The sequence below is a fragment of the Rhododendron vialii genome, chromosome 10a (assembly GCF_030253575.1).
Source record: "Rhododendron vialii isolate Sample 1 chromosome 10a, ASM3025357v1".
Taxonomy (NCBI): Eukaryota; Viridiplantae; Streptophyta; class Magnoliopsida; order Ericales; family Ericaceae; genus Rhododendron; species Rhododendron vialii.
Window position 1 is genome coordinate 1,370,454 of NC_080566.1, and position 110,763 is coordinate 1,481,216.

Genomic DNA, 110,763 nt, shown 5'->3' on the forward strand with positions numbered 1-110,763 from the left:
AAGTTCGTTGGCTCCTAAGCGAAGGTCTACTGCACCTGTTTTTGAGTAAATCAGACACGAAGGACTGGAATCTCTTGAAAGACGACGACACTCTTTAGTCGCATTTCGCATAGCATGACTATGTATATATCTAGAATATTTTTAATATATACTGTATTAAGTTTGCTTGATGATAGTGGAAGATGTATATGGATTGAAAAACTTATGGGCATCCTAATTTAATTGAATTACCTAAACATCTTTGTTGAAAATGGGGTGGGGGGAACTGTTGATTAATGTACAAAATTCTTGCGGTGTTTAGAAAAATTGCAAAAAATTATGAACATGCATTATTATCGATGAAATTTATATCAAATATTTAACTTTTTGACATCACGGGCAAATTAATGATGCGCCTTTATTATCACAAAAAGAGCACGTTACTATCGTTCGATATTGTGTGAACATAAGCCGACAAGCCGTTCGATAAATGTGAACCCCACTCCGACCCACACGCATTTGACAGCTGTGAACTCTAGTACTACTATATCTGTCATGAAAACGTTTTTCAAGCCGAAGTAGCTGGACGGCTACAATCACGGTATTTATTATAGGTGGCCACTGGCCTGCCTCAGGGCCAGGCTAAAATTACTACCAGAGAGAGAGAGAGAGAGAGAAGGCGTTCATAACATAGAAATAGATCACCAGATTCAAAGATGACTCACTTTGGTTCCCACGAAGAAACGTGTCTGTTTTCTCCTCCCCAGTCAACCTCCGCCTTCCACCACCACCTCTCTCTCTCTCTCTCTCTCTCTCTCTCTCTCTCTCTCTCTCTCTCTCTCTCTCTCTCTCTCTCTCTCTCTCTCTCTCCTATGGCTCCATCGGCGGAAACTGAATACGGCGACAATGTGGAGGTGCCCGACAACAAATCTAGAGTCACGGTTGTTGGTAGTGGAAATTGGGGGAGCGTGGCTGCAAAACTCCTAGCTTCCAACACCCTCAAACTGTCCTCCTTTCACGGTAATTAATTCTTATCTCATTTCTTGTTATACGCAAGCATTTTTACAAAAACACATTCAAGACGTGTTTTTAAGCCGGTGTCCGGCTCAGCTTACGCGCTCGTTCACGTTGTGTTGTTGTGCATGGTTTTGTCTATTTGTTTCTAATTGGTGTGCCAAAAGGACCCAATTTTGAATCGAAAAGTTACACAGTATGAAACTCGATTTTGAAATTGGATTATATTTCAGGCATTTGTAAACGGATATTCACGTCATAGGGCGCATGGTTTTGTCTATTTGTGTCCAATTGGCATGCGAAAAGGACCCAAGATGGTCTTTTTTAACGAAAGAAAAGGACCCATGAGAATCAATGTTCTTAGTTTGGATTTTCATGTGTTCGAAACATTACCCAACTTTCAAATTGGACGGGATTTTGATTAAGTGGGGCTGAAAGTACCTGACCCTCATCTCGTTCTTACGCAGGCATTTCTACAAACACATTCCCGTCATGGATGTGTAATTGCTTTCGCTTATTTACAACAAACTGGCGAAAAGAAATGGCCCAATTAGAAACAAGTGCTCAGTTTGCATCTTCATATGCTCGAAAATATTAGAGTGAAACCCAATTCTGAATTTGGACGAAACCCAAGTTTGTATATCGTTCTCATCTCATTCTTGTACACAGGAATATCTTCAAACACGTTCATGTCATGTGTAACTGCTTTTGTTTTGTCTAATTGGGATGCGAAAAGGACCCATGAGTGTCAAAGTTGTTAATTTGTGTCTTTCTAGGTTCGACTTGGTGAAACACAGGATTATAGTGGAACCCAATTTTGAAAATGGACGAAATTCCGATGAAGTGTTGCATAAGAGCCTGATTCTCATAACACTTATACGTATGAATTTCTAAGAACGTGTTAACGTAATACGTAAAAATTCTTTTGTTTTCATGTATATATATGGCATGTAAAAGGTAAGATGTGAAGTAGTTGGAGACATCCGTTAAAATACTAAGAATACTCAATAATCAGCAGACTGTTAAAAAGAATTCTGGAAAGATTAATAGTTCATCCTATATAAATTGTAGAGTAAGAAGAAAATATGCTGGAAACATGAAAGATTTCGAAGCCTGGGGTCCATTCCGTGTGAATTATAAGCATACTGAAAAATATATGAATTTCGATAAATCTTGGTAGCTTCGTCTTTACCCAGAATAATCAATGTTCTTGTTTTGTATTTTCATATGTTCATATTGGCAGATCACATGGTTATATCGAAATCCAAATCTGAAATCTGAATCTGTGATGAAATTTATAGATGAAGTGCTGATGTGGGTGTTCGAAGAGGTATTGCCTAGTGGAGAGAAACTCTCAGAGGTCATCAATCAAACCAATGTAATACACATTTCACACTTCTTTGCCTATTTTGCATCAACGAATATTTGTGATGACTATTCTAAGTTAAACATATATCCTCTCTCTTTTGACAGGAGAATGTTAAGTACCTTCCTGGTATAAAACTTGGCAGAAATGTTGTTGCAGTTCCAGACCTTGAACATGCAGGTAATGAGTTCTTAATTGAATAATAGTTTTTGGCGTCTGCTTTCGCACTAGAAAAATTAAGCAATTAATAGAGCATAGAATGTGATGGTTGGGTCATTTTCAGGGTGGGTCCCATCCCCTTTTTCCGCTGCACAATGTGGCAAATTCCCATCTCACGATCTTTCTCTAACTACTTTTAGTTGGGAAATATGCAGTTAGGGATGCAAACATGTTAGTTTTTGTCACCCCACATCAATTCATGGAGGGTATATGTAGCAGACTAGTTGGAAAGATAAGGGAAGATGCAGAAGCAATTTCCCTCATCAAAGGAATGGAGGTCAAGATGGAAGGTCCATGCATGATCTCTACCCTAATAACAGAACAGCTTGGAATTAATTGTTGTGTTCTAATGGGGGCAAATATTGCTAATGAGGTATTTGAACCCCAATTACTGTTTGATCTTGCATTGTTCTTGCACAGGCTATTTGGACCATCAGTCACTAATGATTAGATACACTGCAAATGCAGATTGCAGTGGAGAAGTTCAGTGAAGCGACAGTGGGATACAGGGAGAACAAAGAGATAGCAGAGAAATGGGTTCGGCTATTCAGTACTCCTTATTTCATGGTCTCAGCTGTGAGTGCAAACTGTTTATGTTATTTATTTGGTAGGCATCTAATTTGTATAGAGACCACAATCATACAATGAAGCTAACATGAAATTATTGTGTACAATTACTTTGATGAATTAATCGCCTGGTTTTTTCATGGGGAAAATGCTTGGACAAAAATAATAGTGTCAAGACGTGGAGGGAGTTGAACTATGCGGGACCCTGAAAAATGTGGTGGCAATAGCAGCAGGTATTGGTTACCTTTTTCTTTCAAGTTCCTTTAGTATATTCACTAGTGAGTGAAACTTTTTAATTTCCACTGGAACAGGTTTTGTTGATGGTTTGGAAATGGGAAATAACACAAAGGCAAGGCAGTTGTTCTTAGACACAACCATGTTATCTACCTTTAACTTTTGTCTTGCATTTGACTGTTTATTTGATGTTTTAGGCTGCGATAATGAGAATGGGTTTAAGAGAAATGAAGGCCTTTTCCAAGCTCCTTTTTTCATCGGTTAAGGATAGCACCTTTTTTGAAAGCTGTGGTGTAGCTGACCTTATAACAACTTGCTGTAAGGGAGCAGACTTATTTACTTTCCCATCTACAATAAAATCTCCTTGAAAACATTGATTGCACATAATAATAACATGCAGCAAAATTATATGGTTTTGATTTAATTTGGCAGTAGGTGGAAGAAACAGGAAATGTGCAGATGCTTTTGCTCGGAATGGCGGAAAAAGGTCTTTCGATGAGCTTGAAGCTGAGATGCTGCAGGGCCAGAAATTACAGGTACATACTCAAAGAAACAGTTAAGAAATATAGCTGCAATTCTGTTTATTAATGTTCTCAGCAGGGCCAGAAATTACAGATAGATACTCAAAGAAACAGTTAAGAAATATAGCCACAATTCTGTTTATTAATTGTTTTAAGCTTGATTACTTGCCAAATAAATGTGTGCAAGGAGCTCAAATGAGATGATCGAATTACTTCTATCTGAAAATTGATAACATTTCAAAATTCAAGCCCATTGAAAATCTGTTGTTGAAAACAAGATTTTGGGGGCCAGTGTCTCAAGATTTTCTAAAAATGTGGAGAGTTCTCATCTTCTAAGAACATCTTTGATTTCCACATCCATTTACGAAGGAATAGGATACGGAAGAAAACATGGAATAATTTTCGTTGACTATCAATCACTGATAAGTCACACCATAAACAAGTTATTTGAACATATCAGGGATTACTATCTATTAGCAAGTAATTTAACTTGGTGTGGTGTCCTAGTATATCTGATGTTTCTTTGTTCTTTCTTGAAGGGTGTCTCGACAGCAAAGGAAGTTTACGAGGTGTTAAGACATCGCGGATGGTTAGAGTTGTTCCCACTCTTCACGACAGTGCATGAGATCTGCATCGGTCGTCTTCCACCAACAGCCATAGTTGAATACAGCCAAAGTTGAAAACACCGATCGCAGCCCAAATTCTGACGGTTTTGCTTGCTATACTAATTCTCATATGTAGCACAGTGCAATCTAAATGTTGCTCTAGTTTCTTCACCAGTGCAACAATGTATAAGACCAGATGGAACCTTGTCTTATCCATTCGTATAATACCATTTGGTGATTATGTCGCAGTTTAGTAACTTTCAAGGTTTCTGTACCAATCTATACAAGTTGCCTTCATTTTTTGTTATCTGTTCTTTTCATGTCATCTATTAGCCCGTACAATTGGCAAACTTTGAGAACCTATCATGTGCAAGTGCTGATCCATACATGGTGTACTCTCTCTCTCTCTCTCTCTCTCTCTCTGAATGAAAACATTTCTCCTCCATCTCCTATGTATATTCTGGATGTTACAAGAAGGGGATAACTGATAACTGACAGCCGAACTCCCACGAGTAAGCCCCTTCGGAACCGAAAGGGAAATATCACATAACACCACCACACCACTTTTAATTTTATGCTGTAGCTATTATAGAGCTTCCACAAGCTGAATACAGCCCTGGACGACCGTAATCAAGCCTATATAAATAAAAAGACAACTTTTTCCCTCAAACCAAACCAATGCGTGACTTCTAAAATTGCTGTACGAAAATTACCCAGTTCTTAGTCTATCCAACCGATTAACACTCTTACGACTTACCCGCTCTTTTACTTGGTGTTCGACTCTCTTCCAGGACTTCTCAATGCAATCTACACTTCTCCGGGACCTTTCCATTAGGTCAAGTAAGATTTTTTGTTAATCTAGCTTGTCTGCATTGTGGGACTGATTTTTCAATTTCTCGGTCCTGTCCACGCTCTGCCTTGGTTTCTCTCTCTGATCAATGCTCTTCCTTGAAGCCTCAAAAACATCTGTACTCCTCCTAGGTTGCTCAAACTGGTCTGTGCTCCTCAAGAGTGTCTCTGAGAAGGTGGTTTCTCCACAAAGGATATGAACTTCTTGCCTATCAAAAAATATATATATATACGAACTTCTTCAGATGCTTGATATACTCTGGATATAGCTCTAAATTGCAGTGGTTTCCCTCCTTTAAGCCAAAGTGGCTCATATTTCTCCCTACATAGTTCCCAGAGTTGCTTACCATGAGAGCAATCAACAACCGCATCTGCAGTTCCCTACAGAATGGTTAAACACCAAAGCAAAGTAAGAACAAAAACATGGTGAAATGAAAACTGACCATAGAATACAAACTAATGTTCAAGAAGTGTATCCATATCCACGCCCAACTTTTGAACACATATATAGGAAAAACCTAAGATTTAGGTTTACCAGAGTGTGATAGGATACACACCCGATACACAGACCCGAGTCAATGCAACATAGTTACTGAGCACTCTAAATTGAAGCAGGTGCCAAGGAAAATATGTTTCGTCTCAAGAAAGTTAGGTTGATATATGAAAATGTCTTGAGCTTATAAAACAGACAGGCTTCAGGAAAAGACATTTGTAGTTAGGTTGTGATTACTTCTAAACATAAGTACACCAGCATTAAAGAACCTAAAGAAATTTTATTGGCGATAGCATGTTTGAAATTTCCAACAGCATGAATACTCTCATTTGTCGAAAAAAAAAGTCCTCAATGCAATGGTTATTTTTAATGCCCTCTCATATGATGTAAGCCCAATGTATGCGTAGGTCTCATACAATATGAGAAGAGCGTTTACAACTGTTGCATTGAAAATTTTCTCCTGATTTTCAAGTATGCCAATCAGCTCAAACTAGGAATGGCAACGGGGCAGGTTTTGCCTCACCCCGACCCGAAAATTTAACCACGCCCCCACCCCCGAACCCGGACCAAGTAATTTATGGGTACCCCCGCCCCGCCCCCGCGCAATTTTTTTTTTCATTGAGAAAATATATTCTAGATTTTAAAATAAGTGAGCACAAACAATAAAAGTTTATGAAATAACTATTATAATTTAAACAAAATCTGTTATCTAAAAGCAAAATGGAAGAAATAGTTAATATTTTATGTGGTATTTTAGTTGTAAGAGTAAAAATATAAGAATAAAAATAGTTTTTTATGCATAAAATAATTTCGGGGCGGGGCGGGTACCCGAACGAGATAACGCTAATCCAAATCCGATCAGGGTTCACCAATTCTCCCCGACCCGACCCCCGAAAAATACAACGAAAACTCTCCCTGATCGGGGCGGGGTGGGATGAATCGCCATCCCTAGCTAAAACCCAAACCCTATAAAGCCACAAAAGGTAGCTGTCTATAACCTAAGAATTAGATATAAGAAAATAAACCGGCTACTATTTCCATACATTTGGAAAGTGAGAAAAAACTAGCATCATAAAGTGCAATGGTGTTTTTATAAATTCACCCTAATACAAACAAAAAGGGAAATGACATTAATAAATAGGAAATAGCAAAATCAGTTAACTTTTTAAACCACAATAAAATACTCAATCCGTTCTAATTTAAATGTCTTGTTCTATTCTAACTGGCTTAAAAACTTATTAAAATTCGTAATGAATTTAATATCGAATATGAATCTTATTTGATAGATCTTGATTAGTTTTTTAAAACAGTATTAGAGAAATCACATAAACATTATAAATTATAAAATATAATTAATTTAAAAATAATTTAAATTTTAAAAAATGACCATCTAATTGGGACAGAGGGTGTACGGGAACCAATGCAGACATTAGCAGCGTTGATTAGCAAGTGACAGTGACAAAGATACTTTTCAATTGGTTCCAACGAAGAAACGCGTCTGTTTATACTCCTCCCCAGTCAACCTCCACCACCGGACTGAGATCTCTCCTCTCTCTCCTCTCCCATTTCCTCTCTCTCATCATCACCACTACCACCACCACCTCTCTCTCTCTCTCTCATGTCTCCATCGGCGGAAACTGCATCAGGTGACGATGTAGAGGTGCCCAACAACAAATCTAGAGTCACGGTGGTTGGTAGTGGAAATTGGGGAAGCGTGGCTGCAAAACTCATTGCTTCTAACACCCTCAAGCTGTCCTCCTTTCACGGTAATTAATTCTCATCTCCCTTTGGTATACACAGGCGTTTGTTTCTAAATTGCATGCGGAAAGGACCCAATTTTGAGTCGAAATTTATATGAAACCCAAATTCGAAATTGGATGATATTTCAGGCATTTATAAAAGCACATTCACGTCATATTGGGCATGATAAAAGGACCCAAGATTGTCTTTTTTAACCAAAGAAAAGGATCCATGAGAATCAATGTTCTTAGTTTGGATTTTCATGTGTTCGAAACATTACCCAATTTTGAAATTGAACGGGATTTTGATTAATAAGTGGGGTTGAAAGTACTGATCCTCATCTCGTTCTTAAGCAGGCATTTCTACAGACACTTTCACGCCATGTGTAATTGCTTTTGCTTATTTACATCACACTAGCGAAAGGTTCTGTGCTCGTTGCTCTTTGTATTGCTCATTGAGCCAATTATAAATCTATCTCGAGTAGCTTGAATTTCTTAAACATCATAACTGAATAAGCCGAATTTACTTGTTTAAGTTTGATTTAAAATTTTACCGAGTTCTTAAAAAAAATCAAGTTTGATTCAATAAGCCAATCTCAAACAAAAGCCAATCTCAAACAAACTTTTGACAAGGCGAACAAGATTAGCTTGATTCATTCATCTATATTATAAAACATTGTGGTTTTTATCTACACATATTGTACCTAGCGTCCTCTACAACCGTCAGATCGCCTTTACATGTTGATCCTAGCCGTTCGACCAATAAATGTTTCCTTATAGGAGTATACACTTTCCTTTTCAATTGATTACCTTTTGGTGTAGTTTTTTCCCCTTTTAAGTTGATTTCATTCATTTAAAGAGGGTTGATAAGAACAAAAAATTATCAAATTAAATTTGAGAGCTCATCTTAAAGAAAATTATAGTAAAACAAAGCGGTTTTTGTCTACACATACAAACCCAGCATCCTCTGTAACCGTCAGATCGCCTTTACATGTTGATCCTAGCCGTTCGATCAATAAATATTTCCTTATATAGAAACCTACTTAGGGAGACGTTTTCTAATCTTTTTAGTATGACCTTTTGTAGGGTAATATATACACTTTCATTTTCAATTGATTACCTTTTACTCCCTTTGTTGATTTCATTCATTTAAAGAGGGTGGATGAGAACAGAAAATCATCAAATTAAATATGAGAGCTCATCTTAAAGAAAATGTGTTATTTTTAAACATTCTTTGATGTTGCATTGAATTGATATGTGTCATTATTATTTTATGTAGCTGATTAGATGAACTCTCTTTAAGCATATTTGAAAACACAATACTTGGTTGGCAGTGCCGCCAACAATGGAGAATGAGAATTCATTTAAACTGTGTTTAGGCACGGGCAATCACTAGTATATTACTATTACAGAATATAAGATATATATAACCATTCAAACATGTTTTCTCACACATATCTCATTTTGGTGAAGTCCTTATACTTCGCCTCCTCATCTGAAACCCATACTCTCACCAGTGTAATGCAAGATTTTCGGATGATTCTGATACTAATTACTCTCTCTCTCTCTCTCTCTCTCTCTCTCTCTCTCTCTCTCTCTCTCTCTCTCTCTCTCTCTCTCCGAAGAGAAGGGAAGTTCGGATAATTTTGATTCTATTCTGATTCTGATATGATTTTGATTCTAATTCCTCTTGTGGGGTGGTGTTCTCTCCGAAGAGAAGGGACGTTTGTATATCATTCCCATTTCATTCTTGTACACAGGAATTTCTTCAAACACGCTCATGTCGTGTAAATGCTTTTGTTTTGTCTATTTGTGTCTAATTGGGATGCAAAAAGGACCCATGAGTGTCAAAGTTGGTAATTTTCATCTTTGTAGGTTTGCTTGGTGAAACACAGGATTATAGTGGAACCCAATTTTGAAAATGGATGAAATTTCGATGAAGTGAGGCTTAAGGGCCTGATTCTCATACCATTCTTATATATGTAAGAATTCCTACGAATGTGTTAACATCATAAGTAAAAGTGCTTTTGTTTTCATGTACCGATATGGCACGTAACGTAAGAGGTAAGATGTGAAGTAGTTGGAGCCATCCTTTAACATACTGAGAATATTCAAGAATTATAAGAACATATACTGGAAACATGAAAGTTTTCGAAACCTAGGGGCCATTCTTTATTTTTTATAAACATACTGAAAAATATGTAGGGCTATTATATGAACTTCGATAAATCTTGGTAGCTTCATCTTTACCCAGAAGAATCAATGTTCTTGTTTTGTATTTTCATATGTTCGTATTGGCGGATCACACGGTTTTATCGAATCCCAAATCTGAATATCTGAATATCTGCTGAAATTTAGACGAAGTGCGGATGTGGGTGTTCGAAGAGGTATTGCCAAGTGGAGAGAAACTCTCAGACGTCATCAATCAAACCAATGTAATACCCATTTCACACTTCTTTGCCCATTTTGCATCAAGGTATTTGTGATCACAATTCTAAGTTGACATATATCCTCTCTCTTTTAACAGGAGAATGTTAAGTACCTTCCTGGTATAAAACTTGGAAGAAATGTTGTTGCAGTTCCAGACCTTGAACATGCAGGTAATGAGTTTTTAGTATGATAATAATTTTTGTCTCTGATTTCACGCTGGAAAAATTAAGCAATTAATAGATCATAAAATGTGTTGGGTGGGTCGATCCCTGTCCAGTTCCCTTTCTCCGCTACATGATGTGGCAAATTCCCATCTCGTGATCTTTATCTGACTACTATTAGTCGGGAATTATGCAGTTAGGGATGCAAACATGCTAGTTTTTGTCACCCCACATCAATTAATGGAGGGCTTATGTAGAAGACTAGTCGGAAAGATAAGGGCAGATGCAGAAGCAATTTCCCTCATCAAAGGAATGGAGGTCAAGATGGAAGGTCCATGCATGATCTCTACCCTAATAACAGAACAACTTGGAATTAATTGTTGTGTTCTAATGGGGGCAAACATTGCTAATGAGGTATTTGAACCCCAATTACTGTTTGATTTTGCATTGTTCTTGCACAGGCTATTATCAGTCACTAATGATTAGATACTGCAAATGCAGATTGCAGTGGAGAAGTTCAGTGAAGCGACAGTGGGATACAGGGAGAACAAAGAGATAGCAGAGAAATGGGTTCGGCTATTCAGTACTCCTTATTTCATGGTCTCAGCTGTGAGTGCAAACTGTGTGTTATTTAATTGGTAGGCATCTAATTTGTACAGAGAACACAATAATACAATGCCAGATAACATGAAGTTTCTGTGTACAACTACTTTGATGAATTAATCGCCTGGGTTTTCGATGGGGAAAATGCTCGGACAAATATAACAGTGTCAAGACGTGGAGGGAGTTGAACTATGCGGGACCCTGAAAAATGTGGTGGCAATAGCAGCAGGTATTGGTTACCTTTTTTTTTCAAGTTCCTGTAGTATATTCACAAGTGAGTGAAACTAGTTAATTTCCACTGGAACAGGTTTTGTTGATGGTTTGGAAATGGGAAATAACACAAAGGCAAGGCAGTCTGTTCTTAGACACAACCATTGTTATCTACCTTTAACTTTTGTCTTGCATTTGACTGTTTATATGATGTTTAGGCTGCGATAATGAGAATGGGTTTAAGAGAAATGAAGGCCTTTTCCCAGCTCCTGTTTTCATCAGTTAAGGATAGCACCTTTTTTGAAAGCTGTGGCGTAGCTGACCTTATAACAACTTGCAGTAAGGAGGCAGATTTCTTTGCTTTCCCATCTCTGATAAAATTTCCTTTGGAACATTGATTGCATATAATAATAACATGCAGCAAAATTATATGGTTTGGATTTGATTTGGCAGTAGGGGGAAGAAACAGGAAATGTGCAGATGCTTTTGCTCGGAATGGTGGGAAAAGGTCTTTCGATGAGCTTGAAGCTGAGATACTGCAGGGCCAGAAATTACAGGTAGATACCCAAAGAAACAGTTCCGAAATATAGCTGCATTTCTGTTTATTACTTTCAAGCATGGTTTCTTGCCAAATAAATGTGTGCAAGGAGCTTAAATGAGATGATTGAATTACTTCTATCTGAAAATTGATAACATGTCAAAAATCAAGCCCATTGAGAATCTGTTGTTGAAAACAAGATTTTCAGGGCCAGTGTCTGGGGATTTTCTTAAAATGTAGAGAGTTCTTATCTTCTTAGAACTCCACATGCATCTACGAAGTCATAGGATAGGTAAGAAAGCATGGTATATTTTTTGTTGATTAGCGATTACTGAATAAGTCATACCATTAACAAGTTTTGAACAAACCTGGGATTACTTGTTTTTTTAAGCAAGTAATTTTACTTGGTGCGGTGTCCCAATTTATCTGATATTTCTTTGTTCTTTCTTGAAGGGTGTCTTGACAGCAAAAGAAGTTTACGAGGTGTTAAGACATCGCGGATGGTTAGAGTTGTTCCCACTCTTCACGACAGTGCATGAGATCTGCATCGGTCATCTTCCGCCAACAGCCATAGTTGAATACAGTGCATGAGATCTGCATCGGTCGTCTTCCGCCAACAACTATAGTTGAATACAGCCATAGTCGATCGCAGCCCAAATTATGACGGGTTTGCTTATACTAATTCTCATATATAGCACACTGCAATCTAAATGTTGCTCTAGTTTCTTCACCAGTGCAACAATGTATAAGACCATAAGGAACCTTGTCTTATCAATTCATATAATACCATTTGGTGATTACGCCGCAGTTTAGTTTCGTAACTTACAAGGTTTCTGTTTCTGCTCAATGCAAACAATCCCAATCTATTCAAGTTCCCTTCATCGTTTCTTATCTGTTCTTTTCATGTCATCTATTAGCGCATACAATAGGCAAACTTTGAGAACCTGTCGGGCAAGTGCTGACACATAGATCTCTCTCTCTCTCTCTCTCTCTCTCTCTCTCTCTCTCTCTCTCTCTCTCTCTCTCTCTCTCATATTTTTTCTCCTCCATCTCCTATGTAAATTCTACATTATGCGCAAAGCCAGATGTCAGAAAAGGGGATAACTGATAACTGAACGGGAAGATCTAAAGCGTATAGCAGAAATACAGCAGAACTCCCACGAGTAAGCTTCATCGGAAACCGAAAAGGAAATGTATCACATAACACCACCACACCACTTTTCATTTTATGCTGTAGCTATTATAGAGCTTCCACAAGCTGAATACAGCCCTGGAGGACCATAAATCAAGCCGATATTAAAAAAAAGAAAGAAAGAAAGAAAGACAACTTTTTCCCTCACACCAAACCAATGCGTGACTTCTAAAATTGCTGTACGAAAATTACCCAGTTCTTAGTCTATCCAACCGATCAACACTCTTACGCCCTCTTTCTACTTGGTGGTCGACGCTCTTCCGGGACTTCTCAATGCAATCTACACTTCTCCGGGACCTTTCCATTTGGTCAAATGGGTTTTTTAGTTTTTCTAGCTTGTCAACGTTGTGGGACTGATTTTTCAATTTCTCAGACCTGTCGATGCTCTGCCTTGGTTTCTCTCTCCTATCAGTGCTCTTCCTTGAAGCCTCAAAAACATCTGTACTCCTCCTAGGTTGCTCAAACTGATCTGTGCTCCTCCTTGAAGAGTGTCTCTGAGAAGGTGGTTTCTCCACAAAAGATACAAACTTCTTCAGATGCCTGATATACTCTGGATATAGCTCTAAATCGCAGTGGTTCCCTCCTTTTAGCCAAAGTGGCTCATATTTCTCTCTACATAGTTCCCAGAGTTGCTTACCATGAGAGCAATCAACAACCTCATCTGCAGTTCCCTACAGAATGGTTAAACACCAAAACAAAGTAAGAACAAAAACATGTTGAAATGAAAACTGACCATAGAATACAAATTAATGTTCAAGAAGTGTGTCCATATCCATGCCCAACTTTTGGACACATATAGGAAAACCCTAAGATGTAGCTTTACGAAAGTGTGATAGGATACACACCCGATACACATACCCAAGTCAATATAACATGGTTACTGAGCATTCTAAATTGAAGCAGGTACCGAGGAAAATATGTTTCGTCTCAAAAAAGTTAGGTTGATATGAAAATGTCTTGAACTTATAAAACAGATAGGCTTCAGGAAAAGACATTTGTAGTTGGGTTGTGATTACTTCTAAACATAAATACATCAGCATAAAAGAACCTAAAGAAATTTTATTGGTGATAGCATGTTCGAAATTTCCAACAGCATCAATTCCCTCATTTCAAGGATGGCAATCAGCTAAAACCCAAACCCTATAAAGCCACAAAAGGTAGCTGTCTATAACCTAAGAATTAGATAAGAAAATAAACCACAAATACAAGAACGAACCAATGCAGAAATTAGCAGCAAGTGACAGTGACAATTGTGTTGCACAGCAATAAAAAGTTCTATCTAGAAGAGAAGAATAACAATATACCACTTTTTCCTGGGAATCTTCATGGTACCAAAGTTCCCCGGCCAACCTTATTTTTCTGACTAGTAAGGCAGTTATACCATTGCTAACACATCTAAAAGCTATTAAAATTTTAAAATGGACTCTACAATCACCATATGCAATTTTGATATTTCAAAATGTCGAAATTGCTACTTACATGAATGATCAGCACAGGACAAGCAACCAATGGGATTTTGTCAATGTTCTGCACGCAATCAACACAAAAAATGTTTAATGAGATGAAAACCTGAGTTTTCAGTTAAACATAATGCTAAAGATAGATGATCGGAAGAAGACCAACAATACCTTATAGATGTCAAACCAGTAAGTACGCTTCACAGGATACATAACTCTTAAGCCTGAAAGTATAGGACTATGCAGAACGACAGCTCTTAACTTGGACAGACGAGCTGCAAGTTCCAAAGTGGGGCCACTGCCAACAGATTGACCATAAAGGATGACATCCTCCTGCTTCGCACCATAGCTCTCCTCAAGACATTTATATACAGCTTCAATATCCGCGTACGTATTCTGCTCGCTTGGCTGCAACAGTGGAAAGATATGAGTTGTACATGAGACTTTGAGCCACTAAATTCACACTATATTACTCACTCAACTAAAATTTTTGCAATTAAGAAAATACAATCGCTACTCACCTTCCCGGAAGACTGTCCATACCCGGAATAGTCATACCTGCACAAAGTTGAAATGCATGAGGAAACGTCCATTATATAGCTTAACTTGTAAGTTGTAAGAACAATATACTGGTGTGTTAACTGATGAATCCTGTGTTTCCTCTTTCCCTTATCTTGAATGTTAACTGATGAATCCAAAACAAATTTGTCCTAGAAAATTGAGACATGAGACTATGAGAAGGTGAACTAGAGTAGGAAAATCCATAGCCGTCATATGACGGCAAACATGTATAGAAAATAACAGATATTGAGTCGCTTTGTGTTATTCCAACAAAGAAGAGCTACGGAATGGAAATGAGAACAGGAAAGAGAAGGGGGGAAATGGATAAGGGTGGAAAGCAGCGCACAATTTACAAATGTGCCCCCATAATCTGCTTAGCACTTTGGGGTATTCTGTAAAATGACATTCCAACTGTTAGTGTTGTAGGTAATTTCCGGATACCGACAAACCACTAGAGTCTCTATTTCTTTTAGTTTTTGTCAAGAGACCTCAGACTCAAGCTATATTCCCACAACTTAAGAAACTTAAATACCTCTTGGGTGCGGGAAAACACTCCGCTTTGAGAACTCCTGATTCTAGAATGAGAGAAGAAAAGTTTGCATCACTGACGTTGGGCGGTCAAGTGGCACGTCATCAACGATATCCAACTCCAGTGGAAGGTCATGCACATAAGGACACCCACGAACTAAAATGCAAAAACAAAATCAACCTTTGCTATAAACTATGACCCCTAAGGCCCTAACAAGATTAATGGCGCCAAAATGTGAAGACACCAACCAGTTTGGAGTTTAGATGCCAGAAATGATGGATCAATTTGGCTGAACATGGAATCTAGTCTTGTTTTTTATATAATGAAATGTTCTTAAATATTGTTGCCAATACCCTACCAGAAGCAAAACCTTCCGAGAAACTACAATCTATTGCAATAAAACCCTAGTCCAAGAGGGTTCAAATCAAATCGCTACATAAATTATAAATTACCCATTTTCATTTAACTTCCACCATTCCCATCACACACAAAAAATCCCCATTGCTTGTACACTAAAAACCATATAAACACCAAAATCACCAAAACCGCACGATATGAGCAGAAATAAGCACGTCTCCCTCCCTCCCTCAAGCTTCCTAGACCAATCCGGCAATCTCTCAAATCATCACTCTGATGCCAAAACTAACGAATTTTAAGTACAGTGAAAATCTTCAAACCTAACAATTCCCAGATGAGAGAGAGAGAGAGAGAGAGAGAGAGAGAGTATAGAAGATTAGAAGTAGAAGAGAGTACGCCATGAGGTTAACTTTCAATCACTCGAATCATCAATCTGAAGCCAAAACTAACGAATTTTTTCTAGAAGTACAGCTGGAGCCTTAAAAATTAACAATACCCACATGCCAAAACAAACGAATTTCCGAAAAAACAGCTGGAACAAAAAGAATTACCAATACCCAGATCGACAAGTAATAGCAACATAGAGAGAAAGCTCCAAACTTACAAACTTAACGATACCCACATGCCAAAACATAGGAATTTCCGAAAAAACAGCTGAAACAAAAAAAAAAAATTTACCAATACCCAGATGCCACAAGTAACAATTGACTAGCAAAATAGAGATAAAGCTCCAAACTTTATTCAAACTCAAACATATATTGAGAGAGAGAGAGAGAGAGTAGTACCCCATGAGGTTAACTTTCAAGTGGATGCTCAACTCAATGAAGAGCTCATACATCTGACCCAGATCGGCTGCGTTACCGTGAGAGTAAAGCAGAGTGGAGGTGGCCATGGGGTGTCTTATGTAAACTGCCACCACCTCAGTCCCCTTTCTAGTTGGCAATTTCAACACCTCAACGTTTTCCCTGTGCGGAAATGGACTGAGGAGCAACAGACCGGTGAGGCCGTCGGTTACCACCGTGTACGACGGCGGGCTCGGCGGAAAGAAGGCGAATTTGGCCGCCATCGATGACGTCACCCCACCCATCTCTCAACCCCTTTCTCTCTCTCTCTCTCTCTCTCTCTCTCTCTCTCTCTTTACAAAGTCTCAATCTTTCTTTGGTTATGGGTACTGGGTGTGCTTCACTTTCGCTTTTCACTTTGGAGTTTTGAATCGAAGTGGTGTGAGTTTCTTTCTTGCTTTTACAGACTGAGGGAAATGAAAATCGGATCGACGATTCCTTCTTTTGTTTGTAATTTTCCGGAAGGTTGAATTGAACTCTTTTCTGGAGAGAGAGAGAGAGAGAGAGAGAGAGAGAGAGAGAGAGAGAGAGAGAATTGTCGCTTTTTTTCCAGTGGGAGTGTCTTCTTTACTCATTTTACGCATGGAGCTTTTACATTATTGTCACGTGAAATAGAAGAAAGGGAACATTTAGAACAATTTCTTTTTCCCGAAGAATTTATTGATTATTCTTTGATCATGGAGCGAGAATAATTTGATTCTTCTTTTTCGGCAAATAGTCGAGCTGAATTCTGGACCATTAATTGTCAAACGGATGGCTCGAATCGTGCGCTTAATTATAATCGGAACTAAGAACCATTGCTCCTCTCCTTACCTTTATCATTCATACTCTATCAAGAAAACATTTAGAACAATTTCTTTTTTCCGGAGAAATTATTGATTATTCTTTGATCATGGAGCGAGAACAATCTGATTCTTCTCTTTCGACAAATAGTCGAGCTGAATTCTGGACCATTAATTATCAAACGGATGGCTCGAATTGTTCACTTGATTATAATCGGAACTAGGAACCATTGCTCCTCTCCTTACCTTTATCATTCATACTCGATTAGGAAACATTTAGAACAATTTCTTTTTCCCGGAGAAATTATTGATTTTTCTTTGATCATGGAGCGGGACACAATCTGATTCTTCTCTTTCGGCAAATAGTCGAGCTGAATTCTGGACCATTAATTGTCAAACGGATGGCTCGAATCGTGCACTTGATTATAATCGAAACTAAGAACCATTGCTCCTCTCCTTACCTTTATCATTCATACTCCATCAAGGAAACATTTAGAACAATTTCTTTTTCCCGGAGATATTATTGATTTTTCTTTGATTATGGAGCGGGAACAATCTGATTCTTCTCTTTCAGCAAATAGTCGAGCTGAATTCTGGACCATTAATTGTCAAACGAATGGCTCGAATCGTGCACTTGATTATAATCGAAACTAAGAACCATTGCTCCTCTCCTTACCTTTATCATTCATACTCCATCAAGGAAACAATTAGAACAATTTCTTTTTCCCGGAGAAATTATTGATTATTCTTTGATTATGAAGCGAGAACAATCTGATTCTTCTCTTTCGGCAAATAGTCGAGCTGAATTCTGGACCATTAATTGTCAAACGGATGGCTCGAATCGTGCACTTGATTATAATCGGAACTAAGAACCATTGCTCCTCGCCTTACCTTTATCATTCATATTCCATCAAAATCTGTTGTTCTGTGCAACCCTCAATCCACAGTGATAATTCACATTATTGATCTCATAAATCTTGTATATGAGTATTTATTAAAAAGAATTAGTTTGATTGATTTTTAATAGTTGTATAAACAAGAATATTAAAATGAAGAAGACTGATACGGTACATTAATATACTTTCTATAAAAAGCAAATGGATGGTTCATTGTGAATTTGAACCGTCCATTTGCTTTTCATGGAAAATATTCATATATTGTACTGTAACATTTTCCTAAATTGAATGGATTAAGTATGTTTATTAGTTATTTCTATTAAAAAAAGGAAATTGATTTTGTCACTTTCCTTTTTGTTAATGTCACTCCCTTTCTCTCACAAAATAAGTCATCTAATAAAAACACAAATGAGAGTGATATTAACAAAAAAAAGAATGACAAAATCACTAAAAAAAATATGGTTAATTCTTTATAGCTAGGATATATCTAACCACGATGATTGCTGTACCTTTGTTTATTGATTTCGAGACTTGTAGAATGAACGGCCGGATTTCCATTGTGGGTCCATGATGGGGTAAAAAATGATGAGGTATGGAGGATGGGACTCATATTATCTCCAGAGTAAGCTTTCCTCCAGTCTCCTCCAGTCTCCTCCAGTTTTTATTTTTTGTGGGTTTCTTTCGGGTCCACAACAATAATCAAAATCATTCACTTTTTAGATCTCGTTGTTTACAATGACCATGTCAAGTATCACATTGATCGGATATCATTTGATAAATTTTTTTAATGCATAAAATTTTGGAGAAAATGTGTTGAAGGGTTGCAACCCTATGTTGTACACATTTTTCTATGCATCATTAATGCATTTTGAAATGATATCAAACGAAATCCAATCAACGTGATTTTTAAAATGACCGATGTTCTCAACTATCTCTAAAAAGTGAATAATTCCGATCATTTCAAGGCCCACGAAGGGCCGAAACTAAACAGGACTGGAGGAGGTGGTGTGGAAGGGGACTTATTAATCCCCACGCCTACTGTCGATGATTTAAAATTTAAAATCCATAATAAAATAGTATAGTAATAAAAGACTATACATAAGTCTAGATTAGATACTACGTACGGATTTAGAATTCAAGTATTCTTCATGAACTTTTAATAAATCTTATTGAAATCGACGAATGTGCCTTAATTGTTAGTAGTATTTTTCTATTTGAAGTGGCAAAATTGTCCTTTTCCTTATATTGGCTTATTTAAGAGGATAATGATCTAATTAGTAGAGAGATTACCCTTAATCCAACACCCCAATGGTGTTGATTCCACTCCAAAAATGGACGTAAGGCTGTGAGTTGGGACTTGGGGCTAAATAGTGAAAAATGTTTTTGCTAAGCAAAGCTAAATAATTTTAAAAAACAGTTTTTAAAAGATACAGGGTTTTTTTTTTTTAAAGAATAGACGGCAAAGAGGTGGGTTTTTGCATATGAAAAGTACGAGAGATATTGGTTGATGTACACAGTCTAATCAATGTAAGCCAGCTTTTTCGTATATAGTCATCTCGTCTGACCCAATGTATAGATTACCAAATAACTACCGCGTCGAGAACCTAATAATAACTTCAACAAAAATGCTAGAAGACCACAAGGAATTCATAAGCATAATTTGCATGCGAGACTAATGAACCATGACTTTCTAAGTTTTTTTTTTTTTTGAATATCATGACTTTCTAAGTTGAGTAAGACTTTTTTAGTTCAACAGTCAAGGGTATTCGGGCCCAGTTTATGCGCACCTCGACTAATCTCCTCTTCGGTCTAGTCAAAGACAGGTCATCCACACAGAAATAAAAAAATTCACAATAAATTACTTTCTTACGGCCTGACCCCAAGAATCAAATCTTAGTAATGAAAACAAATCCATGAACCAACTAGACTAAACCCTAGGGCTAAAGCTGTTACCTCTGCTAGATGGGTTTGACTTTGAAAGAACCAAATCATTCAATTTAGCACCGTCATTTTAATGTACACCGCTCAAAAGATGAAATTAACCAACAAGAAGGAAGCCGAGAAAAAAAAAAAACCAACAAGAAGGAAATTAAAGGGAAAAAATTTTGACACTCCATTTTTCGACTATGACACTCTATTTTTCTTTTTTAGTAAAAGACAAAAAAAGAGTACCTCATTAAAAAAATGGAGTATGAAAATTATTTTCTGAATTAAATTTTATTTTATTAATCGGGTTTTAACTTTTCGAGGGAATGATCATTTAGATGTGTTGACAATGTGAAAAAGTAACATCCTGAAAGGCATCCAGCTATTGAAATTGGATTCCCTTCAAGCAAACTGGCCATTCATGATTTCTCGCACAATTTGTCGGAGTTTTGGGATTTTCTTGTCTAACATTGTCAACAAAAATGAACCAGTGATACTGATGTTACGAGAGCGAGGGCTATCTGGCGCGGATATCGACGGACATCGACTAATTCTGAGACTTTAAAGTTGACGACCGGACAAATTCTCCGACGGCCATAAGGTTTGGAACATATGGGCTCTGTGAAATTTGAACATGCGATCTCACGGAGGACGAGTACTTATATATCGCGTTCTCGCACTCATTTCACTTAACCCCTTTTTCATTTCAACAGCCGTTCCCTTTAATGTCTTTTTTCACTTGTCCAAACCAAAAGGCAAAGGCCAAGTAATCATTGGCGGGCGTCAGAAAATGTGAATAATAAAACTTGTGTCCCTCTTGAAAGTAACTCAAGTGAAGATTTCGAAATAGTAGTATTGGTCCAAAAACCACAAATTACATTGAGATATCCCTCTATCCAAACAAGCCTTTATTAGATGTTAGTATTTCATTCATAGATCCAGAAGATTGGGAAAGTACTATGCAAGCTCTGGTTGAGTTCCTTTTTCACAAGGAGCTTTTAGCTTTTACAGCAAGTTTATCAGCAGAGCCAAACAACAAAACAATCCCGTTCGGTTAAATAAGTCAACTGGCTTATTTTTTTGTCCTTATTCAATTTTTTTTTGTATTTGTTAGTTTTTCGTCAATTTTTTTTTGGGATTATTGCATCGTCATGACGAAAGGAATCTAAAAAGTAAAAAATTATGATCGAAATCCAATTTTTTTTAATAAAGACGAAAAAATTGGCTTATTGGCTTTTTTTTTACTTTATTCAAAAAAATTAGGTTTTGATCGTAATTTTTTACTTTTTAGATTCATCTTGTCATGACGACGCAATAATCTCCAAAAAATTAACGAAAAACTAACAAATACGAAAAAAAATTGAATAAGGACAAAAAAATAAACCAGTTGGCTTATTTAGCCAAACGAGGTACGTTCTTTACCTATGGAAAGAGACAAAACCAGCTTGCAGCAGATGAGGTAAAGGGAGATGTAAAATACATCCGTGAACAGTGCATAGTCATCTTTACCGATCCATTGTTCACTCGGTAACCATTTTTTTATTCTTTTTCCTCCCTCTCTCCATCAATATATAGTCATACATCCATGAACAGTACATAGCCATCCATTAACAGTAATAATATTTCATTAGAAAATAGATTAAATAAATAGTATTGGTGTAGTATTAAAAGAAAAATGGATAGGTAAAATGAAAAATGTTTGCTGTTTGCTAGTTTTTTTACCTAATAACTGGTGTACTTAGCTCTTACAATGGTGATATCAATTGATTTGGAACTACCCAGCTAGTTTTCCTTGTTTTTGCCAAAAACACAATAAACAAAGACGAAAGCGAGACGAAACTGCCCTTAAATTTGCCATCTTTTCTTTGCCTAAACGATGGTATTTCCAACACCGATTCAGACACAGATGTGTCCGAAACTATCCAATGCACATATGAGTTTCCAGAGTATATTGTTGGCACCCGCGTGTATCATATGGCTCCGGACCTGTGTTTGGAAAACGACTTATTGAATAATTGTTGGATAACAAACACGCATTAAGCCTCTGAAAGCATAAAACTACAAATGCTACTGTCTTAATGACGTGGTAGATGAGGAGGATAAGAGAAGTGTGGAGGACCTCATTTCAGCTCATCATATCACTTCGTTATTGTGATAGGAATAGGATGGCATGGGATGATTGGATGTGAGTGACTAGGGCGGTAAACGAGCCGAGCCAAGTTTTCTCGAGCTTGAGCTCGGCTCGTTTACTAAACGAGCCAAAAACTTGAGCTCGAGCCTTAACGAGTCCAGATTAGTCATTTGCTAAACGAACCTCTTTAATCGAGCCGAGCCGAGCTTTACTAAACGAGCCGAAAACTTGAACTCGAGCTCGACTCGTTTACTAAATAAGCCGAGCCAAGCTCGCGAACTGCTCGATTCGTTTACGGTTCTAGATGTGACTGCCACAAGACTATAGACGGGTTGAAGTTAATGTGATAATAGGTGATGAGATCACATGGTTGATTTCATCCAACGTTATCCGTTCGGACAAATAAGCCACAGTGGCTTATTTTTTGTCCTTATTCAAATTTTTTTCGTATCACTTGGCTTATTGTCATTTTTTTGGGGATTATTGCATCCTCACGACAAAAAGAATCTAAAAAGTAAAATTTTTTGACCGAAATCCAATTTTTTTTGAATAAAGACGAAAAAATTGGCTTATTGGTTTTTTTTTCCGTCTTTATTCAAAAAAAATTGAATTTCGGTCAAAATTTTTTACTTTTTAGATTCCTCTTGACGTGAAGATGCAATAATCTCAAAAAAAATGACAATAAACCAAGTGATATGAAAAAAATTTGAATAAGGACAAAAATAAGCCAAAGTGGCTTATTTGTCCGAACACTAAGGCCCCGTTCGGACAAATAAGCCACAGTGGCTTATTTTTTGTCCTTATTCAAATTTTTTCCGTATCACTTGGCTTATTATCAATTTTTTGGGATTATTGCATCCTCACGACAAGAGGAATCTAAAAAGTAAAAAAATTTGACCGAAATCCAATTTTTTTTGAATATAAAGACGAAAAAATTGGCTTATTGATTTACTTTCGTCTTTATTCAAAAAAAATTGGATTTCGGTCAAAATTTTTTACTTATTACATTTCTCTTGTCGTGAGGATGCAATAATCCCCGAAAAAATGATAATAAGCCAAGTGATACGAAAAAAATTTGAATAAGGACAAAAAATAAGCCAAAATGGCTTATTTGTTCAAACACCCCCTAAGAATTATTGCGTACCGTGATCTTCAACTATAAGAGACCGTTCAAAAGTATCAAATTTCCAACACTTCGGTATCTAGCGGTCCTCGTCGTTCGATTGAGTTGTTATGAACTTATGAGAGGTAACGTTCGATCAAGATCACGGGGTTGATATATCATCGGCGATCGGCATCGAAAAACCGGGACCACGTTTGTTTAACCTTGAAATAAGAGGCGGTTCAAAACAAAAGTCTGATCAGATTTTCAACAAATATAGCCGCCGGCATCGGGCGGTCCTTGTCGTTCTATCGAGTTAATATCATAGGTGATAGAGATCACTAGGTCGATCCCCTCTGCAACTAGCATTAGTAGTTTTTAGTACATGAGGATCACATACGGTAATCTTAAAATGCGATAGTTCGGAAGTATCAATTTTAAAATGGCAACTCCACTGCACCTAAACTGACTCGAACACTCTGACCGTCAAACCAAAAGGAAAAAAGAAAAAGCCAACCCGGCCCACTTAATTGTTTAGGGCAACAATGGGTATTCAGGTGTTGGTCAAAACTAATAGAGTAGCGTTTAAGTTAACTGGTTAAAGAGAGGTTGTCCCCTGCACCAAGGAGGATTGTCCCTCTAGGCTCTAACCAGAGCTTAAAAAACAAATTCTTGTGCATGAAATAAGGGTGATGCTGAATGATACCACAGGATTCTCAGCCAAATCCATCCTTATCGCGCGATCAGAGTCGGAGAGATTGATCGTGCGATAGAGAGGGTATTCGGGACGATTGGACTGGAAATCCTCGCGTATGAATGATAAATTCTATGCAGAAGCTTGAAAACATGATCAACATGGCCGGCCGGAAACCATGGAAACACCAAAATTGTTGCAGAAAGTGGTAAACCAATGATCAATTCTATGCAGGAAATCAGGTAACCTTGGAAGAGTGATGTTTCGGTAGCTGGTGCACTTAAGAGTCCACTAGCAAGCTTCTAATAAGACATTAATTTGATCTAAAACAAATGAATGAATCAATAGCACATACGGTAAATAAACGCTTCATTTAATCTTCGACCATCATCAACCATCTAACGAGACAGAAACTTTAGTTAATAGAACTAACTGAAATCTATCAAATAATGAGTGCATATAAAAGTGTGATAGAATTAAAAGATAAAGTGTATAAACAATATTCTGTTCGGTTAGGATAAAACGAGGACAAACAAATGGGTACAGAGGGAGTAATCATTTGGCCGGCTATTAAAGAGCTCTCGATTAACCGAAGAAGTTAAACATTACATGTGTGTTCTTCCGGGTTATGATAAAACAAGGACAAACAAATGGATACACAGGGAGTAATCATTTGGCCAGCTATTAAAGAGCTCCCGGTTAACTGAAGAAGTTAAACATTACATGTGTGTTCTTCCAACTTTGTGTCTACCATATGCGTTTTTTTTTAAGATGGTGAATAAATCAGGTGTGCCATTGTTCAAGTTCAGTTCCTAGTTACCACCTGGTAGAGGCACCTAATTCAACAATATTTAATTTTGCTCCATAGCTTTGGACTATTTTCACTTCTCACCCCCCCATTTCCCTTCTTAAGGGTTCTGGTCCGTAATAGCGATAAATAAAAAAAACGGTACCATATATCTCACTGGTATCGGTGGTAATTAAGTACAGTACTAGCAATAAAACAAATACCATAACCGGTATTTATTCAGAGCCTTCCTTGCATCTAACCCCTATACATAGCAGCAAAAGAGAGTTCTTTTGTCAGAAGTACTAGAAAAGGATTTGGTTGGTTAGACAAAGTTGTATGATGAATTTTGGTCATTTAACTTCTAAGTTTTTATTCGATATTAAAAAATTTAATTAATAGAATTGATTAAAGTCTATAAAACTATATCCATACTACTTATTCAAAGTATTATTAATGAAAATGAATAATTAATATCCTATCCGGTTAGAAAATGACGAGGGACAAATTAATTGGACAAAGGCATATTCCACGTGCTAACCAAGTAATCACTATGCCTATTAGTGTCCATATTGTCCCAAGACGATTCTACATTTTGAGTTCATTCGTTGCTAAGGATTCATTGATTTTTTAGCTCAGTGTCTCCTAACAACTTTGTGAGGAAAACTTCTCAAGACAAGAAAAGAGTGGGAGTAAAAGGTTGGGAAAAATATTTTCCAATTAATAACCAAGAAGCTAGAGTGATTGTTTGATAAAGGCTTTGAGTGAATTTTTTGGAAAAATTACGATGAGATACAGGCTAAAGGGTTAACGGGCTAAAGAGATTTATTGCTCTTTGTATTTTGTGAAGTCCTATAGCCCGTTTAGTCCGTAAACTTTGAAAACAAAATCAACCCTAATTAGGGAAACTTTTTCAGTGCCGGGTGGATATCACGTGGTGTCTGCTCAGCGCATCCGAGCTGTCTATTGCGTTTTTTGGACGGTTCAAATTTAAAGAGAGCAAAATGAGAGAGAAAATGTTGAGGTAAAAGGCGAATACCACGTGGAATATACCCGCCCGACACCGAAAAATTTCTCGTTAGCTAGAGAGATGGATATAGAACAAGGGAAATTACGAGGGGGGAGACGTGAAACAAAAAGTCTACACACACATACAATTTGTGCACAGATTTCATTGTGGGATTTACCACGGGTTCCACACAAATCATTCGAGCCGTTCATTAAATATAAAATATTTTTTCAAGGGTCCCTATAAAAAATAATCTTAATCCGATACCTATAGGTGCTTGATCCAATCATATAACTTTTCATCATCCGAAAATCTGAATGAAAAGTTAGATAATTGGATGAAGTACCTATAGGCATTGGATTGAGCTTATTTTTTACGGAGACCCTTGAAAAAATGTTTTACATTTAATGAACAGCTCGGATAATTTATGTGAGATCCATGGTGGACCTCACAATAAAATCCGTGGACAATCTGTGCACAGATTGCTGTGTGTAGCAGAACTGTGAAAGGACATGAAATTTATTGAAACCGTGCCGTGACAAATTTGAAATTTTTCGTCATCACATCCGTAGTACCTTTTTTTCAATTGGAGAGAGAGAGAGAGAGAGAGAGAGAGAGTTACCAGACCAGAAGAGAAATTATTAGAACCGCTTGCAAAAATCAGAGCTTCAGCTCTCACCCCGACATTCTTGATCAAAAAAGAAACAAAAACCACCGACAGCGGGAGAGAATAACCGAGTCGAAGAAACCCTAAAAGACGAACATTGAGTTGGGTTAGTTCTTCTTCTTCTTCTTCATTGTGGGTTTTCGAATGTTTTCTTGAATTTCTTGATTGTAAGCGTACGGTGTATTCAATCTTGTGTACCGTAACGGTTTCTAGTGTTAATTGTGGATTACCAATGAGGGGTTGGTTCAGCAGTGGAAACTCGGTATTGGTTAGATAAAGTCCAGGTTCGACTCCCGTAGCCCCTTATTGGGGATTAAACATATTCTTATAGTGATGTGGTATGACAGGGCAATACTCTCGCTGGAGGTGATGGGTACTGTACCTGCACCTCCATTTTATGTACCACGGAAAGCAGTTGAATTGTGGATTTATGGCTCACAGTGGGTATATCTGATTGTAGTTTAGTACATGTTTCATGCCTATTGGGTGCTCAGATGGCGTAGGGATAAAATGGGCCAACTGGTGGTTGTCAGGTACTTGAAAATGGGGGGTGGATCGGGGTTTATGTAACGTAAGGGCGGTCTAGATTAGAAATGGGATTGGAGTAAGTAACCTATTAGTTGTGGTATACTTCTAAGTTTCATAATAGTATGATTGCAGTGAGAGTGTTGGTGGTATTGGACTAAATTTGTGAGACAGAGATGTATTGTTTTTTACATGCATATTCGAGTCACTTTTGACTCAACGGTTGTGCAAGTGCATTTAGTGCAATGAGATCAGCGGTTCAATTCTTATGGAGAGGAAGTTGAAGCCCTTGTTTATTGATTGGGTAGGGAATGATTCTAACATATTTAAAAAAAGCTTTCTTGTTCTATTCATCAGAATTCATATTAGATCAAAAGTTGCCTTGCCTGATGTGATGTTTTCATTAACGTTTTCTTCTTTTGAAAGTAGTGGTTCTAGTGTTAACCATTTGCTTTCGGAAAGAAATAGCAAAAGCTTGCAAATTGCAACTAGCCTTCTTTGGGCTCTCTGTCACTGTCTCTTGTTGGGTAAGAAAGCATGTTATACCATGAAAGAAATAGTTACAACGTAGATGTAGAACTCATGTATCCGCATAGGCAGCCTAAGAGGGCATGACCACAATGAGACAAAACAAGACCCCACTGTTGGCTCTCTACAATATCTACCGGATGCTCTTGTATTGTTGTTGTGTTGATAGAATGAATTTTCATGTGCAGCCCTGGTGATCCTTCTATGTTATGTCAGAAGCCCGAAGGGATATGGGTGCTTCAGCCGAACTCGACCTAGTAGGACCTGATTACTTTTCTTTCTATACACAAGAAGTAGCAGAGCTGTTGTCGCATGATGAGGATTTTCTGCCTCTCCCTTCAGAAACTGCTGAATTTGGTGAAAGAACGAGTGATATGGTTGGAGACAAGGCTATAGTTTTGGGTTCACTATTTTCTAGTCCTATTAGTGCCAGGCTTTCAGAGTATAAGAAAGAAAGATTGAAGGCATTGCTTAGGCAGAGTGCAGTTACTCTTTCACAGGAAGTTGATGAGGTTTGATCTCTCTCTCTCTCTCTCTCTATATATATATATATATATATATATATATACACACACACACACACACACACACACACACACAAGCTCATGGCAAACAGACGTAACACAATCGTAGTTTGACGTATTAAATCAAGTTCGGCTTTGCAGATTTTGCAGATGAATTCATTTCAGTAAAGCTTAAAAGTACCTAATAAATCCAAGAATCCTTCGATGAAAACTGATGAATGTATGATGACTAATGTCTTTGACGCTGTCTAAGATATATGTCTGATTCTGTGAATGATTTAGCAAAAGCACTTGTTAGTATGTTACTGTGTCCTTGAGAGCACTCAGTGCATTGTGGTCAAGAGTTATTTGAATACTTTGATTTTTGAGTGTTTCTTTTATATTTTTACCCAGCTGTACTTAGTTCTTGGTCAGGCCAAGCTTTAAGGTTTCACTGACACATGGTTTTTGTTTTTGTTTTTGAGATGTTGATACTTCATGCACATTGTCTGTAATCCTTCACCCTAGTTGTATGTGTGAATGGTGCTATTTTTTAGTTTTCATTTTTGTGTATCAGGGTGCCATCTATTTACTATACCAGGGTGCCACTCTATGGTTGCATATGGTGGGCGTTGATAACTCATTGATGCTATGTGACATTTTGAATGCAGATGCTAGATCCTGTATTTGCTATTTGCCGGTTACAATCACAACTGCGATACGCAAAATGCTTGCCGAATTGTTCAGGTCCAGCATCTGGGGATGATGCAAAACAGCATCCTCACAAGAAGATTAAGCTGTCCTCTTCGACCAGCTTCGCTTCAAATGGTAGTCCCGTCAGTGCAGAGGTTTGTTATCTTATCCCTTCTTTTTTCTTAAAATGAGGCTTCTGTTTTTCTGGTAATACCTGGTTGTCAATTTCGCTTGCCCTTCCTAATTGTTGGTGGTTTGAGACGAGGTGACAGGATGCTGTAGGTGTTCATTGGAAATTTATACTGCAAAGTGGATGTCAGGATATAGAGGACAATTATGGTTTAAGATAAGGGGGTTGTCAAGTATGCAAAACAAGTTGATAAACTATGTGGAGTACTGGAGTCCTCTCTACCAACTTGTGGCTTTTACAGATTAGATCTGTGAAGTCCAAAAAAGCTCGGGCAGTGAATTTTATGTGGATGATTCTAACATCCATGGGTGTTGTACATGTATACCAGATTTACACGCCCCTGTGTATTACAAGCATAGGTAGCGCTGTATGTGGCTGTAATGGTGGTCATCTCAGAAAAGGATAGAGTGTCCTCTTGCCATCTTAGTTTCATGGTGGCGTGTTCTACTGTGACATAGGTGTTCTGACTCACCAGCTTCAATTGGTGTGGCCATGCACATGTCAAAGGTAGCAAATACGGTGGAAAGTTCCATCCAAAAATGAACATCAAAGCAGTGAATTGCTCTTCATCTTTGGTTAAGTGTTTGATCCCTAGGATAGGCAAGCTAATACTGAGCTTGGAAAACTCGGCTCTCATCTTGTAATACATAATGCCATTGTACAGGTCTTTTTGTCTTTATGAAAAGCATGCACAGTCACGAACTATGTGCTAATGAGGTTGGGTATCTCCTTTCAAAAAAAATTCCAGGTTAATGAGGATTTGCAGTTCCTCTTGGAGAATTCCGCAAAGGTTGATGAGTCTATGAAAAAACATTCTGATGAACTATCGGAAACGGTGATCTTCCAAAAAATCTTTCTTTGTTGAGCTTCAAATTTTCTTAACACTCTGAATGTTTGTTTATGGCTAACTTGAGATCAAAATTCCCTTCTTAAGCTTGGGCACATGGAGCGGCAGCTTGAGGAAATTCTTGATAGAATACTGTCCACTTGCAGGTAACTGTCTTTCCTTTCATAAGTCAGTTCAGGAAAAAAAAAAAAAAAACATTAGTTTGTCCTCACATTCTTGGTTTAATATATGAATACGAGTAAGATGCATACCCATACCAATTGCGTCGTTCACAATTCTTTTCCCCTGTTGTGCTGCCAATGGACCAACGATGCAATGGTGGCCAACTAGCTGTTTTTGACTTCGATGATTTCTCTCGTTTTTTTATTTTTGATAACTCAAGGGTCTAATAGTTGCGCAAACTCCAAAGTGTTACCTGATGCCTAATCCATGAGGATATTCAAGTGCGCCATATATATTCTACTAGGGCTGCAGTTCTTAACTACCAACAAGGTCAGAGAGCGAAGACTAAAGAGTTTCATTGGAGAGAGTCTTGAATCGCATGATGTCTCTGTTTTGTTGGCTCTATTAGGGCTTCTCAATAAAATTAGTCGTCAAGTATAGGGTTCGCCAGCTAGGGTTGATGACAACCCATGGTTCTTTAAAATTGTCATGCATAGTGTAAATCATAAATGTCGTATATGTGATCCAGTATGTATTGTATGAATATTTCTATATTCCCTTTGGTTTGTCTACCTCTGCAAGAAATTTCAGTAATACACTTTGTTGGATTGTGTATTCCCTTTGTGTCCCACATCGCCTGGACAAGCTCCTCTATGTTGGTTATAAGGCCCTAGCTTCCCTCTCCTTAATACTTGGGTTTTAAGGAGACTTTGTTGGCTGAGCTTTTCTAACATGGTATTAGAGCTTTGGTTGGGCCTTTTCCATGGTGGACCGTTGCCTGGTTGCCATGCTTTGTGGACCCGGAGGGTGTGTTGGATTGTGTCCCACATCGCTTGGACAGGCCCCCTCTATGTTGGTTATAAGGCCCTAGCTTCCCTCTCCTTAATACCTGCGTTTTAAGGAGACTTTGTGGGTTGAGCTTTTCTAACACACTTCAAATTGCGTCAAAGTAATATCTGTGCAAAATATGACCCAGAAAAGTAGGGTTACGATAGTGCACAATTTGGATCCCGATTTAACATCTAAGTATGTCGTTTCTAAAAGAGTGACTATCGCCCCTCATAGAAACTGGTGACCGAGTTACATAATTAAATCTCATGCACAATCGAAGTGGATGCAAGACACACATGACAGAATAGGCACTTGCGCAATGAACGAGATTGTCCGTATCTTATCTCAAGTAGGACTGGCCACTGTTAATTGATTGGGATGACTAAATGCGCCTGAGGGTATTATATTGTTCATTCTGATGCATTCAACCATATCTTCCTTTGAAACTGTGATACTTAAGATCTTACTTTGCTTCTACAGGTTGATGACTCTTTCAGAGAAGCAACAGCTTCAGAAACTTATTCAGAAGCTGCCACCAAGAAATCTTGACCGTGTCGTGGAAATCATTCAACGTAATAAGCCATCGGGAAAATATTCTTCTGGCACGATTCATGTTGATTTGGAAAAAGAGGCAAGTAGAAAAAGTGCTCTCTTTGTACTTTTGAGTGAGTCAACTATCTTCAACTAACTAATCTTCTTGATTTCTAATTGAACTGTTGTAGGATAATCTAACACTCTGGCGACTGTATTGCTGTGTTGAAGCCGTTGAAAACGCTAGAAAGCTTCCACGGTAGCCGAATCAAAGCAAATACTATCGGCCATTTATGGTCCCAGAACCAAACATTACGTGGGCTGATTCACTCCAGTCAGGGTTTACTTGATTCATTTGTAGGGTGGTAATGCCTTCTTCATTTTGGAATCTTATTTGATACACAAATTTTCCTCAGATCAGGCCTGTAAATTTAGTGTTCTAGCATCAAGGCAGAAAGAGCATGATTGTGAAGTACTTCACAAGCCCTCGAAGGTGAATTATGACCCAGTTTCCTTTTGCACAATCAAGGCGTCTTCTTAGGTTTTTTCCTTGAGCTATGTAATGCTGCCTTGCCAAATTTGGTTTGTTTTTCTTGAATTTCTTCTGTATGTCATCCCATAGATAGATGTTCCGACAGTGTGAAATGGCATACAAGTTTATGATTGTTAGTGCAAGGGATCATTTACTGTACACTGTTGACCTGAAGTTTGTTTTTCTTGAGCTCTTATTCCTTGAATCCTTCTGTAAGCTGCTGCCGATGTGAATGCCTGAAGTGTTTTTTTATCTGGTTCCGTATTTACCCAAACTGTTTCTGATTTGGTTGTGTATTTGCCCAAACTTTTTCTGTGTTTGGGGCAAAAAATCACTTATTGAGTCGTGAACTGCTATTTTAAAGCAAAATTTAACATACAAAGAGAAGGTACTGAACTATTTTGTTTAGTGCAAGTGACCGACGGAGAGAAGGGTCGATGTAAGTTGTTAACCGTTTTGCCACAAGAAGGATCGTCGCTTGTACGCCATATTGGCTTTCATAGTTTGATACTATAAAACACAGTAAAATGGACCTCGGGTCAAATATTTTGAACTTTAGTGCATTCCAAATAGGTTTTGTGTCCCAACCAGTTGAGGTCAGCTCCATGAATCTTACTAAAACCGTGCTTGGCGAGGACTAATGGTTGCATTGCACCAAGTAAATGTGTGCAAAAATGATATCATCATCAAGTCACCAATAAGCCACAGGAATTCTCAGCTTCTTGAGAAATTATAAACTTCTTGAGAAACTCTCAGCTACTTATAACAGAGTGCCAATTTTCTTGCCCAAACAATCAAGATGTCACCATTAGAGAAAAAAGCTACATAAGGAAAACAGAGAGAGAGAGAGAGAGAGAGAGAGAGAGAGAGAGAGAGAGCATAAGTAAAAGGACAAGAGATAAGAACAGCAGCAAAGTTTCTCTGCGGTACTGATTATACTAGACTTGAAAGCACATGTTCACCATCTCAAATCGAAAACGAACGCCTACGGCGATCCTCAGCAAGATTTACCCTAATCGACCTCCCGTCCAAACTCTGCAAAGCCAAGCATACTTAAATCAGGAATCAATAAAAGAGATGCGCACAGGAAGTTAAGATTGTGCCCAAGAAGAGATGATAGCAAACCTATCGATCAAAAGATTTACAAAATTCAGCATTCCAAGGCAGAAATCAACAGTTCGCTATATCATCCAGATCGACAGAGTTCCCTAGCGTTCGCTTAATAAGATTTTAACTTCCTATAATACTTTCGATAAGCATAACTAGCTTTTGAAGTTGCCTCTGCCTTTGTTATATGAACTTTGGCACGGGCATGTGTATTTGATTCATCTAATTTCCAAGTCAAGGACAGGGAACAGGCAAAGATATTCATACGTGCTAGTGCATTTCTTTTTACTTTCTTTGTGTAGATGGTGTTTACAAGGTGCCACATATCACACACAACATAGCAGCCCTATGCGTTGTTCATGGTACATTAAAAAATTCTGTAGGTTTGCTAGGAGAATGTACAGCAAAACTTAGGCCACGTCTGGAGTCTGGACATAGTCCTTTTCGTATATATGAGCTCATTTACAAGGACAAATAGGAATTTCACGAATATATATGAAAGGGGGAGCATGTATTAAACCTGTCCATCAAGAGCCGCAATCGCATCATTCACCTCTATCTCACTGGACATGGTTACAAAGCCAAATCCGCGCGAACGTCCTGTTTCCCGGTCAGAAACTACCCTGGCATCGACCACCTTACCATGTTCGCTGAAGACCTGCTCCAGGCGAGAACCATCCACTTGCCATGGGAGGTTACCAACGTAAATTCTGAAAACGGGTTCAGACGATCTAGGAAGTCTTTCTGGACGTGACCCTCTTGGAGCAGCCTTGTTTACAGTCAAAGTCCTTCCGTTTAGTTCCTGTTAAGAACATTTTCAAATCTTAATCACCTATCACTTGGGAAGAATGAATTCATGAGGTAGATGCAAAACCATTTACATCAATGAGACACCCAAGGAACTCAGATGTGGTAAAAGTACGACAGTGAGTTTCCTTACAACTCTACATACCAATCCTACTATCATCCTCCTATCATTGATGTCAGTCAGATATTCAGGATACCCATTTTTATGAGGTCTACAATGGTTCCCTTCAAGGAACAAGGGGTCTTGAACAATGGTTCCCTCAATAATCAGCTTGTGTATCAAGGGGTTTTGATACTCAAGCTGATTCCCACAAGACTGAAAGATCTGTTGCATACTCACAGCAACTCTGTTGCATTCCCTGCAATACTTGTGTCCGACAGATGCGATACGGCTGTTCGAATCATACATAAATTTAGACGCTTATAAGTCTTATCCTCTAGCGGTGGTGATGATTGGAAAAACAAAGAGCTCACATTAGCTAGTAAATCAACTTTTCTGTTCATTCACAAGGATTGCACATAGCATTCCATAGTTGGTTGCCTTCATCCCATATTCCCATGTCATTTTAAGTATATTGTCTGCACCAAAGTTGCAGGTTGCAAGGGTCACATGGTTATTGAGGGTTACTGAATGACACCCATAAACTGTACGCCTGATCCATACCCGAATGCTTAATTAACATGACCAACACTGGGAAACAGGCTCTCATACACAACTCCGACAATCACTGAGTCAACTACATTTTACAATTCAACTTGACATATGTGAAGCTGGTCTCTCTTCTCTCTATCCTGTACTTAACAGTGGAACAGAAGATGCATATACATAAGAACCAATGACTATTATTCTGCAAAAGTTAGGACTCAAATAATGTCGCCACCTTGCAATAAACGGTATTTTTCATCTATCTTGTATCACATTAGGTTCTCCTTTATAGCATGAGCCAAAAAAGAAGAGGTTGATGTAGTTAAAATTTCCATCCTTTAAAGAAGAGGTTGATGTAGTTAAAATTTCCATCCTTTAACTGACCAAATACCATAGAAGGATTTGAAAACGTAAGAGATTCAGTTCTTGGTGATTTTTGGAGAACAATGTTAACTACAATCGCAGGAGAAAACAAAATGTGATGTCTATAATCCACTCTGATGTTCGAAGAAATGCAGCATTTCAATTGAGATAGGTAGATCCCTAGCATATAACTATCCTCCACAACACACACATGATGAAACAAAAATTCCATACGTAGAATTTTTCCACTTGAAGTGCCACACTCCGAAAAAAAAAAAAAAAAGAATCACGAAAATGGAAAGGGAATACTCACATATTGGTTGAACATCTCAACAGCCTTCTCAGCTTCTTCAACAGTACTCATTGTCACGAAACCAAAACCCCGACTCATATCCGTTTCCCTATTGTAAATCACCTACAATCAAACCAACCCAATCAACATAACACATGCCTCACAATTTTCAGTTCCCCAATCACATAGTACAGAAATTAAAAGGTCATGTCATAGTTCTTAAGATGCAAATAATGCCCAAAAAACTAGAACTTCAATGCACTTATTACCTTTACATATTCCCATCTCACATTCCAACACTATTTTTTCGCCTTAACCACTGCAGTATGAGTTCACCGGCTACGGCTATCTAACATTTCAAGTATCGTTGATACAGTTGAGGCGTCGTTAGCATAGTCTAAGGATAAATTGGAGAAGGAAAAGAGAAATTATACCTCCGCAATCTCAACAACGCCAGCCTGGTCAAAAAGCTGAGCCAACTTCTCACTGTCAATCTCAAAGGGTAAGCCACCAACAAAAACCTTAGCTTCTTCAGGTGGCTCAGAGTAAGACTCTTCACTCTCCTCCACACCTCCACTTCCCTCTCCACTCTCCTCTTCACCTCCCCACTTAAACCCCTCAACTGGGTTCTCTTCTTTTTCTTCTTTCTCCTCTTCCTGGGCCCAATCGGAGGTCTGTGCAACGAGCGAAACGCCGCCGGATGACGGTGAAATCTTGTTTTTGAGGGATACCCATGAAGGGAATGGACCAGAAAGAGATGCGAACTTGGTAGGCTTTGAGAGGAATGGGTGTGAAGGTTTGGTGGCGAAGAGTGTTGGTACAGCAGTGATGGAGCACTTGGGGATGAACAGGGACTTGATGAGAGGTCCGGTTGCAGAAGTCATCTTGAAGAGAGAGAGAGAGAGAGAGAGAGAGAGAGAGGATAAGGGGGTGAAGGCTAAACAAGGGAGGAGAGTTTTTTGGGTTCAAGCTGGTCAGGGTTTGGGTCGCTTCTTCAACTCCAGAGATTGGGTCATGGGTGGCTCAGATTTTTTTTACCTATTTACCTATGGAGATAGCCATAGGTGAAATAGGATGAAATTCACCGCAAATAGTTTTTGTTCTTTTTTAATAATTAGGCGTTTGTGTTAGCTTACACGCATCGGAATCGGTTGTAGTGAGTCATCTCATTAGTCAATAAGTGCTTTAAATTGTTCGAATTAAAGAAAATATTCTTTCCGCGAAGAATTCTTTTATAATCTTAACCGTTGATTGATGGAATGAGATGACTCCATACACCCTTGTAGTGACTTGCTCACTACAGGACCCTCGGATCCGCACACAACTCAACTACTTCTAGAGGACCATACATCCACCGTCCTTCAACAGGAACCGTAGCAAATAGTTTAACGGATAGGTATTTTGAGTTACTCGCTAAATGTTCATGTTTGAATTCAAGTTTTCATATCATACTCGTTACGATCAAAACCAAAAATTCCAGTAGTTGTCATTGGTGAGGTTAAAAATACATTTATTTGCCGTAACGTGTAGTGTGATTTTAGCTTCCAACATATGCATGGTGGCATTTTTACTGCAGAAGATTATATAGTGCTGAGAGCAATGCTTTCCGGTGGCGGGGAATATGTTGAGTTGTCCATCTGCATATCGAAATACGATGATGGATATTACATGTGGTTTTTTATGGTTAAATTTCATGGTAAAAACAGTTGAAACTTGGTTACTCGAATGAGTTTTGTGGGAGTTGAGTATATATATAGTAGTTCGATGTTTCTTTGAACCCTTTGTGCATCTTTTAAGATTGTGGAGTGAAATAATGTAGCATCATTCGGTTAGTAAGGAGAGTGAAAATGCAACGCCAAACGAAGGTCTCAAATAAAATGCAATACCTGAACGTATCGACCCTTTGGGACGATACATTTCCCCTCATCAAATTCAAGATATAACCGGAGAGATTTCTTGATCGAGCGACGATTCATCAACTCTTTCTAATCACATTCCTTTCTTTTTGAAAAAATCGCTTGCTTAATTCATCATTCAAACAGAGTCCCCAAGTATAAATTCAGGCATCATATATACTAACAGTGTTCCACATGCATCCATTGATTTTACGTACCAAATTCAGTAGAGGGTGGTTCAATCACATCTTTCTGGACATCTAGTATAGTAGCTATTAGACCGCTTTTCCACCATCTCTCCTAAAATCAATTGGTGTTAGGAAGGGTTTCAATTAAGTCTTTTATGACATTCGACATTGCACCTGCAAGTTTGTTTTTAGAGCAGTCACAGGGAGTGACATTGTGTAACCAAATCTACGAAGGCACTCCGGACCCAACAGTAGCAAAGTAAACAGAGAGAAAAAGCAGAGAAATTGAATGGCAATAATATGATCTCAGATACTGTATATAAAGAAGAACTAGGAATATTAGCACATAAAAATATGCACAAATTTGTGGCCTTCAAGAAATGGGATTCATTCGTAAACGGGTTTGAAGTTCTTGTAACCTATAACGGCATAGAAAGGGTCTGATCCGGACATCAATCCCAGCAACCTCACAATCCAACCTAAAGGCCCTCCCTCTTGTTTAGCTCCACCAGTCCCGGGTAACTTTCGTATGATTTCTGGCTGTGTGAATCCTTCAATGCATTGGAAGTACTGCATTACCAGTTGTACCCGACTGTAGCCGGTCCCCTCTCTCCATGCGGCAATGGCTTTCTCGTAGAACATTCTGCTGCTGAAACTTACTACGAACACACCTCCTGGCCTAAGCACACGAAATACCTCTGCAAATACCTGCAATCGATATATGTTACTTCTTGTTGTGACGTTTCTTGTATTTCTTCTTGTGAGGTATCTTGCATTTATCGGTGATCTCAAAGTTACGAAACAGCCATACAGGCATAATGCTTGCATTTTTGAACTGTTTCAACAGCGAATTTATGTTGGCAAAGGCTCAGCAAACTTCGAGTATAAAACAAACTAACGATGCCTCACAACAAGAACTTATGTACGCAATTTCTCGCGCCTACTGATATACGTGGTGCTCTCATTGCGAACTGAATACTCACCAGCAGACATCTTAATCTCCAACGGATCAACTAGTCCCTAGACAAGGTTATGGGTGGGTTATCTAACTTATTACTGGTAATGTTGTACAAATAACTACAGAGAAAAATGGTTTCAGAAATGATAAAAAAAATGATCACTCTAGGATAAAAAAGCCCATCAAGGTACATTGTAGCAAAGAAAATGCCATCTCTACATCTTTTAGGTCAAGTTCCACCAAGAAATTGTGAAATAATAGCATTCTTCATTAGTAATTCAAGTGGGTCATTTTCCATAGCACCTTTGGGTGTTGTCCATTACACGAGTGATTATTCAGTGTCACAGGGAACTGCCACATGATGCCCCAGGCTCTTTTTCTACCACACATTTAGCATAGAGCTTGCACATTCGTTTTGGCCAAACATCTGTGTGTGTGTGTGGTATAAAAGGAGTCTAGGACACCACGTGGCGGTGCTCCAAGAGCATTGTTTTCCAATTACACTTGCATCAAAGTTTACTTAATTACCTCATGTTACATATGCCTAGTTTTGTATTATGTTAACGGTATGAAAAATGGGAACTGAAACCTGGTACGTTGTATGCCTAATCTGTGGTACTCTTAGGAGCCGGCTCTTATTACTTACTCTTCCAAGCAATAAACATTTATGAAACTTGGGGAAACATTTCTAAGAGCATAACGACCAATAAAAGGAAATTGATTTTGGCACTCCAGTTTTAGCCACTGACATTTCACTTTGTGTCTTGATCATGTAAGATTGTAAAACAAAAAGTGGAGTGCCACTAGCTAAAAATAGAATGCCAAAATCACATCCCTATATAAAATTTCGGAGATCTCTTTAATTCAGTAAACTTAGCATTTTGGAATGCAAGTGTATCAAGTGTATCATGTTTCAAGATGACCGTGGCAAACATAATTCGCTTGGGTATTAGCGTTCTAGGAAACATATCTTTATACTAATCAATTTTGGTTATAAAATGACAAACAATAGACTTTCACTCTAACCTTTTCAGGCTGTTGAAGATACTGCACACTCACAGTACAAACCACAGCATCCAAACTGCAACTCTCCAACTCAAGTGTCTGATCTTGATTCAAATCCTTCACAAAGAAGTAATCAAGTCTAGGGTTCTTGGCCAGTTCTTGGGCATTAATCCCATGCCCCACCACTTTCTTGTACTCAACTTCTTTGGGTAGATGGCTAACCCACGAGCTCATGAGGTCAAGAACCTCCGAGCCAGGGCTCAACCTTTCTCTGTAGAGGTCAGTCAATGTGGAAATGAAATTGTTGTCCACATGGGTCACAAATCTGGGGAAAGCATAGAATTCTCTGTCTGATTTTGGGTTCAGTTTTGTTCTGCCTTCTGGGTTAAGGACTTGGCGTCTGATTTGGCCTGATTTTTGGGCTATTGGGTTGTTCTCAGAAAGGGTGTTGAGGATTGGGATTCTGAAATGGGGAGCCTTGGATTTGAGTGGGAGTGGTTTTGGTGGGTGCCATGGCTGCTTGAGGTTTGGATGGATGGTGAGCATTAGATTTTTGATTATTGAAGTTTGTTTTTTGTATTTATTTTTAAATGGAATGGAAGTGAGGAAGTCCAAGGGAAGTATATGGATTATGGAGTGAGAGATTAGTAGTGCACGAGAGGTTGGGGTGTATGACAGGTAGGGCTTTACACTATCAAGTTTGCAGGTTTGACTCTCGCGGTAGCCAAAGCAAAAAAAAAGTTGGAGACACTGAAAATTTGTTTGGCCTTTCACTTCAAGACCTTGGGATTAATCGAATTAGTAATCAAGATTAGTCGAGATGCAGAATTGGGCTCCCTGTAGCGCAGGAGTGTAGTGTACAATCCGAGTCGTCCATATCGACAATTATTGGTCTAAATTTTATCTTGACTCCTGCAGATTTTAGTCGTCCATTGCTGAAATGAAATCTAAACTATTGATAGTCAAGATAGACGGCTCGGATTGTGCACTACACCGCGAACTACAGGCACTCCGATTTCGTCAAGATGCGCATAAACTAGTTCATACCCAGAGAGAAAGAGAGAAAGAGAGAGACAGAGAGAGAGAGGTGTAACATGAAGATATCTATTTTTCTTGGTCAGAATTTGCAGGAGACAAACGTACCCTTAAGTAATGGGTTAAAAGCCCATTTCGAACTACGAAACTGGGCCTATTGTTTTGGCACACTTTGTTCACAGCGGATACATCTTTCAATTGGGCCAAAGTGATACATTCTTTAATTGGGCCAAGCAGGCTGGAGCCCGCCCGTTAGGCCTTATCTATTTGGAAGTCATGGGCTAAAAGTACACTTTACACCCTTGTGGTTTGCTCAATAAACACAAAAGCCCCTTATAGATGAAAAATGAAGAGATAACGTCCCTGGTTTGGATTGAGGTCTAGACAATGGAGGAATACCAACGTTTTAGTAGCAGTTGATATGACATAATGTATTCCTGCCAAATCTCACATGCAAATGAATTCGTTGCCCCATTTGACCAGTGTCCTTGGCGAGGTTTACGGGATTTTTTAGAGCGATGTAAAATGTGTATGAAAATATGTGAGATGTCCATTGAAAATCACTTTACTTTCAGTCCTATTCATCCCGCGTGGTTAGCATTACCCGTACGTAACACTACGTTAGGAATTAGGATCGCTTTAGGCTATGTATGGATCTAAGAATTGTTGAGAGAAAAAGAAAATAACTTTTGGATAACTTTGATATGCATACTGTGTTTCAACAACTAATCAATAATGCACCTTTCGACAACAAAATAATACTAATTTTCTTTCCCATTTCTGAATCCAGCCAAGGTAGAGTACGTAGCATTTCGTGCTTACTTTAGTTTCTATTCTTAGTCTTTTTCTTATTTTGTATTCCCTTGTCGTTCATAAAGTATTTTCAGTAACTCAAGATCTAAACACAACTACATATAAAAACTTCGTATACCCATCCTAGAGAGAGAGAGAGAGAGAGAGAGAGAGAGAGAGAGAGAGAGAGAGAGAGAGAGTTTATTCAGACACGACCTAGAGAGAGTAAACGACCAAGTTAATTTTTTTACTTGGAATGGGGCAACCACATCAAAAAGGTGAAGCCTTTTTGGACATACAATGCCCTTGATAATGTTTACCTAATTATCAACATAATGGCCAGTAACTTTTTTTTTTTTTGTCAAAGTTTAGAGATGCTTTTATTGATACGAAAATCATAAATCAAGAACGGGTAGCCACCCTCAAAGAGAGAGGAAAGCAATCACAAAGGAAATTTAAATTTACAAACGAACATTCAGGACCTCACACACACAAGTCTCGTCTCCGACCACAAAAATCCATCAAGACGACATAAAAAAACCCACCAGTAACTAGTTTAACGATATACCCTTTTGCAAAAGCGTTGTGATTGGTTTTCCATCCTATATAAGATACTAATACATGCAACTTGCATGATCAATTGGATGATGTTTTTGGCCGCAATTAGGGGCTTTTGCTTTTTTATTGAAAAAACCAAAAAAAAAAAAGAAGGGTTCCAGGTCTAACCAAACACTGTGTTGTAACTCAACCTACCCCCCAAAAGAACAAAGAGCTCCAGAAAGAAGAGGCATAGAAATGATGATTCTCTTCTGTGTGCCAAACGTGCAATATGGCTTTTTCTGGAAAGGAACAACCAATGGTTTTGAATCAAAAGAATGTCTCACATGATTGTGACCCCAGCCCTGCCCCCCCGGACACTTGGGACCTCCTTTATATAGGTTGCATGTGCATATACATGTAAATGCTCAGAGAGAAGACAAAAATGTCTTGGTCTTAAGCAAACATTCCTTCCCATTGTCCAATTAAAGTCTTTTCATAACTTGGGTGTCCGGACCAGCTTACACACATTTCAACTGATCTTTGGAGACTAATCTTATGAGGGAGCTAGCTAGAACAAAACTCTTTACGAACTTGCTCAGAAGGAGCTGATAGCATCTCAGATTAAGAGATTTCGAACATAAAATCTTATGAGGGAGCAAACCTGTAAGCGACTTAGGTCTCAGGCAACCTTGACCTCTAGGGGGTATCCCTTAGGTTACCATTGTCCAAAATTGCTGTTTCGTGGAACGTCAATCTGTTCTTTTTCTTTACTTTTTACGGGGCCCAGATGGCTGACAAGGAGGGGTCATGTTTGTCGTTTTTTTTTTTTTTGGGGTGGGCTTAATCATAGGAATTCTAGATTCCCGGTTGATTTTGGAAGGGATCAAACTTACGTAAGCTTCTACCGATCCACTCAAGCGTACGGAACACGAACTATTGGAGTAAATGAGTTCGACTTGAAACTGCATGAGAAGGGCATTGAAGTCAATTTGTTCATCACAACTCCAATCAAAACTCATGGTTTTTTTTTTCCCCTTGTTTTGTTCTCTTTGAATCAGCCACTTTATATAAAAAGTTCTAAACTTTAATTTTGAACCCTAAATTAATTCTTAGATGAAGCAAGGATTACCCTAAATCAAATCAACGTACTAATGTCGTAATCATTTTGTATGCGAAAAGTACTCTTTGATAAGTGATAATAAAATGGAATCTATCTCATTACCTCATTGGCATCCACAACCAATTCCTTTCCAAGCAAATTAGAATCAAGAAAGAGAGAGTAAGTTTGGAACAATCAAAGTCCATGCAATTGTGTTGACTTTTGCGGTTAATTCTCTTTTAAATGGAAGTGTAGGTGTGGTACCTTGCCACTTTCGTCAGTGACTATTGTTTATCAGACCACACCATTATTTGTAGAGGACTCCACACCGTTGAAACGACCCGAAGTTTAGGTGGGTGTTAAATATACCAAGTGAAGCTCTAACTCCCAACCAACGTGAGACTAAGCACTCACTCCCCCCAAACTTGGGGTACTACAACCGCACTTATGTCAGGACAAAAGCTAATTAAGATCCCATCACGTATGGGCTATGTTAGAAATATGTTCAGCCCCAATAAAGGGTTGTGGAGACTTGAATTTGGGCCTTGTCCCACCAAGTCTAAGTTTTCACCACTGAACCAAACCCTCATTCGTCTCAGACGTCGATATTGACAATTCAAAACAATAGAAATTTAATAATTTTTGGTGACCACATTTGAGTACCGCATGTCCGTATGTGTGGTACCATGTGAAGTGCCACTAATGCATTGATGGAATGTGCCTCATATATCCTGTTTGGAGCACATTTTACCGATGAATTGATGGTACACAGTATATAGTACCCAAAATGTGACGCTTAAATGTGGTCGGTATAGCCTTGCGCAAAATAAGTAGCATTTCTCTCCTTTCCATGCAGCATACATTCATCAAGGGAGTAATTTTTGGACTCTGGAGGGCATGCATGATTGCATTGTTGTGAATTGATATCCAGCTAGCTCGGTGGATGAGTGATGATTCTTCTAGATGCCAAACCTCCAAAATTGACTAGTTTTGGGTCCCACCTCCATTGCACGTGCACTACATCTATCCCTTTGCACGTGCACGATATTTTGGGCTGGCTCTCGTGCACCTCAAACTAATCTCTACACCCTCTTTAGTCCGCAGTCATTTCACATGTTTACGCGTGCGTTGAGCTAGCCCTAAGATGTTGGAAAGGAGAATCGAATCGAACTAGAGACCTTGAAAGAAAACAAACCCCTAAAGTTCCAGGTCAAGATCACCGAGGCAATCACCCATGCGGCTAACCCTAAAGTTAACCTTTTGAGAAAGACAGGGAACAACATGGCAAAAAATAAAATATTAGTGCACGAATTTATCCAGAACGATATCACACTAGCATTTTTAAAAGAAGGATTAAATCATTCGTGCAAAATTTGCGTACGCGATCAATGACGTTTTTATAAAATAAAAATAAAAACCAAGTTCATTTTCATGGTGTGTTTAATTTAAAGTGAAAAGCTAGCCAACATATTTATCTAAAATTATGTCTCAATGGCATTTACAAGAATAGATCGTCCGCTCCAATATTTCGTAATTCATACGAAAAATACCACCTCCAATTGGAGTCCGATCTCATCTGTCTCGAAAACCTCTATATTGAGGGATTTTTCGGCTGTCGGATTGTATAATTTTTTTTTTTTATGTTTTAAATTCAACGGACAAAAAAACCCTCGGTGCAGAGGCATAGGAATTTTCGGCATAAAAGATCCTGCCTCACTCCAACTACTTTTGAACAACCTAATTAATGTTGCATTCAGGCAGCCCCACAACCGAGAATGATTCATCTTTGAAATAGTTCATCATCCTTTTCGCACAGTTTTTAATCCCTTTTCAATTATCCAAACAAAGTACCTAAAAAGAATTTATATTTCTTTTCATTTTTCACCTTTTCTCACCATCGAAAGGGACTATTAGTAAAGTGGTGTATATCCTATAACGTGGTTAATATAGCGTTGCCCAATCTAATTGAATCAACCAAGGGCGGAGGTGTGTAGGGGTTCGGCTCCTCGAGCATATGGGTTTTAAATTTTCTATTTTATATATACTTGATATGAAATATTATTGATAATTATTCGTGTATAATTACTCATAATCTTAATAATTTTGCTTTGATTTGATAAAAAAAAAACTGGTTATTTTACATTCTCATTTCTCAATTTCTTTCATAACTAGTAAAAATAAGCACATGACAGTTGAAATAACCTAAAGAATCAATTCAATGTACAAATGTAATGAACTAAAAAACAAAAACTTTATGGTATAATAATTATACGTTTTGATAAAAAAATATATGTTTGTTAAGCCGGCCCCTCTGCTAACAAAATCCTGGCTTCGCCACTGGACTCAACCCAAAAATCCAAATAATTTGTGGTGATTCTCGGTGTATTTTTTTTTTTAAAGCATTCTCGGTGTATTATTTGAAGGTTACCTTCTTCTTTTTTTTGGAGCAACGATACCAATACAATTTTAAAACCCAACTACTTCTAGAGCCGTTCGAGAATGCGAATTCACATGCATTCAACAGTTTTGGACACAATTGTGTTCGGAAGACGTATATTCCTGGACTTCTCCTTTTTTCTTTTTGATCATCTAGTGATGGTAACTGTAATGGTCTGATTTTCATTGCAAACATCTACATCAAACCCACAAAAAAGCAATGAAAGGAGTATTAGAAAACTTATGCTCTGTGTTCTTTCTAAAGAATTAATAGAATTTTAACCTAGCATGTTCCCTTAGTGCTCGGCTTTAAGCAACCAATAATCACTTTTTAAAGCCACTTCAAAAGGCTTTTAAAAAATATACTGGAGTACTTGTTAAGCTTGTGTTTGTAATCTGAGAATTTATGCGAAAATTGACAGCGTACCTAAAATAATCTAGTAGTTTTATAGATTTTTTTTTTTTAAATTGCAAGTATTTCTAAGAAACCTTTTCGAGATCCTAAGAGATTAAATCGATTTTCTTTTTGGTGTCGGAGAGTGAGTATTTAAAGCAGTCAAAACAAGCATACAAAATATCGAGTACATGTGCGGAGCCAGTATATGTGGTTAGTGAGGTTGAAAGCTAGAGACATTCAGAGGCGGCTCTGCATAGTGACCAAGGTGGTCACTTGAACACCCAATTTATTTTATTTTTTTGTTAAGCATATATTTAATATTTTTACTTTATCCCTTTCTTGAACACCCAACCCAAAATTATTTGAACACCTAATCCAAAAATATTTGAACACCAAGCCCAAAAACCAGCCAACAAATCAATCAAATGCAGAAAACTACAATCGGCGCAATCGATGAGAGATCAGTGATGAATAATTGCTTGGTTACGTATATTGAGAGTTGTATTTGACCGCTGATAATGAGGGTATTATGCAACAGTTTCAAAATATGTAATCGCATCGAGAAAAATTGTGATATACTCCTTTGTCCCCAAAAGTTAATCCACTACATATGTGCAATTATTTGTGCAATATATGTGCAATTTTTTGGATAAAAACCAAGTACTTCCATGCATAATTTTTTAAATTTTTACGCACCGAAACGAATTTAATTTGGCACGAAAAATTTCAAAAACTTGTAAACGCAATTACTTTTATGTTTTGATCAATTGCATGTCTTTTCGTAATGGACTAACTTTTTGTAACAAAGAGAGTATACTTTCCTATTTTTGAGTGGCATTATAAATAAATTTTATTTTTATACAGTTGTGATTTTTAAAGGTAGCAAAGATTCTGAACACTCTTCTTAATTTTTCTGGAGCTACCACTGGAGGCATTCGTAGATTGTTTTTCTCTAGGCAATTTTGCCAATTTTGTGGGGTCAAATACGGGAAAAAAATAAATAAACCTACTCTAACATATCTTTCCAATTTTGTGGGATCGTTAATTAGACTCCGTTTTCTACTCTATCCTTTTGTCTGATCGAAAGTGTTCCGACAATCTAAGCCAAACTAGAAAAGAGATAGTGAATAAGTATATAAAACAATATTGTCAGCTGTTGTTTGCATTCCAATTATACCCTTCATGGTAAACAAAACTCGAAATTGTAAACTCTAAGGGTCTGTTTGTTTGGACGTAAAATGTTTTCCGATAAAATGTTTTACCTATTTTTCGGTATTTGATTGTGTAAAAAATGAGGAAAACATTTTACATGTAAAATATTTTTCATTAATTGGATGAAAATAACTTACTCTTAAATCTTTCGTAAGTTATTTTCTGAAATAAACCCGCTGCCTTCTATTATCGCTGCTCAGTTTGCTCGATTGTCTGTCCTGACCGATGTTCAACTCCAATATTCTCAAATCTCTCTACCATTTAAGGCCCCTCCCCTCTCTCTCTACACTATTTTGTTGATTTCTGAAAATATCTTTAAGTACCAACCAAATGTCAGAAAATAAAAGCTAGAAGTTTGTTTTCTGGAAAAAATATTTTACATGAAAAATATTTTACATTTTAAAACATTTTACATCGAAACAAATTAAGCCGTAAAACATTTTTCATTAATTGGATGAAAATGACATACCTTTAAATCTTCAGTAAATTATTTTCCGAAATAAATCCACTGTCTTCTACTGCAATTCTCATTGTTCAGCTTCCTCGATAGTTAGTCTTAACCTACGTTCAATTTCAATATTCTTAGAGCTCTCCACCGTTTAAGCCCCTTCCCTCTCTCTACACTATTTTGTTGATTTCTGAAATATTTTTCAAGTGCCAACTAAACACCGAAAAATAAAAATTTGAAGTTTGTTTTCTGAAAAAATATTTTACATCGAAACAAACAGAGTCTTAATTAGAATCTTTTTTCTCACCTAGTTTATTACAGAAGAGTTTTGCTTAACTTATTTATTTTTAGCTTATTTTTTTTCCGTTTGTGAACTTTTGCTTCAAACTTTTTCAAAATATTTATTCTTCTCAATGATAAGAATCATAATAATAATAATAATAATAATAATAATAATAAAAGGATGGATCAAACATGAAAAGGTACACAAAAGACAAAAAAAAAAAAATTCAAAACACTTTCTGTTTTAATTACTTTTGACTCTAGTGAACTTGTTAAGTTTTTGCTCATTGTCGTTACTTTCAATATTCTTCTCGTTTTTTGTTTTTATTTTTATTTTTATAAGCATCAATATTCTTCTCGTTAAGACAAATAAATAATTCAAAAATTGACGAAAACTAACAAAATTACAAATAAGTTAAAATAAATAACTTAGTGTACTTTGCCCTTGTCCTAAATTGAGCTCCCGCAACTAGTGGGTGGTGAAATTAGATCCTGATGATTAGTCGAGGTGCGCCTAAGTTGTCGCAAACACTAGAGTTATCAGAAAAGGAGATGGAGGATTTCCATTATAGCACCGAGGTGAAATGAACCACGTTATACCACCGAGGTGGTAGCCCAATTGGTGAGGCTCATTACCTCCCTTAACACAGGCGGGAGTTCGAGTCCCGACAAGTACTCGAACCTCGTTTGCGGACCAAAGGGGGTGAGTTTTCACCAGTTGTGCATTAAAGTGATGCCGTTGTGATGGCCTGTCCTTCTGGACAATAGCTATGACTCGAACCGGACATTTCATTGACGGGTAGGGAGCCCCTATGGTCACGCTCAAAGGAAGTTTGCTACGTTGATCACCCCTTCTCACCCTTGATTACCCAAAAAAAAAAGAAAAAAAGAATCACGTTATTTAGCTTTAAATTAGCAAGTTACTATCTCTTAGTCAAGGCATTATACATGTACCATCGGTCACTCCCATCAATAGTACCATCTCTACATGCTTAATCGTGACTGTTGGCTTAAAAAAAAGAAGATTATATGGTTCGAATACTTAAGAACATGATGTTATATTCAACCCTAACATGTTCCATACACAAGTAACACGGGATATTCCTTTCGTACCCAAGCAACTACTATCTTGGCATCACTTTCGGTGCAGAGGTCCGGCATTGATTTCATTGAGTCCTAATTAATTAACCTGTTCGATATATTTGCGTACTCGTAAATACTGGCTGCTTATTTACCTGAAATCATTGAGAAACGTGATGTCGAAATTATTTTAACACGTATTTTGAGATTTAAAATGGTAAGCGCGTAGGAAGGAAAAAAGAAGAAGGATTTTATTAAAAAGTTTTGTATCTAATGTAAAAAAAACATAGAACTACTTGAGAAATCCCTAAATTCTTAGCGGAACGGGGCCTTAAAAGTGAAGAAATCCCCAAATCCTAAGCTGTTCCATACATAGTGGGATACACATTAATGTCATAACCAAGCAATACTATCTGAACATGCATTGTAGAATATAAAGGGGTAAGTGAGAATAGAAAAACATTAATGAGTGAGATATGATGTTATCAAGAGATTTTTAATTCAAACCTTAAAAAAAAAAAAAAACTCAAGTCATTGGGTGGTCAAGTTAAACAATATACTAATAAATTTACCAAGATTTGGTGACAACTTTTTGGACATATAAATAGCACCTTAAGAGACAGAAACAATGCACAAAAGGTGGACACACTGCCATTGCCAACTGGGAACTGTGTCTCCATTTTTACATCTTTTAGGTTTTAAAGAAGCCCTCAGAGAAAGAAAAAGTGATCATGGTGGTGGGAATATCTCTTCTCCCAATAGCACTAGCCATCTTCATAGGACTAGCTCTGTCATTCCTCCTCCATTTTCTAAAGCTCTTCTCCTCCTTTGTTAAACAAGAAGGTCCATCAAACATACCCAGTGGAAGCATGGGGTGGCCCTTCATTGGAGAGACCCTTGGCTATCTCATCCCACACAAATCAAACTCCATGGGAAGCTATTTAGAAAGCCATTGCTCTAGGTAAGTAACTCATGAGTACAATTTTAAACAAATTCCTTTTTCTGTATACGGTTACTCTCTATTCTTCTAACAGGTCAGGAATCTTGTGTCCTTCAAAAACCTGTCGCGTGTCTCAATGCACTTTTAGTCAAAAGATGCAGCAAAGTTTTTTTTCTTTTCTTTTGGCCTACTCTTTGTTTCAAGTCTCTTCCTTGTTCCTAAAGTTTGGCTGCCTCGATATACCCTTTGTCGAGTATGAATAAAATTTGCCTCTTATCAAAAAAAAAATTGAAAAACACGTGAGATCGAGCCACACTTATGTATATAGTGAAAAAAAGAGAGTGCATTGAAAATGATGAGAATTTTGGTGATTGATACTACTTTGATTAACTTCTTAGTATAGAATCTTCAAACATAGTGGTGAGATTGTTTGTGGTGATCTTTTACTTTGATTTCTCAGGTATGGGAGGGTGTTCAAATCTCATCTATTTGGCCACCCAACAATAGTTTCTTGTGATCATGAGCTCAACCTATTCATTCTTCACAATGAAGGGAATCTATTCCAGAGCAGCTACCCAAAGCCAGTTCTTGACATACTCGGGAAGCTATCGATGATGCTCGTTCACGGAGACCTCCACAAGAAGCTGAGAAGTGTTGCTGTGGGCTTCATTGGTGAATCTAGATCCAGGCCTGACTTCCTTCTCTATGTGGAGAAGTTGTCAATCTCAGCCATGGAGTCATTGAGAGAACATAGACAAGTTGGATTCTACAAAGAAGCTAAAAAGGTAATCAACACTAATAATGGGTGAGCTACTAAAGTTACTGCCATAAAAACATTTTTTTTTTTGAAGGATTTCATGCCAATTAATTAGGTATCTGTACTGGGTGATTCTCGATCACCTGAATTTATTTCTTTTCTCGAATTGATTTTCGCTCCGTGCATAGATTCGTACACGCCCCTTTTACTTTTACTGCAGTATACAGACCCAGACCGTCAAGTATATGTGGGGTCCATTGTTGCGCATGTGGGAGTTGTGTCTGGGATATTGCACACATAATTACATATACGCTTGTTTCTCTTTTTTCGTGTGTGAGTTTTTTTTAATCACGTGCATGCATATCTTCTACCACAATAATGCAAATTTAATTACATTTTTGTGCTTGTAAAGGCATCTTGGTAGGTTCTTTGTATTCAATAGTTTTGCATGAACTATTTTGTGTAATGCTGTCTTTAGAATACTTCTACTATTGAATAAATTAAGTAACTGCATGATCGAAACTACCGTACACCTGCGACGAATTATAATTAATTCTGTCATTTCAAAATAAAAACTGCTCTTACTTCATAATTTCGAAAACGTCACTGCCGCGTCATGTTTATTCTAAATTCTTAGTACTAGTATAATTTTGGATATTTTCTTTGCATAACATTTTCCTCAAGTGTTAAGATATCTAATTACTAACCTTTTTTTTTTTTTTCTTTTTCATGATAAAATACAGTTTACAATGTATGTGATGTTGAAATATGTGTTGGATGTTGAGCCAGAGGACCCACTTGCTCCAAAAATATTACAAGACTTCCTTACTTTCATGAAAGGCTTTGTGTCCATCCCACTGTATGTCCCTGGCTCACCTTATGCTAAGGCTGTCAAGGTATATTCTTTCTCTTTTCTTTTCTTTTCTCCTGATCTCCTGCTGAGGCATGAGATCTCTCTTCTGAAATCGGTGCTACTTTATGATCTGCAAGTGGTGTCGAGTGGCCGATCTGGTTTTTCATCTCGGCAATCGATAGCTCGGATCTTAATCCTAGCGAATGACGGTTTATATTTTTATATGCTAGAATTAGATCCGAACCGTTCGTGCCGAGATGAACGGCCGTATCTGCCGCTTGGCACCGCTCTGCCAAGCACCCCGCTTGGCAGCATCTCCAATACAAGGAGATTTTTGTGCTATGACATCGTATGGTTGAAAATATATTGCTATTAGAAGCCAAATACTTTTTAGGACAGAGATCAAATTCCTCACCATAAGTTTATACAACTAATCCCAAGGTGTTGACCTGGTCGTTGTAGTCTAAGACTTAAGGATTTGCTCCCATCCAATGTCTCAAATTTGATTTTTTTGCCAATTCTTTGGGACACCTCACCCCCGCGTGTAAGTATATGAAAAGTGTGTGCATGAGAGGAGCTGTAAGGGATTAGTCCGAGCGAGGTGCACGCAAGCTGATCCGGGACACCCTGGCTGCATTACCAAAAAATCATACCGTAAATAAAAGTTTAAACTACTAGCTAGTACTTTACTTTGGTACGGACTATTTAATTGGCTAGTGTTTAACAGGCTAGAGCAAGGCTATCTTCCACTTTGGGGCAGATCATAAAAGAAAGGGAAAAGAAGGGCACAGTGGGGATCAAGAAAGGAGATTTCATAGATGAGATGTTGCAGAAAGGGAACTTAAATGATGAAGAGAAAGTGAGTGTTGCAATTGATATTCTGCTAGCAGGTTATGAAACAACCTCTGGACTTTTGGCCTTGGTTGTTTACTTCATTGCACAGTCACCATCTGTTCTCCATCAGTTGAAGGTAGTTTACTTTCTTTCCGTTTTCGGACGATAGGGTATTTTGTAGTATGTTAGTAGAGTAAGATTACTATGACAAGCCAAAGTCGTCCGGTCGATCGACTTGAACTTGAAACCTCTCTCACTGGTTAACTGGTTTTTCAGGAAGAACACCAAGCTCTGAGGAGAAGAAAAAAGGATGGAGAGCCCTTAAGTTTGGGAGATTACAAGCAAATGGAGTACACCTCCAATGTAATACTAAATTTCTTGCAGTGTTGCATTTTATTTTCCCTTTCTTATTTTGCTTCTTTTTGTACTAACAAAATTGCTTGTTACAGGTGATTTCTGAATCTCTTCGATGCGGGAATTTAGTTAAATTTTTGCACAGGAAAGCTCTTCAAGATGTCAAATTCAAAGGTTGTTAACTTTCACAATGGAATGTTAGACAGTTTTTTGACGCCTGATTTGAAAATAGTGAGATTTTAAAGAGGCTTCCAACCTAAAACCAAATGACAATAGATAGAGAAGCTAGTCTGTAGACTACGTTAACCAAACGTGAGTGCTTACATGAGCAATGTAGGACATTTCTAATACTCAACCTCACGTCCAGCCCAGTTGCATGCAGAAGTACGTATATGGAATGATGAGTTAAGGGATTGACTTGCGTGAAAACTTAGAAGACAGGAGACCACCAAATACCTGACTTAAGATTAATTGGCATAGACGGAACAACCTCTAAACTATATATTAGCTAAACTGGGATGGTTACGCGAGCGATGTAGGACAAGTCCAACCCGAATGAAAAGGAAAAATAGAAAAAACTTGTTAATATGCTCCAAATGGTATGTTTGACAACCTATTCTTACATGGAGCTGTTTATTTGCAGCAGAATACATTATTCCTCAAGGATGGCAGGTGCTTCCTATACTGACTGCAGCCCACCTTGACCAATCCCTTCATCAAAACCCCTCTGAATTTGATCCTTCCAGATGGGCTGTATGTAATTTCCATTCCTACCAAAGTCCAAATTTAAAAATTCAATATTTATGATTCTTGTCTCTCTCTTTCTTGCTATATGAATAGCATCAATTGTATCATTTTTTTTTCCCTCTCTTGGTAGGATCGAGCCATTAGCAAGAAAGTGTCCCCTTTTGGTGGTGGATTGCGGCTGTGTCCGGGGACTGATATTGCTAGACTGGAGACCTCAATTTTCCTTCACCATCTTGTCCTCAATTATAGGTGAATACCCTTTTTTCCCCTTTTGGGTGTCATAGGTAACGGTCATTTTCGGTCTTTTTTTCCGATTACCTACGGGACGTGAAAGCACGAGTAATTGAAGGCAAACGGCCGAGAAAATCTAGTTTTTGCTCGATAGAGTCGGTTCGTGTGTAAGTGAGTCATGTCTATTCTCTATAAAGGGTGTCAAAGCTGTTGCATGAACTCAAATCCATAACCTCTTAATAGCACATAAACTGGTGGTATAAGACCATTGGGCTTCGAGCATAAGTTTGTAGGCGAAAATTTGTTAGCCCAGATTCTCTCATGTTGTGATTCCTTATAGGACGTAAAATGAGACCCACACCTTGCGTTTGACAACCCGAATGTCAAGTTTACGAGTATAAAGGGTGTCAACGCTGTTGCATGAACTCAAACCCATAACCTCTTGGCACATAAACTGGTGGTGTTAAGACCATTGGGCTTCGAGCATATGTCTGTAGGTGAAAATTTTTGAGTCCAGATTCTCTCACGTCGTGATTCCTTATGGGATGTAAAGTAAGACCCACACATTCCATTTGACGATCCAAATGTCTAGTTTACATGTCTCGAAGGTGTTTATTGACCATGCCAAGAAAACGGGTTGATCAGACGTCGATAAATGCTTGGTAATCATATGTGTTTGAAGAGAAATGTATAGTCAATGTCCGGCTGTCCATTTCTCTTGTGACAAATATGTTTTGTTTAGACAAACACCGATGTCCGATCGACGGAATTAATTTTACATGAACAACAAATTAACCTATTGAGATCTATAAAATGAACAGCTAGGAATATAAATGGCAAAATGGACAATCCACAAATCAAATAAAAGTTTTAACAAAAGGAGAAAAAAGAGGAGATTCTTTTGAATGAATTGCTAACGCGCTTAGGGCTTGTTTGGTTTGGTTCCCTTAACTTTTTTGTTTAAAATGAGCAAACCCCAAAATAAGCTAAACTTTTTTTTTTTTTTAACCACTGTTGGCTTATTTGTTTTTATTTCTGTGGTCGGTGGTTTAGAAAATCAATAAACCATAACACAAGCAACTTGTCAAATCAGTTACTAATCTATAAAATTAGCCAGAGCATTTGCAACTAATAATGTTAAAGGTTCAACTCTTGTTTCTTACTCTCTCCGTTCTAATTTGTTTGTCCATTTTTTGAAAATCAACTTTTTAAAGAACATTTTGGGGTTTGCTTATTTTAAACAAAAAAGTTTTTAAAAAAAAAACGGGACGGAGGGAGTATGTACTAGTGAATAGTATTATTGTAAAGCCCCAAGAGTTGGTCCAGTTGATAGGTAGGTTTGCTCCTCATATGATCGACTAGAATTAGATTCTTGGGATCAGGCTGTAGGAAAATAATTTCATGTGAATCTCCTAGTCTCAGCATGGATGATCTGCCTTTGACTGGATCGAGGAGGAAATTAGTCGAGATACGTTTAAACTGGCCCAAACACCCCTGACCGTTGAAAGATGAATGCTTTGTACCTAATAATTTTTTTTTTTTTTTTTACATTTGCCTCAGGTGGAAAACGAAAGATGATGAATCCCCAATGTCTTACCCTTATCTGGATTTTAAGAGGGATCTGCAGCTAGAGATAGAGCCAGCAGAGAACAGAATGTGAAGCAAAAAAAATTCACAATTTTAAGGGTCAACCTATATTTATTTAGTTCATCAATCTATACTGTATAGTTTTGCATAATGTAGTCTACAGAACTTGCATCTTACTGAAGGGTCATTGATCACAAATAATGTTGGCCCGGACATTTGAGTTATAAAAAAAAGAGTTAGGCTCCGTTTCGGAAACCTTCTTAAAAAATAAGTACTTATTTTGCCACTTCTCATTCAAAAATAAGAAGGGTCATTCCACAAAACTCAAATAAAAAATTCATTTCACATTTTCAAACTCAAAAATAATGTAAATGAAAAAAAAAATTCAATTTTTTTGCACCGTATTAAAGATCTCAATGAGATCTATCAAACAAGATCCATAGTGGTAGGAAAATTATTTATGTAAACACATGATTTTTGAGCTTGAAGTTGCCTTATACAAAAAATAAGACTGTTGCTATGATAATGGGTGCCGGCGGAGGAAAATCATACCGGCGGCCGCGCTGGGCCGTTTTCGGCCGCCAGACGGCCGATCCGAGCCGTCCAAAAAATTTTAAAAAAAAAACGTGGGGGGCCATCGCGGGAATCAATGGCATCCGAGGTGTGTAAGATGCTTGATCCGAGCACCCCTTTTCCTTGTATATATGATCAAGCACCCTACACGGAAAAGGGGTGCTCGGATCAAACACCCTACACACCTCGGATGCCGTTGATTCCCGCGTTGGCCCACTCGATTTTTTTTTTAGAATTTTTGGACGGCTCGGATTGGCCGTCTGGTGGCCGGATACGGCTTGGAGAGGCCGTCGCTACGATTTCCCTCTCCGACGCCAATTGGTACCTATGTAAATTTTGAAAAAATAAGTACCACCTCCTTATTTTTTTGGAACAACCCTTATTATTGGACAAAAAATAAGTTCTTATTTGTTTTCTGGAACGGGCTCTTAGCATTTTGAATTTTTGACAACGGTTTTTGAGTCGGTTTATTTGTTTTGTTGAAGTAGGGTAACAGGATTCTATATGTGTCTATGATTAAGTTTAAAGACTAACGATCTTCATATAACATTTGAACTTGATTTGTTTATATAATAAACGATCCAGCTGGATTCTCTCGTTGCGATATCGTTTTATGTGACCACGGTTTTACTAGACGATCCGAGTCATTCACAATTTGTAAACCTCAATGTGTTTATTATTCATGCAAAAGTTTAGATTGATATGAAAACAATATCCACCTGAACAAAAAATTGTCACAAGAGAAATGGTCGGTGAGGTTTCACCACCGGTGGAGTCGGAAAGGGACCGGGGGTCATGTAACCTCTGGAGTGCCACTGATTAAAATTGGAGTGGCAAAATCATATCCCTATAATAAAAAAAAAAGTTTATATATCAACTTGATAATAAAGTTCGTTATGCCAACTAAACTTATCATAAACTAGCCTCGTCACCTTTTATAGAGTTTACGTGAGAATGCCAGGTGTCGTCGTTATTCTATCCCCCGCTCCAGATTATTCTTAAGACAGGTGTCTTCTCAAGAATTAATTAATTGCCAAATGGTATATTGAAATAAATACTAACTAAGAAGGACTTATTAGCTTCAATATAATCCCACTTTAGAAGGGACTTCGGGTTAGTATCGTGCATTGATGTCATTGTGCTGCGCACCTCCAAGCTGTTGTATCGTACATCCGATCACTCGAATCTCATCTCGGCAACCAACGATCGAAAACCGTTCATTATCGAGATGAGATCCGAGCCGTCGGGATGCACGATCTGATGGCTCGGAAGTGTGCAGCACGGTGCTGCGCATACCACTGCACAACACCATCCTCAGTCCCTTTACAAGGTGCAATTTGCTCACACTCGAATCCCAGCAGTTTTTTTTTTCTTTCCAAAAAAGTACTTTTTGGAAAAAAAGAAGAAGTAATTTTAAACTCAAATATAATGAAAATGAAAAATATTTTTTCAATTTTTTTTACACCGTTTAAAAGATCTTAATGATCTATCAAACAAGATCCATATTGATAGGAAAATTACACCGTTTAAAAGTACTTTTTGAACTTGAAATTTCTTTTTTCAAAAAGTACTTTTTTTGAAAAGTAAAACACCCCCCGGAAAGTGGTCTGCAATTGATCCGAGCTGCTCTCTCGACTCGTTAAGGCTCGGTTCATTTAGTAACCAATTTAATCTCAACACTCAAAATCTTGGCTCGACTCGCAAAAACTCGGATTGCTTAAAAAATCTTGTTTACTAACGAACCTAGCTCAAAATTCAAATCCTCTAAAAGCTCGACTTAGCTACCGGAGAGAAACGTTTAGGCCTCGGTCCGATAAGATTTTTAATTTTTAAGTATTTATTTTTCGCATTGCAGTTAATTCTCTCACAAAATATCGTGTTTAATTCAGGCTTAATCAACAAGATAATCATGTGTATAATAGATTACGTCTCTCAAGCAATCTTTTAGCGTGTCGGCATTTTAAATACGTCATCTTTACCATTTGAGTGTAATCGTGTTCTCTCTCTCTCTGTCTCTCTCTCGATCTCCTCCTTAAGCCTCTCCGTCGCCGGCGTATCGCAATGTCGTACGACTACCTCTTCAAGTACATAATCATCGGAGACACAGGTGCGTCGTTCAATTCAATTCAACCTCACGTAATTCGATTTCGTTATTAAAAAAAAAAAGAACCTAACTGATTGAATTTGGATAGCTCTAATGACCTAAGTCACATAATCCGGGCGCTCATGCGCGAGCGCGAGCGCGAAAGTGGAAGCGTGTTTTAAAAATAACCCGAAGTGTTAAAATTTACAAGCCCGAGGGCAGGGCGAGAATTGAGTGCGGAGCGACTGAAGGGTTATGACTAAAGCTAAGGACTTTCCCCGTTACCAAGAAACCCTAATTGAGTGAATTGGGATAGCTCTAATGAGTAATGACTTTCTCTGTGTGTCTGTTTATATATTTGTGGTCAAAGGTGTGGGAAAAGGGTCATGCCTGTTGTTGCAATTCAATCTCACTTCCTTCGAGTTTCATTATAAACCATATTTGAGTGAATTTGGATGGTTCTAACGACTAAGTTACATAATCTGTGAGCGAAAGCGTGAAGTGAAAGCATGTTTTAAAAATAACCCGAAGTACTTAAATTTGCGAGAGCAAGAATTAAGAGCACGAGCGCAGACCGAGAATTGGGTGCGGAGAGGAGGGCCCCACTGAAGGGTTATGTAGCTAATGCTAATTGCTAATGACTTTCTCCGTTATCAAGAAACCCTAATTGTGTGAATTTGGATAGCTCTAATGAGTAATGACTTTCTCTGTGTTTTTGTTTATAAATTGGTGGTGAAAAGGTGTGGGGAAATCGTGTCTGTTGTTGCAATTCACGGACAAGAGGTTCCAACCGGTTCATGATCTCACCATTGGAGTCGAGTTTGGAGCTCGTATGGTCACCATTGATGGAAGACCCATTAAGCTTCAGATTTGGGACACTGTAATGTTCCTACCCTCTTTTGCTTTGCTTTGATATATGCTCTCTCAATTACGAATTATTTCCTTTAATTCTCTTTATGTCGTTGAATTGATACCTATTTGACATGTTAGTTGAGAGGTTTTGATTTTTGAAAGTGATAAAGCTTGTATATTTGTTTGCATATAGTCCTTTAAGATGGAAATTTTGAAGTTAGAACAGGTCACTTGTATCCGAAATCTACTTTTATGCTTTCTCAATTAGATTGCCTTTAATTCCTGTTATGTTCGTTGAATTAATTTGCTATTTTGATTGTTAGTTGATAGTTTCGGATGCTGGAAGTTTGGAAATGATAAACAGATAAAGCTTCTATGGTTTTGAATCTAGTTTTTGATGTAGGAATTTTAAGTTATAACAGGTCACTTGTCTCCAAGTTCTACTACTATGCTTTCTCAATTGCAGGTCGCCTTTAGTTCCAGATACGTTCCTTATAGATTACGTATTCTGCTTGATATTTGGCAGTTTTGAATGTTAGAAAGTTATAAAGCTTCTACTTTATTTGCCTTATAATTAGTAAACGAATTACGACAAAGGTCACTTATTTCCAAATAGCACAGCTATGGCAACAAACTGATTCATGGTATCCATTCTGTCGAAATTTTGAACAAGTCTAAAGCCAGCTATCCATCATTACCTGTCATTGTCCAAAGTTGCTTCGGTTCCCTTTCATTTTTTCGTTTTTGCTTTTGATTTGGTTTGCATTTCTATTTGTAGTGTGATGATGTGAATACTCAGGATTAGAATAGCTGCAAATGAGACTCAGTCTTAGTTTCAGTTTTGTTTTAGTGAATGGTGAGTTTGAATCTTTTATCCGTGATCGCCATTCTGTTGGGTTGTGAAGTGGTTTGTGCCTATCAGAAGTTTGATGGTTTCCAATATGATCAGAAACAGAACAACCATATTTAGTACAAATACATTTCTGGTTTGCCTGATTGATGGGATTGATCTCCTTGAAATAATAATGAAATTGCACAACTTGCTGGTGGAATTAAATGAAAATCTTGTGTACAAGGAAGGTACTCCAAATGTATTCAGGAGCTCTTTCTCTGTGGCTTTGGCTTGTATGACATGTTATATGACTTAAATAAAGGAATACTGAAAAATATTGAATGGAGACATAAACACAGGTATATGTTATGTGAACCTTGACCAAGTTTTGGGTTGCCTTGTTCATAGACTGCAATGTTCTGGTTTAGCAATATCAGAGGATCCTGAATTTGTTGTTTGCTTTTTCTTCAAGATCTTGATGCGTTTATCAAGGTCTAATGTCCTCCCTTCCTCCCTCTCTCCCATTTATCAAGATCTTGATGCTTTTTTACATCCTCAAACACGTCCTCATTGGTTGGGGTGGCCAGACTCTCCTTTGATAAGTGACTCAAACATGTGGAAGCACTGTAAATATTGAGTTGGTTGAAAGGTTCAAAGTTCAAACTCATAATGTCAATACATTGTCTGCTCTGGTAACTCGGTTATTTATTAATCACCCACTCGAGAGAGAGAGAGAGAGAGAGAGAGAGAGAGATCTAAGTTTCTACGAAATGTATATAATCCTGGCAAATCTGTCATTTGCTACTTTTCTTGAAACGTATTGGTTTACTGTTCTGTTCAAATCGAACTTTTAAAACCAAGCCAACTTCGGGTGCTCTCTTCTTGGCTCTTACTTGTTATGATGGTTAAACACTGAGAAAATTCTGGTGACATCGGTGAGCTCAAGACCATGGAGAATCTGTAACTGTAATGTAAACTTTAAATAGGAAATAGTGTCTGCTCTAGGTCTTGCACTTCTGATTTTCTTTCTGGTCTGGACACGTCTCCTATTTTAGTTTATGCAACTGGCTCATCGTCACTGGTGTTGATATTAACTGTTTGTGACTAGATTTTGGATCATCCATACACGTTGCCACTTTCAAAACATTAGTTTTTGAGATCATTTTGCTCATGTCTTCCTGTGGGAGATTCTTATTGTTTGTCATTCGTTTCTTCATTATTGTTTTCTAACGTGTGGCCCTGACATTTCACTCTAGCACTTGTCCTAACGTAATATTAGTATTTGCTGCGTGTGTGTTCTAAGCCAAGAACTTTGATCTGTATCAGGCTGGTCAAGAGTCTTTCAGATCCATCACCAGATCATATTACAGGGGAGCAGCTGGGGCCCTTCTGGTTTATGACATAACTAGGTATGCACGTTTGTGCGTTTGTTTTACGTAATCGTTACTTTTGGTTTCATGTTTGAATGCATGTCTGCATAAATGTTGGTATTAGCTGAATATTTTGTTCTCAATTCTTATTGGTGAATTGTATACAACCGTATAGGAAGTCTCCTTATGTTTCGATGTTATAACGTTGTGATGAACCTAAGCCTGGACCTACTATGATGCAGAGGACTGGTTTGCTGGTGTACGCTTGCTTAGGATATAGCTCTCTCTCTCTCTCTCTCTCTCTCTCTCTCTCTCTCTCTCTCTCTCTCTCGATGTTATAACGTTGTGATGAACCTAAGCCTGGACCTACTACGATGCGGAGGACTGGTTTGCTGGTGTACACTTGCTTAGGATATAGCTCGCCTGGACCTACTACGATGCAGAGGACTGGTTTGCTGGTGTATGCTTGCTTAGGATATAGCTCGCTCTCTCTCTCTCTCTCTCTCTCACACACCACCCCACCACACACACACACACACACCCCCCGCCCCCCCCCCCCCCCCCCCCCCCCCCCCCCGAAGCTTCCATGAACAGACATTACAACTGATGCAAAATCAGGTAGTTCTCTGTTCTAAGAGATTCTAGACTAGAAATAATTCTGGCATAGGCCATAGAATATAGCATGGGACAAGCATTTCTATGTCATACTGACATGCTCTCTTAAATAAGTGAGGCTATGCACACTTTAGATTGGGTCTGTATTGGTTAAGCACCGATGTCTACCTCCTGTATATATATGTATAGGTATTTATATGTATGTATGTATGTATATGCAATTGATGCCCAAGTATTGGTTCTTGTTCTGTCCTTAAGAGAGTTTACGTTTACTAAAACCGGATTTGAAGGTTCAAACTTTTGTGACCGTCTTGAGGATTGTTCTCTGAACGTGTCCTTTGGCAGATACAGACTTTTACATTTTTTGGAATTCTTTTATGATTTCATCTTCACTTATCAGGAGAGAGACATTTAATCATCTGGCAAGCTGGCTTGAAGATGCGCGGCAGCATGCAAATCCCAACATGACGATCATGCTTATTGGGAACAAGAGTGACCTTGCGCACAGAAGGGCTGTCAGCAAAGAAGAAGGGGAACAATTTGCGAAGGAAAATGGGCTTTTGTTCTTGGAGGCATCCGCAAGAACTGCCCAAAATGTTGAGGAGGTGATTTTGTTCTGCCAAATTTAAACGGAGTCTTTTGCTTCATAATGGTTGTTGTTATGGCTTTGAAGCTCTTGCTTGGCTGAATACCAAATTCCCTATCAAATGAAGTCGATATTATATCTTGCAGGCTTTCATAAAGACTGCCGCTAGGATACTTCAGAAGATCCAAGAAGGCGTGTTTGACGTGTCCAATGAGGTAAAGTTATACTGGTTTGCATGTTTAGAGGGGCTTATTAATATGCTAATCAAAGCATTAAATTGGAGCTTCTATTTGTATTGTACTTTATGACCACAAAATGTTGTAGGGACACAAATCGTTGTATCCACCTTTACGAATAGCATAATAAAACAAGTTATCTCCTGTCTTTCGGAATATAAATTGACTAGTAAAACGATCTGGAATCTGGTTTTGTTGTAGGCCAATTTCCGCTGGAGGGAAATTACCAGGGAAGGAATGGAAAAACTTGCATTGGACAATGGATGATTGGGTCCAATTTTTGAGTTAGTTGTAGACGTAAGAGTGATGTTATGATAACTTTTTGACCCATGAAGTACATTGCCACAAGTTGGAAGTTTATACAGCTATACTATGTATATACTGAGTGTGTTTAAAATTTTGAATTATTCCGAGTTTGTGTTTAATTTGTTGGTTTTGGTCATTGTTACAGTCATCTGGCATCAAGGTTGGCTACGGTCGTCCCCAAGGTCAAGCAGGGGCAAGAGACGGAACAGTTTCCCAGAGAGGTGGATGTTGCGGCTGATTAATACACACATTTGCTTATATATCCTATCCTTGCGTTAAAAAAAAATTCCTACCCTTGTGTGCCAAAAAAGGAAGCTCTGCTCAGCCATCCCAAAATGAGTTAAGCCTTTTAACTTGACTGTGTTGCAACTTCTCGAGAGTGTGGGATGTACAGATGAAGGTGATTTGATTAAACTAAAGAGTAGTTAAACTTGTCTATTGAGTGCTGGAGGATTTTTACTGTATCCAGTTGAGTCGATTGAATGATTGTGCATTTTATATCATGTATCCCTTATTTTTTCTTTCTCGTGGATCACGTGCTTGCATGTTCTCCTTTCTTGTATCCATTCAGAGTGTCGATTTGTGGTTTTGACATTGCACACAGATGCATATGAAAAGTACTGAGAATGAGGATAATGCTGTGTCTAGTAAATATTGGGAGTTTGAATTGATGTTAATCCTATGGAGTACAAGTACTGCAAAACTAGCATCGACAGGCCAGCTAAAACACTTTGTAGCAAATTTTGGAAAAAAAAAATTCTTTCAGCACTAAGATGCAATTTTTGCACGCTGAAATTGGTTTTGTAATTACCAGATTTAGACAATAGTAATTCCTTCGGCATCCAAAATGGCACGTCTTTCGCGAGGGCCAAAACAATGCGCTGCACAGCAGAGGCGAAGGGAGTACGGAAGATTTACGGCCTGAAAACTGCACTTTGGAAGCTTTAACTAGATTTTGTGTTGCTTGTTGCTTGCGAACTCCCCTCACCATTTGATCACGATAAATAAATGTCATACTTGGCAAAAGGAGGACTCTTGCTTACATCATACTTGCATCATACTACACCAATAATTCTTTTTTTTTATCCGCTACTACACCAATAATTCACGTAGATACTAATAGGGTAGATTATACAGACAAACCATACTATTACACCTATTAACAGTACAAACCAATAATACTACTTTCAACAGCACAAACCAATACTACTTTCAACAGTACAAACCAATAATTTCACTGCCTTTTGAAAATGAAAGGAGCAAAACAAAGTAGCAAGAATCTTGCAGCCTTATTTTACTTTCTTTCACTTAAATTATTGGTTTGTATTGTTGAAAGTAATATTATTGGTTTGTACTGTTGAAAGTAATATTATTGGTTTATACTGTTGAAAGTAGTATTATTGGCTTGTACCGTTAGTAAGTGTGATAATATGGTTTGTCTGTATAGTCTAGCCTATTAATATCTGCTTGAATTATTGGTGTAGTATGATGCAAGTATGATGTAAGCAAGATTCCTCCTTATGCCTATAAAAGGAGGACTCTTCCCCGTTGTAAAAACCAAGTCAGTGTGTCCCCGTTGTAAAAACCAAGTCGGTGTGGTTCCAATAATACATCTCTATGTGTTCTCTTTATTGCTCTCTCTCTCTCTCTCTTTCGACCCTAGCCTATTTTGTATTTGTACCCACTTTGTGTTTGTCTAATTTGCTATCAGACCATAATATGCACGCACACAAACGTTCACTTGGAAGACGGATTTTCTGGTATAATCATTACAAATGGCAAAGAAAAAAACTGGTGCACCACATCAACAGAACGAACAGAGAACCATACATAAACAAATAAGGTGGTCGCTAAATGCAATTTCCTCATGGAACCCAAATTGTCAATATAGGGATCATTGCAGAAGGCTGGCTTTTGTATAAGTATTTGTATCCCGTAAAACAGGCTACCAGTCGATAATCAAATGTAAAAATATGGTTCCAATCCTTACACAAGCACCAAAAAGAGGGGGAATCAAAGAAATCAATCTCTCTAAGGCATTTGTACATGGCCTTGGAACTCTTGCAGTTGACCTCCAACGAAAGGGTGAAACTTCCTCACATGTGAAAGCGGAGGATCCGGGATGATCTAGTTTGTCGGAAAAAAAGCGGAGGATGTATTGTACTTCAAGAACCACTACCAAATACCTGCATGTTGTATATGATAGAGCTTGAGCGAAGCTTAAAAAGGGAACAATCAAGATAAAGAAAAAGATTGTAAGCAGAAGCTTATTGGTGAAAAGACAACTCACTCCAGCAAGGATGTGTTGGGAGAGTCTAGGCTTGTTTTGCACAACAGTATCTACCGGCCGTGTTTGTGGGAATTGACGTATCACCTTTGTAACCTGTTTATCTTGTGATGGCTCAGCAGTTGCTCCCAACTCTTGTTGAACCTTTTGCTTCTGCAGAATCAGATCATATGGAAGTCAGAGTCTTTTCTAAAGATGAGATGCTAGCCACAGGTCAAAGTATGTTTCGCTTTGTTAAGATCACGAGCAACAGCCATATTAGAAAGCCAAGTGACAGGGACATTGGAAATAAGGGCTTATCAATCTGTGGAGATGGGATACTGTGATCGGAAGGTTTGCGAATCTCATACTTGCAACAGCCTTCAACAAACATAATTTCATTAGACGTCGCGTTTCTCAACATATGCCATGGCAGAGCTCAGCATATGAAGGAAAAGTTGAAACTTTTTTTTCTGCATCAAGTTGCATCCACTGCTAGCATTGAAAAGCATCGAAAAATTGGAAAGCCACAATAATACCAGTTGAGGGGAATCAAAAACAATAAGAGGATAATAAACTTTTATATGCAGGTATATGGCAAATATTTCACCTACAATCATCAAGAATCTATGTTACTTCTTTCCGGAAACCAGTTCAGAAATTCCAAGGACAACCAATGCTTAAATAACTGGCAACCGACGATTTAGTATCAACTGTATGGATACCGATCTATGAAATTGAAACACGTCTTACATGTTTCCAGTTCTGTTTCGTTTTATTAGCAGTTCTTCCTTGTCTCTGACCTGCTTATGTGTCCATTTTATGAAGCAGTAACTCTGCCGACAATTTCTTGCAATTTTTTTCCTAATACAACTGTCATGTCCCTACTTATGCACAAACAAAGATGATCTAAAGGTGGGGATAGACCTAATGAATGATCATTGTTCAGTAACAAAAGAATAAGACTAAAGATGTGGTGGGTTTACAAAAGCTGAGTCCTGGTTTTGATCTGTGCTCTGGGCATATAATAATTAGAAACTTGGACCATGAAATCAACCCCCTGTCAGGAGTTTTTACTACATAAGGATATTTTTTATGATAACATGTATCTCATATGGAAGTGGAACTAAGCCACTTAAAAAGATTAAGTAGCTACATGAAACCAAAGCACTGAGAGACTCAAACTTTTGATTTTGACATTAACCCATTATCCATGTACTGCAAACTCAGCCTGCTCAACAGCTGTTAGATCCTAATCCTGAACCAGACATCCTTAGGAATGATTCCTGCTCAAATCAGCTGTAAAAAAACATAGGCAAATGTATTTACCAAAACAGATGTACCATTTTTTACCTTCTTCATTCTTTCTTCTATAGCAGTCAAAGCACGGGACTTTTCAACTTTAGAAAGATAGAAATCACGCTCCTTCTTGGCAGCAGAAATTTCTAATGCTAGTTTCTGCTCACGGCTAGCATTCTTGTAAGCTGCAATGTTAGACAAGTATCAAGTTAGGTGACGACCTACTTAATCGCCACGCCATATAGTTCGAAACATGTCACAAAGTTACATACCAATCTCTCCGGTAAGATCTTCCCACTTGAATTTACTCAAGTACTTGATATTCCAAAGATCATAAAAGAATGTAGACCTCTTCTTCCCACCTAACATAGACAAAAACAAATTAACAAAATTCCATCAGCCATATTGCAATAAGCTACTTGTCAATCACACCCACCACCTTGTGTGTTCCACTTGAATATAAACCTTATTAAGGTCACACGACACCATGACATAATGCCCCAGAAGATATCATTCAACATACTGGGGGAAAACAAATAATTCCCAAATAAACATGATCTGCTGTCCATTTTCCAAATAAATTAGCTCAACTACAAAAATATAGGAAACAAGAAGACTCTAAAGAAGAGATGGTAGTGATGGAACAACGTAATTTTTGCATACCTATTTGTTCGCCATTTAACATCTTTGCAACCCTCTTCGCGACACTTTTTCTGGAAAATTCAACCCACCTACATGCACAAAGGCTATATCATATGATTATATGTTCGTAAAAGATGTCACATTACATTTAAGTAACTTCTCTTTTGGGCTTCAAAACTATTTACGTGATAGCCTGATAGTTCAATTCATTTAGAATAGGTCTGATTTGGACCTACTATATGACCTATGATGTGAAGTAAACCGAAGCTGTTCTAAGATGTAGAGCATTTGTCCATTAAGAAAGTGCATCACATACCCTTCGGAGAATTCTTTTCCGCGAAACCCGCCTGCTCGTTTACGATGTACTTGAGCCGCAGGATCTGAAAATAATGCAATTCAAACACTTCAATTCGAAGTGTACACAGCTTGCTATATTATACTATATATGCACCAAAAGCAAAGGCTTGTGAACAATTATACTACAACACAAAGGCTTGTGAACAATTATATCGCCACTGATCTCTTAGAAAAAGGTTTGAATCATTAGTCTTAAGGAAGAAAAACAGTGTTGGGTACTCAATGCCCCTTTATGCGACCGCTCTAAAAACAGAATTTTTACAAATGCAAACGAGGCCAGTTACAACTAACTTGAGGTTGACTCATTTACTAAACGAGCTCGAGGTCGACCCATTCACTAACGAGCCGGGCCGAGCCCATAACAAACCGAGCTTCGAGTTTAGAGTTGCTCGCGTCGGTGAATCGTTTGCAGCCCTAATTTTAGTGGAACACTATCTGACAAACAAATAGAAAAGACATAAAAAAGGAAGAATGTGGCATGGGAAAACCTTCAGGTGTGAGATAGATTCTCAGAATCTCTCCGTAATGAGAGAGAATCTGACGCAGCTTCAAAGGATCCATGTGCGGAGGGATCCGACTCAAGTAACAAACCCCGCGCTTGTCAGCCTTTGCAGTTTCTTCCAGTAACTGCTGCTTCTTCCTTTTCTTTTTCCTAATCTCTCTCCTTTCATCGTTCGATTTCGGATTCTCTTCCTCTCGCAGAACGGCTTTGTCTGCCTCTTGTTCGAACTGCTCCATCCTAATCGGTGAAACACTAGGGTTAGGGTTAGTACTATAAGGCTTCTGATATCGAGAAACAAGATGAGTACTAAAAATAGGAAATACAGTGATAAAATGGAAATTCAGAAACCAGCCACTATAAAAGTCCCTCAGCTATCAATTGAAGAGTAATCTAATTATTCTCTTGTTTAGCGGGGAAGCAGAGAGATGTACCTGTGGTTGTCGAATATGGGAGAGAACCCCTTTGGATGGAGAGAGATGGCAGAGAGAGAGAGAGAGAGAGAGAGAGACCAAAACGGACGGCGGCGGAACGACGAGGAGAGAAGGAAGGCGGGGTTTAAGGTCGCATAGCCGCACGAGTCGTCGTTTCATTCATTAACCTCATAATTTTAAGAAACGGCGTCGCGTGGCGGTCATTTACACTAGGCTGTAAACGGACCGAGCAACTCGCGAGCTCGGCTCAAGCTCGTTTAATAAACGAGCCGAGCTTGAGCTTGAGTTTTCAGCTCGTTTACCAAACTAGCCAAGCGAATCAACAAAAGCTTAGCTCTTTAGAAAAGACTCAACTCGATTAAAGAAGCTCATTAAGGAAATGACTAGGAGCGCGTTAGAAAAGACTCAACTCAATTAAAGAAACTCATTAAATAAATGACTAAATAAATGACTAAGGGCTCGAGCTCCCAAGTTTTTTGGCTCGTTTAGTACAGCCCTACGCGTCTTCAACATGCGAGGTCCAAGATTTATGCAACTCTAGTACTCACCATTTTGACTCTTTTGAGTGGCTCCAACTTATAATAAGTTATATTTAAAATAGTGAGTTCACCCTTCCCTATAATCTTATTAAAGTACAACCGTGATCCCGTTCAATGCACAGAAAAGTGCGTATCTATTGTTATAAATTATAAGAATTAAGATGCGAGTTAAGTTACTCAAATTAATTGTAAGCTATGGAAAGTATAAAACCAGCGCAAACAAATCAAAATTAAAATGTGTGATTTTTATTCATCTTCTACTTTAGGCATTGTAAAGTTCAACTTTCCACTATCCAATCTGAATGCAGAAGAAACTCTGGAACAGTAGTAGGGTTCTCTTTCATAGGTTTTGATTCATCAATGTTCGGACACAAATCCGGATAGAGCCATCTATACACACGGAATCAGCAAATGCATGTGGAATCCACAAGCATCATACCAATCTGTGCCCAACATTTGTGTTCACGGCAGTTTTTTTAATCGGATCTATCCGAGATTTCAGCCTGTTGTATTAACTCAGCACTCGCTTCAGATTGGGATGAAAATTAGACCGGCAAAATACTGTGTATTACGACAAGCCTGGACACAAAATGGCATCATATATAGCTACAGTTCCACTTTTTTTTCCCGTTAAACCTTAGGCATCCTCCAGAAAGCAACTTAAGATTACACCATTCAAGAAATTATTGAAACAAGCAATAACAGTACAACTGAAAAGAATCGAGCAACTTTCTTCATCTTTTAAACTATGATCGGCCAGGCCCTTGTCTGAATCTTTGGCGCTGATTGGCATAAGTTCGAGATACAAGCATTAGTCTTTGATCATCTGCAGGTATATCTCGTTCCTGGACAAAAACATAAAGTAATGTGAAAACAGTAAATAGACAAACAATTCAATCATGAAGGTTTAACCTATAAAAGTCGGCCTCGATCTCGCAATTGATTTCAAGCGTTTGACTACATTCTCAAAAGCTCAGGCATTCATGTTGCACGAAGGAGAAAAGCAAGAGGAATTATGATATGCTTATGCACAAGTTAGTTTCTCTTCGGCTGACAGACAAGGCACAAGGCACCCATTACTGTAGTATTATGTCAAAGATTGAGCACTCATGCAAGAGAATTAAGTTGATACTCCCCTCCATATGGGTTTTCCGTAACGAGCGATGTACCCACGTCATCAGATGGTTCTAATTAAACATCATCTTTCTCCAGTTTTGTGCTTCTGGAGCAGAATATTTACTTCATGATGCAAGTAGTAAATCCATCACTCAACCTAATCAAATTTGCTCTTCAGCCTATACAGTCTAATATACAGCTAAGGATTTCCTGGAAAACCCCAAAACATGTTGAGGTCCAACAGCTTCAATATCATACTTGAAATATTTGCATGTGACAAAGTCCACATTCCACGCGTACGGAAGCATTTGGTTGCATAGAGTAGTTCAATTATGACAATACGTTTTCCTAGTACATATGGCATTTGGTACTTGACAGGTTGGAAACTCTTGATACTAGGAAAAGTTATTCAATGCCCCAAGAGCATTGCCACGTGGTGCCCAAACTCTTCTCTCCACCACACATCTAAAATGTGGCAGAGAGATAGTTGGTGCACCCTTGGCAATGCCCCTAGGGCACTGAATAATCACTCCGATATTAGTAAGGCTAGGAGACTCACTTTTAAGCCATGGTAATATGCTTCAACAGCAGGAAGTGAAGGGGTGATATTCCGAGACTGCATCAGGTCCCATACGTAATTTGCCATGGTATACCCACCAGTCTGCAATGAAATGTAAATCTCTAGTTATAGTTGAACCAAACTCCAAACTAGTTGGGAAAAATACTGGTACTGAGTACATAGCACCAATAAAAATTAATGCTCTATTGAATGTGATGAGCTGTTCACGAAAAAATTATTACCTTTTCACCGGAAGCTGCAAGGAGGAGATCATTACCCATTTTGGGGTTCAAGTTAAATCCCCTCGCGACCATCTTTTCCTGGATAAGGGCGAGAGGATAGAATATCACAATTTTTTAGAATGAAGAGAACTCTCCAAGAGCATCTCCATGGAAGTAGCAAAATTAGATTCACACCGAATTTGAAAAGCCATGCCAATAAAAAGCACCTCAAGGGAAGTAGTAAAAGTTTTACACTATTCTAGTTTAGCTTTCCCTCCTCACTTGAAGAGAGAGGAATGACTCTTCAAATAGCCAACCCAACAAATGTAGTCCTTAATTATGAAGAAAAGTTTAATTCTTTAAAAAAGTGAAGCTCTAAAAGTCAAAGAAATTATAAACAGAGTAAGAATTTGAAGATTCCATTGGAGTGCACTAAACCTTCAACTTACCACATGGGCAGAAAATTTTTGGTATGAAGTTTTGCTTACTCCTTTGGAGATGATCTAATTTGAGCAATTAAAACCAAATCAACAGCAAACCCAAACATACCAGCGTCTCAAGGGCAAGTTGCATTCCCCTGGGAGTGTGCCCCAACATTGCTCCCTCAGCAAGAGTCTACAGCCCGGAAAGTCCACAGTTCAAACAATAAAAAAAAAAAAAAAACAGAAAATTATGCATTTCTAGTCCATACTACAACATTTCTCCAATGAAACAATTTTAAAGCCATATATGAACAATCATTGCTCTTGCCAATTAGGCAGAAGAAAGGAAGAGTTTTTTATTTACCAGAAAATCGTCCAGAGTCAGAACCAGAAAATAAAAAAGTGACAAGAAGTTGAGGAACACCACAAAAGAAGTCAACATAGATATTCTAAATTCAACAAAGAATCTAAACAAGTTGCTGAAAAATGTTCCGCAGTTAAGGACATAGCCAGTTCCAAATTGTGGTTCCACATGGCAGTCATTGATGCATCTCCAACCATTTTTTGGATTCTAACTAAACAAAAGTTATGAAGAAGACCAGAAAGGCAAGAATAGTGACCTTTCTGCACTCTTAGGAACTAAACCTGTTTTCCAAAAACCTTAAACAATAGTGCCAATAGAAAGATCCTAACATTCCCGAAGTAACCAAAAAAAAAAATAGAAAGATCCTATGGCACAACAATAGGCAGTGTGCGGATAAAAAAAAAAAAAACAATAGGCAGTGCGGAAAAGGTGCCTTGACAACCTCAATGACACCCCCAAAATGCAAATAACGAGCATTTGGAAAGTAAATGTCAGATAATGTTAACCATTATTGGCCAGCAGACCAGATTCATAACGTAGAACTCACCACATACAGCTCCACCATAGGCTGCTTCCCTGTATTCATGTAATCTTCAAAAACTTTTTGACCGCGATCAAGGTCTCCGGAATGCAGATAACACCTGCAGTACATGGCAGTTAAACACTAAAAGATTTAGTTATTCTTTCACCGAGTGGTCATACTGTTAAGTAAACAGTGAGTCAAGCAAAGCCCTGAAGCATCTTTTGGTGATCACACATCGTAGCAGCGTCACAAACAAATATTAAAAACCACAAACCAACACAAAGGGAACAAACATGCAAGAAGTATACAAATATGCCGAACGTGGAAAAAAATACTAAGAAAGTCATCGGCTGACTATATCGAAAGAATGGTGAACCATGTCAGTTCATCAGCACTGCAGAGGTATCCATGGAGCAAAACTCGTGGATCCACTTGAAAAGAAATAATGACAAATTACAGGAAAATTGTAATTATAGCTGACTTCAAAGTATGTATAAGCAGCATAAATAGCAGAGTATAAGTTGCTCCAACAGAAATGTATCAAGTAGGTAATTCAGAAAGGAAAATGCTAACCTCAACCCAGTGGGCCATGGTTAATGAGCAAAAAGTGCATTGATATCTGTGGAATGTGTATAGGTATATCTAGGAAAGTGCATTGAAACTCTTAACATTGTGTGAATTATCCTCTACCCAGTGGGCTGACGTTAGCAAAATCGATTAAGAAATGTGGAATTTTTTAACAAGCCGCCAAAGCAAATGGGTAAGAGTTTCCCAGAATGACAGCCATCAAAATCAGATGGCAAAATCATTGTTTAACTAGCAAAATAGAAGGGCCATCCCGAACAAACTAGTATGAGCAGTAAACACATCTTTTATTTTCTTTACTAGTTGCAGGATTCATTGCTATGGACTTCATCCCATTTCCTTTTGTTTTTCCTTACAAGGTGACATCAACTTTCTGATACGTTGACAAAGAACATACCATTGCAGACTTCAGTTCTTCCAAGATATGCGAATGACGATAGAGAAATGAACTAAGAAACAATGAGGTAGTGGACCATTGAGCATCATTGTTTCATGAAATGTCATCTGAACAAGACACTTAAAATGGAGCATAGCTCATTCTCAAAAGTAAATAATACAAAGACATCGAGGTCATGCAACAAAGGAACAAAAGATACAATCATATCAATGCAAATAAGATAATAGATAAAACAGAAAACATTAAGTACATAACAAGACATGAGCTTTTACTATTTCTGAGTACCCATTCTCGCTAAATGGCAATAAAGTACCTATAAATGTTTCTTTCAGAATGAAACTATGACCATATATACTGTAACATGCTTCCACATGGTTTGCATGAAACTCTTCAAGCATAAGCATATCACTAACTAGTACCTCATGATTTGTATCAGACAATAGACATCAAGAGGTTTGCCATCCTTTGTCAGCATCTCTAGGAGTATTTCCATTGCCTATTGAAATCACAAATATCCATGTAAGCACATAATTAACGGGAAAAAGAACAAACCAGAACTGTATCTGCATGTAACTAGTAAACAGGCCATGCCATCACATGTTTCCAAACAGGTTGTAATCATAGAGAACTTGGTTCAAAGTTGTGTTTGAAACTCAATGTGACCAAAGAAGATTTCAAGAGTTTCAAAAATGTAAAAGGATACTGAGAAACATGGGATGTCAAATACACCAAAACAGTATACAAATACTTTGTGTAACATATGTACAAATTTTTCGAAGGTAAGAAGAGAAGATTTCTTTTCCCAACAAAATTCTAGGAGGAACAAGAAAAATGGGGACATGCATTAAAAATTATCAAATGAGGCCACAAAAGGACCAATTTACAGTTAATGTTACACTACTTGCTACAGAAACGGATATTGTGCATAATCAATGAGAGCACAAAAATCTTTCTTATCACAGCAGAGCACAGCATACGGCCAAATTTACAAAACAGATGTTATCTATGGAGTGGTATATCATCAAGCCAACAGAGAACTACGATCAATTGAACATTCATTAACGAGGAAATAACAGTGAACAGAGATTGCCCACTTGGTGATGCTAGATTGGTAATAAAGTCTGAATCAAAGAAACAAGAGAGCACATCTGATTTGGTACCTCAACATTTCTGAGGTCTGCACATGCATGAAATGCCACATGATACACAGTTAACTCCCTAAATATGAAGCCACCACGCCTATGAATGCATTCTGCAGTGGGAGTATTATATAACTCTTCTTCAGTAACACCCATCATAACATTTTCAGCATTGTCTCTCGAGGATTCAACTGACGACCACCCCTTGGACTGCTCAACAAGCTCAATAATCTACTCCACAGAAAGGAAAATATCATAAATGTCATAGGATCTGCGAACGAAAATCTAATAAACATTAGTAGAGATACTTGACAATTACTTTGCTAGCTGTATCATCGGTAATAGGAGTCTTATTCTTGTGTGCAGCAATAAGGCCCGCGTAGCAAAACTTGTTTAAACCAAGACCAGCTGCAGTCATATCACGAACAATTCCATACCTGTAATATCAAAGCCAGCCAATTTACCCACTATTTAATGCGGGAAAATCTGATGACAAGTCAAACTACAAGACACAATTCTAAGGGACCGGTTGTAAAATTAGAAAGATCAAATACAAACTATGATCCTTGGACTCTCTTTTTTCTTCAGAATATACACCCGTATGGAATAGGAGAGAATTACTACAAGAAACTTACTGTAAACCAAAAACTATCTACACGAAATAATTACCAACCACTCAAACAAGACCACGATATTATTCAGCGTACAGCAGTGGAATATGTTACAAAGGGGCCTATACTGCATGAGATCCATGGAGGCCATGGACCATATAAGAGATGGCGACAATTAATACATAGGTAGAAAAATCAGTCCATGGAATTGGTACCATACACTTGATCTAACCGCCCAGCAGCTGCACATGCATTCAGTAGACAGATAAAAGTTTGTCCTGTAGGTTTGACTTCATATCTCTTCATCTCTTCCAAAATCTTCAATTTAAAGAGACAGAGAAGAAATGTTTATAACATGCATATACAATAATATCAAGTTAGCAAAAACAAATGGTCATCCATACCTGGATTGCCTGCTGTGAATTCTTGCATTTCCCACAGGTTGAGATCAAGAAGTTGTATAAAGCAACCTATAACATCAATAGCCATCACATGACAATTAAACTTCTCAAATTATAGCTAACCCAAATAGATTCTCAAAACCCGTTTTACAGGAACTTGACCAACTGAAATTAAAGAAATACAACATCCATAAAAACAACTACACAATTTTGGATAACATACTTGGTGGGTAATGGGAATAAAACTTTCTTGTGGTTAGATAATTGGCACCCACTTGGCCCACTGCTTGCTAGATTTGGTGCCAGAGTGACATATAATCTAGGTAGGAATCTGCAGTCTAAAGTGGCTTCTATTATTGTTGATAATCAATGGATTTGGCCCAGGGGGAGGAATACAGTCACTAGAGAGATTATTGAGCATACCCCTGTTTCTCTTCTTCCTAATACTGCCAGGGAGGATTCTATTATTTGGAACTTAAATGCCAATGGTAGATTCTCTATCCAGTTTGCATGGAATGCATTCAGAAGGCCCAAACCTTTTGGTCCCTTGGGCTAAAGTAATTTGGTACAAGCATGCAGTTCCTAGGTGGGCTATTGTGCAGTGGTTGGCTATCCTGTGTAGACTTTCCACAAAGGACAGGTTGCAGCAGTGGGGTGTTTTGGTGGGAAGCCAATGTGTGTTATGTTCAAATGCTGTGAAATCTCATGAGCATCTGTTTTTTAAGAGCCCTTTTTCATCTCAGTTGTGGAGATTGTTGCAGATGAAGTTTAGTTCCTTTTGTAGCCTATCTATTCTTTCACAGGTGGTAGATTGGATGGTTCAACACCATAATGACACTCTTTTCTTGAATCTGGTGGCTAAAGTGGTTTTTGCTGCTACAATTTATCATGTTTGAGGGGGAGCGTAACAGATGCATTTTTCAACAGCATAGAGGCTTGGATGTGCAGGGTTTGGAAGCTCAAATTTGCACATAGGTTAGGGCTTGTGTCAGTTCTTGGAGAAGAGTGAAGAGAACAGGAGTTAATCTGGCCCTCTGCTCCCATTGGCGCTTCTCTAGTCGTATCTTTTACTCTCGGTAATAGCGAATAGTTTGTATAGATGTGGGTTTTGGGTTAGTTGTCATTTCTGTTGAGTTTTGTTGGTAGAGTGCTTTGCTGAGCAATTTTTTGGCTTGTTTCTCTGGGGAATGCCCCTTTGATTTTGTATCTTGTTTGTTGTGAATAAAATCTTTAACTACCCAAAAAAAAAAAAAAAAAACTACACAATTTTAGAGGCACGCATGGTTGACTTCAATGAAACATAAGGCTTTCCCTCTTGCTCACATAAGATAAAAAGATTAGATAAATGTCTGTCTCAATACTTCATTTACCCTATGTAGTTAAGTATGCATCTGGAACAAGTGGGAGCTCATGCCCCCAGACACAAAAAATCACCTTGTATAATAATACTCGTTCTCCTGCCAACATTTCTGATTCCAAGACACGTGTTCACTCGTTTTATTCCTTTTTTTTAGATGACTTCGATATCATTATCATAGCCTAACTTGACAAACCGATCACTGCATGAAAATGTGGTGTAAGTAACTACCCCAAATGGCTTACACAAAAAAGCCACTCCCTCCTTTTGCCCATGTCTTTTTTATCAGGTCTTAAACCACCCCTCCTTTTTGTTTTTTTCCAATCAAGTGGCCCTTATACAAGAATTAATTCAGCCACCGATTAAACCAAACTACTCATTTGGGTTGTTCACAGGGCCATGGTCAACCAGGGTTCTACGTATGCAACCAGGAAAATTAGCGTCAAACACGACATTTAATTTGACCACCAATAAGCTTGTCATATCAATCATCGGCCCACTTAATAATGTTAATGAATAGTTATGACTTATGAGAGGCGATAGGTGCACCAAGGCTCCAAAGAACTATTGGGGCCTAGCCGAAAGGCGAGGCGTGGGCCTTATTGAAGCGAAGGTCATAGTCGAGCACAAACATAATAGAGACAACAATCAAAATTAACTATAGGAAAAAGCATTAGCTATAGAAATTAACTCCCCCCTGGTTATATAACACTAAAAATAAGAGCAAGTATATAGTCCAAGGCCACTTAGCCCTCTTAATGGAACTAGAACACCTGATGCACAATAAAGTCATAGCCCATTACCAATACTATAATGATTTGTGGAGAAAAGGAAAAAAAAAAGAGGGCATTAAGAAAGTTGACCCAAAAGACAAGAAAAGGTTTCTCAGAGGCAGAGACGTAAAAATCAAAAAGCTTGAACTTTGATCAGCAACCAACAATCAGTTGTGACTACTAGAGACTTCAGTCGAGCTCGTTGATTGTTGATTTGGAGTCTGTGGACTGCACTATAAAAGTTGTCGTTCCTTTTTTGCTTTTAGGGTTAATATTTTACACTTATTTCTCTTTAAAACGACTTGAAAAAGGTGCTTGTCACTTTCTAAGGTGAAAGGCACAAGAGGTGTGCCCCTAAAGCGCCTATGGTGGGCTTATATCATGTTGCCTTGCCTCACACTTGCTGGGGCGCGCCTTCAACAACTTTGAGTTCAAGTCAAACTTTACATTTCAACACAACACGGACAACAAAGGGCCCCTAACAACACTTCAAAACCACAAAGCAATTGTCTTCCACTTTATGTTTTATGAGTATAATAAAATCAAAGAAATGAATGTTTGATAGAGTAATAACATGTACCATGGAATCAGAAAACAAGAACGAGTACATACATCAGGAACCAAACCCATGGCTTTCATTTCATTACGGAAGAAGAAAGCGTCCTGCAACCGAGCGCCTTTCATCGTCCCCACAATCAGCGAGTGAAATGTATCTCGCTCTGGTTTAACCCCATCCAGCATCATATCATCATACACATCTCTCAACAAATAATGCCTGCACAACACACAAGAATACATGTGGTAAACAATAGAATGCAGTGGCCTGGAGATTATGGGAATGTAGCATTTTCCTGCATTTTTCATATGGTCACTTAGCAAGAAACTTATGACATGGAGCCCACATTTTAACTTATCCCCTAGGATCAGCTTTTTCTAAAAAAAAACTCTTCAAAAAATACAAGATTTTGCGTAAATTTATTTTGTAAACTAGTTTCTTACACTACCAAGTAATATATCCCTCCGCACCAAAAAGATTGTCCGATCCGAAAAACGAGAACTTATTGCCCTGTCACACCACACCACTATATGTAGGTGACCCCATGTCACCTATGTCGGGACCGAAGCTAAAGTCTCACCACCTGTAGGTAGAGGTGGTGTTAGAGTATGTTTAGCTTTAACCCCTTGTGGAACTCGAACATGGGCCTTGTCCAACCAAGTCCTGAGTTTCTGAGTTTCCACCAATGAACCAACCCCTCATTGGTCTATCCCAATCCACATACACATTCCTACATAATAATGCATAAACACAAACCTTTAAAAAAAAAAAAAAAAGAGAGAGGAGAAATTGAAAGGTGCCTTCGTTGAGAAGTGAGAGAGGTAATGACGGTGTTATACTCCGAATCATTGTTGGCGTAATTCCTCTTGGCAAACTCTTCGGTCGAAGCCGCGAAGTAGCGGCGTCCGATTGCTCGGACCAGAGACCTGTGGTGCCCTGTTAGAAATGGGAAAACATCATCAGTCAAAAAGCACGTGTCTCTCTCTCTCTCTCTCTCTCTCTCTCTCTCTCTCTCTCTCTCTAGATTCATCTCTCTCTAGAAATGGACGTACCGGAGATGGAGTGAAGCAGCTTCATGGATTCCGCGATGAATGATTCGATTCGTCCGAAGCCGTTCGTCTGATTGTTGCGATTTACTATTAAGCTTTGGGCGCATAAACCCTCACAGCGGAGTCTGAGGGGTGATGAGGTTTTAACACTTCTTTGTTTTTTTGGATCAGCAATGACGTTTTAACACTGTCCAGCATTATTTGAAAAGCGTGAAACGTAAACACGTAACTTCTTGCTCATGGCCGCGAACATTTACCGCCTGGCCAACAAAGGTTACCGCCTGGCCGCAAACTTTTGCAACGACACCGTTTGGACTAATGCCCACTCACATGTGAAACACAATATCTAAAGGGCCCAGCTATTTGCAACCACAAATTTTCTATACGTAGCTCGTTCTAAGCCTGACCCACAAATCTTATAACAATTTGCTATATGCAACCTCACAAATATCCATAAACTTTCAAATTTGCCCTCTCCCCTGCACCACTACCAAATCCTTCATAACCACCATGGTCCACCATCACCACCGTTCACCACACCAGACGGGAAAACTCACCGCAAGGGTGATTGATGTGAAGGATAGCCGGTTTAGCAGGATCTGTATGTGCCTCTCTCTCTCTCTCTCTCTGTGTGGGTTTTCTGGTTTTGTTTTTTCAGAGAGAGATTCAGATGGATGGGTACATTGGTAATGGGGAGAGAGGCGGTGGGTTTTCCCGATGGACAGTGGGGGCCACAATCACCACCTCCATCACTAGTATCGCCACCACCATTGGCCACAATCATCACCGCCATCACCAACTCCAGTCACTGCCATCACCGCCCCTCAACTCCGGTTACAACCAGTCACCCACCATCAACAACAACAAACTACTTGCCAAAAAAAAAAAATGATGAATAACAATCGGACACTCAATCCTGAAAATCGCTGCCAAAATCGAAAATTAACTTCCGAAAATGTCCACAAAATTCATATTCTAATATCCGAACCCTTTGTAAGGCATCTTGAAGATGCGTCATGTCTTCTTCTTTTTTTTTGTTAAAAAAGCAAATTTCGAATGCATAATGCCTTTGTATTACGCATTTTGTGAGTGCACGATTAACATCACGCATTTTGTTAATGCGCGTTGGGACTGGTTTTTGTGATGGCAGCGGCGGTGTCATCGTCGTTTTTCGATCTGGGTTTTCATCTATTTTTTTTTTTTTTCAGTCAAGAGGTTATCGGAGACCAAGCTCTGAAAGGAGCTATCCATACAATAATGGGGAGAGAGAAGTGATGGTAACGAGAACTCTTTTTTTTTTTTCGATGGTGGTGGAGGAGTGGCTGTCGTGGTGGTGTGGTGATGGTGGTGGTAACGGGGAGAGAGAAGGGAGAAGGAGGAGTGGTTTGTGTGTAGTAATTTTAGGGGTATTTTTGTATTAAAAAAGGGTATTTTTGTCCGAAAGTGGTTTATTTTAAAACAGACTACATATATGAAATTTGTGGTTGCAAATAGCTTGGCCCAAAAAAAATCGCCAAAATCATCTTCGATTATGTATCAATTGACATCTCAACAACATGATATCTATCAAGTTTTATCTTCTTGACAAGACCTAACTTGTACACTTTCGATCAAGAAATAAACTCAAAATGAGTTAGCAATTTACAAATTGGCTTGATAGAACTTCGCAGGTTAAAAATGTGAAGTCTGTGAAATTCGAGTGACATTGTTTGGTGGACCTCAAGTGTTGAAGACGCGAGGTCTCAAGAAAACTCGGTTGGCGTTGTTTTAGTCTCCCCCACCCAAATATCAACCCGCCCAAGTGAGGAAGATCATCTCTACACAGGTCCTCGTCGCCCTCGTCCCCCCCCCCCCCCCCCCCCCCTCTCTCTCTCTCTCTCTCTCTCTCTCTCTATCTCTCTCTCTCCATGTTTTATCTCACCACACCTTTAGTCACAAACGACCGTCAATTTTTTTTGAACGGCACAAACGATCATCAATTCTCTGCGAATTGATTCTGGCCTCACATTTCAAGTACCCAAAAGCTCAATTTATCTAAATTGTACATGATTAATATTAAGCTATTGATTTCATCATTTAACGTTACCTAATTTAATTCAGGTCGATTCTCTCTTTGTCAGGTGCTTGGATTTAGTGTTTGGCTATTCTTGTCATGCCCCGCCCCGCAAACGGCACCTAAAGTGGGGCCGAGTCGACGCGGCCATGTGACACTCCACACAGAAGACCAAGCCACACTTCACAACCTGTCAGAATAAACACCCAGCGGAAGACTTATCATTTAAAAAATATAAAAGTGTCAACGTATAGACCAATCAACCACAACCTCGCACAACTAAGCAACAACATCAGTATTATAATACTTTAAAAATTCTATACTTCAACACATTCACCGACGACTTATTTACAACTTATATAAATCAACTTCTTAGTTCACTACCTACAACCAGCTCGCTCATCCACATCATCCAACGCTAGCCCAAAACTCCTCAACATGATGACCAGTAGTTGACCCACTCTAAGCAACCTGTTACCTGACAGATCAAAAAGGAAAGCCAGAGTGTGTGAGATATAAAAGTGCTCAACATAATACCACAATACCCGAAAGAATATCAACATGAATGTGAACTCACTAACGTAACTGAAATACTCAAATGTATACAATAGTTATAGCCAAGACGTCCACCCAAATAGAATAGTAATATTCAATGCATAACAACATGAACATAATCACATCACATGCAGTAGCATGTTTGCCACATCCCATGTACCCATGAAGAGGTGTCCCACATACTATGCTCCCATCCACCGACAATTAGTCGCCATGGCATACGACATGGTATGCCTCACACATTAACATTTGGCGGTTCAATCAACACCCATTAGCATGCATATTCATCAAACATGCATATCACAACCGAATCTTGTGTCCCACACACCATACTCTCAACCATCGCTAAATGAGCGATATGGCTTTACGACATAGTGTGCCTCACACAGAAACATTCACAACATATCAAAAGCTAAACAATAATAGGGACCAAACTCTTAGTGGTAGGAAACCCCAAAATCACGAAAATGACACCACTGGATAGCGTTTCTACCTGTAGGGACCATACTCCTATCGGTAGGACCTATATTTTCAGCCAAAAACCAAGCATGAACACCCTCCAACTCCAACCTCTAAAACCCAACGAAACCTCTTCAAAACAACACCAAAACTATACCAAATCGTACCCAAACTTAGAGATATTCAAGAACTACTCTAATAACAACTAATTCGTGAATTAAACAAGTTCTAACCACCGAATTCAAGAGATTCAAATTAAGATCTTGAGTTTCCATAAACCCAATTCCAAACCCCCAAATTCCATTCAAAACCAACTATCCAGATTATAAATTCAACCATAAAAACATAGAATCAAGTAAGAGAAACATGAATTTACCAGGTAGAGCTTCAACTACAAGCCTAGCAAGAACAACCCCAATTTTTCCTCTTTTTCTCCTCTTCCTCTCTTCTTCTTCTCCTTCTCCTCTTCTCCCTTCTCTCTCTCTCTCTCTCTCTCTCTCTCTCTCTCTCTCTCTCTCTCTCTCTCTCTCTCTCTCTCTCTCCCATAATACCAGGGAAAGGGGGAGGAATGAGATATTTAAGAAATATCTCCCTTCGAAAAACTATATGGTGTAACCACACTGCCCCTCCACTTATGCAACCAACCAACAACATTTAGTTAAATACTCACCAAATATGAGTTAACCCCATAAACACATATTTAATTAAAATATGAATGAAATATTAAATATCCGGGACGGGTATTACAATTCTTGTCTTCATCACCAAAGCTATCATTTTTCATTTCTTTACGGTGTACTTCTATGGGTTATATGGAGTGTTTGAATAAATTTCTGTGCATGCGAACTGCAAAGGGTAGAAGCCCTATGTTGATTATGTGGTGGATCCTTGGCTGTGATCGATTCTCCCAGAACAGAGCTCAATGAGGTAGAAAGCTTTGGTTTTTCTTATCAAGGAAAAAAAAACCGCAAAGCTTGCCAGGGAGACAACGCCAACTTATAAACTAGGAAGGGTTTTTTTGATATGGTACTTGGAAAAATGAATACAATTACCAACTCAATTAAGCTTAGCTGGCGAAACGTTAACCCATTCAACAAAAGAGGTGGATGCATCTTGAAGAAAATGGTTTGGAATTTTTGACTGCAGACATTTGAGCTTTCATGAAATTTCTACCTTCTAGTTCTTCCCCGTAATTATTTGTTACGCCATTCATTGGTTGTAACGCCCCAAGTAGACCGCTCACCTAGTACCTTGATTTTGATCCACCAGCCACACCACATGGCTTAAAAGCTTAAGCCCAAGGTACTAGTAGTAGCCCACAAGGTTTGTTATATGCCCAAGATCACCCATGTAGACTTTCGATGTGGGACGGAGTATTACAATCTCCCCAACTTTATTCTCTCGCATCCTCGCGAGGTTGAGTACTAGAGTCACCACGGCTTTACCCGGGTCTTTTCTCTAGCAGTCAGAGTCACCACGGCTTTATCCACATCTCTTCTCTGGCCTGAGCTCACACGGTCATGTACATGAGTTGCTTTGATATCACTCTTGTCACGCCCCAAATCCGGGAGCATGCCCGGCCATGTACCATGAAGCAATCATGGGACATGAAGCCTAATTAAAAATATTTTTAGCAACTTGAAATAAATAAAAGAAAAATTGGATATTTTATTACAATAAAATGTGCGACACCAAACCAATATTTTTCTTAAGTAAATGACACAATATCTCATATTTTCCAATTTCCAAATTCCACAAGAATTGCCAATAAATAAAAGTGCGAAAGCTGTTTGACAATAGAAAATAAATAAAAATGCAAACGCCCTAGAGGTCCAAACAGAAGGTCCCAACAATGCCACAAAGTCCACTACAATACTCCATGAACTAACCTGAAAAAAAATGTGGAATAAATCCATTAGTTGACGAGCTCAGTGAGTAGTTAAGCATGCTAAGGGAATAATACAAAGTGGCATACGTATAAATGAACGGTGATGAAGGCTCCAAAGAAAATGGTTTCAAATAGTAATGATCGATGACTCAACAAATAGTGTCCACAAATGAATAGCTGAATAACGAACTCTAACAACAACAATCGAACAATGATAGTAATCATTCTATACCAGCAGTCTGCTCAACAATATCAGAACAATGAACATCAATAATGAGGTAGTCCAAACTAAAGTGGGAACCATATCTTTCAATTACCAAGTACCAATTGCCAAATATTTTCTCAGGGCTTAGCCCGTTGGATCCAACACCGTACTTAGAGTCACCACAGGATGGCGATGAGACCTTTTCCTTAAGCCCATTCGGAGTAGGGTCACAGGGTATTTCACAAATCATTTCCCTATCCGTTGAGTACTAGAGTCACAAGGTATTTCACAAGTCTTTTCCCTAGTGGTCAAAGTCATCACGATATCTCACGGGTCTTTTCCTTAGACTTTCACAAATATAAATATAATCCATGGTCCCAAACACATAAGAACGACGACAAACTGGAGTCACTGGCACCAGGATTATTCTCTGTGCTGTTGCTAGGGCTGTAAATGAACTGAGCCATTCGCGAACTGTTCGAGGCTCGGTTCGGTAAGAGCTCGTTCAAGTTTGATTTGTCTACTAAACGAACTGAACCTGAACCTGAACCTCAACTCTAGGCTCGTTCCGTAAATGAGCCGAACTTGAGCCTAACGGTATTCGGCTCGGTTAGGTTCGCGAACCTATACTTAAATTTAATTAATAATTCAATAGGGGTCTATTTGTAAACGTAAAAATTTTTAAGATTGTATATATAATTCAATACTTATTTTTCTCCTAAATTTTATACGATCAATGAGAGAGTTTGGGTTCGCTTGAGTTTAATGAACCGAGCCGAATCAAACCTGAGTCTAGATGAGCTCAATTCGAGCTTAGATTCGGCTCGGCTCGATTCATTTGAGTTTAACGAGCCAAACTCGAGCCAAGATGTTCAAGTTCGAATCGAACCCGAGCCGAATCCGAGCCGAACTCGAGCCAGACTAGTATCTTAACGAACCCAACTGAGCAGAACCCGAGCCTTGAAAAATTTTAACGAGCCGAACTCGAGCCAAGTTGTTTAGGCTCGAATCGAACTCGAGCCGAACTCATACCTCAACGAACCCGAGCCGAACTTAACAGGGTTCGGCTCGATTCGGTTCGTTTACAGCCCTAGCTGTTGTAGAGTCACAATAATTTTAGGGAGTCGACGAATCGACGACAATGAAAATAAGGACAATCGATCAATCACAAATATTCTCAATTAACCTTGTATGCCCAAGGGTACGTCAATTGTCATCAAAAATAATTATGAGAGCAACGAATAAGAATAATCATCATCGGATCACAACGAATAACGAATTGTCAAGATTAGATTGGCTCAAAAGGATTCCAAAAGAAGGGATTGTAAGGACCCGTAATTTCAGAAATTATTAAAAGGTTTATTCGATATTGTAAATGAGAAAAATATGAAATTTGTTAAGTTTAATCGATTTGGGGTTTGCATGATAGAATTGCAATCAGAGGGAATGCAAGAGTATTTTGTGTATATGCTAGTATATAAGGGGTGTGTTTGTTGTAAGAGATTAAAAATCTCCCATCTCCCTCTCTCTTCTCTCATACGCCTCTCCCTCTCTCTCTGTTCCTCTCCCTCTCCCACTTGCTCCCAACCAAAATCTCACGAATCCCACACAAACCCACTTCCATTTTACCTTCTTTATGTGTTATTGAGCTTGAATGTCCTGGGTTTTGCTTGGAGGAGGAATATTTCGGTTGATTTCAAGATTTCGGAGTCTAGGAGTTGCGTGGGCTCGATCTCGCTTTGGGTTTGCTCTCCAACTTCGAGGTAGGGATATCTTCCTCTTCTATATGCCTATGAGTTGAATTTGTACTTTGATTGTGCTTGGAGTTGTTGGTTTGATTGTTGGGAATAGTTTCAAAAATCTGCAGAAAATCTGCTCGAACTGGTCTGGTATCGATACCATTTGACATAGGTATTGATACCTTTGTGTTCCAAACCCAGAAAATCATTTATTATCGATACCATTTGTTCTAGGTATCGATACCCTTGAGTCTGAAAAGCTTCTTGGTCAAATGGTATCGATACCATTTGGCTAGGTATCGATATCTTTAGCTTAGGGGCAGTTTTTCATCTTTGTTCTAAATTTCATCTTTTTGACCCCCAATCACTTCTAACACCTCTAAAACACCTTTAAACCATCTCTAAGCTTGGTTGCTCGTCCTTTGATGACTCATTGATTGTTCCCATTCCCTAGGCACTAATTAAGCATCATTTTAATATCTTTGTAAACGGAAAACGTATCGTCGAGTACCGTAGGTTGTATGAGCATTATGGCGGGTATAAATGGTAGATGGGAGCGGTATAATAATTTTAAGGGTAAAGTAGTAACTTGTATCTTCACGATTCATTGAACTTCTCGATCTTCCTTGGTACACTTATTACGGGATTCAAGTATGGGGACTAGTAGGTCGGGTACTTTAGAAACCGCTTGCGAGTAGCATGTTGTGTAGGTGAAGGGATATACTTAGAGGTATGGTGAGAACGCGTGTATTTGCTTATATGCGATACGGTAGATTGTTGGCCTTGTAATACCACGTGATTGATTAGATGGCTTTTGGACTCGATTGAATGAATGTGGATAACAAATGGATAGATTATTGTAGGATTATATATATGGGTTTAGTATGTCATGTAGGATGCGGGTATGTAAACAAATGAGAAGGCATGAATATGTACATTTGTGGAGTCACGTAATGGTTAATTGAAGTTATGTGGTACAACCGATAAATTGATGATGAAGTCAATTATGAAAAGTGTGAGAGGTGACCCAACTAATTGTTATTATTGAGGGAATGGACTCGGGGTGACCCTTTGCTCGAGGAAAATAGACCCGAGGTGACCAAATTAATTATTATTATTGAGGGAATAGACTCAGGGTGACCCTCTGCTCGAGGGAAATAGACCCGAGGTGACCCAACTAATTATTATTATTGAGGGAATAGAGACTCAGGGTGACCCTACGCTCAAGGGAAATAGACCCGAGGTGACCCAAGTGATTATTGATGGGAAATACATGATTAAAAGAAAGGAAAGGATTTGCAATAAAGGGATTTGGTGATAATAAATGTGGACACGACAAAAATAGTGGTGCCGTACGAAGAATAATAAGATGATTTGGAATGACTTATAAACTAACATGGATTGACGTGAGTTTATCAATGTGTTTAGTCTGAGAGGTAAACGATTAGTGACATTCAGGTGAAGTCTAGAATTCTTTGATTGTAGCATGTAACTCGTTGGAAATCATTCGTACTTTGGGCATATCTGTCAATACTCACTCATTCATGGTGCATGATTCATCACATTTCCATATAGTTTGAGCATAGAATTCTCTACTGGGCACGTGTTTTGCTCAACCCTTCTATCACTTTCAAGTACGGATCAAAGATAGCGGCATGAAGTGTTGTGCATGCATGACTTCATCTCCTTTTGAAAGCTGACATCGAGGAATTTCCCAACTTCTTTGATAGACTTTATTTTGGAAGGTGTAATATAGTTCGATTCATTTTATTTTGACCAAGGATATTTGTAATACTCACAACTCTCTTAACTTTCGTACTTATAATATTTGGGCCTCTGAGCCAATGATGTAATCTTTTGAAAACTCGTGGATGAGAAGGTACAATTATGGAAGTAGAAATGTTAAATTCTTTTGGGTATCATATGGTTATTGTGAGGTTTCATTTATGAAATTCATTTATACTTCAGTTGAAAATTGAGGGCGTCACAGGGATCACATGTTTAACCACTCACCTCGAGGTCCAAAAGAATGCAACCAAATGCGAAGCGTAATAGTAATCGACTAATCTGAATCACAATAAAAGACAATACAAAACTAAAAGTATAAATAAATATTAAACTAAAACTATTACAAGGATTATACAAGTCTAACACTCACCACCAATTCCCCTCCTCACCTGCACGCACACAGCCACCACACTAATTGCTCTCTCTCTCTCTCTCTCTCTCTCTCTCTCTCTCTCAACCAACCGAAACCTAAGAGAAGACCAATCTCAATCTTGATGCACCGCAAACTCCACAATCACAGTCCTCTACCACACAACCTTCTCTCTTGTTATTTTGATGACTCCAATAAAATAACCCTAGCTGTCAATATTTATAGGAATAAAGGGACCCTTTCTTCTTTAACCTAAATACTCGGCCCATCTGGAAACTTAAAAGATTAAGACTGACCCAAGTAAAAATAATCGGCCCAAAAATATAACATATACACATACGCATACAAATATGAGTTATTTGAGATTAGAAGGATTTTCGAAATAAATGCAATTCATAATAATCAATATCCTTTTTTTTATTAGAAAGAAGTTTGAAAAAGAAAAATGAAAGAATTAAATATTTGTGTTAAAAATATTTCTCTTTTTTTTTAAAAGAAAAGGCGGGATGTCACATCATTCCCCTCTTAAAAGAATTTCATCCTCGAAATTAGTAGAACATAGATGCAAACTTATCAAAACGTAATGAATTACTCCCTCCGTCGCATAAAGTTTGGCACTTTCACTATTCCAGCCCTATGAAAAAATTAACTATATCTTTTAATCCATAATATTTTTTATAAGCAATATGGATCTTGTTTGATAGATTTTATTTTGTTTTATTAAACAAAGTTCAAAAACTCGCCTAAAACATTATAGATTGAAAGATATATGCAATTTTAAAATGGCACGCATTTCTGAAAATGCCAAACTTTACGGGACGGAGGGAGTACATATTAACATACATAGGAGTATTACATTGAAAAAGTTTTACTTGAAACATCAAAATGTTTTACTCCTAGTCATGACAACAAAAAGATTAATACACATGTGACAATACATTTATCAGCAATCTGCCAAGAACCTCACTAACAAAAATTTTAAACCCAACACATATGTTTCATTACGTTGAAATCCCCTTCTTTTTTTTTTTTCTTTTTTCTTTTTTCTTTTTTTATGCAAAAGCTAGATACAAATGATCAATGAATCAGATGATAGCTCAACCAAAAATACCTATTGGACTCTAGGCACCTGGACCTCTACTAAGACAAGATGAAATGCTGAATGCAAGTGTAAAAATCGAAACCTAGGCTCTGGCAGTCTGGCACCTGCAAAATTCTTCCCTGGAATTGCTTTCCACTCGCTCCGAAACGAACAACAGAACTAAGGCATGCTAAATCTAAGACAAGTACCAGAGCATCAGAGCACTGGTTCAACCGGATTGAAAATTGGAGCACTTAATTTTTTAATCATATTTTTCCATTAGTTTCATTAACGGTGTTAATGATTTTATCAATTTGAAACGTAAAACAAATTACAGGGATGAAATTGAGACAATTGAAACTAGAGGGCCAAAATTGAGACAACAGTAAAACTAAAGAGACGACTACGAAAATTTGCCCAAAATAGAAACACAACTGATGTACCTTCGTGTACAAAGTTAAACTGGTACAAGGAGTCAATTTGAGGTTATTTGGCACAGGAACTCATTGGATGAGCAATCAACTGGAATTTCTTCAATACATAAAACTTTTAACTGTCAAGCAAAGGTATATTGTGGAATGAGGGTGGGCTCAACATTGAAATATAGTTGTCATTCAGTAAAGTTGGATTTTGCCTCCAAAATCGATTATCCATCCCATTCCACTAGACTGCAAATAGGATTCAAACTTCATTTCCCACTAAAATACGGCGGCAGCCATCGTAGTGGAGGCAAAGACGGAACCAGGATTTTATCCTAGCAGTGGCGAAATGTATACTAAAAAAGAAGAAGATGCATTACAATATTAATAGTTATCGGCTCCAGAAAAAATTAAAATAACATAATAAAAACTATAGTAAATGATGTTTTTCATTTGCACATGGAGTAAGGAAAAAGACTAATTTTAAATTTGGGCATCGATAATGCCACTTTAACAACAGCAGTAGAACTCATGTAGTCCCCAACCATTGGGGGTATTAGTAGAGGAGTATTGGAGACAGACCTGACTTTTGGCAATATGTACAAAGTAGCTGATCTCATAATACCACTTAAATTGTAGCCCCCCTATACGTATTTTGCTACAGCCAAATGACATTAGAGAGGGCAGGCCTAGAGACCCAATTCAATTTATCCGCACATTACCATGCTTCCTTCATTGATAGTCCAGAGCATTGGTATGCATAAAGATAATGTCACTCCCCAAATCCCCCTATATAGATTTCCTAAATTGATAACCGCACTCCCTTTTGAAAGTGACATTATAAATTTGGGGAGTGACATTATAATTAAATTCCCTTAATTTTTCAGGTAAAGTTATTTTAGGGTTAGAATTAATGTGGAGTTTTTTTTTCTTAATTACATATCGTCATTTATATTATTTCACTTTGGCCCATTGAATTTAGTTTTAGAATACTTTTTTGGGTCTCCTTTCTTGAAAAAAAATAGAAGATTTATGACTTGTATATAATAAAAAATAAGGAAAAAAATTTAGCAGTGGCGAGACTATATAAGTTGGGGATAAATTTTTTTTTTTCACATATAATAATTGCGTTTTCTAAAATTCTTATCGTGGCGGCCGCCGCCACTAGACCCCCTGGTCCCATCCTTGAGCGGAGGTGGTTGTGAGATAGAGTTTTGAAGGTACTAAAAGGTGGTGGAATCCACCCACGAAAACAACTTGAGTCTCGTTTATGAAAAAGGGGCAGAAAGAAGGCTAGTACAAAATCGTTGGAGCTGCTAAGGATAAAACATGTTCTAAGTTTTATTCGGTACTCAAATCCCTAGTTCTTATGTATTTCTTCATTTCCGGAGAGTTCGTAGCGCATCCACACTCCATCGAAGCGTAGGTGAAACCGAGAACACAATCTTGTTTGATGTCTCTATGGGTGCATGCTGCCCCGATTGGTTCTGCACATAAATCTGGTTCTGCACATAAATCTAATAACTGGACCATTTTGGTATGGCCTGTTTTTCCCTCCATCAAAAAGCTTTGAGATAAGTTGAACTCTATTATTAGCAATTTCTGGTGGAAGGGCGATCTGGAGGCTTTGGGCATCCATTGGCTTAATTGGGCCAAAATCATGTGGAGGAATAGGGTTTACATACTTCACGGCTTTCGATAATGCTCTTCTTTCTTGACAAGCGTGGAGGCTCATAAACTCCCGAATGCATACCGGGCTCGAATGATGAAAGGAACTATTACCCAAACTGTGGCTTCTTAGAGCCAGCTAGAGGAGCCAGGGCTTCGTGGGTTTAGCCTTGGTCTAGTCTCATCAAGGGCAGGGATATCGGGTCTGGAGTCCTTCAAGATCAAATCTGTTAAGCAACAGCAGTGTTCAATTCAGAAGGCATCCTCTTAAGGCTCGACCCAATCTGTCTTTGCTAATGATTTCAGCCACAAAATAGTAGACCCTCTACAGTTTATCCTGAAGGCATCCTCTTCAGAGCTAGATTTCCTTGCTGTAACAGAGGTGGATTGTGCATCTGCTTCTAGTTAGCAAAGACAGATTGTTAATGTGGAGAAATTGCAATAGGGGGCGTTTTAAAATTACTTGTGATGCAGCCATGAAAAAGGATGATTTGGCTGCCTCAAAAGCAGTGATTGTTTCAAGATTGGAAAGGTAAGCTCGTAACTGGTTTTGCGAGGAACATTTTTGCTTCTTTTGTTGTACAAGCTGAAGTAATAGCAGTCCTAATAGCTTATTGGGGAATTTAGTTTATTGGGTGTGGTTGTTGTATTCAGAAGGGAAGGTAATTGAGGCAGCAGATGAGAGGCTAAAGGGGGAGTTTGAGGAGGGGTAAATGTAGAAGCTTTTGCTTCTGGGTTTGAGCTGCGCGAATTCTGATAGCTTGGCGAGGCCTTGTGTGAGGAAGGTTTCGCCGACTTTGAACAATAAGGCAGAGATGTTTGTCATGCCAATATTGAAGCTGAGTCTCAGTTTCTCTTGTGGATTGTCATTTAGTTTGGAAGACATTGTTTCGGTTGCGGAAGAGGAAAATCAGATGCCAGGGCCCATGTGGTGACATAGTAGTGGTCATTTTCTATTGACACTAATGTAGAGTTTGATTCTTTTCATTCTTTTGTTTTTTGTTCGTTGTTCATAGGGAGAAATAGTGTTTGGTGTTTTTTTTGGTTCTGTTCAGCCATGTCTAGATGAAATAAGTTCATTGGCGAACTGGTTGGTTTTTCTGTTGTATGCTTAGGACTAAACAGTGTCATGTCTCCTGTTTGAGTAGTCCAGAGTTTAATTCTTTTCTTTCTTTTCGGTTTTTCGTTTCTGGTTTCGAATGAGAGAAAGTTAGTTGTGTTGTTTAGTCAAGCCTGATATGGACGATTATAGTTTGAAGTTCAATGGCCTGCGTTCCAAACAGATGAGACATCAACCATTTGTCTTCTGCTCACAAATCTTCCTCTATAGTTCAACTAAACTACTTTTGTTTGGCTTACTTCTTTTCTTCTGGTAATAGTGTAAAAAGCTTCCAGATTCCAGAACAATAGAAGTCCTTTTATCAATGTTTTAGTAGCTCTTGGTCAAGCAAAATAGCATTCAAATATGTAAGTCTTGATATCTTGTGCAGGTTTAAGGATGCGCCCGGGAGCAGTGAAGTGTGCCTGAGGTGCAATAAAGTTGCAAAATAGGTCAAACTATGCGGACTTGTTCCAGATACTCCTGAACTCCGATTTGCGCGTGATTTGAACCGTTTGAAAACTTGTTCAATTTACTTTCTAACCCAAATATTTTGGATCCAAATTTTTTTGTACAATAAAAGACTTGAGATTTTATCTTAAGTGGTTCAAAAAAATAATTCATTTCGATAAAAAACTCACATGTCACTTATTTTAAATCGTATCGAGAGTCAATATGTATCAATAAATAGAGTTTTTAAGGTACTAAAAGATGGTGAAATCCAACCACTAAAAAATTTAAGTTTCGTTTATGAAAGAGGGGTAGAAAGAAGGCTAGCACAAAAATCATTTGAGCCGTTAGGCTAAAACACGTACTTGAGAGGTCGTATGATGATAGTGTGTCAATTGATTGGGTGGAGATGAAGTAAAAATACAGTGGTGAATTATAGCGGTCTAGGTGTTGGCAGCTGTATTGAAGGGGTGAAAAGGTGGTGGTCAAATTCAGATAGTGGTGGTAGCATAGACGATCAAATTTGGCTTCGTAAATGTACAAGTCTCACCTTAGGCGAATCCTTATGAGGAAACAGTTTTTGACGATTTGATGATGTGTGGAAAAACCTTATGAACTTTGTGAAACTCTTATGGAATTGACGAATAACTTATAATTAGGGATGTGCATGTTGAATGGAACTTAGAATGTGTATATGGGTGCGAAAATGTATTTTAGCCTATTTGGCTCCAGTGATCTTTGAATCGGCCTCCTTTTGGCCAACTTTTCATAAACTAAACTTATCATTTTTCATTGTTTGTTTTAGTTACCTTTTAATACTTTGAAAACCTTATTAATCATTGTATAATTTGAAAACCTTATTAATCATTGTATAATTGGTCATGATCGATTAAAAATGGGAGAGATGTGAGCGTTTTACAAAAATGAATAGTTTTTTTGACCCACTGAGAGTAAAATGGTGACATCATTTGATGTATAAATATTTTTTGATCCAAACGACTTGGGTTGGAAACTGCATTGAAAAGGCTTTCTAACGGTTCAAGCCACGTGCAAAACGGAGTTCGGGAACATCCGGTGCAAGCCTGCAAAATTTGGCTAGTTGAGCAGCTTCGAGGATGCGCCCGAGCGCATTGAAGTGCGCCGGGGGCGCATAAACTTGCGCCTGAGGCGCAATGAAGCTACAAAAAAGGTCAAAATTTGCGAACTTGTCACGAACACTCTCGAACTTCCTTAAAGTAAGAATTTCTCGATGATTTTTATGTTGGTGGTGGTTGTGGTCGTACGAATCATGTTATGGTGAAGTGAAGAAACTTGAATTGAATACTCTCAGTCTTTTTCAATTGAGTATATTGCGAATGTTGTTTTGGGTGGTGGTAGTTTTGAAGTGTTGACGATGAGCTCTAAGACTGAAAATACTCTAAATCCAAATAAATTAGGAAAAGTTCTCAACTTTTTAAAATTGTCAAATAGTCTACATGTGTTCTGCATTAGTGGTTATTAAGTTCCCGTTGTGAAGGCGGTAGATTTTAATATTGAAATCATTTTAAACTTATATAGTCTGTTGGGCGGTGGTGAATAAAGGTGGAAGTGGCGGCGAAAACCCGCAAAATCCGTAAAACGGAGTTCGGAAGTGTGCGGTGCAAACCCGCAAAATTTGACTTGTTGAGCAGCTTTGAGAATGCGCCCGGGCGCATTGAAGTGCGCTTGGGGCACATCAACTTGCGCCTCAGGCGCAATGAAGCTACGAAACATGTCAAATTTTGCGGACTTGCCTCGAACACTCCCGAAATCCGATTTCCGCGTGATTTGAACCGTTACAAAGCTTGTTCAATTTACTTTTTAACCCAAGTATTTTGGATCCAAAAAAATTTGTACATTAAAAGACTTGATTATTTTATTCTAAGAGGTTTAATGAAACTACAAAACAAGTCAAACTTTGCAGACTTGCCTCAAATACTCCCGAATTCTGATTTTCGCGTGATTTGAACCGTTAGAAAGCTTGTTCAATTTACTTTTTAACCCAAGTATTTTGGATCCAGAAAAATTTGTACATTAAAAAACGTTATTATTTTATTCTAAGTGGTTCAAAAAAAATCATTTCGGTAAAATGCTCGCTTTTGACTCATAGTACTAAAAGAATGTGAAATCCAACTACAAAGACATTTAATTTTTTTTTAATAATAAAGAGGTAGAAAGAAGGCTTGCAAAAAAATCGTTGGAGCCACTAGGCTGAAACACGTTCTAAGTTTCATTCGGTATTCAAATACCTAGTTCTTATGTATTTCTTCATTACTCAAGTGTTCTAGAGAGTACATAGTGCATTTACACTCCACCGAAGTGTAGGTAAAACCGAGAATGCAACAAAACTAGAGAATGTTTCTAAAACGAGAACACCGAAAATGATTTGATGATATTCTGTATATTTTAATCTAACTCAACCACATTACAACGCATCGAGAACATTCACTATACACGAATATAAAATGAAAAATTATATTCACAAGGTTAAGGTTCATCATGACATCAAAACTACCACATCGATCTAAAAGAATCATCAATCATTTAGAGATTGTGGTGCGAAAAATTATAGCATTGAGAAAATTCTTGGTAACTTTCGGGCTTGGTTTTCTTTTTTAGATGGAGAAAATTCTCATTCATTTTTTTTGGAGCTTCGGTGGTGGCCATCATGGTTAAGGTGGTTGTGAGGTGATTTGAAAAATTCTTAAAAATACAAAACTTCATGTTTCTCAAACTTTGTTAAAGTTAGAATTTCTCGATGGTTTTTAAGTTGGTGGTGGCAATGGTGGTGGTGGTGGTTGTACGAATCGTGATATGGTGAAGCGAAGAAACTTATATCGAATACTCCCTGTTTTTTTGAATTGAGTATATTGTGACTGTTGTTTTGGGGTGATGGTAGTTTTGAAGTGTTGACAATGAGCTTTTAAGATTGAAAATACTCTAAATCCAAAAAAATTAGAAAATGTTCTCAACTTTTAAAAAATGTCAAATAGGCTACATGTGCTCTTTGCTAGTGGTTATTATGTCCCCGCGGTAGATTTTAATATTGCAATCATTTTAAACTTATTTAGTGTGTAGGGTGGTGGCGAAATAAGGGTGTAAGTGGCGGTGAAATGATGGTGGTGTAATACTTGAGAGGTTGTTGTGGTGATAGTGTGTCAATTGATTGGGTTAAGATGAAATAAAAATACAATGATGAACTTATATAGGTCGAGCTGCTTGCGATTGTATTGAAGGGATGAAAGGGCGGTTGTCAAATTCTGATAGTGGTGGTAGCGTTGTACTTGAAATGGTCAAGTGACTGTATTGGTGGCGTAGATGATCAAATTTCGCTTCGTAAATGTACAAGTCTCGCCTTGGGCAAATCCTTATGATGAAACGGTTTCTGACAATTTGATGATGTGTGAAAAGCCCTATGAACTTTGTGAAACTCTTATGGAATTGACGAATACCTTATAATTAGGGATGTGCGTGTTGAATGAAACTTAGAATGTGTAGATGGGCGAGGAAACATATTTTAGCCTTTTTGACTCTGATGATCTTTGAATCCTCCTTCTTTTGACAACCTTTTCATAAAATAAACTAAACTTATCATTTTGATTGTTTGTTTTAGTTACCTTTTAACACTTTGAAAGCCTTATTAATCGTTGTATAATTGGTCATGATCGATTAAAAATGGGAGAGATGAGAGTGTTTTACCAAAATGAATAGTTTTTTTGACCCACAAAGAGTAAAATTGTGACCTCTTTTGATGTATAAATATTTTTTGATCAAAACTAATTGGGTTGGAAAGTGCATTGAGGCCTCATTCCGCAACCTTCTTTTTCAAAAAGAAGGTAATTTTAAATTCAAATATAACGAAAATGGAAAATAATTTTTTAATTTTTTTTGCGCCGTTTAAAAGATCTCAATGAGATCTATCAAACAAGATCCATATTGGTAGAAAAATTATTTACGTCAACATATGATTTTTGACCTTGAAATTACCTTGTTTTTTCCAAAACCTTCTTTTTCTAAAAGGGGAACGCCACCTGAACAAGCTTTCTAACGGTTCAAACCACGAGCAAAACGGAGTTCAGGAGTGTCCGATGCAAACCTGCAAAATTTGACTTGTTGAGCAGCTTTGAGAATGCACCCGGGCGCATTGAAGTGAGCATGGGGCACATAAACTTGCGCCTCAAGCGCAATGATGCTGCAAAACAGGTCAAACTTTGCGGACTTGCCCTGAACACTCCCGAACTCTGATTTTCTCGTGATTTGAACCATTAGAAAGCTTGTTCAATTACTTTTGAACCCAAGTAATTTGGATCCAAAAAAATTTGTACATTAAAAGACGTGATTATTTTATTATAAGTGGTTCAAAAAAACTCATTTCGGTAAAATGCTTGCTTGTCACTCATTTTAAACCGTATCGAGACTCCTTATATATCAATAAATAGAGTTTTTAAGGTACTAAAAGATGGTGAAATCCAACTACAAAGACATTTAAGTGTTTTTCATAATAGAAAAGTAGAAAGAAGGCTAGCAAGAAAATCGTTGGAGCCACAAAAGTTTAAAAATACAAAACTTCATATTTCCTGAACTTCGTTAAAGTAAGAATTTCTCGATGATTTTTATGTTGGAGGTGGCAGTGGTGGTGGTGGTGGTCATACAAATCGTGATATGGTGAAGCGAAAGAATCTTGAATTGAATACTCTCAGTCTTTTTGAATTAAGTATATTGTGAATGTTGTTTTGGGTGGTGGTAGTTTTGAAGTGTTGACGATGAGCTTTAAGACTTAAAATACTCTAAATCCAAACAAAGAAAAAGTTCGCAACTTTTTAAAAATGTCAAATAGTCGACATGTGTTCTTTGTTAGGGGTTATTAAGTCCCTATAGTGAAGCAGTAGATTTTACTATTTCAATCATTTTAAAATTATTTTGTGTGTTGGGTGGTGGTGAAATATAGGTGGAAGTGACGGTGGTGTAGTACTTGAGAGGCTGTTGTGTTGATAGTGTGTCAATTGATTGGGTGGAGATGAAGTAAAAATAGAGTGATGAACTCTTATAGATCGAGGTGCTTGCGATTGTACGGAAGGGATTAAAGGGCGGTTATCAAATTCCGATAGTGGTGGTAGCGTTGTACTCGAAATGGTCAAGTGACAGTGTTGGTGGCGTAGACGATCAAATTTCGCTTCGTAAATGTACAAGTCTCGTCATGGGCAAATCCTTATGATGAAACGGTTTCTGACAATTTGATGATGTGAGGAAAGCCCTATGAACTTTGTGAAACTCTTATGGAATTGACAAATACCTTGTAATTAGGGATATGCATGTTGAATGGAACTAAGAATGTGTAGATGGGCGCGGGAACGTATTTTTTCCGTTTTGACTCCGATGATCTTTGAATCGTCCTACTTTTGACCAATCTACTTTTTAACCCAAGTATTTTGGATCAAAAAAATTTTGTTCATTAAAAGACATGATTATTTTATTGTACCTGGTACAAAAAAAATTATTTCGGTAAAATGCTCACTTGTCACTCATTTTAAATCGTATCGAGACCCATTATATATCAATAAATAGAGTTTTTAAGGTACTAAAATATGGTGAAATACAACTACAAAGACATTTAAGTTTTTTTTTTATAATAAAGGGGTAGAAATAAGGCTAGCAAAAAAATCGTTGGAGCCACTAGGCTGAAACACGTTCTAAGTTTCATTCGGTACTCAAATACCTAGTTCTTAATGTATTTCTTCGTTACTCAAGTTTTCTTTAGAGTACATAGTGCATCTACACTCCACCGAAATTTAGGTAAAACTGAGAACACAATAAAACTTGAGAATGTTTATAAAACGAGAACACCGAAAATGATTTGATGATATTCTATATTTTTTTTTTCTAACTCAACCACATTACAATGCATCGAGAACATTCTCTGCTCATGAATAAAAAAAAAAGTTATATTCACAAGGATATGATTCATCACTATATTAAAACCACCACATCTATCTAAAAGAATTATCAATCATTTAGAGATTGTGGTGCAAAAATTTTTTGAATTGTGAAAATTTTCTGTAACTTACGGGCTTGGGCTTCATTTTTAGATGGAGAAAATTCTCGTTCATTTTTTTTGGAGCTTCGGTGGTGGCCATCACTCTTTTGAATACACTCAGTCTTTTTGAATTGAGTATATTGTGAATGTTGTTTTGAGAGGTGGTAGTTTTGCAGTGTTGACGATGAGCTTTAAGACTTAAAATACTCTAAATCCAAACAAATTAGGAAAAGTTCTCAACTTTTTCAAATTGTCATATAATCAACACGTGTTCTTTGTTAGGGGTTATTATGTCCCTGTAGTGAAGGCGGTAGATTTTAATATTTCAATCATTTTAAAATTATTTTGTGTGTTGGGTTGTGGTGAAATATGGGTGGAAGTGACAGTGGTGTAGTACTTGCGAGGTTGGTGTGGTGATAGTGTGTCAATTGATTGGGTGGAGATGAAGTAAAAATATAGTGATGAACTCTTATAGGTCGAGGTTCTTGCGATTATACTGAAGGGATTAAAGGGCGGTTATTAAATTCCGATAGTGGTGGTAGCGTTGTACTCGAAATGGTCAAGTGACGTTGTTGGTAGCGTAGAAGATCAAATTTCGCTTCGTAAATGTACAAGTCTCGTCATGGGCAAATCCTTATGATGAAACGGTTTTTGACAATTTGATGATGTGTGGAAAGCACTTTGAACTTTGTGAAACTCGTATGGAATTGATGAATACCTTATAATTAGGGATGTGCGTGTTGAATGGAACTTAGAATGTGTAGATGGGCGCAGAAACGTATTTTTGCCTTTTTGACTCCGATGATCTTTGAATCGTCGTACTTTTGACCAACATTTCATAAACTAAAGTTATCATTCTCATTATTTGTTTTAGTTACCTTTTAATAGTTTGAAAACCTTTTCAATAGTTGTATAATTGGTCACAATCGATTAAAAATGGGAGGGCTGCGAGCGTTTTACCCAAATGAACAGTGTTTTTGACCAACAGAAAGTAAAATGGTGACCTCTTTTGACGTATAATTATTCTTTGATCCAAACTACTTGGGTTGGAAAGTGCATTGAACAAGCTTTTTAACGATTTAAACCACGTGCAAAACGGAGTTCTGGAGTGTCCGGTGCAAGCCCGCAAAGTTTGACTTGTTGAGCAGCTTTGAGGATGCGCCCGGGCGCATGGAAGTGCGCCTAGGGCGCAATGAAGCCGCCAAACAGGTCAAACTTTGCGGACTTGCCCCGAACACTCCCGAACTCCGATTTCCGCGTGATTTGAACCATTAGAAAGCTTGTTCAATCTACTTTTTAACCCAATTATTTTGGATCCAGAAAAAATTGTTCATTAAAAGACGTCATTATTTTATTCTAAGTGGTACAAAAAAAATTATTTCGGTAAAATGCTCACTTGTCACTCATTACTCTCAGTCTTTTTGAATTGAGTATATTGTGAATATTGTTTTGAGTGGTGGTAGCTTTGAAGTGTTGACGATGAGCTTTAAGACTTAAAATACACTAAATCCAAACAAATTAGGAAAAGTTTGCAACTTTTTAAAATTGTCAAATAGTCAAAATGTGTTCTTTGTTAGGGGTTATTAAGTCCCTGTGGTGAAGGCGGTAGATTTTAATATTTCAATCATTTTAAAATTATTTTGTGTGTTGGGTGGTGGTGAAATATGGGTGGAAGTGACGGTGGTGTAGTACTTGAGAGGTCGGTGTGGCGATAGTGTGTCAATTGATTGGGTGGAGATGAAGTAAAAATACAGTGATGAACTCTTATAGGTTGAGGTGCTTGCGATTGTACTGAAGGGATGAAAGGGCGGTTATCAAATTCCGATAGTGGTGGTAGCGTTGTACTCGAAATGGTCAAGTGGCAGTGTTGGTGGCGTAGACGTTCAAATTTTGCTTCGTAAATGTACAAGTCTTGTCATGGGCAAATCCTTATGATGAAACGGTTTCTGACAATTTGATAATGTGTGTAAAGCCCTATAAACTTTGTGAAACTCTTATGGAATTGACGAATACCTTATAATTAGGGATGTGCGTGTTGAATGGAACTTAGAATGTGTAGCTGGGTGCGGAAACGTATTTTTGCCTTCTTGACTCCGATGATATTTGAATCGTCGTACTTATGACCAACATTTCATAAACCAAAGTTATCATTCTCATTGTTTGTTTTAGTTACCCTTTAATAGTTTGAAAACCTTGTCAATCGTTGTATAATTGGTCACGATCGATTAAAAATGGAAGGGCTGCGAGCGTTTTACCAAAATGAACAGTTTTTTTGACCAACAGAAAGTAAAATGGTGACCTCTTTTGACGTATAATTATTCTTTGATCCAAACTACTTGGGTTGGAAAGTGCATTGAACAAGCTTTTTAACGGTTCAAACCACGTGGAAAACGGATTTCGGGAGTGTCCGGTGCAAGCCCTCAAAGTTTGACTTGTTGAGCAGCTTTGAGGATGCGCCCGGGCGAATAAACTTGCGCCTGAGGCGCAATGAACCCACAAAGCAGGTCAAACTTCGCGGACTTGCCCCGAACACTCCCGAACTCCGATTTCCGCGTGATTTGAACCGTTAGAAAGCTTGTTCAATTTACTTTTTAACCCAAGTATTTTGGATACGAAAAAATTTGTTCATTAAAAGACGTGATTATTTTCTTCTAAGTGGTTGTAAAAAAATTATTTCGGCGAAATGCTTGCTTGTCACTCATTTTAAATCGTATCGAGACCCATTATATATCAAAAAATAGAGTTTTTGAGGTACTAAAAGATGGTGAAATCAAACTACAAAGACATTTAATTTTTTTTTTATAGTAATGAGGTAGAAAGAAGGCTTGCAAAAAAATCGTTGGAGCCACTAGGCTGAAAAACTTTCTAATTTTCATTCGGTACTCAAATACCTAGTTCTTAATGTATTTCTTCGTTACTCAAGTTTTCTTGAGAGTACGTAGTGCATCTACACTCCATCGAAATTTAGGTAAACCGAGAACACAATGAAACTTGAGAATGTTTATAAAACGAGAACACCGAAAATGATTTGATGATATTCTATATTTTTTTTCTAACTCAACCACATTACAACGCATCGAGAATATTCTCTGCTCATGAATAAAAAAAAAGTTATATTCACAAGGTTATGATTCATCACTATATCAAAACCACAACATCTATCTAAAAGAATCATCAATCATTTAGAGGTTGTGGTGCGAAAAATATTTTGAATTCAGAAAATTCTCAGTAAATTTCGGGCTTGGCCTTCTTTTTTAAATGGAGAAAATTCTCGTTCATTTTTTTTCGAGCTTCGGTGGTGGACATCAAGGTTATGGCGGTTTGTGAGGTGATTCGAAAAAATTTTAAAAATTCGAAACTTCATATTTCTTGAACTTTGTTAAAGTAAGAATTTCTCGATGATTTTTATGTTGGAGGTGGCAGTGGTGATGGTGGTGGTCGTACGAATCGTGATATGGTGAAGCGAAAGAATCTTGAATTGAATACTCTCAGTCTTTTTGAATTGAGTATATTGTGAATGTTGTTTTGAGTGGTGGTAGTTTTGAAGTATTGACGATGAGCTTTAATACTTAAAATACTCTAAATCCAAACAAATTAGAAAAAGTTCGCAACTTTTTAAAATTGTCAAATAGTCAACACGTGTTCTTTGTCAGGGGTTATTAAGTCCCTGTAGTGAAGGCAGTAGATTTTAATATTTCAATCATTTTAAAATTGTTTTGTGTGTTGGGTGGTGGTGAAATATGGGTGGAAGTGACGGTGGTGTAGTACTTGAGAGGTCGGTGTGGTGATATTGTGTCAATTGATTGGGTGGAGATGAAGTAAAAATACAGTGATGAACTCTTATAGGTCGAGGTGCTTGCAATTGTACTGAAGGGATGAAAGGGCGGTTGTCAAACTCCGATAGTGGTGGTAGCGTTGTACTCGAAATGGTCAAGTGGCAGTGTTGGTGGCGTAGACGTTCAAATTTTGCTTCGTAAATGTACAAGTTTTGTCATGGGCAAATCCTTATGATGAAACGGTTTCTGACAATTTGATGAAGTGTGGAAAGCCCTATAAACTTTGTGAAACTCTTATGGAATTGACGAATACCTTATAATTAGGAATGTGCGTGTTGAATGGAACTTAGAATGTGTTGGGCGCGGAAACGTATTTTTGCCTTTTTGACTCCGATGATATTTGATTCGTCGTACTTTTGACCAAAATTTCATAAACTAAAGTTATCATTCTCATTGTTTATTTATTTACATTTTAATACTATGAAAACCTTGTCAATCGTTGTATAAGTGGTCACGATCGATTAAAAATGGAAGGGCTGCGAGCATTTTACAAAAATGAACAGTTTTTTTGACCAACAGAAAGTAAAATGGTGACCTCTTTTGATGTATAATTATTCTTTGATCCAAACTACTTGGGTTGGAAAGTGCATTGAACAAGCTTTTTAACGGTTCAAACCACGTGGAAAACGGATTTCGGGAGTGTCCGGTGCAAGCCCTCAAAGTTTGACTTGTTGGGCAGCTTTGAGGATGCGCCCGGGCGAATAAACTTGCGCCTGAGGCGCAATGAACCCGCAAAGCAGGTCAAACTTCGCGGACTTGCCCCGAACACTCCCGAACTCCGATTTCCGCGTGATTTGAACCGTTAGAAAGCTTGTTCAATCTACTTTTTAACCCTAGTATTTTGGATCCGAAAAAATTTGTTCATTAAAAGACGTGATTATTTTCTTCTAAGTGGTTGTAAAAAAATTATTTCGGTGAAATGCTTGCTTGTCATTCATTTTAAATCGTATCGAGACCCATTATATATCAAAAGATAGAGTTTTTGAGGTACTAAAAGATGGTGAAATCAAACTACAAAGACATTTAATTTTTTTTTATAAAAATGGGGTAGAAAGAAGGCTTGCAAAAAAATCGTTGGAGCCACTTGACTGAAAAACTTTCTAAGTTTCATTCGGTACTCAAATACCTAGTTCTTAATGTATTTCTTCGTTACTCAAGTTTTCTGGAGAGTACGTAGTGCATCTGCACTTCACCGAAATTTAGGTAAAACCGAGAACACAATAAAACTTGAGAATGTTTATAAAACGAGAACACCGAAAATGATTCGATGATATTCTATATTTTTTTTTCTAACTCAACCACATTACAACGCATCGAGAATATTCTCTGCTCATGAATAACAAAAAAAGTTATATTCACAAGGTTATGATTTATCACTATATCAAAACCACCACATCTATCTAAAAAAATCATCAATCATTTAGAGATTGTGGTGCGAAAAAAATTATGAGTTGAGAAAATTCTCAGTAACTTTCGGGCTTGGCCTTCTTTTTTAGATGGAGAAAATTCTCGTTCATTTTTTTTCGAGCTTCAGTGGTGGCAATCAAGGTTAAGGCGGTTCGCGAGGTGATTCGAAAAAATTTTAAAAATTCGAAACTTCATATTTCTCGAACTTTGTTAAAGTAAGAATTTCTCGATGATTTTTATGTTGGAGGTGGCTGTTGTGATGGTGGTGGTCATACGAATCGTGATATGGTGAAGCGAAAGAATCTTGAATTGAATACTCTCAGTCTTTTTGAATTGAGTATATTGTGAATGTTGTTTTGAGTGGTGGTAGTTTTGAAGTGTTGACGATGAGCTTTAAGACTTAAAATACTCTAAATCCAAACAAATTAGGAAAAGTTCGCAACTTTTTAAAATTGTCAAATAGTCGACACGTGTTCTTTGTCAGGGGTTATTAAGTCCCTGTAGTGAAGGCATTAGATTTTAATATTTCAATCATTTTAAAATTATTTTGTGTGTTGGGTGGTGGTGAAATATGGGTGGAAGTGACGGTGGTATAGTACTTGAGAGGTCGGTGTGGTGATAGTGTGTCAATTGATTGGGTGGAGATGAAGTAAAAATACAGTGATGAACTCTTATAGGTCGAGGTGCTTGCGATTGTACAGAAGGGATGTGTGGGCACGCGCCCCGGAGATTTTGTTCGTAAAATTGGGGTGCGGCCCTTTTGTCGGAAAAGCGCGGCGAAACACCTCGATTCAGAGTCGCCACTCGGGTTTTAGCGATGAAAACACCCAAGGAACCGAAGTCGAAAACGTTTGCCACGTTCGTTTGATTTTGAAAAGGCTTTGTAGACTGGACCGTCGTTACCTTCAATATCTAAGGTTCGGGAGCCAGGTTATGAAAGGGGAAGGGTTTTATGGCACCCCCTCTCGTCCAATCCGGAGATCGGTCTCTACTCGGGCATTTTGGCAAAATGTTTTGCATTTTTCTCTCATTTGATCATTTTCTTAGCCAGTTAGGGCGGGGGAACAGTTAATGGGGATTAAAACTTGTAACAACTTGCAATTTATGTGACAAAATGCTTTATGGATGATTTGCTCGCAATGATAAATATAGATTGAGAACAAGCACTGGGCAACCCGAATAAATTGGAGTACGCTGCCCTGAAGGGTCGTGAGTAGGATCCACACCAGCATGCACTGGCCGAGCCACTGCATGTTGGCACAACCTGCGCACGCCACACTTAGATTGGCGTACTGCACTTATTAGGTTTCACAGTCTTTGTTTGCAACCCTCTGGGCTCTGGAAAGGGACCAGCGCACACCCAGGACAAACCACGCAGTTTAATAGAACAAAATATATACAGTTACAGACAAATGAAATGGCTTCAAGCCATGAAAAGCAGCAGAACACCCCAAAACAGTGTAGGGATAGCTAGGAGGCCAAAACAAAACTAAGATGCAAGGGCCAACCTCTGGATCCTGGACAATACTGCCGTACGCCAGTCATAAGCGACCGTACGCCAGTTTATCTTTGGATCCAGTGCTTGGCTTTGCATCATCCGGGTTTTGGAACACGACCAAAAGGATCCCAGAGGCCTTTTAAACATATGAAGGAGTAAGCAGTAACTACTACAGCTAAGCAGCTCTAGATATAGAAAGCAGTAAACTGGTTATTATCATGCTTAGGTGATTGACAGAAAGATAAGATAACAGAAAGGATGATCCATGATCCCCACGCCAGTAGTGCTCGCACTGCCATGCCTGGCGTACGGCATAGGGGTACTGGCGTGCACCAAGTATCATCTCATACGATTGTTGTATTTTTCCAGTTTAAGGCCAGGACTAGTATTGCTTACTAGCCTGGGCCTTACTGGTCTCCCTCAGGAGCCGAAAATAGAAAAGAACGTAAAGGTGGTATACCTTTTTGTATAGAGGTTTGAAGATGGTATGGAGCTTAAAGGTGGAAGATGGAGGTTTAGAAGGTGACTGGATGCCAGTAGGATATATGGAAGTGAGTTGCCTTGCTTTCTCTTTCAATAGAAAAGGAGAAAAATAGAGAGCAAGAGAAGAGAAGAAGGAAGATGGCACCTCTTGATGTGGCTAACCCCTTGCAAATGAATGCAAGGGGGGTATTTATAGGGGAGAGAGAGACTGAGATCAGGCTGGACTAAGACCTTGTTTGGCTGTTTTAAGGCAAGAAGGGAGCCTCCCATGCATTAAATGCATGGGACTTGCCTTGATGGGTGGTGTAGGAAAGAGAGGGAGCGCCTCTGCTGAGAGTAATCATTAGGGATACTGTGGCCGACGTCAGGGTGGCCACCAAAGTCTCGTCCATGTGGCTAAATAAAGTTGATTTGACTGGGCTCAACTGGCGTGCGCCATATGTTGACTGGCGTGCACCATATGTTGACTGGCGTGCGCCAGTGAAAACTGAGTCAACGGTCGATGACCGACACGTGGCAGATCACCGGCATACGTCAGCACAGTACTGGCGTAAGCCAGTTTGGGTTTTGCTGGGGCCGTTTGGCTCTGGTTTGAAGGGTTTGAAAGAGGTTTAGGACGCTCAAAGCTCAAACATACCATCATCCTCAGACTATTCTCGACCATTAGTCATCATTGGGAAAATAAAAGATCGAAAAATAACGTTATCTGGACAGTCCAGAATGGGGTGTCTACAGAAGCCCCCCTTTGACGGCACTTGAGGTACCATTGACTGGAGACAAGTAACGTTAAAGGTTGTCTAGTCACCCTATTCGAGGCTATCCATAATGCAAGGATGTTGAAAAACCTGTTTTGACTCAGATTCGGACGGATAGATTGTTGTTGATTTGAAATTTGACGAGTGGATCGTCGTTGATTTGAAGTTGGACGAGTGGATCGTCGTTGATTTGAAATTGGACGAGTGGATCGTCGTTGATTTGAAATTGGACGAGTGGATCGCCGTTGATTTGAATTTGGACGGATAGATCGCCGTTGATTTGAATTGGACAGATAGATCGTCATTGATTTGATATTGGACGGCGGGTCGTCGTTGATTTGAAATTGGACGGATGGATCGTTGATTTGAATTGGACGAGTGGATCGTCGTTGATTTGAAGATCGTCGTTGATTTGAAATTGGACGAGTGGATCGTCGTTGATTTGAATTTGGACGAGTGGATCGTCGTTGATTTGAAATTGGACGAGTGGGTCGTCGTTGGTTTGAAATTGGACGAGTGGATCGCCGTTGATTTGAAATTGGACGGCTGGACCGTCGTTGATTTGAATTGGACAAGTGGATCGTCGTTGATTTGAAATTGGACGAGTGGATCGTCGTTGATTTGAAATTGGACGAGTGGATCGTCGTTGATTTGAAATCGGACGAACCTCTGCTTGGGGACGGGTCCCAAAACTTTCCAGAATAAGTCGAGCCTTCATTTGAGAATGAATTCCAGCACAAGGCATGAGTTTAGGCCTGAGGCCCACATCTTACTGGCGTACGGTACTATGATACTGGCGTGCGCCACTTTTTACAGAGATCCGAGCCCAGATCCAGCCCAGACCCGGCCCAACTACTCCCTTACGTCATATAAGCTTCCGAACCAGTGCAGAAATCGCTCTCAGTCGGTTTTGAACTTCGAAATCCCTCCAAGTCTCCAAAAACTCTCTAATTTCTCACTCAATCTCCTTCCTTCTCAAAAAAAACCACGCTTCTTTACTCATCCATGGCAGAACCTAGTGGTGGTGACGGCAATGGCAATGCCGGTGAGGAGGAAAACCAACCAAGGGGTGAAATCGAGATTTTGGGGTCTCAAATCGACAATCACCCGGCAGGGGAGGCTACTTCGGGCGCCGGTGCAGAGGTTTCGAGTGGTGCAGGCGGCGGCGATGGCCATGCAGAAGAGACGGGTGACGGCGACAGGCGGCGTACGCCAGCTGTGGCGGGGCGTACGCCAGGTGTCAACGATCCAGGGGTCTTACGGGTTCGTCGGCTGGACGCTAGGAGTGGGGTAGAGGGCTTGGTGATCACGGGCTTGGGCTCGGCTGGGGTCAGCGGTGGCAGCCGTGGTGGTGGTGGTGATGATGGTGATGGTGGCCGGCCGGAGACACCGGTGAGAGATCCGGCGAGGGGCAAAGGTCCCGTGGTTGAGGAGGGAGTATCCGGGGAGGTACCCGTGGAGGAGGTGGAGTTTCGGCCTGCAGAAGGGTCTTCGGTGCATGTACCCATCACTCGGGGGGATTTCGCAGAGTTTGTGTCTGATGAAGAACTCGGTCGTTTGCTCCGGGAGAATCCGAGGGTGGTGGCTGCGGTGCTGGCAGCGCGGGAGGATCGGCTCCGAGAGGTTGAGAGGGCTCGGGAGGAGGAGCGTTTGAGAGAGGAGGCCGAGAGGGCCAGGGCCGAGGAGGAGGCCTTTGTGAGTGAGACCGAGGCAGCCGAAGAGGCTCAGGGGGAGGTGTGGTCTTTTGAGCGAGCAGTGACGCTCGCAGAGTCCATACGGCTGGCACCCCGTGTTAGGTTCGACGCGGCCACATATGTTTTGCCCGAGTCACACCTGTTTATACCGTCCGGGGTTGATAGCCTTACACATTTGCGGGAGAGCTACGACACGGAGCTTATACTGAGAGACCCACAGAGACATTTGTCCGTGGACTGGGCATAGGTATTCCTTTGAACTTTCTTTGATATGCATGCCTTATCATTCATAACCTTACGTAGTTTGAACTGTCGTAGCTTGGCTTGTAACATACGGAGGCCAGAACCCAGAACTATAGCTTGACTGAGAGAGTAGAGTTTGAATAGTATGCCTTGACTTTGAAACTTGACTTGAATCAATCATAATCTGCCTCGACTAATAAGATGGTCCTTTGAACTTGAACTCGACTATGTAGATTGCCATGACATGTTGAACGCCCGAATGGCGTGCCCCACAGTTTGAATCGACCATATTGATAAGCAGAACACTTGTGAAATCGATTGAGAGGTGTACCTCGAGAAACAAGGCCTTGCGGCTCGGAACTTGTCTGAGAAATACCCTTGAATTGATTCGACTGATAGCAGAACTGGATAGAGTAATACGAGTGACCGGTAGCTTTGTTCGACCTTTATGATACCTGTTTCGACCGCCGAGTTACTTTTCGAAATTCTGAATTCGACCGACTGTTTGAATTGCAATTGATGAGACTCTTTTTGCTGTCTGTCTTTGTATGCAGAGAGGAGCAGCCAGCACTCGGGGCCATGGAGGTCCAGCAAGCTCTCTGGAGTTGTACCGAGGGTTGCCCGAGTGAGTCAGAGCCTTAGTTGATGCTGCAGGGTTCCGGCCGTTCATCCTTACGTTGACGACCGTGAAGAGCAATCACGCTCTGCTTACAGCGCTGGCTGAGAGGTGGTGGGATTCCTCGAACACCTTCCACTTGCCAATCGGGGAGATGACGGTGACCCCGTCGGACTTTGCAGCTCTCACCGATTTGAGGGTAGGGGGAGAGCCTATCTCGTTCGACTCAGAGATTTACAGGGATCCCAGTGCTCTGGAGTGGTCCTTAGGGCAGGCACCAGCAGGCGAGGCCGAGACCGTTCACTATGACCAGTTCAAACGGTATTTGCATGGGAGAAAGCCGGACTCGAAGTTAGAGGCGGAGCAGATGGCGAGGGCCTACTTGCTGTACTTGTTCGGGGCTACATTGTACCCGAACAAACGAGCCACGGTGCACTTGTCCTACTTGCCGGCCCTTCATGACTTGAGCACAGCCTCACGGTTTGACTAGGGAGGAGCAGCTCTGGGCACCTGCTATGGTTTCATGGGGGAGTTCTCGCGCGGGAAAAAAGTGACGGCCGGCTACTGAAGAGTGTGGGAGGTAATAAACACAGCTTGTATTTCATTTCCTGCTTTCTGTTTCTTGCCCTTGTCTTTGATTTGCATATGAACCGTATTCTGATGCTTTGATTGTTTGACCATTTGCAGCTGTGGGCCTATGAGGTGCTGAAGATGTACCCGCCGGAGAACAAGTGCCCGAACCTGAGGATGCTCCCTCGTGCCATGATCTGGGGCCCCATGTACAGCGGCAAGAAGAAGTCGAGAGGGAGCCTCCTAGCCTTCAGGTCGTACCTTGACGAGCTGTCTGGTACTCAGGTAAGCAACACGTCAAACTGATTATTCTGCCCTTAGAATTGCTTTAATGCTGTCGCTGATGCCTTTGAAATTGTGCAACTGTCTTGCAGGTAGAATGGAACCCATGGAACAACGCAGAGCCTGAGCCTGAGTACCTAGCACGGAGCAGGGTGGTGACAGCGAGCCGGGTGTTGTTGGAGTCTGCCTTCGGGTGGCGGTGGTACCTGGGTGACCGGGTGACACGGCAGTCACTGGGCTCTCTTGAGTTCCAGGTGCCCGGGCCACTTCCTCCTCACGCTTCTCATACAGACAAGTATACTTTGGCTGAGCTGAGGCGCTTCACTGTTCCGGTCGACCTTGCTGCTTTTTTGAGGCCTGAGCGTGACTATGCTGTCTACCGGAGGCAGCGCTTGGCGAGGCCGCTTGGAGTGCTGGAGCACATTGCCGTGCAGGGCGAGGCACTGGAGGCTGGCGAGGAGAGACGGAGCCGGGAAAGCAGGGCAGTTCGGCCGAGAGAGAGGAGCAACTATGCCACAGTGACTGGGCTGCCTCGGCTTTCCTGAACCCTAGCAGTGCGGGACACGCAAGGAGAGAAGGCCGTAGTTCGGTTTGAGCCCGCCAGGACAGATCCAGCAGAGATCACAGGGCCGGTATGACACTCTTCATCCCTTGTATTTTCCGTATTTTTACTTTCAGCATGCATATTTTGCTCGTATTCTGATTTTGCCCCAAAATTGTATCACAGGCTCCGATGGAATGGGTGCGGGAGGCGGCTCGCTTGATGAAGGCCATGGAGAAAGAGTTCCACAAGATAGCCGGCGGCGCCTCTTTGCAGTTGCACTACCCTCCGCCAGCTCCAGCTCCCGTTGTGCAGCCTCATGTATAACTTTCCCGTTCTGCTTCTGGATAGAATTGCTTTCAAAGTTTCCTGCACTTAACATTTCAACATATACAATATGCACAATGTATGCTAAATGATTTGAATGACCATGCAGGGACACGCTAGGGCGGCTCCTAGGAGGAAGAGTGTGCGGCCTCCTCCAACAAAGAAGGTAGCACCGAGCTCCTCTCGGCCAGCGGCGAGGGTAGAACGGGGAGTGCAGATCACTCTGGCTAGCGAGGAGCTCCAGTTCCGTCGAGAGCTGAGGAAGAGGCCTGCGGAGAAGAGGCTTGCCGAGGGACCCTCACAGAAGAAGAGGAGAGAAGAGGAGGAAGAAGAAGAGGAGGAGGAGCAAACGTCCCTCAGCAGCGGCTCTGACTCGGCGAGCGACCCTAGGTTCCGGATGGACCCTCAAGAGTTGGAGGAGAGCGAGGAGGACGAC

General features: G+C 38.8%; 10 protein-coding genes across 18 annotated transcripts; 5 read left to right on the forward strand and 5 right to left on the reverse strand.

Moving 5' to 3' along the window:
• The first annotated feature begins 548 nt into the window (after positions 1-548).
• Positions 549-12,335, forward strand: LOC131304758 (glycerol-3-phosphate dehydrogenase [NAD(+)]-like). 2 transcript variants are annotated; one of them, XM_058332122.1, is made up of 11 exons: positions 559-999; positions 2,295-2,371; positions 2,467-2,539; positions 2,734-2,951; positions 3,047-3,154; positions 3,315-3,378; positions 3,457-3,494; positions 3,577-3,697; positions 3,812-3,915; positions 4,440-4,581; positions 12,092-12,335. In XM_058332122.1, the coding sequence occupies exons 1-10, from the start codon at positions 696-698 to the stop codon at positions 4,578-4,580; spliced, it is 1,248 nt and encodes a 415-aa protein (XP_058188105.1). In that variant the 5' UTR covers positions 559-695; the 3' UTR covers position 4,581; positions 12,092-12,335. The 2 variants fall into 2 exon arrangements, with proteins under 2 accessions (XP_058188106.1, XP_058188105.1); XM_058332123.1 differs by lacking the exons at positions 3,457-3,494; positions 3,577-3,697 and having other exon boundaries at positions 549-999.
• LOC131304760 (glycerol-3-phosphate dehydrogenase [NAD(+)]) lies at positions 7,284-12,335 on the forward strand. Of its 3 annotated transcripts, XM_058332124.1 has the most exons (11): positions 7,284-7,613; positions 9,945-10,021; positions 10,114-10,186; positions 10,374-10,591; positions 10,679-10,786; positions 10,946-11,009; positions 11,088-11,125; positions 11,209-11,329; positions 11,444-11,547; positions 11,982-12,098; positions 12,151-12,335. In XM_058332124.1, exons 1-11 carry the CDS (start codon positions 7,466-7,468, stop codon positions 12,190-12,192), a joined length of 1,110 nt encoding a protein of 369 aa, XP_058188107.1. In that variant the 5' UTR covers positions 7,284-7,465; the 3' UTR covers positions 12,193-12,335. The 3 variants fall into 3 exon arrangements, with proteins under 3 accessions (XP_058188107.1, XP_058188108.1, XP_058188109.1); XM_058332125.1 differs by having other exon boundaries at positions 7,313-7,613; positions 11,982-12,335; XM_058332126.1 differs by lacking the exons at positions 11,088-11,125; positions 11,209-11,329 and having other exon boundaries at positions 7,330-7,613.
• A 337-nt stretch (positions 12,336-12,672) lies between these two features.
• LOC131304761 (uncharacterized) lies at positions 12,673-17,055 on the reverse strand. Of its 2 annotated transcripts, none has more exons than XM_058332127.1 (5): positions 16,410-17,039; positions 14,699-14,735; positions 14,349-14,585; positions 14,200-14,247; positions 12,673-13,391 (listed from the first exon to the last, which is right to left on the reverse strand). In XM_058332127.1, the coding sequence occupies exons 1-5, from the start codon at positions 16,709-16,711 to the stop codon at positions 12,909-12,911; spliced, it is 1,107 nt and encodes a 368-aa protein (XP_058188110.1). In that variant the 5' UTR covers positions 16,712-17,039; the 3' UTR covers positions 12,673-12,908. The 2 variants fall into 2 exon arrangements, with proteins under 2 accessions (XP_058188110.1, XP_058188112.1); XM_058332129.1 differs by having other exon boundaries at positions 13,307-13,381; positions 16,410-17,055.
• A 9,289-nt stretch (positions 17,056-26,344) lies between these two features.
• Positions 26,345-32,054, forward strand: LOC131303563 (uncharacterized). Of its 2 annotated transcripts, none has more exons than XM_058330492.1 (7): positions 26,345-26,566; positions 27,702-28,025; positions 28,688-28,864; positions 29,648-29,734; positions 29,834-29,892; positions 31,220-31,370; positions 31,462-32,054. In XM_058330492.1, exons 2-7 carry the CDS (start codon positions 27,723-27,725, stop codon positions 31,531-31,533), a joined length of 849 nt encoding a protein of 282 aa, XP_058186475.1. In that variant the 5' UTR covers positions 26,345-26,566; positions 27,702-27,722; the 3' UTR covers positions 31,534-32,054. The 2 variants fall into 2 exon arrangements, with proteins under 2 accessions (XP_058186475.1, XP_058186476.1); XM_058330493.1 differs by lacking the exon at positions 26,345-26,566 and adding an exon at positions 27,075-27,289.
• A 448-nt stretch (positions 32,055-32,502) lies between these two features.
• On the reverse strand, positions 32,503-36,045 carry LOC131303562 (28 kDa ribonucleoprotein, chloroplastic-like). Its single transcript, XM_058330491.1, has 4 exons — positions 35,452-36,045; positions 35,039-35,140; positions 33,430-33,711; positions 32,503-32,837 (listed from the first exon to the last, which is right to left on the reverse strand). The coding sequence occupies exons 1-4, from the start codon at positions 35,899-35,901 to the stop codon at positions 32,769-32,771; spliced, it is 903 nt and encodes a 300-aa protein (XP_058186474.1). The 5' UTR covers positions 35,902-36,045; the 3' UTR covers positions 32,503-32,768.
• Positions 36,046-37,366: 1,321 nt separating this feature from the next.
• Positions 37,367-39,767, reverse strand: LOC131303669 (uncharacterized). Its single transcript, XM_058330645.1, has 2 exons — positions 39,085-39,767; positions 37,367-37,808 (listed from the first exon to the last, which is right to left on the reverse strand). Exons 1-2 carry the CDS (start codon positions 39,607-39,609, stop codon positions 37,488-37,490), a joined length of 846 nt encoding a protein of 281 aa, XP_058186628.1. The 5' UTR covers positions 39,610-39,767; the 3' UTR covers positions 37,367-37,487.
• A 9,258-nt stretch (positions 39,768-49,025) lies between these two features.
• Positions 49,026-54,939, forward strand: LOC131304095 (cytochrome P450 724B1). Its single transcript, XM_058331199.1, has 9 exons — positions 49,026-49,345; positions 49,785-50,109; positions 50,825-50,977; positions 51,662-51,904; positions 52,045-52,131; positions 52,218-52,296; positions 52,769-52,875; positions 53,000-53,118; positions 54,661-54,939. Exons 1-9 carry the CDS (start codon positions 49,116-49,118, stop codon positions 54,758-54,760), a joined length of 1,443 nt encoding a protein of 480 aa, XP_058187182.1. The 5' UTR covers positions 49,026-49,115; the 3' UTR covers positions 54,761-54,939.
• Positions 54,940-57,202: 2,263 nt separating this feature from the next.
• On the forward strand, positions 57,203-62,661 carry LOC131304186 (ras-related protein RABB1b). Its single transcript, XM_058331326.1, has 6 exons — positions 57,203-57,367; positions 58,084-58,223; positions 60,354-60,436; positions 61,413-61,617; positions 61,745-61,813; positions 62,286-62,661. The coding sequence occupies exons 1-6, from the start codon at positions 57,322-57,324 to the stop codon at positions 62,376-62,378; spliced, it is 636 nt and encodes a 211-aa protein (XP_058187309.1). The 5' UTR covers positions 57,203-57,321; the 3' UTR covers positions 62,379-62,661.
• A 1,289-nt stretch (positions 62,662-63,950) lies between these two features.
• Positions 63,951-67,790, reverse strand: LOC131304241 (pre-rRNA-processing protein esf2). Of its 4 annotated transcripts, XM_058331403.1 has the most exons (9): positions 67,695-67,790; positions 67,638-67,654; positions 67,193-67,443; positions 66,664-66,727; positions 66,369-66,436; positions 65,978-66,067; positions 65,760-65,890; positions 64,431-64,580; positions 63,951-64,326 (listed from the first exon to the last, which is right to left on the reverse strand). In XM_058331403.1, exons 3-9 carry the CDS (start codon positions 67,440-67,442, stop codon positions 64,306-64,308), a joined length of 774 nt encoding a protein of 257 aa, XP_058187386.1. In that variant the 5' UTR covers position 67,443; positions 67,638-67,654; positions 67,695-67,790; the 3' UTR covers positions 63,951-64,305. The 4 variants fall into 4 exon arrangements, with proteins under 4 accessions (XP_058187386.1, XP_058187387.1, XP_058187388.1 ...); XM_058331404.1 differs by having other exon boundaries at positions 67,638-67,781; XM_058331405.1 differs by having other exon boundaries at positions 67,193-67,458; positions 67,638-67,781.
• A 931-nt stretch (positions 67,791-68,721) lies between these two features.
• LOC131304201 (pentatricopeptide repeat-containing protein At4g35850, mitochondrial) lies at positions 68,722-78,402 on the reverse strand. The gene is made up of 13 exons (XM_058331347.1): positions 78,253-78,402; positions 78,001-78,136; positions 77,257-77,419; positions 74,518-74,583; positions 74,334-74,431; positions 73,822-73,939; positions 73,524-73,733; positions 72,783-72,859; positions 71,406-71,499; positions 70,622-70,687; positions 70,094-70,171; positions 69,852-69,953; positions 68,722-69,021 (listed from the first exon to the last, which is right to left on the reverse strand). Exons 1-13 carry the CDS (start codon positions 78,275-78,277, stop codon positions 68,923-68,925), a joined length of 1,332 nt encoding a protein of 443 aa, XP_058187330.1. The 5' UTR covers positions 78,278-78,402; the 3' UTR covers positions 68,722-68,922.
• Positions 78,403-110,763: the final 32,361 nt, after the last annotated feature.

Coding starts and splice junctions, on each gene's coding strand:
- LOC131304758 (XM_058332122.1), top strand. CDS start 696: ATGACTCACTTTGGTTCCCACGAAGAAACGTGTCTGTTTTCTCCTCCC. Junction 1,000..2,294: donor CAAACTGTCCTCCTTTCACG/GTAATTAATTCT, acceptor TGAAATTTATAG/ATGAAGTGCTGATGTGGGTG. Junction 3,379..3,456: donor TGTGGTGGCAATAGCAGCAG/GTATTGGTTACC, acceptor CCACTGGAACAG/GTTTTGTTGATGGTTTGGAA.
- LOC131304760 (XM_058332124.1), top strand. CDS start 7,466: ATGTCTCCATCGGCGGAAACTGCATCAGGTGACGATGTAGAGGTGCCC. Junction 7,614..9,944: donor CAAGCTGTCCTCCTTTCACG/GTAATTAATTCT, acceptor GCTGAAATTTAG/ACGAAGTGCGGATGTGGGTG. Junction 11,548..11,981: donor TGCAGGGCCAGAAATTACAG/GTAGATACCCAA, acceptor TCTTTCTTGAAG/GGTGTCTTGACAGCAAAAGA.
- LOC131304761 (XM_058332127.1), bottom strand. CDS start 16,711: ATGGGTGGGGTGACGTCATCGATGGCGGCCAAATTCGCCTTCTTTCCG. Junction 14,586..14,698: donor ATGGACAGTCTTCCGGGAAG/GTGAGTAGCGAT, acceptor CCACTGTTGCAG/CCAAGCGAGCAGAATACGTA. Junction 13,392..14,199: donor GTCCTGTGCTGATCATTCAT/GTAAGTAGCAAT, acceptor ACCATTCTGTAG/GGAACTGCAGATGAGGTTGT.
- LOC131303563 (XM_058330492.1), top strand. CDS start 27,723: ATGTCAGAAGCCCGAAGGGATATGGGTGCTTCAGCCGAACTCGACCTA. Junction 28,865..29,647: donor GTAGTCCCGTCAGTGCAGAG/GTTTGTTATCTT, acceptor AAAAAATTCCAG/GTTAATGAGGATTTGCAGTT. Junction 31,371..31,461: donor ATGTTGATTTGGAAAAAGAG/GCAAGTAGAAAA, acceptor GAACTGTTGTAG/GATAATCTAACACTCTGGCG.
- LOC131303562 (XM_058330491.1), bottom strand. CDS start 35,901: ATGACTTCTGCAACCGGACCTCTCATCAAGTCCCTGTTCATCCCCAAG. Junction 33,712..35,038: donor TTGAGATGTTCAACCAATAT/GTGAGTATTCCC, acceptor TGTTCTTAACAG/GAACTAAACGGAAGGACTTT. Junction 32,838..33,429: donor TTGCGGCTCTTGATGGACAG/GTTTAATACATG, acceptor TTGGCTTTGCAG/AGTTTGGACGGGAGGTCGAT.
- LOC131303669 (XM_058330645.1), bottom strand. CDS start 39,609: ATGCTCACCATCCATCCAAACCTCAAGCAGCCATGGCACCCACCAAAA. Junction 37,809..39,084: donor ATCTTCAACAGCCTGAAAAG/GTTAGAGTGAAA, acceptor TATCGATTGCAG/GTATTTGCAGAGGTATTTCG.
- LOC131304095 (XM_058331199.1), top strand. CDS start 49,116: ATGGTGGTGGGAATATCTCTTCTCCCAATAGCACTAGCCATCTTCATA. Junction 50,110..50,824: donor TCTACAAAGAAGCTAAAAAG/GTAATCAACACT, acceptor GATAAAATACAG/TTTACAATGTATGTGATGTT. Junction 51,905..52,044: donor CTGTTCTCCATCAGTTGAAG/GTAGTTTACTTT, acceptor CTGGTTTTTCAG/GAAGAACACCAAGCTCTGAG.
- LOC131304186 (XM_058331326.1), top strand. CDS start 57,322: ATGTCGTACGACTACCTCTTCAAGTACATAATCATCGGAGACACAG. Junction 58,224..60,353: donor AGCTTCAGATTTGGGACACT/GTAATGTTCCTA, acceptor GATCTGTATCAG/GCTGGTCAAGAGTCTTTCAG. Junction 61,618..61,744: donor CTGCCCAAAATGTTGAGGAG/GTGATTTTGTTC, acceptor TATATCTTGCAG/GCTTTCATAAAGACTGCCGC.
- LOC131304241 (XM_058331403.1), bottom strand. CDS start 67,442: ATGGAGCAGTTCGAACAAGAGGCAGACAAAGCCGTTCTGCGAGAGGAA. Junction 66,728..67,192: donor AATCTATCTCACACCTGAAG/GTTTTCCCATGC, acceptor CATTATTTTCAG/ATCCTGCGGCTCAAGTACAT. Junction 64,327..64,430: donor CCCAACACATCCTTGCTGGA/GTGAGTTGTCTT, acceptor TACAACATGCAG/GTATTTGGTAGTGGTTCTTG.
- LOC131304201 (XM_058331347.1), bottom strand. CDS start 78,277: ATGAAGCTGCTTCACTCCATCTCCG. Junction 70,688..71,405: donor CTATGGTGGAGCTGTATGTG/GTGAGTTCTACG, acceptor TCCGGGCTGTAG/ACTCTTGCTGAGGGAGCAAT. Junction 69,954..70,093: donor TTGCAGCTTCCGGTGAAAAG/GTAATAATTTTT, acceptor ATTTCATTGCAG/ACTGGTGGGTATACCATGGC.